General features: G+C 41.9%; 1 protein-coding gene across 1 annotated transcript; it reads right to left on the bottom strand.

Moving 5' to 3' along the window:
- Positions 1 to 38,477: 38,477 nt before the first annotated feature.
- Positions 38,478 to 104,893, bottom strand: IGSF5 (immunoglobulin superfamily member 5). The gene is made up of 9 exons (XM_010598690.3): positions 104,168 to 104,893; positions 98,974 to 99,052; positions 88,625 to 88,942; positions 81,996 to 82,292; positions 59,727 to 59,864; positions 56,171 to 56,195; positions 52,290 to 52,390; positions 50,127 to 50,200; positions 38,478 to 40,207 (listed from the first exon to the last, which is right to left on the bottom strand). Exons 2-9 carry the CDS (start codon positions 99,029 to 99,031, stop codon positions 40,112 to 40,114), a joined length of 1,107 nt encoding a protein of 368 aa, XP_010596992.1. The 5' UTR covers positions 99,032 to 99,052; positions 104,168 to 104,893; the 3' UTR covers positions 38,478 to 40,111.
- Between the last annotated feature and the right edge of the window lie 39,286 nt (positions 104,894 to 144,179).

The raw sequence follows: 144,179 nt of genomic DNA, 5'->3' as shown, positions 1-144,179 counted from the left end.
AAAACACCAGGGACTAACAACTTCAGGAAGCTAAACACTACCTCTTCTCCCTCCACCTGCACCTCCACCTGAGTCCTATGAGAAGAGGATGCAAGGAACAAGACCACCCCATAGGAAATATGGCCGTAGAGGACTGCAGCCAGTCTCAAATCTGGTGAGTCACAGAAGCAGTCTTGGGTGAGGTGCTCTGCAACACCTGGGCTCTGCCCCATCTCCTGTCCAGATCTCCCACGGGCTAACTGTAGCCAAGGATCCTGGTTGGTTCAGTCCACAGGGGCAGCTTTCTGGGCAGAGCCTGCAGACAAGGGCAGAGAATGGACACTGAGAACAAGTGGTAGAGGAGACAGGGTGGGTATGAGAAGTCTTGGTGTATTCCTTCTTATGTTTTTGTGTTTTGTTTTTGTTTTGAACCTGGAGAACATGCTTCCTATTCAAAAAGTTAAAATAAAATAAAAATACCTAAATGATTCCATCATCAGGGCACAATATGACCCAAGATGAGATAGATGATTAGAGTACCTTGTGGAATCACACCTGTCTGCACTAGTCTGCCCCAAACTTGGCCCATGGAGGAGGGGGTGCAGTCTCTTCATGCCCCCAAATAGAATAAAATAAATAAAGAAAAGTGGCTGAAAGGTAGACTTTGGGAGTGGCTTCAGTTCTGAAGCAAGGTATCAGGGGCCATTGTCAGGGGTTCCTCCAGTCTCTGTCGGACTGGTAAATCTGGTCTTTTTTTGTGAATTTGAATTTGTTCTACATTTTTCTCCTGCTCTGTCCAGGGCCCTCTATTATGATCCCTGTCAGAGCAGCTGGTGGTCATAGGTGGGCACCATCTAGTTCTTCTTGGCTCAGGCTCATGGAGTCTGTGGTTTATGTGGCCCATTAGTCCTTTGAACTAATATTTTCCTTGTGTCTTCGGTTTTCTTCATTCTCCCTTGCTTCAAACATGATGGGACCAATAGATGTATCTTATATAGAAGGCTGTTTGCAAGCTTTTTTTTTTAAACCCCAGAAGCTACTCACCAAAATAGGATGTAGAACATTTTCTTTATGAACTATTGACCTAGATGTCCCCTAAGACCATGGTCCCCAGCCCTTAGCCCCAGTAACTTGGTCCCTCAAGGTGTTTGGATGTTTCTATGAAGTTTCTATGACTTTGAGTTGGCCAAGTTGTGCTGACTTCCCCCAAACTGTGTGTTGTCTCTCCCTTCACCAAAGTTAACTTGTCTACTCTTTAGTTAGTGACTTCCCCTTCCCTGCTCTCCCGCCCCTCGTAACCACCAAAGATTGTTTCTTTTTGCATGTAAACCTTTTCTTGAATATTTACAGTAGTGGTCTCATACAATATTTGTCCTTTTGTGATTGACTTATTTTACTCAGCATAATACCCTCCAGATTCATCCATGTTGTGAAATGTCTCAAGGATTCATCATTATTCTTTACCTTTGTGTAGTATTCCATTGTGTGTATGTACCATAGTTTGTTAATCCATTCATCCATTGATGGGCACTTAGATTGTTTCCAAATTTTTGCCATTGTGAATAATGCTGCAGTGAACAAGGGTGTGCATATGTCTATTCGTGTGATGGCTCTTATTTCTCTAGGATATATTCCTAGGAGTGGGATTGCTGGATTATATAGTATTTCTATTTCTAGGTTTTTAAGGAGGCACCATAACATTTTCCATGGTGACTGCACCATTTTATATTCCCACCAGCACTGCATAAGAGTTCCAGCCTCCCTGCAACTTCTCCAACATTTGCATTTTCTGTTGTTTTTGATGAGTGCCAGTAATGTTGGGGTGAGATGGTATCTTCTTGTATTTTTGATTTACATTTCTCTAAGGACTAATTGGGGCCCTGGTGGCACAGTGGTTAAGAGCTGAGGCTGCTAATCAAAAGGCTGGCAGTTCAAATCCACCAGACAATCTTTGGAAACCCAACGGGACACTTCTACTCTGTCCTATAGGGTGGCTAGAAGTCAGAATTGACTCGACGGCAATGGGTTTTGGTTTAATGGCTAATGATCGTAAGCATTTTCCCATGTGTCTCTTAGCCACCTGGATGTCTTCTTTTGTGAAGCGTCTGTTCATATCCTTTGTCCATTTTTAAATTGGATTATTTGTCATTTTGTCATTGAGGTATTAAAGTATTCTATAGATTTTAGAGGTTAGACCCTTGTCGGATGTCATAACCAAAAAAATTTTCCCAGTCAGTAGATTCTCTTTTTACTCTTTTGGTAAAATCTTTTGATGAGTGGTAGTGTTAAATTTCAAGGAGCTCCCAGTTATCTAGTTGATCTTCTGGTGTTTGTGCATTGTTAGTAATGGTTTTTATTGTATTTATGCCATGTCTTAGGGCCCCTAGCGTTGTCCCTATTTTTTCTTCCATGACCTTTATCGTGTTAGGTTTTACATTTAGGTTTTTGACCCATTTTGAGTTAGTTTTTGTCTTTGGCATGAGGTATGGGTTCTGTTTCATTTTTTAGACAGGCCTATAAAACAAACAATAACAGGTGAGGAATGCACTTCTTAAATCAATCAAGTATATAAGACCAAATGGGCAACACCTGCCCAAAAGCAAAGGCAAGAAGGCAGCAAGGGACAAGAAAACAGAATGAATGGACACAGAAACCCAGAGTGGAAAGGAAAAGGGGAAGAGTGCTGACAAATTGTAGGGGTTGCAACCAACATCACAAAACAATTTGTATATAAATTTTTTAATGAAAAACTGATCATAAACTTTCACCTAAAACACAAAATTTTTAAAAAAAACAAAAAATAGAAGTGGAATCAAAATGGAAAAAAAGAAAACAAAAAGAAAAGAGGCACATAGTGTTTAGTGATGGACGATAGTCTAACTTTATTATATCCCCTAACACCTTATATAAGAGCCCTGGCAGCACAATGGTTAAGCGCTCAGCTGCTAACGGAAAGATTGGTTGTTGGAACCCACCCAGCAGCTTTTTGGGAGAAAGACCTGGCAACCTGCTTCCATAAAGTTTGCAGCCAAGGAAATCCTATGGGGCAAATTTACTGTCACATGGGTTCACTATGAGTTAGAATCAGCTCAATAGCACCCAAGAACAACTACTCCTTATAAGCATGTGAGCTGAAAACCACCACCACATCTCGATGCACTGAGAAGGATTTGGAGGTAAAACAAAATTATTAGAGCACCATCCTTCTCCCTGCGTGGCAAAGAGAGGCCCATTCACAGCCAGTGAGTAGGTGCTGGTAATGGGAGCAGATCTGGGGAAAAGCCAGGAGCTCCTGGGCTTAGTGGTGGCAGATTTAGTGTTTTGCAAGGGACAGTGCCAAGGTTAAGCAATAGGAGCAATATCCCTTTCATTGTGTTGGACTGACCGTGCTGTGTCCAGAAAGGAATAGTGCTCGCCTTGGCCAGGTGTGCATACCCTGTAGAGCTACTGTGAACTGGGCAGGTGGTCAGCTGCCATCTGGCTAGCAGAGGGGCTGAACCAGCAATGGAGCACCCACTTTCACACTAACTCCTGGGGTCAGGGTCTGCCCCTTCTGTCTGGGACTCAGCAGATTTGAATCTCCATCAGTGTCCAGCAGAAAATAGAGACCTCGAAATTTGAAGACTCATGAAGGGTTCACTCTGGATAAAATCCATTTCCCCTAAGAGGAGTGGGGAGTCTCACGATGGGTGGGTGCTGTAGGCTGGGGGTCTTAAGGAGGGTTGTGTGGTAAAAAGGAGAATGAGTAAAGAGCAAGTCGAGGGTGAGGGATGCTCCACTCTAAGGTGAAATTCTTCACAGCTCTTCCTTGGGTGGGATGTTGTGGATTGTGTCCCCCCAAAATATGTGTTGGGATCCTAACCCCTGTACCTGTGAACGTGATCCTGTTTTGGAATAGGGTTTTCTTTCTCATGTTAATGAGGCCATACCCATGTAGGGTATGTTCTAAACCTAATCACTTCTCGGTAATAGAAAGAATAGATTCAATGCAAAGGCAAGCACAAACTGGGCAGGGGAGGGGGGCAGGAGGATAGACACCAGGTGAAGATGCCCAAGGAACAGAGAAGCTCAGGACTACAGAAGCTGAAAAAGACAAGGTTCTTCCCCCAGAGCTGACAGAGAGACTTCCCCTAGAGCCAGTGCCCTGAATTTGAACTTTTACCTCCTGAACTGTGAGAAAATAAATTTCTGTTCTTTAAAGTCACCCAGTTGTGATATGTCTGGTACAGCAGCATTAAGAAACTAAGGCTGGTGGTAAAAGAAATGTCCCAGTGAGTAAAATCACACCTTCCTGCTTCCCGCACTACACTGCTCTTCTGCAGCCAATCTGCCCCTTCAGTGAGGACACTTGTATGGCTCCACCACTATCCAGGGTGAGTTCAGAAAAGCAACACTGTGATGTACTCCAAGAAAGGACCACTGAATCCTCAAACACTGTGTTGGGATCCGAGGCAAAGGGCTAGAGCCCTTCCTCACCACCCTGGGACTCCTTTAGATAAAAAGCCAATGCTTCCCAGACACAATGGAAATGAGAACCACACACATGCCCTGAACCTTGAATAAATACACAGTGAAGCCTGTGAGGGCTGGAACTTCATCGGACGGCCTTGTTTTTCCGGGTATCACAAGTTTTCCGCCTTTGACAGGGTGCAGTCATCACTTTTCTATCGTTGGTTTTGGTGGAAAATATTTGAGTTTTCCTTCTCTGACAGGCTTCACCTTACACAGGCTCCAGCTTTGCAGGTTTTCTGTGTAATTCTGAAAGAAGTGACTGCTCTAACTCAAATACGCATTTCTTTCATAGCCTTCATATCCTCTATCCTTAAAAAATACCTGTAAAGACTTTACTGCCTGAAGCTTTCCTGCCTCTATTATAAAAGCCTTATTATTATATTACACCCAGTTTATTTCTGCAGCTCCTTCAAATAAGCAGCAAAAAATTCCAGCCATCTTGTGTAGATGAAGGTCAGGCTAAGGTCAGACTTTAAGGCTAAGTCCAGCTTCCTAAATGTGGGCATGCATACCTCAAGGAAACACAAAGTATTCATGATTCAGAAAAGTTAAAATTCCTTACCTTCTTCAGCAGGTAGAGGGTTTATTGCCCCTCAGAAAGGAGAGGCTCACTCATTCATTCATTGTACAAGGTGTTAGTTAGTATTCAGCACGCATGCAAGAGAAACTTACTGAGCACATAGTATGTGAAAAGCAGTGCGTTGGGGTCTGTGGCTGCTTGTAGAATGTCGAAGATATGCACTCATCCTGTAAAAGTTAACATCCCATTAGGGATAGTGGAATACCCACAAATAACTGGAAACCAAGATTAAAACTGCCAAATGAGACTTGTAGATAGGTATGTTGCCATGTGGATTTTTTCCCTACAACATTTTATTTTGAAAAATTTCAAACCCAAGAAAAAAGTCAGAGTAAACACCTGTCTAACCTTGACTCCTTTCTCCAATTTTTAACATATTCCCACATTTGCTTTCTTCTCTCTTTCTTTCTCACTGAATTATATGAAAGTAAGCTGAAGTCATTAAAACACTTCAACCCCAAATGTTTCTTCTAAGAAAGAAGATGCTTTGTCACATAATCTGAATACCATTACCAAACTCCAGAAGTTTAACATACAGCTCATATTCAAATGTTCCAATTATCCAAGATCTTATTAAGGTTCACGCATGCCTTTTTAATCTGCTTAGATCTAGAATAGACCTTTTTTTGTTTGTTTTTTTTCCCTTTGTGACACATTTTTTGAAGAATCCAAGCCAGTTGTTTGGCAGAATGTCCCCCAGTCTGGATTTCTCTGTTTCCTCATGCTTAGATTCAGGTTAAACATTTGCGGCTGGAACACTAAATATTTGATCTCATCCCGTGATGTCAGCTTGACCGTGATACCAATGGATCTCTGGGTTAAGTGTCATCCATATCTCTCCACTGGGAAGGGATGTTTTCCCTTGTATTTAATAAGTAATTTACAGAGTGATACCTTGAGATGATGTGAATATCCTGTTCCCTAAGAACTTTTCATCCCATGGTTTTCACCCTTAGCCACACCTGCCCAACTCATTTGCAGTTGTGGTTGTGAAATAGCAATGTTCTCATTCCATTATTGCTCCTCCACTTGTTCTGGCTTGATTTTGCCACGTGAATTTGAAGGAAGGAGAGATCCCATCTCTAGCTGAGGTGATAAAGGAATCCTCCGGAAAGAGACAGTGTTTGGATACGTGGAAGAAAACTGAATAAGCTGCATACGAAGACTTATACAAGGAAACAGATACTCCCTAAAAATCCAGTTTCATTTGTAACACACAAAGTGTCCTGGCTGGGCTCAGATTAGCTGGCAATCCTTCCCAAGGTGTTTATTCACATCCAATTGTTTGTATGGGCACAGAGAAGCCAAGTAAGGAGAGGTGGGGCTAGAACTGTGATCACAACTGGGGCAACAAGTTGCTAGGTACATGGATTACAAGAGGAGGACAGGTTCTAGCCCATGCCCTCCTGCATGGGGTTCTCAATATCCTCCTGCTAATTCTTGGCTATTGACACCATGCTGCTTATCTGGGCTAATAAGTTGCCAGCAAATCGACTCTGATTCATGGTGACTCCATGAGTATCAGAGTAGAACTATGCTCCATGAAGTTTTCGGTGATTGATTTTTTCAGTAGATTGCCAGGCCTTTCTTCCAAGGAACCTCTGGGTGAACTTGAACCTCCAACCTTTCAGTTTGCAGCCAAGTGCATTAAACATCTGTACCACTCAGAAACGCCTCATCTGGGCTAATTACCCCCCTAGTCCTCAAACACACATCTGTAGGGTAAATGTGCTTGATACAGATCCCAAAGCCTCAGTGTTGTTTGATGGTTTGGGAAAAAAGTAAGATATTTTTATATTAAAACAAGCAGCAATAGGTAATAAGGTAGAACGCAGGTTGCAGGCAAAATGTTAGGCTATAACATGATATTTCACCAAAAAATGTGTGCTTTTAGTAAGCTGCTCAGGGTCATTCCCTCAGGACCTCAGGGACAGACACCTTTCTTCTGCTGCAAAGATAATATGGAGAGGAAGATTTGAGAAACGCTGTTCAAAGACAATGAAGCAATGAGTCGGCCACGAATGCCAGATATCAGGAAGGAAAAACAGATGATGGGAGACTTGATTCTTTGAAAGCAAATGCAAAATTGACTGTTTGAATATTGACTTCTTCTAAATCAATATAATAGTTATATTTATGAAGGGAATATCACTAACAAATCTTTAAATATTTTGTTTCATATAAAATTGGTAAGAGGATTCTAAAGCGGTTCCTTTATCTTATCCTAGAGATAACTAGAATATTTCAGTGGGGTGGGTTAGTAAAGAGAAGACAGGTTCTAATTTTTTTTTAGGGTTTAATTTTAGGATTTTTATTTTAGAGACCAAATTCTGTATTTTGTAGAGAAAGAGTGTGCACAAACTAAAAAGAAAACACAATCAAATAGAATAAACATTCCAGGGCCTTACCAGAAATTGAAATCTGGTCCATTACTTTATATAATCGGGGAAAGAACATTTTAAAGAGAACAGAAAGAAATCAATATTTTAACAGAAAATTTAAAACTCGAACTCTGAGGGCAGAGTGAGTTAAGCTGCTATAAACCAAATGAGTAGAAAGTGAAAACCAATAAACCCTGCCAAGTGTACATTTTTATGAAGTGGAAACTATGCCAATTTTTATGACTATGAAGTAGGAGACTTCTTTGGATTTGGCCATCAATTTTAATTCTGGGCTTTTTTTCAATATTTAGTTTATTGCCTCTTTGGACCAAAGTCTCAACATCTAAAATCTTAATGATGTTAGAAAGTGCACCCCGATGACACCACTAGCTCTGCATGACACAGCATGTAGATGACAGACCACGTATCCACGGAGCAGGGGAAATTTGCTGTAAGGACCCAGGGTCTCTACTACAGCAAGAACACTTATCACCACGCCTCTTTGTCCATCACCCTGAACACCTGGAGCAAGGAGGATGGCTAAGCACAAAGCTCCGCCCCATCTCTTCACCAACCAATGGTTTAAACCCCATCTAAACTACATCTTTAATGCATTCTCTTTTCCAGTGCTTATCACAGGTTGCAATTATGTATTTACTTGTTCAAGGTGTATCTCCCTCACTATAAAGTTCCATGGGGCTGAGATCATGCTCCTTGTCTGCTACTGGGTACCCCGTATAGAATAAGTGTGAGATAAACATTTGTTGAATGAATGTATGAATGTCTCCCAAGAAGCAATTGTTTCTGAAAGGTTTCCTCCTTGCCATGGTATTGGTTACTAGGGAGATAGGCGTTATGGGTTGATTTGTGTCCCTCCAAAAAGAGACATTGAGTCCTAACCCCCAGTACCTGTGAATGTGACCTTACTTGGAAATAGGAAATCTGCAGACGTAAATAATTACAAAGTAACATGAGGTCATACTGGACTAGGGTGGGTCCTAATCCAATATGAGTAGTGTCCATATAAAAGGGGAGAAGACACACAGAAAGAAATGCAGAGAGAAGATGGCCATGTAAAGACAGCAGAAATTAGAGTGATGCTGCTACCAGGCAAGGAATGTTTGGAGGCTACCAGAAGCTAGCAGAGACAAGAAGGGATCTTCCTCTAAAGCTTCAGAAAGAGCATGGCCCTGTTGACACTCTAAATTTAGACTTCTAGCTTCCAGAACTGTGAAAGAGTAAATTTCTGTTGTTTGAAGTGATCAAAGTTTGTGGCACTTTGTTATGGCAGCTCTAGAAACTAACACAATGAGTCTGCAGTCTATTTGGCTTTTATTTAACAAACTGGGTAGGCTCAGGGCTCTGACTCCATGTACAATCAGTAATTTCATCCAGCTAAAGTTCTCTGAGCCCCTATTGTGTCTCAGGCACTATGGTGGGAGCTGGGCATACAAAGATAAACAGCACACAGGCCCTCAGGCCTTGAAGAGAGATAGTCTGTGGGGAGGACAAAGATGTTAACAGATAAATCAAATCAAAGGCTGCTCCCCAACAACTGTTATTTTCAGGAGTAAACATGGGAACCTCTCACTCTTAAAGTGCAATGTGAAAAATGGAGAAATTTATAAACTTAAAAAGAAAAGCACAAGAGATAGATGACCTTGGCTCTCCAATATCAGGTGCAAAGAGGAGCAGACTCTTGGATTTCACTCCCTGAATTTATCTCTCCTCCAACCAACAGACATTAATAAAAAAAAATTTCTTATACATAGAGACTCTGCAACCAAACATAGCTAAGGAATCTCATCCCAAATGCCAACTTCCATTGATTGGCAGTGTCTGCCTGGAGCCATGGTTTGAGAGACCAGTACTGGGTTAAGTGGGGGGAGGGGGGGAAAACACTGCCATCAAATCACCTCTAACTCATGGTGACCCCATGTGTGTCACAGTAGACCTGTGCCCATAGGGTTTCCCATGGCTTATCTTTCAGAAGTAGATTACCAGGCCTTTCTTTCAAGGTGTCCCTGGGTGGACTCAAACCCCCAACCTTTCAGTTAGCAGCCAAGCACTTTAACTGCACTACTCAGGGACTTCAAGCGGGAAAAAGCACCATCAATTAGTGATGTCTGCCATGGGGACTGTGTGCCATATTTTGTCAGTCCTACCCTAATTTTTTTTTTTTTTTTTACCCTAGGAGGAGGACATTTTCACATGTACTGAAGCAAACAGATCAATAAAGAAGCTAGGGTAGTTACCTAGGCAAGAGATAAAGAAATGGGAAAATACTATTTGAATATCCAGATGGTAGAATAGTTAATGTTTATGGGAACTGATGAAACCCTTGTGAGCTATAGCATCCCTTGTGATTCTTTTCTAATGGTTCTCTTATGATGTTTAAAAGTTTAAGATTAACCTATGTTTTCTCTCTAAAGATGAAAAACAAGTAATAGGATCTGGGAACCGAGGAGTCAGGAGACAGTGATATCAGAAGACCAAACTTCAGTGACACCGGAAGGGACGCTAAGAATACCTTGAAAAGATCATCATGTCTGGCAGGCGTTTTGCAAGACGTCAAAGGAGAATTAAAAATCCTCCAGATTCCGCAGACTTGGCCTTTCTTTCCTTATAAAACCCTCCAGCTGACTCTCATGGGCAGACAGAATTTGGGAGAAACCTATCCCCTCTGTCTCTTGCATACCTGTATTCAAAAAAGCCCTTTGCTGCTTACCTCCCTCCTGTCTTAGTACCGGCTTTGTGGAAGGCAGCTCAAATCCACAATTTGTGGTAACAGTGATAGTGGCTTGGAGCAGAGTGGGAGCCGTGGAGTTGAGCCAAGTGAGTGGATAGGGAAGGTATATTGTGGAGGTGGAACTGCCAAGACTTCGTGATGGATTTAGATGTGGCAATAACAGAAAGAGATGAATCAAGGATTACTTCTAGATTTTTTACTTATTTATCTTTTACATTTTGTCACAGGGGAATCAAAAGTTCCGTTTGGGGCTCTTTAGATTTGAGAAGCCTAGTAGATGTCTAAATAAACATGTCAAGGGGGAGTTGTATGTATGAGGCTAGTGCTCAGAGAAGGTCACAGATAAAGATAAATTTGGAAGTTATCAGCATATAATTGGTATTTAGAGCCCTGGGACCACAAGAAATCACCTAAGGAGGGTGGGGTATAAATGAAGAAGGAAAGAAGACCAAGGACCTTGAGGGTCTTCCAACATGTGATCTGGTAAAACAAGCAGTGAAGAAGGCAACTTGAAGTAGCAGGGAAATCAAAAGAATGAGGCAACACTGGGGCCAAAGAAAAAAGTGTTCCAGAAGAAGGAAGTGGTCAACTAGACCAAATGTCACTGAGAGGACCAGCGAGAGAACACAAGTGGTTCTCTTGGATCTTGGCAAGATGGTGGTCATTGGTGACCTCAACAGAAGCTGATTCAGTGGTGTGATGAGGACAGAAAGTAGACTGAAATAGGTGGAAAGGGAATGGAAAAGGAGGGTTTGTGCATATAAAATGCTGTTCTTAGCACCGTACCTGGCACATAGAAAGCTCCAATACATGTTAGAGCTTATTGTGAGCCACCACAAAGCACTTCTCTGGTGCAACTCAGTGTGACTTCTGAGTTGTATATTGCTACAGAGAGAAATACTGAAGTCAACCATGCCTTCCATCTACCCTACTTCATCTAGAAGAGAGACTCAAATGTGAACAAAGCAAATATTTTAAAAAGTAGATAAATAAAATTACTCTTTTACAGTCATCAGAAAAAATCTTTGGTCAAAGCCACACGAAATCTCATGATATGAACAGAAAAGGCTGCAGAAGCTTGAGTCCTGCTGCGCAATTTGGGTCCTGAAGCTTGGGTGAGAGGAAGCAGATGGAGAGATTAAGGATTTCTGTGGTTCGCATAAGCTCAAGGACACAACTGCCGAAATGTCCTCCCTAGACAAAGGGTACTGTTCTGTGAATAAGTATTTTGTTAGCATCACATGCCCTGTCAAGGTGATGTCTCAGCACTTCAGAGGTGTCATCAGTAGAAATAAGAGGTGCTAGATGCTTGACTTAATCAGAAGGTCATGCTCCATGACCCACCCTCCAGGGTGTAACAACATGGCGCCAGCTCATTTTGTAAGTGGGAGGAAGGGAGAACCTTCTTCCAGTCATCATTAGATTCAAGAACTATGTGGGTTTAGCAGAAAACCAAAGGAGCAAGCAAAATGTCAGGAACTTTTGGGCCTCTGAGCCCCAAACCCTGGAGGGAGCAGCTGATCAGCCCTATCAGATGCTTGTCCTATTTGACTTCCCCCCTCTGACTTCTGCTGTGCTGGGATATGTACAATGTGCTAGCTGAATCCAGCTCACTTCCTCCCATAACCCTACAGAGACAATTCATCCAGTGTCCCCACTGGTGCCTTGATCAGTCTGATAAAGAAGTAATCATTTAGAAAATTGGGAATACCTCTCTTTTTCCCCTTCCCAAGCCCTTAATGCGTGGGAAAGAAGGGTTCATTGAATCAAAGACTTAGATACCCCCTCACAGTGTCATGGATTAAATTATGTTTCCACAAAAATGTGTGTATCAACTTGGTTAAGCTGTGATTCCCAGCATTGTGTGGTTGTCTTCCATTTTGTGATTGTAGTTTTATGTTAAGAGGATTAGGGTGGAATTGTAACACCACCCTTACTCAGGTCACCTCCCTGATTCAATGTGGAGGGAGTTTCCCTGGGGTGCGGCCTGTACCACCTCTTATCTCTTAAGAGATAAAAGAAAAAAGAAGCAAGCAGAGAGTTGAGGACCTCGTACCACCAAGAAAGCAGCGCCAGGAGCATAGAGCATCCTTTGGACGCGGAGTCCCTGGGCCTGAGAATCTCCTCAACCAGGGGAGGATTGGTGACGAGGAATCTTCCTCCAGAGCTGACAGGGAGGGAAAGGCTTCCTCTGGAGCTGACACCCTGAATTTGGACTTTTAGCCTACTTTACTGTGAAGAAATAAATTTCTCTTTGTTAAAGCCATCCACTTGTGGTAATTCTATTATAGCAGCACTAGATGACTAAGACACACCCAGTCCTTTAACCATTCATTTAGCAAAAATATACTGAGTCCCAAAAATATATTGAGCAAAAAAATATATGCCAGGAGTTGTTCTAACCAGTAATGCACAAAAAATAAGCATGATGCTTTTGTGTCCACGTGAAGCTTATTTTCTAGTGGCAGTGACAGACAATAAACTAGCATAGGAATAAATCTCCTTTACTAATTTCAAAGAGTCCCTGGGTGGTACAATTAACTTGTTCAGCTGCTAACTGAAAGGTTGGAGGTTCAAGCCCACTCAGAGGCATCTCGGAAGAAAGGCCTGGTGATCTACTTCCCCAAAAATCAGCCATTGAAAACTCTGTGGAGTACAGTTCTCCTCCGACACACGGGGTAACCACGAGTCAGAGTCGACTTGATGGCAACGGGTTTGGTTTCTCACCTTTACTAATTTCATATACTAATCTGTCAAAAATATTACAACAGGACAAGGAACGTAGGTGGCAGGAGTAGGAGAGGGGACCATTTTAGACATGGTGGACAGAGAAGTCCTGCTGTTAGGGGTGCCACATAAGCACAGACCTGAATGAAACAACGGGGTAACCTTGGTGAACATCTGGGGGAAAGAGTGGGCATTTGGGGGAAAGCTTACTGAGGCAGAATGAGCTCAGTGTGAGAAACTGCAACAAGACCCACGTGGTTGGAATGAAATAAGGGAGAAGGAAAATGGAAGAATTTGAGATCATAAAATTACACAGGTGTCAGACCATGTAGAGACTTGTGGACCACGATTGAAAAAAAAAAATAGGACTTTATTTTAAATGCGTCAGGAATATTTTGGAAATTTCTGAGTAGGAGAATGGCATGCCGTAAATTGTATTTTAAAATCTCACTCTAGTTAGGGAGTAGAAGCAATTAGTAGACTATATTGTGAGAAAAAAAAATACAGTTTACTAATTGCTTCTACTCAGGTAAGGTTAAATCTCCTAATTGCCCTACTCTTTAAAATAACCAGAGTGATTCATCAACATGGTGACAACTAACAACAACGTTGTAGGTGAGAGAAAATCCTGGCTTGGAGAAAGATGGTAATAATTGAGGTTGTATTAGTGTCCTATTGCAGCTGTAACAAATTACCACAAACTTAGTGCCTTAAAACACATTTATCGTCCTATGGTTCTGTAGATCAAAGGCCCAGTATGATCTTGCTGAAAATTGTCTATTGGATTTGTCAAGGTGGTTTGTAACCTTGACAAGAGTGATGTCAATGCCATGTAGAGGATAAAAGCTTGATTGGAATGGTAAAGGAAGAGCCTGGGAGATGAGAAAGTAGAAAGAGCTATTTGGGGCAAAGTTTTTGAGGGATTTTGCTATGAAGAACAGCAAATTGGGACGGTGAATAGAAACTGACTGAGAAATCAAAGGGAGATAATGTTTTGGTATGGAACACAGTACATCATGCTTGCTGATGGAAATGATCCAGGAGAGAAGGAAAAGTTGATGATTTAGGGAAGCCACCTTGAGTAGCTAAACCAAAAAACCAAACCCGTTGCCTTTGAGTCGATTCTAACTCGTAGGGACCCTATAGGACAGAGTAGAACTGCCCCATAGGGTTTCCACAGAGCACCTGGTGGATTTGAACTGCCGATCTTTTAGTTAGCAGCCGTAGCTCTTAACCACTACACCACCAGCATTTCCTCTAGGTGAGACAAAATTCAGGGCATAGCTGGAGATGCTGGGCTTAGACACAATCAGGCTCGTTATCACAGGAGAGAAGGAAGAGTGTATGAGACAGATGCTGGTGGGCTGGTAGATTTGATGAGGAAAAGCTAAGGTAGTTCTCTTGATTGTTCAATGAAAAGCAAGATCATCAACTGGGAGTGATGATTTTCAGTAAATATTTACTCTCCTCCCCCACCAACTCCATATGAGGAGTATATTTTCTCATCCCATTGATGTGGGGCATAGCCTGTGACATAGACTGATAAACAAGAGCCAGGTCAGATGTCATCCTACACATACAGGGTCTGTACTGAAAATTAATATTAATAAATTAATATTCTGAGTGGTTATGTGGGATTGTCTTGTTCAGTTGTCTCCTTTCCTCATGACGGAGGGAAAGAAACCTTTCTCCATAGTGTAAATGAATTTTCCTTAGAAAGGATCTTGGGTTCTTACCCTTTAGAATGTAAATAAATATCTCCAACAGGAAGATAAGACTAGTGTTTCCAGCTTCCCAACCCAGGTATGTATCCATGGCTCTGGGTCTCCTCCCTACCTTGAAATGTAAACATATATACCCAGGAAGGTAAATCTCTCTAAAGTGTTTCCCCATCTAATCACCCTTTATCATCTGAGGCTTGTTCCTTTAGCCCAAATCCATCCCAAGTTTCAATAAAATTTTCACAGAAAACTCTAACTGTGCATAAATAAAAAATATTTGCAGCTCCCCAAATACTAAGTGAACCGGATGTTAAAACTTCAAGGAACAAGGAAAAGCGACCAAAAGATGAGCTGAGGACTGTGATAAGTAGGAATGGTAATGGCAGCTACCTCAAAGAACCAAGGTTATTGAGCAAAGAGGGCAAACATCGCCAGGAAGAGACAATGAGAAGCAGAAAGGACACTCACCCCAGCTCTGTGCTCCATGAGAAGCAGAAGAGAAAACAGACACCGCTTGAGGGGATTGATTCAGTGTTCTCGGGGCAGAGTGGATCTCAGAGAAGAAGGGAAACGAAACTTTCTGAAAAGAGCTTGAAGATACAGGGGATGTTGCGATAATCTACTTGTTCCCAGAAAATACAGTGGAAGGTTTTGAATGGTAGGGAAGGGGTCAGAGACTGAGACGTATTAAGGGATATAAGGAGCTGTACAGCAGTGGTTTTTTGTTTTTTGTTTTATTGGATCACAAGTCAAGGTGGAACGGTCCTGTAAAATGTTTGAAGTTCTGGTGGAGACTGACCTAAACAGATATGCGCAGAGTGACGAGATTGTTCCTGGTGGTCTTTAGGAGAACGTGGGTAAGCAGTTCTAATTGTACCCTAGGGGAGTCGGTAGAGGTAGAGGGACTGGGGGAGGGTAGGGCTTACCAGGATTACTGTATTTTTAAGAAAATAACATGTACCCTCTGTTTGTTTACCAACCACGCCCACTTTGTAGGATATTTTTGTAAGTGCCACTATGCCAAATTTTTTTTTAACATGTTGCTGTAAAAAAAAATTAGCACAGTGCAATTAAGAAAACACCTCGCAGGGGGAGTGTACAGCTGGCAAACAAACATAGGAGGTGGTGTTATTTGCGTAAAAATACAGTGCTGTGTGCTGTATGCTTTTCTTAAACACTCCAAAGAAACAAGTGCAGGAGTGAGGCATCACTCCCGTTGAGGTAGTCATTGGCTGTGCTCTCTGACAAGATTGAGGAGAGTCTTACCGGGAGACCCTTTTCCATGCAGACTGTGCTCAAGTCACCCATGACTGTGATTTTACTACCAAGAGAATGGGAGATGAAACTCAGCACTTTGTTACATAATAGCGGACAATGATTTATGATCAATGTGCTCTGTAGAGGATCAGGAACCCAGTCTGGCCGTTCAAAAACTCTTAGGGAAATGCATAACAGAATTTCAAATTCTCATGGAACAGAGACTTTCTGGAGCCACAGAGGCTAGATGAACTCCCACAACTATTGCCCTGAGATAATCTTTAAATCTTAAACCTTAAAACAAAAATATCTCCTGCAGTCTTCTTAAAACCAAACAATAGTTTAGCTTAATTAGTAAATGAAGTCTGCCTTGAGCACTGTGTTCTTTTAAGAATTATCTATATGGAATCAAACTGACAGCAGCAACTCAAAAGATTACATAGGAAACTTAGAGGGCAATGAGTTTATGTTAATGGAGGAGGAACAATTCAGAAAAGGAGGGTGAGAATGGTTGTATGACTTAAAGAATATAATCAATGTCACTGAACTGTACATGCAGAACTTGTTGAATTGGTGTATATTCTGCTCTGTATATTCTCAACAACAAAAAATGAAAATAAATAAAGAAAGAAAGAACCTCCTCCTCAGAAAATCCTCAACAACCCATCACCCATGAATTGTGGGAGACCCAACCCAACGGTAAGTTCTTCGGAATATTTCCCATTTCTGTTCTGGGTTCAGCTGTGCTTCCTCATGGAAACCTGTGTCTCAGTAGACCATGTATCTGCTACTTGGCTTTCTCTTGGCTGCATGCTGTCCCCAGTAATGCTTCTTTCTCTTCATGTCAACTCTTTCCCCATGAAGCCCTCCAGTGCACTTCCCTCACAGAGTGAATTAGTACAAAATCCACTCAATGTATTTCTCCAAACTTCCCTGGGTGTCTTTACTTCACTTGCCATCTCTCTTTATTCATTAATTCAATCTTATATCTAACAACTGTCTTTCCAAATTGCCTGAAGTGTCTGTGTATTTAATGACCCTTTGATACTTTTTTTTTTTTTTTGATACCAGTTTCATCTCCAGGTCATCTATGAGGTTCCAGTTACCCACCCCTAACCCCCTCTGTTATCATTATCTCTTCTTAAATTAAAAAAAAAAAAAAAACCCACTGCTGTTGAGTCAATTCCAACTCATAGTGACCCTATAGGACAGAGTAGAACTGCGCCATGGAGTTTCCAAGGAGTGCCTGGTGGATTTGAACCACAGACCTTTTGGTTAGCAGCTGTAGTGCTCAACCACTGTGCCACCAGGGTTTCCTCCTAAAATTTAAGCAGTCCTTAAAAATCCATTTCTTCCAAAGAACTTAATAAAAACAGCAAAAAAAATCTCCCCAGCCCATCCTCACCTAAGTAAATTTGAAATCTCATAACCTTATTCACTACCCTTGCTCCTTGCTAATAATTCACTGTTTAAAACATTTATTTAACTGTATACTGGGTTTTTTTTTTTAATACACAGTTGACTCGACATTATTTTGTCTCTCACATCAGTGGTCTGTCCTATATTTTAAGCTTTTAAAAAGGCATAAATCATTTATTTTATGTCATGTCACATTCAGACTGCTGTCATTAATTATTTTTATCTTAATGATGAAATAAATAAGTCAAGAGGATGTTGGTACTGTCTTAAAACATGACTGTGGTCAAAGTTCTCTTACCACAATTTTCCATTCATTGGTCTTTGAAGCTTAGAGCTGTATATTTTCCAAAGAACAGGTCTTTGAAGCTTAGAGCTGTATATTTTCCAAAGAACTTTGCATTTTGCAGGTTCTTCTCACCTCTGACTGTGCTTCCCCTGAAAAGGTAAATAAATTTAAAGTGTGGCACACACGTTGGTTTTTAAGTCCAGTTACTCCTGTCAGTCTGCAAGAGAATAACTATTTGCATAGCAGTGTCAATAGAAGAATGCTGAATACCCATGGCCTTTTTCGTTAATTTGTTTCTTTATAATTATTGTAATCAAAGACCAGCTGCAAGCACTGCACAATTTCTCAGCAGTTTGCCAATAAAGCAGAAAGACTTAAAGTATTTGACTTTTGGCACCAAAACTTGTATTAGTCAACTCCTGGATTTTTCATATCTTCTGCTTTGATTCTTCCCCTGATACTTGTTGGTTTGTTTATAGAGTCAAACAGGAAAATGGAAAAGGAGGTGAACATCCCTGAAGTACATGCCTCAGGTGCCCAAGTCACATCTCCTCGACCCGCTGTACACAGATGTGCTGAACAGTTCTACCAGGTTCAAATTCATCTCACACTTATAGCATCCCATCTCAGACAGCCACCAGGGGTTTTTCCCCTTTTTTGTTCTGGGTCTTCTCAATAGTTGGAAGGGAAAAAGTGGGAAGTTAATGTCTGTAATGAAACCTTCGGTTAATGGAGATAGATCCAGGTGAATAAACGCTGTCAACTCCTGCCCTTCAGGTGGATGTTTCAGAGGCATTCCCTACTCTTTCAGGAGCTCCACCTGGCTTGAGTCTTCATTGCTCACAGCAGCAGCCTGATGTTGGCTTTCTATATTACATTGATAGCATGTTTTTTTGTTGCATTTGTTGCCATCCAGCTGACTCCCACTCATGACAAACCCATGTACAACAGGACAAAACGTTGCCCAGCCCTGTGCCATCTTCACAATCATTGGCATGCTCTAGTTCAATATGGATTTTGAGTGCCTTTCAACCTAGGGGGAGCTCATCTTCCAACACTATATCAGGCAATATTCTGTTGTGACCCATAGTTGTGGGGATTTCATTGGCTGATTTTCAAAAGTAGATCGCCAGGCCCTTCTTTCTAGTTTGTCTTAGTCTGGACGCTCTGCTGAAACCTGTTCACCATGGGTGACTATGCTGGTGTTAGAAATACTGGTGGCATAGCTTCCAGCTTCATAGCAACACTCAAGCCACCACAGTATGACACACTGACAGGCTATGTATTAGACAACACACCTACCCTCAAACAGGCCTTTCCTCCTTCCCTGTCTCACTCTCTCTGTTCCCTAATTCCTGCTTCCTGGAATCAACCTGCTTTTGGGGGGAGGGGGGTGTAGAGAGAAGATATAAATTACAAAACTAAATTAAAATTAAAACCCTCCACTCCATCAATTTTGCTACTGGGTCACATATCTAGTCAGTAATTTGGGTGAGGAGGTGGTTGAATGTATGAGCCAAAGGGACAATTTAGGATCATCTGAAGATTTCACTAAGACCACAAAAAGTCTTGCCTTGTACATTGGCTGTAGTATAGTCAGTCTTTGAAGAAATATAAAGTAGACAGAATCTGAGACACAAAGGAGATGTTTCTCTTTTTCAGGTAATATTAGCCCACGTGATAACTCAAATACAAGTTCTCAGGGATAGAAACAAGGTAAGCATGGTGCTTACTTTGCTTACCAGATCATCTTTAATGAACAATTTCTTTGATGTGGTGAAACCCATGTGAAATTGCCCACTACAGATTAGTAAGTAAGCACAAGTAAGCCCATGCTTATCCTGCTTACTGGGTCGTCTGCCCCTGTCAGAGATAGTAAATTTAAAAAGAGGCTTTGATTCTGAAGGAAGGTGCTGTGGAGTTGGGAGAGAGAGAGATGTGGTGAAAAACGGTAAAATTTTTCACTACAGATGATCTGGTAAGCAAAGTAAGCATTGTGCTTATCTTGCCTATTGGATAATCTGCCTCGGGTAGAAAACGTAAACAATACACAACCTGAACACCCTTTCAAGACCCAAGAATTTTCTGCTTTGAATTTTTTTTTTTTTTAATACCATGTGTTTTCATTAAAGGAAGACGCAGTCATGGAGAGAAATATTATGTGAGAATATGTGGTTACCACAAAACTCAGGGGGTTCTTGGGTGCTATGACTGGTGGGCACTCATCTGTCCCACTGGTCATGGGTTGCAGGTAGTATTGTGGGATGTCTTCCTTTGGGGTACATTGGTTTTCCAAATATGACACAGAAAAAAACAAAATCAAACCCACCAGACCTTCCTAATGATCAAATAGGAAACCATAAATATGCTTACAAGGCTTGCCTAATTGTATGAAAGCCAAAAAAAACAAAATTTTTACCCATTCATACTTCCTAGATGCACTACTTCACATTTAAGCCTGATACCCAGCTATTTTGCTCCAGTGAACATTCCTTTCACCTTTCAGTGTTACACAAGTCCCCACTGGAGTGCAGCAAATGCTTTCATGGGGAAAAGTAAGGTCCCAAGAAACCTGAAAGCTGGAAAAAGTGGGTGGGCAACAGTTATCCCACAGATGGTTAAAAAGTTAAAACAACACTTTGACACAACCAATAACTTAAAAATTCTATGAAGATATTACCTTATTCTTTGTGTTCTAAGGAACCTCAGAAGGTCTATAAATGTTTATTGGCTGGCTTTTAAGCTTCTATTGAAGATAAAAAAACAAAAAAGTTCTGAAGTAAGTTTGCCTCAACATCAGCACAATATGTTTGTAGTCTCAGAGAGGTCATATCCTGTAGTGAACCAAAAATCTATTTTTAAAGTCAAATTGTCCAACTATGGTAAATCTTCCCTCAGCTATCCATTTTTAATTTTTATATATAACTCTCACCCACAGTATTTGCTGAATCACATGACTGAAAAACATTTTATTGAAGTTTTCCTCTCTTTTTTTAAATGAACACAAATCATTTCATAGCAACAAGTATTTAAATAACAATTCTTGTGTATTAAGATATGTAGTAACACACTTGGAAAAAACATCTATGTTAAAATATTTGTAGGGTTTAGGCATGAATTTCTATAACTCCAAGGAGCCCTAATGGTACAGTGGTTAAGAGCTTGGCTGTTAACCAAAAGGTTGGCAGTTTGAATCCACCAGCTGCTCCCTGGAAACCCTATGGGGCAGTTCTATTCTTTCGTACAGGTTCACTATGAGGTGGAGTCAACTTGACAACACTGGGTTTGGTTGGTTTTTTGTTGCTGTTTTTAAGGATTTTTTTCATTTTTGTAGGTTTTGATCATTTTTATTTTGCATATGTTTCCTGGTACATGAAAGAAATGATCTAAAAAGACGGAGAGAAAGATGTCAGAATAAGAGGAACTATTTTGTTATTGATAGTCTAATTTAACACTTCGAATTACTGGATATCATTCCTAGCATCTGACATGTAACATCACAAATTATTTATATTAAGCAGTGCACTTGACTATCTCAGGTTTACAGATAATAGTGAAGTCAATTTGAAAGGGGTAGACAGAAAGACGTAAACAGCCAAAAAAGAGGCAGATGACTTTTAATGTGGGAAATGGCAGACTGATGCATTTGTAGATAAGCAATTCATGTATGTAAGAAGGACCATGTCCTTTGACTCATTAATTTCTCTGTTCAGAAACCATCCAAAGGGAAGATTCTAATTACGTAAAAACATGTGTGAAAAGATTTTTCATTGCAGCAAAAGAAAACTGGAACTAGCCGAACATGTATAACAATAAGAAAGGACATAAATAAAAAATGATAAATTCACTCAAAGAAATAGTACGTAGCCATTAAAAATGGCAGCTATGAAGATTATGCAGCAATAGAAAAAATATTTACAACAGTAGGTGATTTTCTTAGAAAATTACATGTTTCCAGTATTTCAAATATGTAAAAGAAATATGTTTAGAAGAAAAACTGGAGGGAAATAAGATGCTAGTTGTGTTAGTATTACCATTATGATATTGGATTACCGTTTTGGGGGACCCCCATTTTATTTTTTAGGTCTATTCTAATCTGTTTGTAAGCAGAATATAGTATATTTTATAATTTAAAAAATTGTTTTATAACTCAAAGCAAATAGGCAGGAACTTTATAAAACAGTTACCCATGTTGCTGAAATGAAGTGCCTCTGGAAAGAAACCTTTTATTACCCACCTCTAGGCCTGACAGAGTCCCTTGGTGTTGCAAATGGTAAAGGCACTTGGCTGCTAACTGAAAAGGTCAGAGGTTTGAGTCCATCAAATGGCACCTCAGAAGAAAAGCCTGGTGATCTACTTCCAAAAAATCAGCCATTGAAAACCCTACGGAGCACAGCTCTGCTCTGACACGTATAGAGCTGGAACCAGTTCAATGGCAACTGAGTTTTTGATTGTTTGTTTTGTTTTTAAGCCTTGAGGAAAGTGAAGGGAGGAAGATTACTGAGACCCAGGAGGAAAAGGATTCATGTAGAGCAGGATATCTTGAAAGAAGTGATGACTCTGTTAAGGAACACAACCAGTGTCTTAGTCATCTAGTAGTGCTATAACAGAAATACCACAAGTGGATGGCTTTAACAAAGAGAAATTTATTCTCTCACAGTCTAATAGGTTACAAGTCCAAATTCAGGACGTCGGCTCCAGGGAAGACTTTCTCTCTCTGTAGGCTCTGGAGGAAGGTTCTTGTCCTGAATCTTCCCATGGTAAAGTACCTTCTCAGGCACAGCGACGCTGGGTCCAAAGGACACACTCTGCTCCCGGTACTGCATTCTTGGTGGTTTGAGGTCCCCAACTCTGTTCTTGCTTCCCTTTCTTTTTATCTCTTGAGAGATAAAAGGTAGTGCAGGCCACTCCCCAGGGAAACTCCCTTTACATTGGATCAGAGATGTGACCTGGTTAAAGGTGGTGTTACAATCCCACCCTATTCCTTTTTAATGTAAAATTAAAAAATGGAGAAGAGCCACACAATGCTGGAAATCATGGCCCAGCCAAATTGATACACACATTTTTTGGGGGGACATAATTCAATCCATGACAGACAGCCTGAAGCACCCTCTACTCACACTGTTCATTCCCTCCAATCTGTTCCAGGACTCCTCAATGCCTGAACCCACCTGGGATCCAGAGAACATGGGAGCCCTTTGATACAGCCCATCCAAGATCAGTCTCCCAGGAGAGAAGACAGGGCAGACAAATGTGGAAGGGAACATAGAGGGGTACATGAAGGATAATCTGAATATACACAAAAATAGATGATAGATGATAGACAGATGATGGATGGATGGATGGGTGGATGGATGGGTGGATGAGTGGGTGGGTGGTTGGGTGGGTGGGTAGGTAGGTAGGTAGACAGACAGATAAAGATGAACGGATGGGCAGGCAGGCAGGCATAAAAAAACAGACAGATAAATGTGCAAAATTCTGCTAATTTATAATGAGGAATGGATTCTAAAAATGCTAGACAAGTGTGGAGAGGGATCTGGAGGGAAAATGGAGGATAACCTTCATGTATACCAAAAATAAATAAATAAACAAACAAATGCAAAATTTTGCTAATTTATGCTAAGTGAGAAGGGGAATAAACGTGGGAACGGATTCTGTATCTTCTAAACCAGTGAGGAAGTACTACAATTTTATATCAGGCTGAAATTATTGAAAGGTAGGTACTTACCGTAAATTACTGATTCTATGAGTTAGCTCCACCACACATCTGTCAGTTTCTTATACTTTGGTGGCTTGCCTGTTGCTGTGACGGTGGAGATGACATGCCAGTCCTCAAAACAAATTCATGAAGCAAAGATTGGTGAGACAAATCCACCTTCCCTATCTGAACATGGTATCATCGAAAGCAGGAACTGAAAATACACGGCCTCTGTTCCTTCTCCCTCCACGCCCCAGCAGCAGACATTGCCCATCGATCACAAGTTCATTATTCCATTGTACGTATGTGTATAATGCACACTGTGAGAGTCAATGTGGATTCATCATTGCACTGTGCGCACATCCACAACGCACACTGTGTGAGCGAGTGTCATTTCACCATTGCATGGTCAGCATGTCTACAATGCACACCGTGTGAGGGAGTGTGGATTCCCCTTGTCTGGCACTCCCAGGCTTTCTCTGCCCTCATGCTAGTTTACACCAGGCATTTAACAACTGTTAGTATTTTAGCCGACATCTTCGAAACACTGTGATAGCAGAGATGACTTCCTTCTGTGTTGTGCTACAGATGAGGCAATGCTTCTGTCTAGCCTTTGTTGGATGGCTAGTGGGACCACTCTTCCTCCTTAGATTTCCGGCTACTTGATTGCCCTGTGACCTCAGCTCTCTGACTCTCAGATGGGTTCAGGAACAGCAAAGATTTTGTGGTTTATTTTGTGTTTTCTCTTTGATAAAAGTGGGAGTGCCATTCTTTCTGACTTTCTATACCCTAGGCCAGGAGCCCCGGTGGTACAGTGGTTAAGTGCTTGGCTGCTAACCAAAAGGTTGGTGGTCTGAACCCACCCAGCGGCTCTGTAGGAGTAAAGACCTGGGGATCTGCTCCTATAAAGACCACAGCCTTGGAAACCCTATGGGGCAGTTCTACATTGTCCTATTGGGTCACTACTGGTCGGAATTGACTCAATGGCACATAACAACAATACATCATAACCAGAGCAGAACCCATGTTCCATTTTAAATGGCAAATTTTGGCTGCATGTGAAAGCTTCGTTCAGCACCTGCAAAAACATATTTGGAAAACAAGGCAGTATCAAGGCCAATGCTATAATTACCACGAAGCACAATGTTACTGATGTTTCTCCCTTGCTCTGGAACTTTTCAATAAATATGAAGCATTCAATTAAGAGGAAAAATGGATGGAAAAAAAATTAATACTTGATCATGCTAATTTTTTGCTTCCTTTCTGTTCCCTTTGCCAGATCTCCTCTGGGGGTCAAATGAGGCATTGTGGAAGGGAGAAGATGCAGAGAGATTCTAAGGTTAAAAGGACATTTGGGATCAGATAGTTTGAGGTTCTAACTCTTTTAAATGCAACACCACTTTGAACAACAATTATTTGATATGCCTGTTTGGCTATTCTAAATTAAATTCATAGATAGTGTAAGTTACCTAAATACTTAAATTTCAAGGAAGACTCTCCAATAGAATGCCCTGTGTCATGGATTGAATTATATCCCCCCCCTCCAAAAGGTGTGTATCAACTTAGTTAGGCCATGATTCCCAATATTGTGTGGTTGTCCTCCATCTAGTGATTGTAGTTTTATGTTAAGAGGATTAGGGTGGGATTGTAACACCACCCTTACTCAGGTCACCTCCCTGATCGAATGTGGAGGGAGTTTCCCTGGGGTGGGGCCTGCACCACCTTTTATCTCTCAAGAGATAAAAGGATAGGGAAGCAAGAAGAGAGTTGGGGACCTCATACCACCAAGAAAGAAGCACCAGGAGCAGAGCGAGTCCTTCAGACACGGAGTCCCTGCGCCTGAGAAGCTCCTCGACCAGGGAAAGATTGAGGACAAGAACCTTCCTCCAGAGCTGACAGAGAAAACCTTCCCCTGAATTTGGACTTGTAACCTACCGGACTGTGAGCAAATAAATTTCTCTTTGTTAAAGCCACCCACTTGCGGTATTTCTGTTGTGGCAGCACTAGATGACTAAGACACCCTGTATGTGGCTTAAAGGAGACATAAAAGTAAGTAGTTTGTAACATGTTGTTGTTGTTAGCTACCATCAAGTCAGCCCGCCACTCATGGCGACCCACGTGCAACAGAACAAAATGCTACCTGGTCCTGCACATTCAATGATGGGTTGAGGACCTGACCTACTGTTCTCCATAGGGTTTTCCTTGGCTTATTTTCAAAAGTAGATTGCCAGGCCCTTCTTCCCAGTCTTTCTTAATCTGGAAACTCCACTGAAACCTGTTCAGCATCATGGCAACACAGAAGCCTCTACTGACAGATGGGTAGTGGCTGTGCACGAGGTGCATTGGCCAGGAGCCAAAGCCAGGTCTTCTGCATGGAAGGCAAGAATTCCACCACTGAACCACCGTTGCCCCCGTGTTTGTAATACAGCACCATGCACTTCCATATATACTGCCCAGTGCGACTACACCAGGACGCATAGGAAACAGTCAAAAGTTGGGCATCTATATTCAGAATCACCAGCTATAAATTCAGATAGACCCATGCATGTTGTTTTGGTGACTCAAATATTACAAATGCCAGTGCTATTGGTTTCCGAATCGGCAAACAACTCCTGATGAAGTTTCTGACAAAACAAACCTTCATCTTCCCTTGACGTTCAAGGCAGCTGGACCCATGGAAAATCCACACATGTCATAAGCTACGAGCATGACAAACACATTCCATGTTTGTAGGCTCAGATCAATAGATTTATCATTTATATAAATGATGGGACAATTGAAAGTTTTGCAGCCATTTCCCATGTATTGCAAGGCATCCAAGAAGCACCCTTCAGCTAAAAGTCACTAGCATCTGTCAATCATTAACAAGCCAGGTACCCACATACATAGGAGAAGAGTCATACATTTTATCCTTGAGGATATTGCTCAGGTGAGTCAGGAGACATACCCAAGGTCACACAGCAAATGGGCAGCAATTTCAATTTCTCCTTTCCAAGCTCTTTCTGCTGCATCACACCTCTGGAGACTCCCAAAAGGAACAACTCTGACATGATCCCCTGACACACAAAAGTGCATGGTGATTACCTTAAAGGTGTGTCTTTCAGCCACAGATGGGTGCTTTCATCCCCTTGGCTTGAGATGCCACATGGCCAGGTGAGCCTACGAGCAGAAGGTACCACCGATGTACATTCATCAACCAGCCTTTGACAGCCTGGAGATCCTCAAAAGCAAAATCGATTTTCCTGCAGCCTCTCTGCTTTTGGAATAATCTTTCATTCTATAAGCATGCATTGACTACACAGACCATGCCTGCCTGACCTAAGTAGCTCCAGGGCCACAGGGCAGAACACAGTAGACATGGAGCCTGCCAACCTGTGTCACTAAGTTTGGGGGGAAACAGGCATTGAAGAAATAATCATACAAGCAGGTATGTCAGAAGTTATCAGGGTAATGAAGGAGAAGCCCAAGGGGACGTAATAAAATAGTAGAGGCACTAACTCAGCGCATTTTTTCTGTAAAGGGTCAAATAATAAATATCTTTTGCTTTATGGGTCTTCAAGTCTTTGCCACAACCACTCAGCTCTGCTCTTTTAACTTGACGGCAGCCACAGACAGTATGTGAATAAACGGGGTGGCTACATCCCAATAAAGCCTTACTTGCAGACACAGAACTACGAATTTCACATAACTGCCACACTGGGAAATAGTACTCTTTTTTGTATTTTTATTTTTTCCAACCACTGAAAAAGGTAAAAATCATTATTTGCTGGCAGGCCATGCAAAAATAGGCGGCAGGCTAGACTTGGACCTTGGGTGATAGGTTGCTGGCCTCTATAGTAGAGATGCAAGAGCTATCTCTCCACATACACATATGTACATTCACACACACAAACTCATACAGAAGCATACACACATATACAGACATATACACACACCTACACACTTACTCATAAACACACCGAAACACAAAACACACAAAAAACACAAAGACATACATGTACAGACACAAATATATACAATACACACACAGACATATGCACACAGAAATGCACACACTCAAACACGGCCATATGCACACACGTACACACCTGTACATACACAAACACATATGTGTACACACAGCATACGCATGCACGCACGAGTAACTGGGAGGGCACAAAGGTATTCCATCACCTGTCACTGCCAGGATCCTTCAGGGTGACCACCTTTCACCCAACCCAGTCCAAGTGACACTTTATGAGGGAAAAAAATAGGTCCTCTATAATTTTTAAAAATTAGTTTTAGATTTAGACAGTAATATTCCATCATTTGAGCCACTTCAGGCTTTATTAGCCATGAAATTGAAGCGTAATATCGCCAATTGTTCCCAAATTAAGTTATCCTGTGAAATATCATCCATTTTTAAGGCTTCTGAAGAGAAATATAATCGATAGACTCTGTGTTGCGTTTCCCCAGACTTTACTGGATTCCTATAGATTTTTCTGCTTTGTCAACTCGGTGTTTTTAGGAAGCAGTGCATGAACTCTTCAGTCTGAAGCCTTGGGTTGGCAATAATCCTCACCAGTCTTCCCACCAGCCTGGGGTTTCAGAATCTTGTGGTATTTTTAGAAATAGCATGGCTCTTCCAAAAAAAGACAAAAGACAAGGACAGGGTTGTTCCCAGCTCAGGCCTCAGCCTGCTGCCTCAAACTCTGCATTTTGTCAAGATCAGCCTTGAGAGGTTGGCGAGCTTGCGTCAGAAATGCTGGAAAGCGAGGGTCAACCGAGGCCACATCCCATGGCATGATTCACAGGCTGTGCTAGGTGAGGATTAAATATTTACCATCTCCAGACAAGCATACCTCCCCCCAGTGCCACAGGGCCAAAGGGTTGCTGCGTGCAACTGAAAAGGCGTAGCCTCAGCCCTAACACCGTCCACGCTGTGAGTCTCCCAGGGCTGCCAGAGCAAAAACAACATAAGTGGGAGGCTTTAGAGATGGAAATTTGTTTTCTCACAGTTTTGGAGGCTAGGAGTTTGAATTCAGGTCATTAGCAAGGCTATCTACCCTAGGGGAGGTCCTTCCTTATTGCTTTCAGTTTCTGAAGTTCCCGGAGCTTCTTGAAATTCCTTTGCTTGTAGATGGATCTTCACCTCTTCCCCCATGTGTGTCTCCCCAAGTCTGTCCTTCCCTTTTATAAAACACCACTCATAAGGGATTAGGCTTAGGACCCACCCTACTCCAGTATGACCTCAATACTATAAAAAAAAAAAAAAAAGTTACCATCGAGTCAATTCCAACTCATGTGTGTCAGAGTAGAACTGTGCTCCACAGGGTTTTCAATGCCTAATTTTTCAGAAGTAGATTGCCAGGTCTTTCTTCTGAGGCACCTCTGGGTGGACTTGACCCTCCAATCTTTCAGTTAACAGTGATCACAGTAAAGGTTTGCACCACCTAGGGACTCATCATTAACATAATAAAAGACAAACTGTATTTCCAAACAGGGTCACATTCATAGGTACAGGGATTAGGACTTCAACACATCATTTCGGGGGACACAATTCAATCTATAACCGAGGATGAACATCTCTACAAAGGTAAGTGCCTGGAGGAAGTCTAGTAGCCTACCATACACCCAATTCCTTTGTTCTACTGATGTGGAACTAGTCAGCAAAGACATCACCTACTCAAGGTCAATGCGGTCAAATTCCTTTTCTTCAACTTGTGTCCTCTTGTGATAAATGACTTCATCCTTAAGGAACCAAAAGCGGAACACTGCTGGGCAAAACATCTTTCCCTGACTTTAAAACACATTTTCCTCCAACTCCATTCCTGGATTTCCAATGTTTCCCAATCCACCTGGCTGTCCCTTCAAGCCCATTTTCCACCCTTCTCCATCCAGTTAAGTCCTCCCAGTAGGCTGACCTGTACAAGCTGCACAAATGGGATCCCTAGACCTATGGCTTCAAGTTGGGATTGGCCAACAGAGGCATGAGCAGGAGATCCAGAGGACTGGAGAAGAGATGGGAATCTTCTTTATCCAAGAACTCTCCGCGCCAAGTTCCCATGGCTCTGTCCCTTTACCTAAGGCTTCAGCTCCTGTTGGAAGCCCTATCCATACAGGTCTAGCACCCTCTCACTGCCCCTGTGTCCTACAGATGGTATTGTTACCAATTGCCAATCTGACACAAAGGGCTTTTGTCTTTTCCTGAGTATGAATACAAGCGAAAGATAAACTTTATCTTCGGTAAGCTTTATTTTGCTTGAGCCAAGCAAAAGGAGTCAGCGTGGATCTAAGCCTCTCCAAAAGACTGACTCAAAAAGGGAAGCAAGGCTTATACGGGTTCAGTGGAGACAATAGAGAAGTGAATTATTAATGGGCTTCTTTCAGGGGGCGGGTACTTCTCAGAATGGTGGTGTATGTTAATTAGGTTGAGAGCGCATCTGGAATCTAAGATGGAACCCACTGATATTCAAGATGAAGTCCTCTGGGCAGCCCTTGGCATCACTTATTATGGGATATAGTGCAAGCACACTTGATATTCGTCACTACATCACCATCTTCAAAGGGCTAAGGGAGGTCAAAACAGCAGTCACACCCTGCTCCTCTGCGCATACAGAGCCTGCAAAGGAGGAGGGAACTAGAAAGACACTAAGAAGGAGAGAGTAATTCACCCAGCTGCCCCAATCCTATCTCTTGTTGATGGGATGGGTTCCTGTTTACCCAACTTCCAGATGGTAATCTTTGAAAAGCTCTTTTGTTCCACCAGCAGTTAACCCTATCTGTCTCATGATAGCGGGTGGTTCCTGTTTACCCAGCCTCTAAATGATAATCTTTTAAAAGCTCTTTTGTTTAGCCATTGGCACAGTTAACCCTATCTGTCTCAGTATCGGCTCCTCAGGTCCACAGATACTGCCCAAGGTCTACCAGACCTCTCATCTACCAAGACCCAAGTCATGTTCTACCTTCCTGGAACCCTTCCTTACCTTTCTGCTGCTCACCTACTATTTCTCTCTCCTCTGAACGATTCAAGTTTTAATCTGCTTCAAAGAGTGGGCTATCCCCCATCCTTACACAAGGATGGTGTGGTAAGTGCTTAAATGGCAGGGATTGGGTATTAGGACAGTGTCTCTTGCATCCCCTGCAGCATCCATCAACATTTAAGGTTAACAAACTCTAACAGCTGCCAGCCGAAATGTTATGAATTGAATTGTGTTCCCTCAAAATATGTCTTGTAAATCCTAACCCCTATACCTGATCATGTAATCCCATTTGGGAATAGGGTTTCTTTGTTATGTTGACGAGGCCATATCAGTGTAAGGTGTGTTTTAAGCTAATCACTTTCGAGACATAAAAGAGTTGGTTAAGCAAGGAAGCACAAATGGAGAAAGATTAATCATCAAGGAACCAAGAAAGAGAAGTTAAAAGAGAGAGGACTTTCTTCCAGAGTGGTAGAGCCTTCCCCTAGAGCCAGTGCCCTAAATTCATACTTCTCTCCTCCTAAACTCAGAGAAAATAAATTTCTGCTTGCTAAAGCCACTTGAAGGAGTCCTGCTGGCACAGTGCTTAAATGGTTCAAACCAACCAGCCGCTCCATGGGAGAAAAGACCTTCTAGATTACAGCCTAGAAAACCCTGCAGAGCAGTTCTATTGCATCACATGGGGTCACAATGAGTCAAACAGGCACCTGTCAACAACAACAACAAACCCATCCACTTGTGGTATTTCTGTTATACCAGCACTAAGAAACTAAAGATGCTGGCTTCAATGTCCTTAACAGTTTCCCAAGGTTAAGGCCACACAGAGCAGAAGAATTGTTTCTATTTGAGTCTCCAGTTACTTTGGATGCATTATGACATGATCACTTAAGCCCTACTCTAAGCAAACTACAGAAGATCCTTGATTGCACAGGACAGGTTTGGGATCTGACAGTAACCAAGGTCTAAGACCCCTGGAAAAAAAGGAGAGGTGTGGCTTCCCTGGCTAGGATTTTATGACCCAAGGCTTTGGGGGATATTTTTTCAAATAAATGTGTAGGCTCATCAGCCATTAATTAGCAGACGGCCATATCTATCTTCTGAAAAACAACCTTGACGGCATTTTTTTGTGATTGACTTCCCTCACTCCACCCCTGTGAGCCTGCCTCAGCACTTTGCACTGCAGAAGTGAGAGATGAATTTCCTACATCAGCAAAACACCATTTTTGGTTGAGAGCTCCCTTAGGGTTTGCAGGATTCCTAAATAGAAACTGGCCAAGCATACGGACATAACACTGACAGAAAACACAGATTGCATGTTTGTGTAAAATAGCCCATCCTCGACACCACAAGGTCATTTCCAAGTAGCTGACTCTACAACAGCACTGTCCAACTTTCTGTGATAGTAGAAATCTATAGTCCGCACTGTCCAGCACAGTAGTTACTAGCCACATGTGCTACTGAGTAGTTGAAATGTGGCTAACATGACTGAGGAAGTGAATTTTAAATTTTATGTTAAATAATCTAAATTTAAATAGCCTCCTAGGCCTAGTGGCTACCATATTAGACAGTGCAACTGTCTTAGTCATCTAGTGCTGCTATAACAGAAATACCACAAGTGAATGGCTTTAAGAAAGAGAAATTTATTCTCTCACAGTCTAGTAGGCTACAAGTCCAAATTCAGTGTGTCAGCTCCAGGGGAAGGCTTTTTCTGTTAGCTCTGGAGGAAGGTCCATGTCATCAATCTTTGCTTGGCCTAGAAGCTTCTCCACGCAGGAAACTCAGATCTAAAAGACACACTCTGCTCCCAGCAGTGCTTTCTTCTTGGTGTGAAGTCCCCAACTCTCTGCTTGCTTCCCTTACCTTTTATCTCTTGTAAGATAAAAGGTGGTAAAGGTCACACCCCAGGGAAATTCCCTTTATATTGGATCAGGGATGTGGCCTGAGCAAGGGTGTTACGTCCCACCCTAATTCTCTTTAAACACAGGCAGAGATTATGATTTATAACACATAGGAAAATCAGAAAATGGAGCACAACCACACAATACTGGGAGTTATGGCCTAACCAAGTTGACACATATTTTTGGGGGACAGAATTCAATCCATGACAGCAACTCTAGACAGTTCTGTTCAAATAACTTATCTACCTCTTATGAAATAAAAACTGGCCAGGGGACACCTCTGAGGAGCTTTAATCCTAGAATAAGCTATAGTAAGAGCAACCTGCTCATTAGTGACACACAGAGAAAAATCCTACACTGATAAATAAGCAAATTTTTTCAGGGTGATTCAACAAGCAAGTAATAAATTGGAGAAAGGTTTATGGAAATCATGTGGCACTGTTCTTAAAAATTCAAACCACAATTATAGTCTACATGCAACCCCCTGGCTCCTAAAATAGCCCTAGAAATATGATTCTTGCTGTAGGCAGATGGCAAATATTCACTATACTTCAATATACTTCCTTTCTCCATATCAACCTGTTTGATGTCAATGTTTACCGAAAATCTACAGTATCCTAGGTGCTGTAAAGGGTACAGAAGGTATAAAAGACTTGGCATTACCTTGCCTTAGGATCTGGATTTTATAATGCTTTGAGGAGAGCAGACTATTAAGCAAAGAATATGGAGTTACCTCATTGAATAGCTAGGGCCAAAGGGTCTCTTGAACTTTCTTGTCTTTCTCTTCTCCTTGTACCTATTCAAAGATGGTGGTAGGGAGTTAAAAAGTTATTGTCGTAAACAAAGGTCTCATTTTTAAGCAGCTGGATTGGCAGTTATTTTCATAGGAGGCACTGTTAGAAAAGTGATATGGCAGTATTCATAGGTCTTAAAATTTGGCATTTTAGTTCAATTCCCAAGAAAAACAGGCAGCCAATTCCCTCCCATTAAAGATGCAGTCCTAGAAGAGGTGACTTTATTTAGAATCTTCTAAGCAGTGGTGGAGTCCCTGGGTGGTGCAAATGGTTAAGCACTCGGCTACTAACCAAAAGGTTGACAGTTCAAACCTACCCAGACGTGTCTCAGAGGGCTTGGCAATGCACTTCCAAAAGGTCATAGCCTTGAAAACTCTGTGGAGCACCATTCTACTCTGCAACACATGGGATCTCCATGAGTTGGATTTGACTCAACACAACTGCTTTGGTTTGGTTTTAAGCAGCGGTGATATTCAAAATATTTGGCTACCAGTATGGCATGGACACCACCCAATCAGAATGGGTATTGTATGGGCACTGGCCAATCAGAATTGCCACTATATGAACACTAAACGATAAGAATGGACACTGTATGACTACTGGCCAATCAGAATGGACACTATATGGGCACTGACCAATCAGAATGGGCACTGTATCCATTCCCAGGACATCCCTATCATGCTAAGAGATAGTTGGTGGTTCATTGGAGGTCCACTGGAGGTCAAAAGTAGGAACGGAATGTCACTTAAGATAATAAAAATATTTAAAGGTAACACAGAAGGTGGGTGAAGCACACACAGCTTGGCAAGGTAAATGATGTCACTAAGAAATACACACACAAGAAAAGAACATTTTTGGTAATTGCTAGGACATATATAATTTTGCATTAACAGCAACAACCAAAAAATATACATGTGGTTGCATATGTATGTTTGTATACATATATGTCTATAGGCATATATATGTGGTCCACATATACATATATTTATACGTGTATCTATATACGTGTGTGTGTGCATGTGTATTCATCTATATAATAAAGCACATAGGGGGCACAGTTATGGATACTTCTTAGACATAACCAAACACTTTGCAGGATTAGTTTTCTGGGTTTGAAGCCTTAGGACCACAGTCTTGTGGGACAACTCAGTCAATTGGGATAATATAGTTCATAAAGTTTATGTTCTACATCCTAGTTTGGTGAGTAGTATCTGGGGCCTTAAAAGCTTACGAGTGACCATTCAAGACATAACTATCACTCTCTTCTTATCCAGAGAAAAAGAGAAAGAAGGAAACCAAAGAATCAGAGAAGAAACTAGTCCACAGGACTGACAGTCTACAGGAACCACAGCCTCATCTACCCTGAGATGAGAAGAAACAGATGGAGCCTGGCTACAACTACCAACCATTCTGATCAGGACCACAATAGATGGATCCAGATAGAAGGGGAGAAAAATGTGGAATAGAACTCAAATTTTTAAAAAGTCCAGACTTCGTGGACCTGTTAAGACTGGAGGACTCCTTGAAACTATCATCCTGACATACCCCACAAATCTTGAACTGAAACTACCCCTGAAGTCACCTTTTAGCTAAATAACAGATTGACTAATAAAATAAAGAATACTACAAGTGAGTACTGTGCACTTTAAAAAAATCAACTATATGAGACCAAAGGGTCATCAATTACTCTGAAGCAAAGGTGAAAGAGTAAGGGGATAGGGCAATCAGATTACTGGAAACAAACTATCCAAAATGGAATTAATGAGAAGGTTGACAAATTGTGAAAAATTTAACCAATGTCTTTGAACAATATGTGTAGTCATTGTTAAATGGGAACCCAATTTGCTGTGAAACTTTCACCAAAAACAGCAATATTATTTTTTTTAATATAATAAAAATATTTTATAAATCACCTAGTATATAGACTTCTCTAGAACTTATTGGATTAGTAAGCAGGAGTTTGAGTAACAAGAAACACCATCATGATGAATTTTCATCTTTTACTTAGTGACTTTAAGGAATTCACTAAAAGCTCGACACATTTTGAAAGTTGAATGTGCTTTGGAAATATGGGGGTTGGGCCTAGAGGAGCTCTGATCAATGACTATTTTCTAATTGGTATAGGAATTTGTCCTCATGGTGGAAGAGTTTCAGTAGAGCTTCCAGACTAAGAAGAAAGACCTAGAGGTCTGCTTCTAAAAAAAATTCACCCAAGAAAACCTTATGAACAGCAGTGGAACATTGTCTGATATAGTGCCCGAAGATGAGCCCCTCAGGTTGGAAGGCACTCAAAATGCAACTTAGGAAGAGCTGCCTCCTCAAAGTAGAGTTGACTTTAATGATATGGATGGAGTTAAGCTTTCAGGACCTTCATTTATTGATGTGGCAACATTCGAAATGAGAAGAAACAGCAGCAAACGTCTATTAATAACCAGAATGTGGAATATACATGGTATTTATCTAGGAAAATTGGAAGTCTTCAGAAATGAAGTGGAACACTTGCAGATCAATATCCTAGGCATTAGTAAACTGGAATGGGCTGGTATTGGCCATTTTGAATCAGAAAATCATATGATCTACGCTGCAGGGAATGACAAATTGAAGAAGAATGGCATCACATTCCTCATCAAAAAGAACATTCCAAGATCTATCCTGAAGTATAACTCTGTCAATGATAGGGTAATATCCATATGCCTACAAGGAAGACCAGTTAATTTAATTATTACTCAAATTTACACACCAACCACTAATGCCAAAGATGAAGACATTGAAGATTTTTACCAACTCCTGTAGTCTGAAATTGATCAAACATGCAATCATGATGCATTGATAATTATTAGTGATTGGAAGATGAAAGTTGGAAACAAAGAAGAAGGATAGGCCATTGGAAAATATGGCCTTGGTGATACAAACGATGCTGGAGGTCGCATGATAGAATTTTGCAAAACCAAGGACTTCTTCATTGCAAATACCTTTTTTCACCAATATAAATGGCAGCTGTACAAGTGGACCTCTCCAGATGGAATGCACAGGAATCAAGTTGACCACATCTGTGGAAAGAGACAATGGAAAATCTCAGTATCATCAGTCAGAACAAGGCTAGGCTCCAACTGCGGAATAGACCATCAATTGCTTATAGGCAAGTTCAAGTTGAAACTGAAGAAAATTAGAACAAGTCCAAGAGAGCCAAAGTACAACCCTGATTATATCCCACCTGAATTTAGAGACTGTCTCAAGAAGAGATTTGATGCATTGAACGCTAATGACTGAAGACCAGACAAGTTGTGGGAAGACGTCAAGGACATCACACATGAAAAAAGCAAAAGGTCATTAAATAGAAAGGAAAGAAAGGACCAAAATGGATGTCAGAAGAGATTCTGAAACTTGCCCTTGAACACAGAGTAGCTAAAACAAATGGAAGAAATGATGAAGTAAAAGAGCCAAACAGAAGATTTCAAAGGGAGGCTCCAGAAGACAAACTAAAGTATTATAATGAAATGTGCAAAGACCTAGAGTTGAAAATCCAAAAGGGAAGAACACAGTCAGCAGTTCTCAAGCTGAAAGAACTGAAGAAAATAATCAAGGCTTTAGCTACAACACTGTAGGCAACCTCTTGTACGACACAGGAAGCATCACAAGAAGATGGAAGGAATACACAGAGTCACCATACCAAAAAGAAATGGTTGATGTTCAACTACACCAGGAGGTACCATATGATCAAGAACTAATGGTATTGAAGGAAGAAGTCCAAAGTCCACTGAAGGGGAAAAACAAGGCTCCAAGAATTGACAGAAAACAATTGAGATGTTTCAACAAACCGATGCAGCCCTGGAGGTGCTCACTCATCTATGCCAAGAAATTTGGAAGACAACTACCTGGACAAATGACTGGAAGAGATCCGTATTTGTGCCAATTCCAAAGATAGATGATCCAACAGAATGCAGAAATTATTGAATAATATCATTAATATCACATACACACAAGTAAAATTTCGCTGAAGATAATTCAAAAGCGGTTGGAGCAGTACATGAATAGGGAAATGCCAGAAATTCAAGCCGTATTCAGAAGAGGATATGGAACAAGGGATATCACTGCTGATGTCAGATGGATCTAGGCTGAAAGCAGAGAATACAAAAAAGATGTTTATCTGTGTTTTATTGACTGTGTTTTGGGTAAAGGCATTCAACTGGTGGCACTGGTATTTGGACATGTTATCAGGAGGGACCAGTCTCTGGAGAAGCACATCATGCTTGGTAAGGTAGAGGGTCAGTGAAAGAGATGAAGACCCTCAGAAAGATGGATTGAGACAGTGGCTGCAAGGATGAGCTCAAGCATAACAACAACTGTGAAGATGGCACAGGACCAGGCAGTGTTTCGTTCTGTTGTACATAGGGTCTCTATGAGTTGAAACTGACCCAACAGCGCCAAAGGGAAACAATACAGAAATCTTTAGCAGTCAGCTCAGAATCAGCCAAATAAGAGCGCTGTCTCTGTAAATATGGGGTGGGCAGTGAAATTCGCTGAGTATGTATTAGGAGTCTTGGTGGTACACGATTAAGCAGTTGGCTGCTAATTGAAAGTCATCAGTTCGAACCCACCAGAACCCACCAGGGTCTCAGAGGGAGAATTGACCTGATGATCTACTCCCATGAGGATTACAGTCTGGGAAGCCCTATGGAGCTGTTCTACTCTGTCATATAGGTTCGCTATGAGTTGGAATCGACTCGACATCACAGAACAACAACTTAACTAATTAAAAAAAAAAATTTGGAAAAATCTTCAGTCCCGTTCTAAATAATAACATTTACATTAACTTTAATAAGGCAAATATACAAGAGTCAAAGACAGACAGGCAAGGAAATGTGGTGGTGTTTTACAGGGGTCTCGCATTTTCCTTCATGAAAAATACTTGACTCCAAAACATAATTTTTTGTTTTTGTATTTTATTGTGCTTTAACTGAAAGTTTACAAATCAAGTCAGACTCTCATACAAAAACTTATGTACACCTTGCTATGTACTCCTAGTTGCCTCCCCCCTAATGAGACAGCACACTCCTCTCCACCCTGTATTCCCCGTGTCCATTTATCCAGCTCCTGTCCGCCTTTGCCTTCTCATCTCATCTCCAGGCAGGAGCTGCCCACATGGTCTCATGTATCTACTTGAGCCAAGAAGCTCGCCCCTCACCGGTATCATTTTTTGTCTTATAGTCCAGCCCAATCCCTGTCTGAAGAGTTGGCTTTGGGAATGGTTCCTGTCTTGGGCTAACAGAAGGTCCAGAGACCATGACCTCTGGGGTCCTTTTAGTCTCAACAAGATCATTAAGCCTGGTCTTTTTTATGAGAATTTGAGGTCTGCATCCCACTGTTCTCCTGCTCCATCAGGGATTCTCTGTTGTATTCCCTGTCAGGGCAGTCATAAGTTATAGTGAGTTCTAGTTCTTCTGGTCTCAGGCTGATGTAATCTTGGTTTATGGGTCCCTCTCTGTCTCTTGGGCTCAAAGTACCTTATGTCTTTGGTGTTCTTCATTCTTCTTTGCTCTAGGTGGACTGAGACAAATTGATGCATCTTAGGTGGCCGCTTGCTAGCGTTTAAGACCCCAGATGCCACTCACCAAAGTGGGAAGCAGAATGTTTTCTTAATACATTTTGTTATGCCAATTGACCTAGATGTTCCCTGAAACCATGGTCCCCAGACCCCGTCCCTGCTACTCTGGCCTTTGAAGAGTTCAGTTGTATTCAGGAAGCTTCTTTGCTTTTGGTTTAGTCCAGTTGTGCTGACCTCTTCTGTATGTTGTCTTTCCCTTCACCTAAAATAGTTCTTGTCTACTATCTAATTAGTAAATACCCCTTTCCCTCCCTCCCCACCCTGTAACCATCAAAGAATATTTTCTTCCGTGTTTAAACTATTTCTTGAGTTCTTATAATGGTGGTCTCATACAATATTTGTCCCTTTGCTATTGACTAATTTCACTCAGCATAATGTCTTCCAGATTCCTCCACGTTATGAGATGAAAAACATCATTAATTCTTTAAACTTCCACCTGAATTGTTGTTGTTGTTAGCTGCCATCACATGGGACCCTCGACTTATGGCAACCCCATGCACAATAGGGTCAGACCATTGTGATCCATAGTGCTTTCACTGGCTGATTTTTGGAAGTAGATCACCAGGCTTTTCTCCGTAGACATCTTAGTCTGGAAGCTCTGCTGAAAATAAAGAGTTTAAAAAAAAAGCAATACAAGCTTTTGGTGTTTTCTTTTTTGTTTATTAAAGAACACATTGCCCATTTGCAATTTTTTCACGGCATTTGTAATATGTGAAATACATTCTCACAAAGCATAATCCATATCTAACTCATTTGAAGATGCAAGAACAGCCTGATAAAGGAGCACATAAAAATGAATGTCTTCATGTAAATATTCAACACTGAGATATTTAGGAAGGTGTACATCAGCTTTAGAACCTAATGTTATTTTTTACCTATAATTGTTCTGACTTGCCAATTTCAGATATGTGACTAACTCTTAATATTTATCCTCTTATTTCACTGATAGCCCACCCACAATACAACCCCACATATTAAGCACACATAAATATCATCTCAATGTGATTTAGGATAATAAAAACATTTTTAAATCATGGTAAAACATAGACATGTCTATCACTTATTGAATTAGCAAGCAGGAGTGTTGAGTGATGAGAAATTGTATCACGATGAATTTGCATCTTTTTCTCAGTAACTTTAAGGAATTCACTGAAATTTTGAAACATTTTAAAAGTCAAATTCTACTTTGGAAGCTGGGAAAGTTGTTTTTTCTCTCACTATAGAATATCAGGAAACCCTGGTGGCGTAGTGGTTAAGTGCTACAGCTATCAACCAAGAGGTCGGCAGTTCGAATCTGCCAGGCGCTCCTTGGAAACTCTACAGGGCAGTTCTACCCTGTCCTATAGGGTCGCTTTGAGTCGGAATCAACTCGACGGCAGTGGGTTTGGGTTTTTTTTGGTATAGAATATCAGTTTCAACGATGCCAACATCAGCTCTTCCAGATAATGTTGGCAAAACTTGAGCCCAGTGTTAGGACGAAAATGTTGACATTTTCATGCTGTGAACCATCAGCCAAGTGCAAACTGGAGCCCAAGGAAAGTCTTCGTCATACCAATGTTACGTTCCTGACCTTCCTAGGACTGGCCATAATAAACGAAACATGTGGACGAGTCACTGGGGCCGGCTGATGTCCATCAGGTCCCTGATAACAAAGAGAAAAGGGTCAGCTTAATTGGTTGAGATCATTATAAAATATACACTTAAAAGGAAGCTTCACTCATCAGATGGGATAAAATTAGGGTATGAGAAGAAAAAAAAATGTTTAAACGTGTTCTTCCTTTACTTCACTATTTTCAATAACACACACTCTAGAAGTTTTCCATCAACTCGATGGCACTGGGGTTCACTGGTAGAAGTTTTCCAAGTCCAGGGCTCAAAGAGCAATCCAATTCAAATAGCCTGATATTTGTATTTATGAAGGCAAATAACTGGAAGGTTCGCTGTTTTTTGGTTTGTCTGTTTCAATTTTCCTGTGGAAGTTCTGGCTTTACATGGCCAGATTTTGTATGAAAATATAAACGATTTTAACCTTCTTTAAATAACACATTCTTTCTAAAGGAGATGGAAGAAGTGACCAGTGGCATCGTGAGAGGGATATAGGGGTTTTGGACCACACCCACTGATACCAGGGCTGGATTAAGGCTTGTAAGGGCCCTAAATACTGATAATCTGTGGTGCTCCCTACTCTGCTTACTCACGCATTGAAACAGGATACGTGAGTTATATACATACGTGTGTGTGTGTGTGTGTGTGTTAGTTTTCCATAAGGTAAATTCTTTTTAAATGCAACTATAATATTAGCAATTGAACACATACGCCATTTTTGTGTTATGAGATGAACTGGATTATAAAATTTTCGGTGGAAGTAGATTATAAGATTTTTACTATGTACCACATTTTTTACAAAAAGGATATTTAACAAATTCTGTGACCAAGAAAACGAGTCAATGAGCTGAGTTATTTCAACCATCAATGTAAAATTCTGTTGATCTCCCACAACGAAAAATTGACTTTCAGCCATTTTGTTTTAAGTGGCTCATACTTCAATTTTGACGCTTGCTTTGTAATAAATGCTATAATTATAAATGAACAAATGAAAAGATGTCATCAAAGAAAATTTAATAATCAGAAAACAAATATTACAACAAACGACTGTATTTTATTTTTAGGTCTTTCATCTTAACATGTTGTAATTAGAAACATTTCTATTTTTTTCTCTTACAAATCTTCAGTGATTTCATCACAATTAAGGTGCCAAACATTATTTACTTCCGTACATAATAAGGCTAATGAATTGAGTCTTTCCTGAATCGCTGCTATGCACTGACTTTTTCTTCTGTCCTCTCTGCTTGGATCTGTGGGTCTTCGCTTTAGAAATGGGTGCCCCTGTTTGTTCATGCACTAAAAACATGCTTACCTTGCTTATTGGAAATCCTTCCCCACCTGTCAGAGGGGATGACACCAAAATGACCCCACTGCCACCAGGGACCGGCACTGCCAAGGAAGGGTCTACCAAGGCAGTGGTGTCAGGAAGGTGGTGTCACCCATAACCCAGTGTAGTAACTCATCAATGCCCCCCATCATCCACCAGTCAGGGTGTAGCTGGCAGGCCAGCAGAGCCACCACTGGGCAGAGAAGAGGGACTCTGCCTTGGCCAATGAGAGAGGGGAGGAGCTGCAGGGAGCCTGGGGGACGTGGCTGGGAAGAGTGAGGTTGCGTGGCCCAGCTCTTGGCTCTGCAAGGGGAGGGGCGTCGAGGCCAGGCTGGGCCCTCTGCCCACGGGGCAGGGGGTAGAGATCCCATTAGCTGGCCCCACAGCGTAAGTCACCACACTGGGTGACACCAACCCTAGTGACGCCACTGGAAGAACTGACTCTAAATAGATGACCCATTGCCTTTTCTGGCATTGCTTGATGCTGGTTCCCATCAGGAATGCACTGGGTCTATGCCATTCTCATTCTGAAATGTAACCCCAAATAAACCATTGAATTCTCCAGAAGGGCCAATGCCTGCCTAATAGTGTTTTCCTATTACAATGAGTGAGGAGCCCTGGTGGTGAAGTAGTTAAGCACTAAGGTCAGCGGTTAGAACCCAGTCACTTCATAGGAGAAAAATGTGGCAGTCTGGATCCATAAAGATTTACAGCCTTGGAAACCCTATGGGGAAGTTCTACTCTGTCCTACAGGATCACTATGAGTCAGAATTGACTCACTGGCAACAGGTTTGGTTTTTTTGTTTCCTAAAATGTGTGCAACCGATTTTTCCTGCCAATCTTGAAAAAGCTAGCTCAGATTCCAGAGCACCGTAGCTGCGTTTAACATCTTAAATAATGTAACTGAGCACGATAAATTATTTACATTGCAGTGGAATGTCAGTAAGTCTTGTGCATAGAATCACTGGCTCATGGTTTTAATATATTGACTCCCAGTAGCACAAGGAAAGCAAGAAGGCTGATGGAACCATTTCAGAAACGTGCCAGAAGCATCCCAGCCTTCTGTTGGGAATGTGCTTGCAATTTTTGCTGTTGTTGTTTGCCTTTTGTTTTCACCACTGGGCTGCACAAAGGTATTGCTGTTTGCTAAATTTATCAATTTCTGTTTATCTCAGTAGGGGAGTGATTAGCGGGGAAGGTTTGATCCAGGTTTCAAGTTGTTCATATGCTCACTTTCCGTCACTGACTGACTCAGGAGAGAAAGAGAGACAGAATTACCTAAAATAACCAGAAAAATTGGCTGACAGCAAGTTGAGGAGTGGAAAGGGGAAAGGAGAAGGAGGATTATTTGTTTTAAATATCCCTCAAGATCCGCCAACCTATGGCTTCATCTAAAAACAAAAGCTGCTCGCCTTTCCCCATTAACTGATTATAATGTTTACTAAGAATTTTATTTATTAGTTTTGTTCTCAGGTGTTCCAGTTGAAGTTACACTATTTTTCACAGGACCAAAAACTCTCACCTAGAAAATCATATCAGGATTACATACCCTAACTATAGATTCAGCCATAATGGAAATCATCGGTGGAAAAAGCTGTCCCATTTTGGTATATGACAGCTTTCAAAATCAATTCCTTTTTTCTTTCTGATCCTTGATTTAATACATGTTCTGGAGTCACACAATCCTATTCCTTTAATTCACAATGACCACAATGTGCCTTAAACCAGTTACCATCAAGTCAGTGCTGACTCATGGCTACCCCATGCGTGTCAGAGTAGAACTATTCCTTATAGGGTTCTCAATGGTTGATTTTTTGGACGTAGGTCTTCAGGCTTTTCTTATGAGGCACCTCTGGGTGGATTCAAACCACCAACCTTTTGGTTAGCAGCCGAGTGTGTTAAAGTTTTGTACCCCCAAGGACTCTGCAATGTCCATTAGGATCCATCTAAAACAAAAGACTTCAACAATGTGTGCTCCATCCATGGTGTGGTGTGGATTGTGAAGTATTTCAACGTCAAGCCCTTTTCACTGGACGTTCCTTATCAGAGTCACAGTAACTTCTCAAGCTCTTCCCTGTGCTTTGTGACAAGCTTAGTGCCGTGGGGTCATGAGGTACAAGTAATTCCAAAGGCGCAGTTGGGGGGAAACCCCTAGAACTTTGAGTTCTAGGGATTGCTTTCCCTTAGAAACAGTGCCGTACGTGGCTATAATGTTTTCATACTGGGCCCCAGAATATTTTTTCTTAGAGCAGATCCCCCGGGTCACGGGTTAAAAATACTGATTCTTTGGCCCTATCTCCCAGAGATTCTGATCCAGAAAGGCTGGAAGAGGGCCCAAGAGTTTACATTTGAACAAGTATCCAAAGTGCTTCTGACACACTACTGTACTGAGAACTGCTGCCAGACCAGTAGGATGAACATGTTACTAGGTACCAGGCATACCTCCATGTTCTACAAGGGTTCTTCCCACCCACGGGAAAATAAGGATCCAGGAAACACACCCATTGCTGCCACCTAGTGGTGGAAGCGAGTACTTTCCCCATCCCGGAGCCTCCAGTAAGAAGTCCCCCATTCTGGGAAACGCCCAGGAGGGGAGTGGGCAGAGAGGTGGGGATGCCCAAGAGGGAGCTCCGGGCAGACAGCAGGCCAAAACTCTAACAGGAACAGATCCCTCTTCCCAGCATCACCAGACTGGGCCTGGCCTACATCAGCCCTCCCCATGCCCTGTAGCTTTTGACCCCAGTGCCTGGCTTTCCGGGGGACAAAACTCCACCCCAAAACCTGCCCTTTATGACACTGTCCCTGAGACAAGCCCTTACCCCTTTGAAAGTTGTCTAAGGACTCTCAGCCCTGAACCATAAAGAGATAACTAACAGTTTGGAAACAGGTCCCCACTACTTCTCATCTTGACCTTCCCTGTAGCAGGGTGGGCCTCCGGCATTCTGGACCTTAATCAAAAAGAATGTCAAAAGAGCAAAAATTATGGGAAACTGGTGCAGTGGCAAATAGGGTCTTCCAAACCCTGCTAAGGAGTCCCTGGGTGGTGCAAACAGTTGGGTGCTCAATTACGAGCTGAAAGATTGGCAGTTCAAATTCACCCAGAGGCACCTTGGAAAAGAGAGCTGGCAATCAGATTTTAAAAGGTCACAGCATTGAAAACCTTACGGAGCACAGTTGTACCTCTGCACACATCAGGTCATCATGAGTAAGAACTGACTGGATGGCAACTAACAACAACAATAATCCCTCCTAAAATACTAAAATTCCAGCCTCCCATTTTAGTAACTGTTGAGATTAGGATGTAACTAAAATTATGTTTGGTGATTCATAACAAAGATGCTGAGCTTGGAGGCTCGTGTGCACAGTCAGGTGGGATGGGAGGGTGGCGCTGAAGGTGAGGGGTGACAGCAACCCAGAAACACTGCCTGCTTCTCGTACCACAGTGCACAGCCCTGTGCCAGGTGCAGCACGTACTCCACGGGCCATGGTCTGGACCCTCCTCTCTTGTAGGGGAGTCACATGGTTCCAGGCAAAAGAAGCAAGTATATGTCACCATCACGCCTAGCAGGGGTTAGGTGCAAGCCTTCAAAAATATATTTAAGCACAGGCAGCACGAATGGGTGGTACCCTGGTGGCACAGTGGTTAAGAATGGTTAAGAGCCATGGCTGCTAACCAAAAGGTCAGCAGCTCGAATCTACCAGGCCCTCCTTGGAAACCCCATGGGGCAGCTCTACTCTGTCCTATAGGGTCGCTATGAATTGGAATCAACTCGACAGCAACAAGTAAACTAAGGTAATCATGGACGGGAGTCCCCGAGTGGTTAACACCCTCAGCTACTAACCAAAAGTTTGCACGTTCAAGTCTACCCAGAGGCACCTCAGAAGAAAGGCCTGGCCATCTACTTCCACAAAATCAGCCATAGAAAACCCTACAGAGCACAGTTCTACTCTGACACACACAGAGTCACCCTGAGTAGGAATCAACTTCATGGCAACTGGAATCACGAATGCCTTAGGACTCTGAGTAAACCATAATTATTAAGCATAAAACATAATTATTAAGAAATTATGAAGTAGGCAAGTTGATCTCTGGTGACCTCTCACTCTTTCCTTTCAGCAACCTCCCTCCCCAATTTCTATCTTGGTATAAAATTAATCAATAACCCCCAAGCCCAGGAAAAGTCAGAACCATATCAAGTCATTCTAAAAAACAGAAATGCTCAGGTACCACTCTATTCTCTAGAGGTGGGGACCAAGAACCAGGGCCTCCCAAAGGCCACACTGACCTCTCCCATCTGCAGTCTCTGCCACTCCCGGCTCCCCCTTTCTTGGGGTATATTTGAACAAGGATCCTGGAAGAAAGCCCAAGTGCCCCAGACTATAAATGAATGAAACGGCAACTGGACACAGAGTATTTAACTTTTTATGAAAGACCTCAAAACATCACGTTATTTTTATGTCGTGTATCCATCCCTGCTGGTCTAATAATATTTCTTGTCATAACTGGATTGTGACCAACAGCTAAAGGATCTGTGTCTCTTCCTACACAGATGCACACGCACTCCTTGCATAGCAGAACTCCAGGGACTAAAGACATTCCCCACTTCAATGAGTAAGTGTTTAATAAGCATGTAGTAACTCTGTGCTAGACTGGGGGTGGAGTGCCTGGGTGGTGAAAATGGTTTAGTACTTGGTTGCTGACCAAAAGGTTGGAGGCGAGCGTCTACCCAGAGGCTCCTTGGAAGGAAGACCAGGTGATCTACTTCAGAAAAATCAGCCACTGAAAACCCTATGGAACATAGTTCTACTCTGAGACATGCGGGGTTGCCATGAGTTGGAGACGACTGGACAGCAACTGGTAGGCTGTGTGCAGGCAAAGGCCATATGTTAGTTAGACCTTCTGAAAATGCCGAGGGTAAATCCCATCACCAGGTTAAGCAGATAAGCTTGCCTGCCAGCGAGCAGAAAAAAGTACAAGTGCTCACCAGTAGCCATTCTGTTCACAAAACCAACATGGTCCAGCTCTAAGACCTAGTGACACAAAGCAGGAGCTTTCTGTTTCTGTCGTAGATGCATTGTCACCATGGATAGGACACTCGTCTGATCCAACTAGCCCCACCGTAACAGGGACCTGGAAGAGCATTTGCTGTGGACTGACTTGTAGCTGGAGGTCTCTCCATTTAATCTACAGGCTTTGCAGGACCCAGGCCTAGGCAGGTTTCTGCAAAATACGTCATCTGTAGTCAACGGCCTTGAGCTCTAACCAGCAGCTCCTTAGGCAGGAGTCTTGCTGGGCATCAGTTCTGCCCACCATCACAGGTGTATAGAAACACCCGAAGCAGCAGCGAGGGCAAACACTGAAATAAACACAAGCGTGTGCGTGCCAGGCCCCAGGAATCACCTCCACAGCTACTGTTCTTTTCCCACCAATATATTATTTAGTTGGTTGCATGTTAAGTTTCTCTCCCTGAGTATGTTCCAAACAGCACTTCAAGCTTCCAGAAGCATCACTCAGAGCTCCTACATGTCAGTCTCCACTCCCGTATCCGAACGCATCTAGAGATCCCCTTTTTCTTCATTTATTCTTCAGAGAGAACCATCTGACACCACCCTATTCTGAATTTCCTTCCAGCCTAGTCCTAGAGGTGAAAAATTTGGCTTGTCCAGTGGAAATATGGAACCACAGAAAGGTCATGGCAACAATGGCTGGTTTCAATGTGCTCTTATGGTGTCCATGCTTGGTGCTGTGTGGGAGGTAGCCACTCAGCTGGACGTTCTCCTCCCTCAGCCGATGGCCCCCATCCAGGCCCAGGCATGGGAGGATCTGATGTGTAACACACAAGACCCTTCGAAAATTACAGCCTGGTGATTACTTCCTTTCCTCTGTCAGCTCTTATTCAAAGCAAAGAGTACCTGTTGTACTTCCATCATTATTCCTTCCAGCTCCAGATTAAATTCAAGAGATATATGTGCCAAAGAGAACAGACTTGGTGGAAAGAAACTGACCTCTCCATTTTCCTGACACCCAGCCCTGAAGAAAGGAGCTTAAACTCCTACAGGGAGCCAGCCATTTGTCACTTAGACCATCTTCTTTTGTAGCACAGACCTCTCGTACATCTTCCCACCTGGCAATATTTGTTGCCACTAACAGCGTCACTTAGCTGCTGCCAGCACACGGGTGAGCATCAATCAAAGCTCCCCTAGAGCCCACTAGAGCCGTGGAAGGCACACATCACTGGCAAGAAGTATGCATCAAGCTGAATCCTCACTGCAGAGAAGAATATTATGGCTTAGAGCTGCCTGGAAATGCAAGTAAATACCATCTACCTCTGCCAAGAGAGAAGGATTGGAGGGCTGTGAAGGTAATTTCTCAGCACCACCACCTCAACCCGGTAATGACTCCCATGCAGAACAAGCCTGAGGCTGTCTGATTCAGTGTCCCATTGGAAAGCCAATCTATGAGTCTGGCTTTTCCAAAAGCTGAAAAGGGAGAACATTCAATTTGATTGGGAACACTATTTGCAGAATTAGAGGGAGGAAATACTTACCTGTTTGAAGTTGCTATCATAAAAAAAAAAAAAAAATCATAGAGGTGAAAAAATGGTGCCGGTTAACAACTTGACCAAGGCAAGGTCATGGAAACTTCATAGACACATCCAAACTCCCTCAGGGACCAAATTACTAGGCTGAGGGCTGGGGACCATGGTCTTAGGGAACATTTAGCTCAACTGGCATAACACAGTTTATAAAGAAAATCTTCTATATCTTACTTTGATGAGTAGCATCTGGGGTCTTAAAAGCTTGTGAGAAGCCATCCAATCTGGAGCAAAGGAGAATGGAGAAAACCAAAGACTCAAGGGAAAGATTAGTCCAAAGAACTAATGGACCACAACTACCATGGCCTCTACCAGACTGAGTCTAGCACAACTAGATGGTACCCAGCTGCTCTGACAGGAACCACAATAGAGGGTCCTGGGCAAAGCTGGAGAAAAATGTAGAACAAAATTCTAACTCACAGACATACTGGTGTGACACAGACCAAAGAAACTCCAAGAGTATGGACCCTGGACACCCTTTGAACTCAGTACTAAAGTCACTCCTGATGTTGACCCTTCAGCCAAAGGTTAGACAGGCCCATAAAACAAATACTAATACACATAGCTCAACCATGTAACTGAGACTAAATGGGCACACCAGCTCAGGGGCAAGGACAAGAAAGCAGGAGGGGACAGGAAAGTTGGACGATTGGAAATGGGGAACCCAAGGAAGAGAAGAGGAGAGTGTTGACACGTCTCAGGGTTGGCAACCAATGTCACACAACAATATGTGTATTAATTGTTTAATGAGAAACTAATTTGCTCTGTAAGCCTTCATCTAAAGCACAATAAAAAAAGAAAAAAAAATCTAGTTGTTAGATTTTAATACTGAGAATAGGAATAATCAAGTAAATAACCCAGTTACAAACTTTTATCTATTTAATTCTATTTTTTTGTCCTTCATAATTGTCAATTCTTAGTTATTATGAACGTATTCCCTTCTCCCTCAATTGCCTGTTTAGTGAAAATTGCATAAAATTCTTGTTTATTTAAATTGCAAGCAATTGGAAAACTCATAAACCAGAATTTTTCTATACTTTGTGAAGAAAACTCCAATAAAAGTAAATTCCAAATAGGCAAAAAGAAAAACAGTGTTGGATATATATATATATATATATATATATATATATATATATATATACGGTACTGGGTCATAGTTGAGGTTGTTACCTGCCATCAAGTAAGCCCCTGACTCATGGGAATCCTGTGCACTGCTGGGTCCTGTGCCATCCCCATGACTGGTTACAGATTGGACCACTGTGATCCACAGGATTTTCTCTGGCTGATTTTCACAGGTAGATCACCAGGCCTTTCTTCCTAGTCTGTCTTAGTCTGAGAGATCCACTGAAACGTGTTCAGCATCATAGCAACACACAAGCCTCTGCTGACAGATGGGGGGTGGCTGCACATGAGGCACACTGGCAGGGAGTCAAACCTAGGTCTCCTGCCTGAAAGGTGAGAATTCTACTACTGGACCGCAAATGCCCTGGTTTTATATATTTAGTCTAATATGCTTTGGAATATAAAAGAATCTCATTTTCTGCATATAAGCCCTAATTCATACATGTATGACAACTAAAGCTGACTCTAAACCCAAAAAGACAAGGAGCTGACTCTGCACCAGAAAATTAATACACTATGTCCTCAGGGCTCCTAATCCACTGTTTACTTTAAGTTAACCATTACAGCCAAGTGGTTCTACCCTGTAACACAGGGGACCCCCATGAGTCAGAATTAACTCGACAGCAACTGGTTAGGAACCCCTGGGGGATGCAAAGCATTAACACACTTGGCTGCTAACCAAAAGGTTAGAAGAGCAAGTCCATCTGGAGGTGCCTCAGAAGAAAGGCCTGGTGATCTGCTTCTGAAAAATTTGCCCTTGAAAACGCTACAGAGGACAGTTCTACTCTGATACACACGGGGTCGACATGAGTCAGAGCTGACCCAGCAGCAACTGGTATGGTATGTAGACAAGATAAATGTTTGAAATAGCCAAAAATTTCCAAGAAAAGGAAAAAAATTATCTAGCTCACCTGTTGAGGATACGTGGTGCTGCATTGTACCGGAACACTGGGTTCATAGGACTTTGGAGGGAGAGAAGAAATCTCTGCAAGAGAAGAGTGACTTTAGAGTGACAGTCCCAAAAACCAAGCTACGTATTCTAACAATTCTGATTTATAAAGAAATACCTTTGTTCTTATTTATTATCCCTGCCTTAAAGTAATCCTTAACCATATAAAACGTTTAAAAAAAAATTTCCTTGAGGGTACATAATTTTAGAACTTTATCAATTTAAATGGAATAAAAATATGGTAAACTGACTCATAATCTATTCCTTTCTTGACACATGGGTCTGAGTTCGACACATGATGGATCCATAGGTTTAATGGTTGACCAGAGAAAATAAACACAGGGCAAATTTAAGAAAGCGGGGAACAGGGGGTTGCTTTGGTCAAGATTTTTATCAAGTTACTTGCTTAATTGCTCAAAACACAAATGAATGCATGTTCACCCCCAGGAAATTTTGCAAGAAGCTGTGGTCAGATTATCAAAGGACACAGTCAGTGTTTTATGGAATTCTTTAAAATCTGAAGCATATTGTTCAGAACACACGTGGGAGGCTTGTTGTTCTTGGTAGCTGCTATGGAGTCAGCCAACTCATGGTGAGCCCATGCACAACATGATTGGATCATTGTGATCCATAGGATTTTCACTGGCTGATTTTCAGAAGTAGATTCTCAGGCCTTTCTTCCTGGTCTTATTCTGGAAGGTCCACTGAAACTTGTTCAGTATCGCAGCAACATACAAGCCTCCACGGGCAGACGGCTGGTGGCTACGCATGAGAGGTGCACTGGCAGGGAATTGAGCCTGGATCTTCTACATGAAAGGCGAGAACTCTGCCTCTGCACCATCAATGCCCTCACACGGAAGGCAGCTGTGGTGAAATGAAAAGAATGGGGCTGCTGAAAACAGATTCCCAATCTTAGTCTTAAAAATTTTTTTTTTCAGCCCACCCAACAAAGGTTGGTTGTCTGGAAATCTTTAATGAACTTTGCCCGGCAACTTTAACAAGGGAGCCGGGTTTGCTTTCAGACTGCTACGGAGTTATTTGTACAGCTTTCCCCTCTCATCAGTCCTAAAAAAGGAACCAAGGTTCAAATCCTACCCCTATTGCTTACTAGTAACGCTGCCTTCAAGAAACGTACCCCTCCCGCCTCCACTTATGACTACATCCTATAAAGGTCATAAATGAGATCCTACAAAAAGACTTTTCAAAATCGGGTTGTAAAGTTCAATAGGAGCAAATTTCTTGCTGGATTTCAGTTTTATTCCAATCTAGTTGTAGTTCTGGAGGAGTTATTCCTGAGGTATTAAAGTGCCTCCTCAGGCACTTTAAGGTAGAAGCAGGTTCATGAGGAAAGAGTAAGCAAAAAAAAAAAAAAAAAACACTCTATAAATACATTTTAAAACTCTAAGATTTCCACCTGACCTTTTTTTTTAATTAACTTTTTTTGAGCTTCAAGTGAACGTTTACAAATCAAGTCAGACTGTCACATATAAGTTTATATACACCTTACTCCGTCCGTACTCCCACTTGCTCTCCCCCTAATGAGTCAGCCTTTCCAGTCTCTCCTTTCGTGACAATTTTGCCAGCTTCCAACTCTCTCTATCCTCCCATCCCCCCTCCAGACAGGAGATGCCAACACAGTCTCAAGTGACCACTTGATATAATTAGCTCACTCTTCATCAGCAACTCTCACCTACCCACTGTCCAGTCCCTTTCATGTCTGATGAGTTGTCTTCGGGAATGGTTCCTGTCCTGGGCCAACAGAAGGTTTGGGGACCATGACAGCCGGGATTCCTCTAGTCTCAGTCAGACCATTAAGTATGGTCTTTTTATGCGAATTTGGGGTCTGCATCCCACTGATCTCCTGCTCCCTCAGGGGTTCTCTGTTGCGCTCCCTGTCAGGGCAGTCCTGACCTTTTTTTAAGCTTTAGACAAATGAGTGAACTTTTACTGTTATTCTATTCCTAGAATATTCCTACTCCTAGTGCTTCTTCTTCTTCTAAAAATTACCCAAAAAGCAAAGACCAAGAATCCCTCAGGTATCTGCCTTGTGAAATTGGTGTTTTAGCAAGTCTGTCTTCTAACACGCTGTTTTGAGGCCATTCTCTCACCCAACACGTCCACTCACTTGTGGTCCTCGATTCATCTGCCCTGTATCCGTAGTTTTCATTTCCACTTTTTATCTTTGTCTCCATCATTTCTTTGTTTGTTTTCACATTTGCAGATTTCCTGGAAGTAGACCATTTTAAGAGGTAACGTGTTAATCAGCAATGGATATTTGGTTCACATTGCTATGCTCAGAGCATCCTGACACATAGAACTTATGACAAGTCCACAGCTGGCTCACTGGCTTCTTAGGAGTTGGTGAATATCAGAATGGAAACTCCCAGCCATCAATTGCACTCCCATTGTGGAGACAGAAGGAAGTTTCTCAGGGTAGGTCCATGGACTCCAACAAGCAAATAAAACAGGGGTTGGCAAATTATGACCCAGAATCCAAATCCAGCCCACTGCCTGTTTTTGTAAATGAAGTTTTAATGGAGCACAGCCACACCTACTTGCTTTCATAATGTTGATGCTGCCTCCATGTTACAACAGCAACGCTGAATTGTTTTAAGAGAGACCATATGGTTGGTGAACACCAAAAATATTTACCATCTGGCCCTCTATAGAAAAAACTGTGCTAACCCCTGAAATAAAGCAAAAACACAGTACAGCTTCCTAGGGGAAGGAATTTGACAATGGATAGACGAAGAATTAGAAATATTCATACTCAACCTCGAAGAATTTATTCTAGGAAAGTAATGGAGGATATGTGCAAAGATTTACTTGAAAGGCTGTCAATTCATAAGTTATGTATTATTTATTATTGCAAACAACCCACGTGTCCAACAATTAAAAAAATAGTTGCCACTGAGTTGATTCCAACTCAGGGCAACTCCGTATATCAGAGTAGAACTGTGCTCCCTAAGGTTTTGAAGACTGTGCTCTTTCAGAAGGAGATCTCCCGGCCTGTCTTCCAAGGCACTTCTGGGTGGATTAGAACTGCCAACCTTTCTGTTAGTAGCCAAGCACTTAACCCTTTGCACCACTCAGGGATTCCATGTCTAACAATAAGGTATTGGTAAAATAAAACTATGATACAACTCTAAGATGGAATATCATACCACCTATTTATCAAAGCTGGTGGAAATCTAAACTAGTACACCTACTTTGGAAAACCGTGTAGCAGTATCACCTAAAGTTAAACGTGCCTACCCTATGTCCCAGCCTTCCCTACTAGACAAATGGCCAGCAGAATACCGAATAGGAATGAGTACACATGTTCACCAAAAGACATGTGTTAGAAGCAGCAGTATTTGTAATGGCCCCAACCTGAACACTATCCAAGTGTCCATTGTCAGTAAAATGGATAAATGCCAGTATATGCCAAGAATATAATAACATATATAACCAGAATATAAACAGTCTACATCTACACTCAATGATCTGGATAAATTTTCAGTTGAAAGCTCAAGACAGACAGGAAGGAGTACCTACTAAATGATTCTATTTATATAAAGTTGTTATAAAACTAATCTGTGGGGATATGGGGACAGATGTCAGAAGAACATCTACCTTTGGGGAGGAGGGGGTAGGTAGTGATTTGATGAGGGCCTGAAGGGGGCTTTTGGAGTGCTAGTGATGTTCGTGTTCTTGACTTAGACATTCGATGCCCAGGCACAGGTGCTTTGTGAAAATTAATCAGGCTACACACTTATGATTTGTAGACTTTTCTGTATTTATGTTAAAAAAAAAAAAAGCGTTGTCGAGTTGATTCCAACTCATAATGACCCTGTAGGACAGAGTAGAACTACTCCACAGGGTTTCCAAGGAGCAGCTGGTAGATTTGAACTGCCAAACTTTTGGTGGGCAACTGAGATCTTAACCACTGCGCCACCAAGGCTCTGTATTTGTTACACTTCAATAAAAATTTTTATTTAATAAAATGTTGTAGGCAAATATTAGTTAACAGAAAATACAAGTGTCACTTCAGAAGTGTCAAGTGAAAAGAGCAGTCTATAAAATAATGTATACATGACCCAAATTTTACAAAATGCATACGTGTGCATGCGTAGGTATATAAATGTGAACATACGTACATATAATAATAATTACTTTCGGGCAATAGAATGATAGGTGATTTTAAAACTATTCCTTAACTTTTTTTTTAATTTTCCATACAATAAACATTTATTGATTCTATAAGAAAATATAAGTGTTATTTCAATGCAAAGGATATCTGTAAGAAGATGAAGTTAGCACTGTGAGTGCAGTGAAGGACAGGGCAGGTGGGAAATGGTCACCCAGTAAGCCGCCCTTGTCTTACCTCCTTGGAGCCTAATGCACTACTCTCTGGTCTAAATGCTAGGGCTAGACATGGAGTAGGGCCCAGGCCCTGGAGCAGAGCTGCCCAGATACCTTCTGATCCTTCCACTTTCTGGATGGGAGCTACGGGGCAAGTTATTTAACCTCTCTGTGCCTCTCAGTTTCCCCATCTATGAAATGCAAGAATAGCCTCATAAAATCATTGTGAAAATTAAATAAGATAAAAACATCTATAAATCTAAGAAAACGCTGTGAAGCAGTTCTACTCTATAACACATGGGGTGGCCAACTCGATGGCAGCTAGCAACAGCAACAACAATAATATATTATTATTACTCTCCACCCACAATCCTGTTGATCATTGCATTGTGAGATCACTTCTGACCCCAGAAAACAGAAGTGGAAGACAATGGCTCAGTCAAGAATGGTGAACCCAAGGATCAGGCTGGGATCTTGCCAGTGACAGCAGTCAAAAGAAACCCCAGAATAATTAACAGGGTCAGATTTCTCTTGCCCTAGTCTGGTCCCAAATGAAGTGTGTTTTTAGATTGCTTGGTTTTGCCACTGCATGGTGGTGTCCTCAGAAGGCATCATTAGCAGGAAGTCACCGAGCTCAGAAGGAAATGAATAGTGTCTGCCACATGACGGCCACACATAATCATTCACAAAGTATTTTAAAACCCCAATCTTTAAACAGATCTAATGAAATACTGACATTTCAATTGCATATGATTGTACGCCCTTGACTTAGTTACCTTCAAAGTCCTTGCAGCTACTTCTGGATGGTGGTGGGAATGACAGGAATTTTTTCAGTTCCCAGCTTGGCTGTCCAAGCAGTGACACTATCTAATGGGTCAGCCTGGTGCCTTCCAGGCAACCAGTTAGTTTCACTCTTTTCCACTGTCCCAGAAATTCCAACAGGATCTCTGCCTGGTTCTTTTAACATCCTTGAAAGAGTACTTGAGTTCCTAGCCTTAACTCAAAGCAAGAACAGCAGTCAGGGTGCACCATGCCCTCTTGTGGAATGAGTTGCAAATGCTAGACAAACCAAAATACCAAACCCATTGCCATAAAGTCGGTTCCGACTCATAGAGACCATTTAGGACAGAGTAGAACTGCCCCATAGGATTTCCAAGGAAATAGTGGAGCCCTGGTGGCACAGTGGTTAAGAGCTTGACTGCTAACCAAAAGGTCAGCAGTTCAAATCCACCAGCTGCTCCTTGGAAACCCTATGGGGCAGTTCTACTCTGTCCTATAAGGGCCCTATGAGTCGGAATCTCAATGGCAACAGGTTTTTTCAGGGTTTTAATCTTTATGGAAGCAAACTGCTTCCCTCAGAACCGCTGGTGGGTTCCAACCACGGACCTTTCAGTTAGCGGCCTGGCACTTAACCACTGCGCCACCAGAGCTAATCGGACACATTTTACTAAGCGAGCACAGGGCAAGTCAAACAGAGGCACTAGCAACTCCCCTAGTTTATTCTACCAATTACTTCTGTCTCAAGAGTTTGTGATTGGCATACACATTTTTCAGTCTTTTCCATTTTCAGTACTTAATTTTCAGAAACCTAAATCCTAGGGTCCCTGGGTTTGTTTTGTGTGTGTGTGTGTTTTCAGAAAATTGATGCAATTTCAAACTTACCTTATTTCACTTTGATAACTAGATTCTGAAAAAGAACAAAATCGCATTAGTAAATTCAGGATAATTATTCTGAAAATAAACGTATTGATGACTTTTATCAAACCCCTGATTTTTAGAGACCCCACATTAGTGACTACTTGTAAGCCAACGGGCATTATTCTGTTCCCCCAACCCAAGTTATCAAATGGCTTCCAAGCATAAGGATCTTGGAATTCATCACTGATTATCAGTAAAATAAATAAGCCCTAAAAAAAAAAAAAAAATCCCGGTGACATCAAGTCGATTCCAACTCATAGCGACCCTATAGGACAGAGTAGAACTGCCTCATAGAGTTTCGAAGGAGCACCTGGCAGATTTGAACTGCCTATCCTCTGGTTCGCAGCCGTAGCACTTAACCACTACACCACCAGGGTTTCCAAATAAGCCCTGGGCACCAGAAATGTAGTAGGTATCCGATAAGTACTTAGTGAATGTTGATTTGGAAGAGCATAAAGACACCATTCACCCCAGGACAGCTGTTCTGTGTTAACAATCCCCACAGACATTCACTCAGTACCTACCGTATGCCAGCACCACACCGGCCACAGCTGTACAATGTATTCTCTCATGTGATCACTACAACACCCCAAGAGTTAGGGTTAGTGTTGCCACATTTTTAACCAATGAGTAATGATACAATACTGTATTTAATTCTAAGAATTAAAAATACCATATTTTTTTAATTCTAAGGTACATTTTTAGCCAATATGTGCCAATGGTTTCAACCCACAGAGTTACGTTCCCTACCACCACCAAAGAAAATGCTGTCATTAAATTGATTGTGTCCCTTGGTGGTGCGAATTGGTTAACAACATGCTCAGCTGCTAACCAAAAGGTTGGTGGTTCGAATCCACCCAGAGGTGCCTCAGGAGAAAGGCCTGGTGATCGATTTCCAAAAAATTATTCATTGAAAACCCAATGGAGCACAGTTTACTTTGACACACATGGGGCCACCATGAGTTAGTGTTGACTTGACACCAACTGGTTTGGTTTGATTTTAATGAACAGGCAGGAGGAGATTGAGAATTTCAAGATGGAAAAGAGTAGAGGTGTGATCCAGTCCTGGGCCGCCCCACTCCAAAGCCAGTGTTCGCTACCACTGTGCTTTCCTGGCTAGGCTTTCTGGTCTATCAAACTTTACTGAGCTCTAAAAAAAAAAAAAAACACTCATTTTCCAAATTTAGATAATGTTCTCGCTTAAGTTCAGACCTAATGATATCTGTCAACTCATACCCCAAACTGAACCTCAGAAACAATCCTACTGGAATTGAAGGAGAGATAGTTTGGTCTCCCTCCACAGCCTCCACTAAAAAAAAAATAACAGTTGCCACTGAGTGGATTCCAACTTAACGGCAACCCCGTGTGTGTTCGGAGTAGAACCGTGCTCTACAGGGTTTTCAGTGGTGATTTTTTGGAAGCAGATCACTAGGCCTTTCTTCTAACGTGTCTCTGAGTGGATTGGAACCTCCAACCTTTCAGTTACCAGCTGAGCACACTAACTGTTTGCACCACCCCGGAACATGGGCTCCACTAGAAGGATGCTCCTTGCACTCCCATCAGTGGGAGACTGGAGGAGACCAGCTCCCAATCCCTCTTGGCTCTCCAGTGTGACAATCCAAGGTCTCTAGGCCAAGCTGAGTGGGGCCCACAGTCATTCCCAGTCAGCCCTGGATTCTCCGGCATCAGCAAATCAGAGCTCAGAATGTACTTTTGGAAGCATATAATAGCTAACTTTTTTAAATGTGTAAATGTTTAATATTAATACTAGACAATAAAAATTAATAATATTGAATCTATTTCATAGAATATATATTAATATAATGATAAATAATTAATATTTATTTTTAAATGTTGAAACCCAGAGCATTATCAGACCCTTGCCATTTATGTTAAGGTGTAGTCTAGTTTTCATAGTGAATTATACCTGGTGGGATGGGGCAAGATTGTAAATAGGCCTTCACAAGTCTGTTCATAGCCCTGCCTGGGCTTGCTACAGACAAGGGTAAAGGAAATAGCTCACTCTTACATGGGCATTTTATCTCAAAGTTAATTGAAGGGTAAAACCTAGGATATAAACTTTTACATATATTAATTTATACAATTTCCACACACACAAAAAAAAATCTATAGTTTTTATTCCCACTTTGTAAATAAGGAACTAAGAATTAGGGGGTCGTCTTTCCACACACCCTACTTGGGCCCCAACTATCACTAACCTTACTAGGTTATTATGAAATAGACAACAGCCTACAAGAAGCAGAAAGTCCAAGTGATATTCTGCAACAACTCCACAATCGTTAAGGTTCAAAATAATTATCTGAAGGTATGAAACAATTCACAGTGACGTCTAAACGAGAAATTAAGTTACACTCAATAGTTTTCATTTGAAGTCCAGTGTGTTTTATCTGAGCCATCAATCTGCAGCATAGAAGGTAAATCCCAGGTAAAAACAAATTCCCATCTAACCTGGACCAACAAGAGTTTACTATTTTTTCAATTTCTAGTGCCCAGATACAAAGTCATATCACTGTATCAATTCTCCAAACCCAAAACAAGTCCGTGGAGGCATTAAGACTGGATCATGAGCCTAGTTAAGGCAGGACCAAGTGTTTTACATGGAATATCTCATTAAGACAGGTATTCCTTGTAAGAGAGTTAGCACTGTGCCTGGCACCAAAACAAACAAAAAAAAATTATCAAATAACAGTATGATAGTTTGTGTTGACAAAAGAAAAGATGCAATTAAACTCACAGGTAGCCTAATATCAAAATTCTGATCTTAAGAAAAACAGTTGAACTGTTCCAAATACTCAGATAGGAGTAGGTGAAGGTTTTATGACAGAAGAAGACAGACAGGCACATACATTCAACACTCAGAAAGACCTGAGCTGCCCACGTAACACAGCATCCTTTGGCCTTCGGAGTCACTAACTACCCAACTATACATTGAATCCACCTCAGTGTTGAGCCCGACCCCCGAACAAGGCCCTTACCTTGATATATCTTGGAGTATCTCAGAAGATCTCATTCAGAAGAAATTTGGAATTATTTTTATTTTATTTTATTTATCAATAAAAGACTATCTTTTCTTCTACCACATCAACATTCATCTATAAAGAGAGATTTGGAATTCCACAAACTAGAAAACAACCTTTAGTGTGCTCAGATAGGTGGATATTATTCTAGAAAAGCTGTAGCATCTATATCATACATTACAACAGCCATAAATCCTTCCAAATAAGCCTAAAAATCAAATAATCAGTGTCTTTGATGAGAAAGGTACCATGTTACTGCCTTCTCAAAAGTGTAAACAGCTCAGATTCCTGGGAGTATAACAAGTTCACAGCAGACCCCAAATGAATGACTTCCTTGAGAAAGTCTTTTCTTTTTGCATATTTCCTTTGAAGGGCTTGGAAAGCTAACGTATCTTTAGAAAGAGCTCATGAGCTGATGAACTTCAACTGCTCATACCAAAAGTCTAAAAATAGATACAAACCTATATGAACAAAAATATTACCTTTTTTCTCTCTCCTGGAGACACAGCAGCAGAATATTATAATCAGAACAATTATCAGGATCAAAAGCAATGAAAATAATACAGCAAGGAGAATTATTGCCCAGGTAGGCAATGATGTGCCTGGTTTATCAGCATTGCCTATAAGATTGAGAGGAGAAAAAAATATTTTAGTGATGCTTGTTACTGTCTATCCTTTGTAATCACTTGTTCTGCCACATTATAAATTATGTATTCAAATAACTACCCGGCCTATGTGGTAAGGTGTTATATGCCAGCTTCCCTTCAATTCATTTAATTATTCAATACTCTAGAGTCTCATTCACTACAATACTTATTACCGCCAATAAATAACTGCTTAGGAATACAATCGTTTTCGAATATTAGTTGGTTAATGTCTCTAACATTCCTGAAAGGTAGATAAAGCGGAATTTCAGCTTTCTGCCATTGGAGTTGTGATTAACATACTCATACATCTTTTATTCAGTCTAGAAATATTTACTGAACACCTGCTGCTGGACTGTGGGGACAGTGGTGGCTCAGTGGTAGAATTCTTGCCTTCCATGCAGGAGACCAGGGTTCAATTCTCTGCCAAGGCACCTGAAGAGCAGCCACCACCCATTTGTCAGTGGAGGTTTGAGTACTGATATTATGCTGAACAGGTTTCAATGGAGCTTCCAAACTAAGACAGACAAGGAAGAAAGGCCTGGTGATCTACTTCCAAAAATCAGCCAGTGAAAACCCTATAGATCACAGTGGTTTGATCTGCAACCAATCATGGGGATGACGCAAGACCAGGCAGTGTTTCAGTCCATTGGGCATGGGTCACCACGAGTCAGGTGCTGGCTCGACAGCAGCCAACAACAAACTACTGGACAAGATTGGAAGAAAGGCATTTGCTTCTCATTTTCATGTTGCCAACCCTCAAAATTCTAATTGTTGTTGCTGTCTGCCGGCATGTTGAATCCAACTCACAGTGACCTTGTAAGACAGAGTCAAAATGCTCCACAGGGTTTCCTAAGCTGAAATCTTTATGGAAGCAGATTGCCAGGTCTTTTCTCCAGCGGAGCAGCTGGTGAGTTTAAATCGGACCTTTCGTTTAGCAGTTGAGGGCTTAACCATTGCACCACCAGGCCTCCTTCGAGACTCTAGAGCACCAAGAAAATAAGGACAAATGGAAGAAGACCTACTTCTAAAAACAACGAGCACAAGGTCTTCACTCCAGCCACACCCAAGCCCCACCCACTGGATCCATTTCTCAAACAGTAACTGCTTTTCCCATAGCTCCTCACAATCTACCTTCCTTAGTGTCTACTTCTCCCTCTTGTTTTATACAGGTGTCTTAGACTTGAAAAAGAGGAGGGCTAAGAGGCAGAGCACACACGAAGTAAAAGCAGGGAGAAAGGAGGGAAAGAGAGAAATAGTCTATTTTGATATTTTACACCCATGTCATAGCCAGAGATGTACAATACTATGTGGGTATCTGAATTCAGATTTAATTAAAAATCTAAATTTTAATTAAAATTACATGAAGTTAATGATTCAATACCTTAGTCACCCTAGCCACATTTCAGTGCTCAATTGCCACAAGTATAGGACATTTCCATTATGGCAGAAAGTCCTGTGGGACAAAAATGTCGATGGCTTATAGAAATTGCACTAATGCAAAAAAAAAAAAAAATTAAAAAAAACTCCATTGCTATCAAGACAATTCCAACTCATGACAACCCCATCTATGTAGAGCAGAATTGCACTCTGCAGGGTTTTCAAGGATGTACCCTTTCAGAAGCAGATCACTAGACCTCTTCAAAGTATCTCTGGGTGGGTTTGAACCGCCAACCTTTTATTTACTAGTCAAGCACTTAACTGTCTGCACCACCCATGGACTCTTTTTTTTTAAAACAATTTTTATTGTGCTTTAAGTTTACAAATCAAGTCAGTCTCTTACACAAAAACCCATATACACCTTGCTACACGCTCCCAATTACTCTCCCCCTAATGAGACAGTCTGCTCTCTCCCTCTACTCTCTCTTTTCGTGTCCTTTTTGCCAGCTTCTAACCCCCTCCACCCTCTCATCTCCCCTCCAGGCAGGAGATGCCAACATAGTCTCAAGTGTCCACCTGATCCAAGAAGCTCACTCCTCACCAGCATCCCTCTCCAGCCCATTGTCCAGCCCAATCCATGTCTGAAGAGTTGGCTTTGGGAATGGTTCCTGTCCTGAGCCAATAGAAGGTCTGGGGGCCATGACCACCAGGGTCCTTCCAGTCTCAGTCAGACCATTAAGTCTGGTCGTATGAGAATTTGGGGTCTGCATTCCACTGCTCTCCTGCTCCCTCAGGGGTTCTCTGTTGTGTTCCCTGTCAGGGCAGTCATCGGTTGTAGCCGGGCACCATCTAGTTCTTCTGGTCTCAGGACGACGCAGTCGCTGGTTCATGTGGCCCTTTCTGCCTCTTGGGCTCGTAATCACCTTGTGTCCTTGGTGTTCTGCATTCTCCTTTGATCCAGGTAGGCTGAAACCAATTGATGCATCTTAGATGGCTACTTGCTAGAGTTTAAGACCCCAGACACCACTCTTCAAAGTGGGATGCAGAATGTTTTGTTAATAGATTTTATTATGCCAATTGACTTAGATGACCCCTGAAACCATGGTCCCCAGACCCCTGCCCCTGCTACGCTGGCCTTCGAAGCATTCAGTTTATTCAGGACCCATGGACTCTTTGATATCCCAAAAATAGCCCTTATCCGACATTTTACTTCTTCCTATTGAACCAGTTGGAGCCCTGGTGACACAGTAGTTAAGAGCTCAGCTGCTACCCAGAAGATCGGCAGTTCAAATCCACCAGCCGCTCCCTGGAAACCCCATGGGGCAGTTTTACTCCGTTCTAGAGGGTTGCTATGAGTCAGAATCAACTCGATGGCAACAGATTTGGTTTTGGGTTCATTGAACCAGTTGAAATTACACCACAAACATTTATGCTAATGTGTTTAAATGTGAGTTGCTATTCAAAAAAACTCTGCTGCTCAACCCTGAGTGCTTGGATACTGTCTCTTTGTATGTGCACGCTATTTTATTAGATACTAATCATTAGAAAATATTAAAACAATAGACTTCCTATGAACAAAAATACGATTTGCTTTTAAATCAACAGCCATCTAGCACTTTGGAACTAGAAGTTAGCGTTGAAAAGCAATTCTTGGATGTTCTTTAGAGTTTTCCTCAAAAATTGACCTTTCAATTGTAGTTGATGCACTATGCCTACAACAAATTTAAATGCTCAGAAAAAAATTGTAGGAATGGTTAGAGATGATCACTAACGATCTGGTGTCTACAATCGTCAACCACCTGGATGCTGACTCATGGTTAAGCGAGGACCCAACTGCAGAATAATCCACTGACTTGTCTAAAAGGAAGTGCTAAAATGCAGAGAGTTCTGTGCTTTGAAGAATCATGTAATGTAAAGAGATATTTGTCTTCTGCCCTTCACGCAAAGCTTCTTGGCATTACTTGCAATGATTTTTAAAATTTCCTCCTAAGGCATTAAGGAAAACTAAGTAATTTTGGTAGTTTTTTTTTTTTAACATCTCATAACCATTACCATCTCAAGTGTCTCTGAAAATGACTGCTATTGCTTTCATTTTTTTATGTACCTGCTACTGCTGAAACTAGACTTATTCGCCTTAAGGCTATAGACTGTGTCTTAGTCTTCTTGTACCCCAAGTGCCTAGCACCTTGAATGGATGGATGGATAGACAGATGCATGGATGGATGGATGCATGGATGGGTGGATGACGGACAGATGGATGGACAGACAGATGGACAGATGGATGGATGGATGGACAGATGGATAGATGGATGAGTGGAGGGATTCATGGACAGATGAGTGGAGGGATGGACAGATGGATGGATGAGTGGATGGGTGGATGAGAGGATGAGTGGAGGGCCGGATGGATGATAGATGGATTGATGGATGGATAGACGGATGGATGGACAGATGAAGAGTCTGAGTTCCCTTCCAACTCTACATGGAGAAAACATCTACACCAGTCAACCACAACTAAGCTAGGCCTAAGACTCACCTTCCTTCCCATGTTAAGATGCCCCGAATAGTTGCAGCGTTGTAGAAAAGTCAAAACTACTTTCCCAATGCCATCCATCTCCAGGTCACCCACCATTTCTTTCTAAGATGGGCTAGGACAGATAGAGACAGGAAAATGGTTCCCAAAAGAAAGGTGAAGAGCAAAGAGGACAGGATCATACCCTTCCCATGTCACTTGCCCCCCAGCCCTAAAGAATTGAAGCTCTCAAACAAGACAATCTCTTCGCATTGGGAATAATACACCTTATTCCTTTGCACCACAGAGCAGGTTTACTAACACTGGTGCTCCCAAGTGTCACCTGGAATACATGCTGCACATGCAAGCACAGGGTCCTTCTTCACTGGAATAGCACCCCCAGGAGACTCTGCTGCAGGTGTTCGTGACACACACTTTAAGGATCCCTAATGTGCAGCCAAAACACGACCCAAGCAATGCCCCACATTACAGATGCTCCCATACCCCTCCCACCGCAGATGTGATAATAAAAGTATTATGGCCCGAACTGCATGTAAAATATTCACTATCCAGATGTAAAAACTGGCCCGTCATCGGGAAGCTTTGTGACTGAGAGAGCTGTGGGCTTTGTGTCCACGGAACCGGTCAAATCCCACGGACACCGTTTACTTGCTGCGTTACCTTTGGCCTCCAGCTTGCTTACTGGTAACAATTCTTGCCTCCCCATCCACCCCACCCCTGGGCTGTTCAGGGACTCAGGAGAGTGTGTCAAAGTGCTGAGAGCCCTAAGCTACAACGCCTATGTTGGAGATTTCTGCGGTCATCCTCAATTCAGTGTGGTGAACTCTTTTACAAACTAAAGTTTGCAAATATTAGTTTTCATAATCAGGGAGCCAGCAGAGGTTAAACATAAGGGTTGCCCTCAAATTTAAGAGATAAGCTTGAAATTCTTACTGGTCTAAGACAACATGCTCGTTTGACCTACTCAGATAGATACTCCCTATCAGTGGCCTTTTCCTCCTCTGCTTGAGAAAGCAATTAGCACGCCAACCCCCTGCCAACCAAGTCTTAACCCAACAACCTTTCCTCTGCTCTGATACAGAGACAGCACACTTTGTCCTCAGGGAGTGCCTGTTTAAAGGAAGGGAGGGCCCCCTTGCAGGGTTGGAAACTGAATCAAGAAAGGGATTAGGTAATAGAGGGGTCTCACCGCCTCTCTTGTTCCTTATGCAGACACCAACTTTAGGAAAGAAATACAGCTCTCACTTAAAACTCCCTGTTCTGGCTGTAACAAAAATTGGTGTCAGGTAGCCCATCCTTTGCTCTTTCACTTCCTATTTGCTGTGACCCCGCGATGCATGCACCAGGAGAAGGCATGAAATGGTACTGAAGACACACGGGTGACACTTTCTTCCTTTAATGGTAATTTTTAATTTAACACATACTGCACACACAAACACACATAAACAAACCCATTGCTGTCACGTCAATTCTGACTCACGGCAACCCCATGTGTTACAGAGTAGAACTCCTCCATAGAGTTTTCTTGGCTATAATTTTTATAGAATTAGATCACCAGGCCATTCTTCCATGTAGCTATTGGGTGGGTTTGAGCTGCCAACCTTTAGGTTCGCAGTCAAGCACGAATCAGCTACACCACCCAGGGACCTCCAAAACATAGATAGTTTGGTTTAATATGAGACTAATTTTTTAAGTGAGTATACTCACATAGATTTAAGAAAAATAAATAACAGTCATACAGCAATACATCAGAAACTGTGACGTTGAACAGAAAACACAGAACCTCGTTCAGAATGCTTCAGTCAATAACCTAACCCCTTCGTTGTGTGGATAAGCTACTCAGGGCGATAAGATAAAAAAAAATTGTTCAAGGAAACCCCAGCTCTTCTGATTCATGTTTTCCCATTCTGCCATGTTCGGAAATCGTCGTCCTGGGGAAGATACAATCCAGATCTTCTAAGAAATTAATATATTTTCAGAGAGTCCAAAGGTAGCCACCAACTTGTTCCCCAGTGGAAGGTACAGGGGTGTGTGATTCAAGGTGAATAGCAAACGGCTAGAGAGGAGGAGGATACTATACCATGAGTAAGCCACAAACAGTGACTAAGGAAGTTCAACGCCATTTGCCTTCCTCCCTATGTTCCTTCACAAAACTGTACGCACATTAGGACTGCATTACTGAATTGACTCTGTGACTTTAATCTCAGCCTCGAAACTGCCCTTTTCCCATCTATGAAGAAAAGGAAAATAGTATTCCCACGTGCTCTCAAACGGATGCCTAGAGTTTTAAAGGCTGCATAGAATTTCTTGAAAACAGCTATATTAATACAAAATGCCACCACCAACATGTGCAAACCGTGTTCCTGGGCCAGCTAGAGGGAATGAAGGGGATCTCTGGATCAGTAAACTAAATGCTGATAGTTGCTCGCTCTTCTACGGTATGTACTCTGGGTCAGAGGCTCCCTGAAGTGCTTTAGGAGTTTTATACCACTTACTTCTCACACCAGTAGCAGCCCCATAAATTAAAAAAGAAAAAAAAAAAATTAGGTGTGAGAAAACTGAGGCACAGAGAGGTTAAGTCATTTGCCCAAAGTCACACAGCTGGTGAGCAGGCAAGCTGGGATCTGAACCTAGGCTATCTGGTATCCAAGCCTATGTGGATAGTAGCACAAGATGAAGCTGGATTAGGAGGCAAATCCTTTGGGTTTTTTAGCCTAAAAGCCCCCAATCTCAGCCCCGTTAAGATAATGTAGACTGTTATTTTAAAAACGCCAATTCCTGCAGCCACTCTGGAAGACAAGTTTGGTGGTCTCTCAAAAAGCTAAACATAGAACTACCATATGACCCAGGAATTCCATTCCTAGGTACATACTGAAAAAACAGGGACTCAAACGAATACTTGTACACCAATGTTCACTGCAGTATCATGCATAGTAGCCAAAAGGGGGAAACAACCCAAGTGCCCATCAAGAGATGAACGGAAAAACCAAATGTGATAATCCATACAATGGAATATTATTCACCCATAAAGAGAAATGAAGTCCTAATGCGTGCAACCACTTGGTAGAAGCTTGAAAACATCCTGCTAAGTGAAATAAGTCAGTCACAAGAGGACAAGTATTGTAAGATCCCACTTACAGGAAATATCTAGAATAGGCAAGTGTGTAAAGACCAAAGTAGATTAGTGGTTACCTGGGGCTGGGGAGAGGTGGGAGAAGTTATTGCCTAATGGGTACAGAGTTTCTATTCGGGGTGGTGGAACAATTTTGGAAATAGATAACGGTGATGGTTATACAACATAAGGAATGTAATTGATGTCCTTGAAGTGTACACTTAAAAATGGTTAAGAGGACAAATTTTATGTTATATATATTTTACCACGATAAAAAAAAAAAAAAATTTAAATGCCAATTTCCAGGTCCCACTCAGGCCAATTAAATCAGGATCTCTGGGGTGAGGCATGTGTATACATGTTATATGTGTTAGGACTCCCCCGACGCCTCGGTCACACAGCCAGGAGAGAGCGTCACTGCTCTATTCTTCTTGCCCTTATTTTACAAGCAAACAATGGACCCCTGAAGGTCAGTGACTTGCCCCAACTCATACAATTAGTGCCAGAGCGAAGACCCAGGACGCATCACTCCCACCGCTTTTCTCTGCCCCCCAAAATCGTCACGTCACTAAATTAAGGTTATAAACTGCAATTGCTAGAATTCTAGAAGGCGCTCATGTGACCTAAGGTTTCCAAACCAGTATTCTTCTTTCAGTGCCTTAAAGAGAACATCCCAGAAACGAAAACAAATTCCTTGCACTTTTAGGAAATGGGAGGCAGGACTGATGTTTATCAATCCTTGTGAAGGGACCTGAACATGGTACAGCCTCATTAACGCTCAGCTCTCTGCAAACCCAGCTGCGCTCCTCAAAGCCTTGTAGTCACCAGCTCCTCAACCGAGCACTGCTGGCCAAGGGCATAATGAGGTCTGCAGCTACTAAAAGTTGCATAAAACACACACCATGCAGCCAGCCACCAGCTGCTCTGGGTCTTGATGAATAATTTAGAAACAAATTACCCTTTTCCAAATGAGCCCAATAAAGTACAACTCATTGCTACGCACCCACGGCGCATTCCTCTCCAGAGCCCTCCCACTCCAGCTGCCATAATTAAGCCTGCTCACTTCGCTACTCCTTGACTAAGAAGAATTCAGCGGAATTAAATCCGATCCAGGGAAAGCAAAGAAATAATTTGCAGGCGTGTTACTCTCTAGAATCCATTTCTATAGGGCACCAGCCTTCAGGTCAGGGCTCTTTGCTGCATTATTACTTGTTAGGATGGGGGTTTGAGCAGTCAATTTCATGCCATTTGGTGCTAATGCAATTTTTGCAAATCTTCCCTTTCAAAGCCTGGACTATATTTGATCATATCTAAGTAGCTTAAAGGCAAGCTGGGGTGGCTCCTTAGAGTAATGGCCGATTCCAGGCTGAGACAAAAAAATAAAACAGTTGCCATCGAGTCAATTCCAACTCCTAGTGACCCCACATGTTACAGATTAGAACTGAGATCCATAGGTTTTCTGGACTGTAATCTTTACGGAAGCAGGTCACCAAGCTTTTCTTCCACAGAGCGGCTGATTGAGTTTGAACCACCAACCTTTTGATTAGTGGTCGAGCACAAACTGTTTGCACCACCAGGGACCTCAGGCTGGGACAGGGAAAGTGAAGAGTGAGTCTGGAACATCTTATTGCACCAACTGTTGAAAAACTAATGAGGATATATCAAAAGGACACAAGAGCCAACTTGAAGGGCTTCCCATTGGCCAGATCTAATGCCATCTAAGCGTCAAAACACTTAATGGCAGACACAGATAATAATGCATTGAATAAAAATGAGTTCATACTGAAAATGAGTTCATAAGTGTTGATAGAGAGAGAGAAAAGAAGGAAGGAAAGGGAGCGGGGGGAAGAAAAGGAATAAAAGGAGCAGGAAGACCCTTCTTTACAGAAGTGTCAACTAATAAATATAAAAAGAATGAAAGATGCAGAAAATCACTTTTACAACCCATAGAAACAATTGATTCAGGCTATGACTTATCAATAGGTGCAAAAATTATTAGGTGAAAAACAGTTGGGAAAAAGGATATTCACCCAGCATCCATAGATTTTGTATTATTTATAAAGGCAAAAAAAAGTAGACCTTCACGATGGGGAAATCTGGGAACGACGACTTAACCGAATGACCAAGCTTAATGTTACCATGACAGAGCAAATTGGTCTCATGTGCCCACACAACATCACCTATGTCCTGCCATCAAAGGATGCTGGAAAAACTCAGACAACTCCTGACCTAGGGGCATTTTGCAAAAATGGCCTGAGCCCTTCAAAAATGTCTGTATCTGGAAAGACGAAAGGAAGGAACCATTCTAGATTAAAGGATACTAAAGATGACAGCCAAATGCAATAAATGACCTTTGATTAAATGTTTTCTTAGGAAAGAAAAGATCTACAAAGGATATTCTTAGAACAACTGGGGAGATATGAATATGCACAGTATATTATATAATAGTATTGCAGAACGTTAAGTTTCCTGACTTCCAATTACATGGGGCTTATGTATAATGAATGGTCTTATTTTTATGATATATATGCTAAAGTATTTAGGAATAAAGTGTCATAATGTTCCCAACTAACTCTCAAACAGTAGAGAAAAAAAAAAAAAGCTGAAAGAGAGAAAGCAAATAGCCAAATGTTAACATTTGGTATATCCGAGTAAAAGTATCATGACTTATGGTGGCCTGTGCGTGTCACAGTAGAACTGTGCTCCACTGAGTTGTAGTGAGTGATTTTTTCGGAAGTAGATTGCCAGGCCTTTCTTCCAAGGCACCTCTGGGTAGACTAGAATCTCAAAGCTTGTGGCTAGTAGTTGAGAGCATTAACTATTTACACCACCAAGGGGCATATACGTGGGGTCACCATGAATCAGAACTGACTCAACAATAACTGATAACTGGTAGGTGAAGGTATATGGGTATTCACTGCTCTATTCTTGCAACTTTTATAAAGGTTTTTAATTATTCAAAATAATAGGCGGGAAAGAGAAAACTAGGTTTGAATTCTAGCTTTATCTTCACATATAGTCTTTGTATGGAATACTGTTGAATTTAATGAACTAAAAAAAACTAACCTTGACTTAAAACCAAAGGAACAAAAATTTCTGTATCATTTACTGCAAAAGCCTTGATAGCCACTGAAACCAAGTCTAAGCTTCTCTGGAGCAGCAAACCCATGGGCCACTTCAGCAGCAGGTACACAAATGCCCATGAGAAATAAGCAGAAGAGGCAAAGGCTACCCCAACAAGTGGCTGGCTCTATTGTTCTTTATTACTCCAGAAAAAAGGGCCTCCCAGAACCTTCCAAATGAGAGAAAAAGAGGAGAGACCCTTGTAGTAGATTTTACTCCATTCAGTTTAGAAAAAAAATGGCTGAGTTGTTTTTCTTTTCAATAAATTTTGACTCTTGCAGTACCATTTCATTTGACTGTTTCCACTGACCCAAGACTAGCTGAGTTTTGGCCCATTTTTTAAAAAGAAACTTTACAGCAGGGATTGGCAAATGGGCAGTGCTAATCCCCTACTGTTTTTCCTGGCCTGAAGAGTTGCAAAAATGTTCACTTAGTTGCCAACATTTATGCAGTGCAATGGATCTTTTTTTTTTTTTTAAATAATTTTTATTGTGCTTTAAGTGAAAGTTTACAAATCAAGTCAGTCTGTCACATGTAAGTTTATATACACCTTACTACATACTCCCACTTACTCTCCCACTAATGAGTCAGCCCGCTCCCTCCTTCCAGTCTCTCCTTTAGTGACAATTTTGCCAGTTTCTAACCCTCTCTACCCTCCTATCTCCTCTCCAGACAGGAGATGCCAACACAGTCTCAATTGTCCACCTGATACAAGTAGCTCACTCTTCATCAGCATCTCTCCCCTACCCCTTGTCCAGTCCCTTCCATGTCTGATGAGTTGTCTTCGGGAATGGTTCCTGTCCTGGGCCAACAGAAGGTTTGGGGACCATGACAGCCGGGATTCCTCTAGTCTCAGTCAGACCATTAAGTCTGGTCTTTTTATGAGAATTTGGGGTCTGCATTTTTTATCCCACTGATCTCCTGCTCCCTCAGGGGTTCTCTGTTGTGCTCCCTGTCAGGGCAGTCATCGGTTGTGGCCGGGCACCATCTAGTTCTTCTGGTCTCAGGATGATGTAAGTCTCTGGTTCATGTGGCCCTTTCTGTCTCTTGGGCTCAGAGTTATCGTGTGACCTTGGTGTTCTTCATTCTCCTTTCATCGAAGTGGGTTGAGACCAATTGATGCACCTTAGATGGCCACTTGTTAGCATTTAAGACCCCAGACGCCTCATTTCAAAGTGGGATGCAGAACGTTTTCATAATAGAATTATTTTGCCAATTGACTTAGAAGTCTCCTTAAGCCATAGTCCCCAAACCCCAGCCCTTGCTCCGCTGACCTTTGAAGCATGCAGTTTATCCTGGAAACTTCTTTGCTTTTGGTCCAGTCCAGTTGAGCTGTCCTTCCGTGTATTGAGTATTGTCCTTCCCTTCACCTAAAGTCGTTCTTAGCTACTAACTAATCAGTAAGTAACCCTCTCCCACTCTCCCTCCCTCCCCACCCCGTAACCACAAAAGTATGTGTTCTTCTCAGTTTATACTATTTCTCAAGATCTTATAATAGTGGTCTTATACAATATTTGTCCTTTTGCCTCTGACTAATTTCACTCAGCATAATGCCTCCCAGGTTCCTCCATGTTATGAAATGTTTCAAAGATTCGTCACTGTTCTTTATGGATGCATAGTATTCCATTGTGTGAATATACCACAATTTATTTAACCATTCATCCATTGATGGACACCTTCGTTGCTTCCAGCTTTTTGCTATTGTAAACAGAGCTGCAATAAACATGGGTGTGCATATATATGTTCGTGTAAAGGCTCTTATTTCTGTACGGTATATTCCGAGGAGTGGGATTTCTGGGTTGGATGGTAGTTCTATTTCTAACTTTTTAAGAAAACGCCAGATAGATTTCCAAAGTGGTTGTACCATTTTACAATCCCACCAGCAGTGTATAAGAGTTCCAATCTCTCCACAGCCTCTCCAACATTTATTATTTTGTGTTTTTTGGATTAATGCCAGCCTTGTTGGAGTGAGATGGAATCTCATCGTAGTTTTAATTTGCATTTCTCTAATGGCTAATGATCGAGAGCATTTTCTCGTGTATCTGTTGGCTGCCTGAATATCTTCTTTAGTGAAGTGCGTGTTCATATCCTTTGCCCACTTCTTGATTGGGTTGTTTGTCTTTTTGTGGTTGAGTTTTAACAGAATCATATAGATTTTAGAGATCAGGCGCTGGTCGGAGAAGTCATAGCTGAAAATTCTTTCCCAATCTGTAGGTGGTCTTTTTACTCTATTGGTGAAGTCTTTAGATGAGCATAGGTGTTTGATTTTTAGGAGCTCCCAGTTATCTGGTTTCTCTTCGTCATTTTTGGCAATGTTTTGTATTCTGTTTATGCCTTGTATTAGGGCTCCTAAGGTTGTCCCTATTTTTTCTTCCATGATCTTTATCGTTTTAGTCTTTATTTTCAGGTCTTTGATCCACTTGGAGTTAGTTTTTGTGCATGGTGTGAGGTATGGGTCCTGTTTCATTTTTTTGCAAATGGATATCCAGTTATGCCAGGACCATTTGTTAAAAATACTACTTTTCCCCAGTTAACTGACACGGGGCCTTTGTCAAATATCATCTGCTCATATGTGGATGGATTTGTATCTGGGTTCTCAATTCTGTTCCATTGGTCTATGTGCCTGTTGTTGTACCAGTACCAGGCTGTTTTGACTACTGTGGCTGCATAATATGTTCTAAAATCAGGTAGAGTGAGGCCTCCCACTTTCTTCTTCTTTTTCAGTAATGCTTTACTGATCTGAGGCTTCTTTCCCCTCCATATGAAGTTGGTGATTTGTTTCTCTATCACATTAAAAAATGTCATTGGAATTTGGATCGGAAGTGCATTGTATGTATAGATGGCTTTTGGTAGAATAGACATTTTTACTATGTTAAGTCTTCCTATCCATGAGCAAGGTATGTTTTTTCCACTTAAGCAGGTCCTTTTTAGTTTCTTGCACTAGTACTTTGTAGTTTTCTTTGTATAGGTCTTTTACATCTTTGGAAGATTTATTCCTAAGTATTTTATCTTCTTGGGGGCTACTGTGAATAGTATTGATTTGGTTATTTCCTCTTCGATGTTCTTTTTGTTGATGTAGAGGAATCCAACTGATTTTTCTATGTTTATCTTTTATCCTGATGCTCTGCTGAACTCTTGTATTAGTTTCAGTAGTTTTCTGGAGGATTCCTTAGGGTTTTCTGTGTATAAGATCATGTCATCTGCAAATAGAGATAATTTTACTTCCTCCTTGCCAATCGGGATGCCCTTTATTTCTTTGTCTAGCCTAATTGCTCTGGCTAGGACCTCTAGCACAATGTTGAATAAGAACGGTGATAAAGGGCATCCTTGTCTGGTTCCCGTTCTCAGGGGAAAGGCTTTCAGGCTCTCTCCATTTAGAGTGATGTTGGTTGTTGGCTTTGTACAGATGCCCTTTATTATGTTGAGGAATTTTCCTTCAATTCCAGTTTTGCTGAGAGTTTTTATCATGAATGGTCGTTGGACTTTGTCAAATGCCTTTTCTGCATCAATTGATAAGATCATGTGGTTTTTATCTTTTGTTTTATTTATATGGTGGATTACATTAATGGTTTTTCTAATATTAAACCAGCCTTGCATAAAAAACCTGGTATAAATCCCACTTGGTCGTGGTGGATTATTTTTTTGATATGTTGTTGAATTCTGTAGGCTATAATTTTGTTGAGGATTTTTGCATCCATGTTCATGAGGGATATAGGTCTGTAATTTTCTTTTTTTTATGATGTCTTTACCTGGTTTTGGCATCAGGGATGTGGTGGCTTCATAGAATGAGTTAGGTAGTATTCCATCATTTTCTATGCTTTGAAATACCTTTAGTAGTAGTGGTGTTAACTCTTCTCTGAAAGTTTGGTAGAACTCTGCAGTAAAGCCGTCTGGGCCAGGGCTTTTTTTTGTTGGGAGTTTTTTGATTACCGTTTCAATCCCTTTTTTTGTTATGGGTCTATTTAGTTGTTCTACTTCTGATTGTGTTAGTTTAGGTAGGTAGTGTTTTTCCAGGAATTCATCCATTTCTTCTAGGTTTGCAAATTTGTTAGAGTACAATTTTTCATAATAATCTGATATGATTCTTTTAATTTCAGATGGGTCTGTTGTGATGTGGCCCATCTCGTTTCTTATTCGGGTTATTTGTTTCCTTTCCTGTTTTTCTTTAGTCAGTCTGGCCAATGGTTTATCAATTTTGTTAATTTTTTCAAAGAACCAGCTTTTGGCTTTGTTAATTCTTTCAATTGTTTTTCTGTTCTCTAATTCATTTAGTTCAGCTCTAATTTTTATTATTTGTTTTCTTCTGGTGCCTGATGGATTCTTTTGTTGCTCAGTTTCTATTTGTTCAAGTTGTAGGGACAGTTCTCTGATTTTGGCTCTTTCTTCTTTTTGTATGTGTGCATTTATCGATATAAATTGACCTCTGAGCACTGCTTTTGCTGTGTCCCAGAGGTTTTGATAGGAAGTGTTTTCATTCTCATTGCATTCTATGAATTTCTTTATTCCCTCCTTAATGTCTTCTATAACCCAGTCTTTTCTGAGCAGGGTATTGTTCATTTTCCAAGTATTTGATTTCTTTTCCCTAATTTTTCTGTTATTGATTTCCACTTTTATGGTCTTGTGGTCTGAGAAAATGCTTTGTAATATTTCGATGTTTTGGATTCTGCAAAGGTTTGTTTTATGACCTAATATGTGGTCTATACTAGAGAATGTTCCATGTGCGCTAGAAAAAAAAAGTATACTTTGCAGCAGTTGGGTGGAGTGTTCTGTATAAGTCTATGAGGCCAAGTTAGTTGATTGTGGCAATTAGGTCTTCCATGTCACTATTGAGCTTCTTACTGGAAGTCCTGTCCTTCTCCGAAAGTGGTGTGTTGAAGTCTCCTACTATAATTGTGGAGGTGTCTATCTCACTTTTCAGTTTTGTTAAAGTTTGTTTTATGTATCTTGCAGCCCTGTCATTGGGTGCATAAATATTTAATATGGTTATATCTTCCTGGTAAATTGTCCCTTTAATCATTATGTAGTGTCCTTTATCCTTTGTGGTGGATTTAACTTTAAAAGTCTTTTTTGTCAGAAATTAATATTGCTACCCCTGCTGTTTTCTGCTTGTTGTTTGCTTGAGATATTTTTTTTCCATCCTTTGAGTTTTAGTTTGTTTGTGTCTCTAAGTCTAAGGTGTGTCTCTTGTAGGCACCATATAGACGGATCGTGTTTCTTTATCCAGTCTGAGACTCTCTGTCTCTTTATTGGTGCGTTTAGTCCATTTACATTCAGCGTAATTGTAGATAAGTATGTTTTTAGTGCTGTCATTTTGCTGCCTTTTTATGTGTGTTGTTGACAATTTCATTTTTCCACTTACGTTTTTGTGCTGAGACATTTTTCTTTGTAAATTGTGTGTTCCTCATTTTCATAGTATTTGACTTTATGTTTGCTGAGTCGTTATGTTTTTCTTGGTTTTTATGAGTTATGGAGTTGTTATACCTCTCTGTGGTTACCTTAATATTTACCCCTATTTTTCTAAGTAAAAACCTAACTTGTATTGTCCTATATCGCCTTGTTTTCCTCTCCATATGGCAGTTCTATGCCACCTGTATTTAGTCCCTCTTTTTGATTACTGTGATCTTTTACATATTGACTTCAATGATTCCCTGTTTTGAGCGTTTTTTTCTTTTTAAAATTAATCTTAATTTGTTTTTGTGATTTCCCTATTTGAGTTGATATCAGAATGTTCTGTTCTGTGACCTTGTGTTGTGCTGGTATCTGATATTACTGGTTTTCTGACCAAACAATTTCCTTTAGTATTTCTTGTAGCTTTGGTTTGGTTTCTGCAAATTCTCTAAGCTTGTGTTTATCTGTAAATGTCTTAATTTCGCCTTCATATTTCAGAGAGAGTTTTGCTGGATATATGATCCTTGGCTGGCGGTTTTTCTCCTTCAGTGCTCTATATATGTCATCCCATTGCCTTCTTGACTGCATGGTTTCTGCTGAGTAGTCTGAACTTATTCTTATTGATTCTCCTTTGTAGGAGACCTTTCTTTTATCCCTGGCTGCTTTTGAAATTTTCTCTTTAGCTTTGGTTTTGGCAAGTTTGATGATAGTATGTCTTGGTGATTTTCTTTTTGGATCAATCTTAAATGGGGTTCGATGAGCATCTTGGATAGATATCCTTTCATCTTTCATGATGTCAGGGAAGTTTTCTGCCAACAGATCTTCATCTATTCTCTCTGTGTTTTCTGTTATCCCTCCCTGTTCTGGGACTCCGATCACACGCAAGTTATTCTTCTTGATAGAGTCCCACATGATTCTTAGGGTTTCTTCCTTTTTTTTTTAATTTTTTTATCGAATTTTTTTTCAGCTATATTGGTGTCAATTCCCTTGTCCTCCAGATCCCCCACCCTGCATTCCAGTTGCTTGAATCTGCTCCTCTGACTTCCTATAAAAAAATTGAGTTGTCTAATTCTGTAATTTTACTGTTAATCTTTTGGATTTCTGAATGCTGTCTCTCTATAGATTCTTGCAGCTTATTAATTTTTCCACTATGTTCTTGAATAATCTTTTTGAGTTCTTCAACTGCTTTATCAGCGTGTTCCCTGGCTTTTTCTGTAGATTGCCTGATTTCATTTCTGAGGTCATCCCTGATATCTTGAAGCATTCTGTAAATTAGCTTTTTATATTCTGCATCTGGCAATTCCAGGATTGTATCTTCATTTGGGAAAGATTTTGATTCTTTAGTTTGGGGAGTTGTAGAAGCAATCATGGTCTGCTTCTTTATGTGGTTTGATATCGACTGCTGTCTCCGAGCCATCTCTAAGATATTGTAGTGATTTATTCTATATTTGCTCACTGAGTCTTACCTTGTTTTGTTTTCTTTCAATATACGTAGATGGGCTACTAGGTTGCGCTGTCTTGATTGCTGTAGCCCTTGAATCACTTATGTCCTATTACCAGCTGGTTTGGGCTGTTACCAGATATATAAGCCTAAGAGTCCATTCACTATTCTTGAGTAGAATCTGATTTGGGGTCATCAAGTGTGTGGTGCAGACTGTCACCTATCCACCTAGAGAAGTAGTGGTGATAGCTGTGTGCACCAGATTCTAGTAGCAGCAGGGGTTCACACTCTGGGGGGTGCAGGATACTGACAGGTTTCCCCCGAGTGCCAGTGAGGTAGGTGTGTCTGTATTCCTACAGCATTTGGTGGGTGGGCTCTGCAGCTGTACCTTAGGCCCCCAATGCAAGTACCTCTACAGATTGGTAGGTGTCACCCTCCTTAGACCCCTAAGGCAGGAGGCTAGGTTGTCTGGGGGGAGCTTCAGCCCTCAGTTCCCCTGGGAAAATTGTCTTTCCAGTAATCCGCTAAAACAATTACAGTCAGATCCCTATCAGAATTGCCTTTGCATTATAATAGCCACCTTGTTCCCTGTAGGGATGAAAGCCCAAGACTGTGGATCACATATATTTGGCTGGAGCTGGTTCTGTGTTTTTAGTGCAATTAGGGAAGGATTTTTGGTCCCTGGGTTTTTTGTAGCTGCTTCTCTCAGGCCAGGAGAATGGGTTAGGAAAAGACCAAAAAGAAAAAAAGAAAGAAAAACCACAGGGCACTTCACTCTCTGGCTCAGGAAATTCCAATGTTCATGAAGCCACCTGGGAAGGGGAGGGAAGGGTTCAGATAAATAGGAGAGAGTAGCACCCCGGAATATAGACAAAGTTACTTATCTTGCTTGGGATGACTGTTTTAGCTGAGATTTCCGAGGGGTTTGTTGACTGTGTGCACTGGCTGGGTAGAGATTGCCCCCTGAGGGTCAGGCCTGCATCCTGTGCTTGTGCTGTCTCAGAAGCTGTGGTCAATTCCTCCGCTCCCAGTCCAAAGCCCAGCGCCAAGGTTCCCCAGCTGGGACACTGCACTCCAGGCTCCAAAACCAGTCGCTGCTCCTGGTGACTTCTCCTCCTATCAGCCGCATCACTGCACTGCCTGCGTGCACTGGCTGGGCTTCCCCCAGCGTCACTTCTGGGGGCTAGGGCTGCAACCCGTGTTCGCACCATCTCAGAAAGGCGTGCACACCTCCACTGTGCCCAGTCCAAAGCCCAGCACCAAGGTTTTCTGACTGGGACGCTGGCTCCAGGCTCCAAAAGCAGTCGTTGCTTCCCCGTGGTTGTTCGTTCTCAGTCTCTGTCACTCAGATCAACTCTTTAGATCTGTGTTTGATGGTCAGGGTTTGTAGATTGTCATGTATGTGATCGATTCACTTGTTTTTCCGGGTCTTTGTTGCAAGAGGGATCCAAGGTAGCTTCTACCTAGTCAGCCATCTTGGCCCCGCCTCCCGCAATGGATCATTTTTATGTGGCCTTTCTAGCCAAGGTCTTGTAACTCCCACCAAATGATTGGTGGGGCTATGCAAATAAAGTGCTTGTGGCCCACCAGGAGGATCGGACAGCTTGCCAATAATGAAATAAGGTGCATGGCAGCCTTGTGGGTGGGGGTGGGATCATGCAAATAAGTGCATGGAACACTAACCAGGGGATTGGTCAGTTTTGCCATCCCACTAGGCTTGAAATGAGCTACCCCAGAGGCAGAAAGGGGGGAACCTCACTACTACCAAGAAGAAGAGACGGGAGCTGAGCACATCCTTTGGACCTGAGGTCCCCACACTGAGAACTTGTTAGATCCAGGAGACAGAAAGTGAGAGAGCTGTAACACTGGAACATCACGAGACTTCAAGAAGCTGGTGCAAGACAGCACAGTGAGCTTCCCAGCCCACGGAGCAAGGCAGTTACAGTGGGCCTGCTAACCCGCAGAACAAGAGAGCTGAGAGCCTTCAGGCAGGAGTCTTCCTGGTGGAGTGGCATGCCTCCAGGCACTTGTCTTTGGAGCTAGGCTTGCTGACCCACAGAGCAAGATAGTTGAGCTCCTTCAGGCTGAGGCTTACTGGTGGAGTGGGGTGCCCCAGGCACTTATTGGCAGAGCTAAAGAGCTTTGAAAAACTTGCCCAAGCAGGGCAGAGGCTGGTCCAGCCCAAGTCCCCTAAGAGGCCCTAGAGGCTGAGGGCTGAGAAGGTGAGGACCAGGGAGAGGCCTGCCTGTAGGCACAGTCGAGAAGCTGTCCTGACAGAAGAACTGTATCCTGATCCTGAATTCCAGCCTGTTACTTCCCTAATAAACCCCATAATGAGTATTGTCTGTGAGTTTTGTGTGGCCTTTGTAATGAATTATCGAACCCAGCAGAGAAGTAGAGTGTCGTGTGGATGGATAGTTTCAGAACTGCTAAAAAGGTTGGAGAGGGAAGGTATGCCCGACCTCCGCTTCATAGGAATCTGCCTTGGGCTGATGCTGATGGTGATTCTCTCCCCTTGTGAAGTTAGAGGAGATCAGACGCTGCCGCCAGCCATTTTACGGTTGGCGCCATTTTGTTTTACAATTTAAAAGTCAGGAGAGTTCACATAAACCCAGGTTTCCAGAGTCTCTTGAAAAACTAGAACATCCGGCAGTACTGAGTCCAACTTCCTTGGCAACAACCAGTTGGAGCTGGCATCACCTCTCTGTCTAGAGGGGACATGTGGTCTCCAGCTCCCTATAGACCCATCACTCCACCTTCTCCCTGAAATGTTCCCTTGTCTATTTCTGCTATGAGCAGGTATCCTTGACCATGAGTAGGTCCCCAAGAAGTTGGGGGGGGGACATTGGGGGAGTGAGCTTGTGTTGCATGAGAGATCAGTCCCTGTGGTATAAGGTACAAAATTGTTGGTGCTTACCACAGTTTAGATTCTGAATAGCTTTTCATAGGCTCACAGCAACACCACCCAAGTGGCTGCTCACACTGTCTGTTAGCGGTGGCCAGAGTTGACGTGTGAACAGACTCTGGATCTAGACTGCAAGGGCTGCATTCTGCCATTTACTAGCTCTGTGGGTATGAGAAGGAAACCCTGGTGGTGTAGTGGTTAAGAGCTACTGCTGTGAACCAAAAGGTCGGCAGTTCAAATCCACCAGGCACTCCTTGGAAACTCTATGGGACAGTTCTACTCTGTTCTGTAGGTTCCCTACGAGTCAGAATCTACTCAACAGCAGCAGGTTTTTTTTTTGTTTGTTTGTTTTGGGGGAGGTATGAGAAAATTCCAAGCACTGTGCCCCTGTCTCCTTACTTTTTAAAGTAGGAAGAATAATAGCATCTACTGATAGGGCTGTTGTGGAGGTTAATTTAGTTAATATTTGAACAGTGTTTAGAACAGTGCCTGGCACTTGGCAGTACACAGCGAAGATCATCATTATTGTTGTTGACATTGTTAGCACTGTCAACCTTCATTGTTCACAGACTCCATATTTGTGAATATGGACCATTTCAAACCACTTATTTGTAACCCTATAATCCATACATGGTCACCTTTGTGGTCATTTGTGGACATGGTTTGAGTGGCGAAAAATCTGAGTCACCCGATATGCACGTTGCGTGAAGGTGATGCTCTGCCTTCTTGTTTCAGCTCTCACAGTGTAAACAATTGTCCTTCTCCTGGTCTATTTAGTGCCAACGTTGTTGCACTTTTGTGCTTTTTGTTGGTGCTTTTGTTTTTTAAAACACCCCAGGAGTAGTGCTGAAGTTCTGTCTGGTGTTCCTCCGCACAAGAAGGCTGCCATGTGCCTTAGGGAGACCACATGAGTGTTAGATAAGCTTCCTTCAGGCACTAGTTATAATGCCGTGAGTCTTGAGTGCTGTGTTAATGAGTCAGCGATATATATTAAATAAGGCATCTTTAAATAAAAAAAAGAAACACCAAAACAAGGTTTTGTATTGATAAAACCCTTTGCTGTCAAACGGATTCTGACTCATAGCAACTCTATAGGATAGAGTTGAAATGCCACATAGGGTTTCCAGGGAGCGGCTGGTGAATTTGAATTTGAACCTTTTGCTTAGCAGCCAAGCTCTTAACCACTGGGCCACCCAGGGTTCCTGTGTATTGACAGGTTGACAAGAATGTTGTGGCCAGAGGCTAATAGAAAGCTAACCCTGTATTTCCCCTGGAACCATGGTCCTAGAGTTGCTAATTCAGTGTTCGTAGTGACTTTATAGAACATAACTACCACGAACAACAAGAATCAACTGTAGTTTGATTCAACTTTGAATCAGCTGTAATTTGCCCAAACTTTGAAAGATCTTAAGATGTTTGGAGGTAGGAAGAGCTCTGTACCAAGAAAGAAGCCTTCCTAGCTTCTAGCCTGGCTCTACCCCATCAGCTGTACGAGCTGGACAGCACCCCTTCCTCTTCTGCACAGTAAAGGGGTTAAACTCACCCTTCACCCCCCACTCCCACCCCCTGCAGCACGAGCCACTTTTCCAGTTGGCCCAGGCAGACTCAGAGCTCAGCAGGCTCTGCAAGCAACTTGAAGATGCCTGGTTAGAGTTTTCACTCTGTTGAAGACCCCAAAGCAGGTTCTTTTGGGGACCTAAACTTAAAACTTACGTCATTCAGTCAAGATAATAAAATAGACTTGATACTTTCAAATACACTGTGGATTTACTGGGCTAAAAAAAAAATAATCACAATTCCACTGAGATTGGAAGGGATCCATGAGTACCTAAGAGTCTTCCTCAAATATTAGAAGGGCTTGCTCCACATGGGCTTAGGGGATTGGATGGATGAGATCAGGACAACAGGTAAAATCTAGAGAAAAACACTTTAATTCAAGTGTTTGTCTCTGAGCTTGATGCTGTTTTATGATAAATGACTGGTGAGATGCTTAATTGTTTTTACACATAAGTAGAAAAGAGAGAAGAACTTTTTAAGATGGAATTTTAAAAGCTGATGAAATTACAATCATTAAGCTGATCGTACAGGTAATTTGCCTTCATTACCACCCCTACCTGAAATCAATGTCACCATACAATTGTGCTCGGCGTTGTTGATTAAGTAGCATGACATAAAATGTAAGCATGAAATAATAATTTATATATAGAAAGCAAGAAGACTTCACTTACCTGAAGGAGGCTCAATGACAGTAAGGTTAACAGCGGCAGACTTGTGAACGTCCAGGCCCTTCAAATTAGCCACACAAGTTAAAGTCCCATCGCCTTGTGGCGTGAGAGTGAGGATGCTGACTGCACTTTGAAGGTCGTCAGGCTCGGGGAAGGAGTAATAGCTGGAATGGCTTACGGGAACACCGATCTCCCAGACAATGTCTGGGAGTGGAAGCCAGCCCACTGCGCGACAAGTAACGTTACAGGGCTCATCCTCAGTGACTACGAGACTACTGGGAATGAGCAACGTTCCCATAACTAAAGAAGAAAAAAGAGAAACATTCTGAGGAAGTGACAATGCCCTTCAGTTCCAGGTGTTTTGTTTTTTTTTTAAAGTTTTGCTTCAAATCGCATTTCGTGAGAGACACGCTCCCAGGTTGAACGAGGCTGTGGCTGTCATTGGGAAGCCTTAACCTGGGTTTTATCTGTGTCTTTATTTACACCTGCTAACTTTCCTGGAGAAGGTGAGCATGCTCACCAGAAAGTATATAATTACCGAAAAAATGAATGAGTAAAAATCTGGAGCCGGGGAAGATAACTGATATGTGAAAAAGAATGCGGAAGTAGATACCTTTGTGGCTACACAATCCCTGACGCAGACGAGCAGATTTTCTTGGACTGCCCTAGCAGCCCAACCTTTTTGTTCTTTTCAAAGTAAGGAGAATGCATTCCAGAACCTGGCGGGAAGCAATCTTCTCCAGGCATTTAGTTAAACCAGTGGCCACGGAGTCAACTCTGACTCAGGGTGACCCCACGTATGTCAGAGTAGAACTGCGTTCTGTAGAGTTTTCAATGGCGGATTTTTCACAAGTAGATTGCCAGGACTTTCCTCTGGGTGAACTTGAACCTCCAACCTTCCAGTTAGCAGCTGAGCAAGTTAACAGTTTGCACCACCCAGGAGCATTTGGTTAGTCAGATTTGTCTGTCTCTCTATTTATTCATCTGTCTATCTGTTTATTTATTGGGTCACACATTTTTAAACATAACTTCCTGCAGTGATGTCTTACGATTTTTTTTCTAGTTACAAATTAAATCAAAATCAAATCTACTTACAGAAATAACTAAGCTGAATCATATCTTAGTCAGATAAATTATTTGTAAGTTTTTATTAAGGACCCACGCATATTTCAGAGTTCACACTATAAACTGCCCATCTGAAAAGAACCCTTTTTGTGGCCAGTAATCCTAAAATAACCTGGGGGTTGGTCCTGGTAAAGACACAGATGTAGAGAAACATACATTGAAATCTTTGAAAGCTTCCTTTTATGTAATAAAATGGAAAGAACACTGGACAAAGAATCAAATAATCTTTCAGTCCTGACTCTGCCACCAAATTGCCATTACTTTGGGGAAGCCACTGGAAATTTCTCTCTCTCAGTTTTCCACCTGTCAAGTGAGATAACTGACTAAATCAGTGATGCTAAAACGTTATAGTTTCAGGACGTCTTTACACTCTTAACAATCACTGAAGACCCCAAAGCTCTACTCTGGCCTATAGGGTCGCTGTGAGTCTGAATAGACTTGACGGCAACGTGTTCGGTTTTTTGAAGGTGGGCTTATATCTACCAATATGTACCCTATTTGAAATTAAAACTAAGAACTTTTTTAAATATTTACCTTTTTTAAAATATTTATTTAAAAACAGCAAGAATGACTCTACCATATGTTAACACAGGTACATATCTTTATGAAAAATATAAGTTTAAACCAAAAACTTTTAGTAAGAAGAGTGGCAATGTTATTTATGTGGGTTATGTCTACCCCTGGTGGTGCCATGGTTAAGACCTCGGCTGCTAACCAAAAGGTTGGCAGTTTGAATCCACCAGCCACTCCTTGGAAACCCTGTAGGGCTGTTCTACTCTGTCCTATAGGGTCAACTGTGAGTCAGAATAGACTTGACGGCAATGGGTTGGTTTTTTGGCGGAGGGCTTATACCAACCATATGTACCCTATCTGAAATTAAAACTAAGAACTTTAAATATTTACCTTTTTTTAAATATTTATTTAAAAACAGCGAGAATGACCCTACTACATGTTAACACAGGTACATTATCTTTATGAAAAATAATTATAATTATAAAACAAAAACTTCTAGTAAGAAGAGCAGCAATGTTTTACAGTTATGCAAATCTCTTTCATGTCTGGCTGGATTCTCATATCTCTCTTCATTCAATCTGTTGCAATATATTCTTTTGTTTGAAGTACATAAAGAAACTACATGTCTGGAACAGTGAGGAATATTTAATAGCCTTTCAGCTACAAAAAAAAAAAAAAATCAAACCTATTGCCATCGAGTCAGTTGCAACTCATAGGGATTCTACAGGACAGAGTATAACTGCTCCGTAGGGTTTCCAAGGAGCAGCTGGTAGATTCGAACTGTCAACCTTTTGGTTAGCAGCCGTAGCTCTTAACCACTGATGGATATTCTTCTTTGATACTATACCAAAACTGGACAATTGGTGGTTTCTTAAAAGGTTAGTTGTACTGTGGAATCTGAAACTTTATCAAGGAGCTTTCATACTCTGTTACATTAAAATCACTGCTCAGTCTGAGAGCTTGAATGGCTCTCTTACACTTGCATGATTTTGTATCATTACACATCAGTCATTCGGAAAATGACGGAATCCACTGAGTTATGCGGACCTTCCCAATGTAGAGTAGAAAACTCCTCTGCGCACTCATGAGAATGAGAGTGAAAAAGGCCACTGATGCCTTAGTATTATTATGAAAACAGTTTTGACATCGCAGACTACCCTGAAAGGGTCTGGAGGGCACCCAGGAATCCCAGATGACACTGAACTAATCGGCTGTCATTAAGTTGACCCAGGTTCATGGCGACCCCACGTGTGTCAGAGTAGAACTGCACTCCATAGGGTTTTCAGTGGTTGCTTTTTCAGATGTAGATTGCCAAGGCTTTCTTCCGAGGTGCCTCTGGGTGGACTCAAACCACCAACCTTTCCGTTAGCAGTCAGCCATGTTAACCATTTGCACCAGGGACTCCATGCTGAGCTAGAGCATCTCTAAAAGCTCTTCTGATTTTGAAGTGTTAGATTTCCAATTATTCCCTTCTAGAATATTCTCTTGGAATAAGGGAGATGTCTTTGCTAATTCAAGAACTACTATAAATGCAACAACGAATAGGGAAAGGGTTTATCCCTTAAGGTTAAAGGGTTTTGTGTTTGTTCGTAAATTTGTTTTGATTTGTTTGTTTTGTCTGTCCATTCATTGTTTTGTTTTGTTTGATGGGGAGGTTTAAGAGGACAGAAGCAGAAGAATGGTACTGCCTCAGTTAATAGCAGCAAATCTTGAAGTCCTTGTGGCCCTCAAGGCACAGTAAGTCTAGAGTTTGATGTGTGATTAACGGGTGGATTGGACAATAAATGGACAAAAATGCAGCAACTGGAATCAGTTCCTTTTTGTGTGTGCAACTGGGATTCACCTTTTCCCCATTTGCTTTCACACAGGTTATCCCATAGCATGGCAAACACCTTATATAGAGGTAACAGCTAAGATTTTCACGTAGATTTTGGATGATTCAACTTGAAGTTATGCACACTCTCTTAATTTTGTTTGTTGAAACATTGGGGGAGGAATCAATCCTTGGATAATTCCCTTTCAAAATAAATTGGATATTTCCTCCTCTTTCCAGATTCTTTTTCCCTTGCCAGAGACCCTATTGCCCAGAGAACATTTGTTCCACTAAGAACAAAAGGCCGTTCAGACCAAGAGAATCGGGATAAAATGGCCAGGGTTCTGCCCAGCTCTGTGAGTTCCTTCTGTGTGACCTTGGAGGAGTCTAACTTCCTTAAATGCTTGTTCCTTCATCTGTATAGAAGCGAAAGCTACAATAATTGCCGTTTATATAACAAGGCTGTTAGGGCTGCTCAGATGACTTCTTAGATTTATGGCTTTGGGAAAAGATGCTACAAAACCACATGGATTAACAAATTTGACGTGCTATAAGCGCAGCAATAACGAGCCATGCCTCTGGCCTTGTGATTCCTTGACCCAGGCCTGCTCTCTCCACTCACCCTTTCTCGTCAGACTGAATAATCTATAATCTCAAATGGCACCTTCTCCATGGAGTCTCCCAAGGAGGCTTTCCTGGTTCTCTCATCTCCCTTCCCATTTTGAACCTGAGCTTGTCTTCCTTCCACTGCACTTGCCGGCATCTCATCGCACCACAATTATTTGTGTACTTGTCTTATCCACTCTTCTTGTAAATTTCTTGAGGTCAGGTACTGTGTCTTATTCTGTTCAACTTTAGAAAAAAAAGTGTGTCAGAGTAGGACTGTGCTCCATGAGGTTTTCAATGGCTGGCTTTTCTAAAGTAGACCACCAGGCCTTTCTCCCAAGGAGCCTCTAGGTGGACTTGAACCACCAACCATTGTACCACCCAGGGACTCCATTCATCTTTAAGTCCGCCTTCAATGCCTAACACAATGGCAGGCTCCTAGTGGGAACACACTAAATAATAGTGAATGACTATCTAGTAATTGCTATGAGCCAGGTGCTATTCTAAATAAAGGCTTTACATAGACCTACTCATTGGCTCCCACAACAGCCCTCTGATGAGGAAACTAGGGCACAAAGTCATTATGTAATCTGGCCAAGATCACATAAAAAAATAAATAAATAAAGCTGAAACCTGACCCTGGGCAGTCAGGCTCCTGAGTCTGCCCTGTCAACCACTACACCACACTGACTCTCCAACCTAAGATGCAGTAAACTAAATTAGGCAAGTCTTTGGATTCTCAAAGCCATCCTCTCAGTCAATTTTTTTTTTTTTTTTGATCATCATAATAAAACTTCCAGGTGGGCAGAGAAACCTTATCACCATTTTACTGATGAAGAAATTCAACCATCTCAGGGTACACCCAGGGAGTTAACTGATAAAAGCAAAGCCGGAACACATACCTTTGATTCTTTTTCCTGTGTTCTTTCCCTTATATGGCAAATGATTGTGATAAGAATCTGGCCATGCAAAATTAGACCAATCATCCTAAGTGGTCACATAAAATCACTTATTTATAAAATATCACTCTACACTTACTTAAATCACACAGAATTAAAGACACGGAAAAGTAAAGATGTGTTAACTTTGCTGCATTTCTAGAATAAAAGCATAAAAAAGGCACCTAAAAGATGTAGACATGTATCTTTACCAAATGTTATCAAATTTGATTTGCTAGAGCCACAAATGCAGACAGAATCTGTGGGAGTTTCTCCCAGATGAGTAAATACATAGATATATTTTTAAAAATTCAAAGATGCACTTGATCTATGTAAAGAATGCCGACATAGAAACCAGAAGCTCTGTTAGCGTCAATGTACCTATCAATAATACATAAATATACTTTTAAAGTACAAAAAGTGATTAGGCTTTGATAAGAATGTTCAGAAACCTTGTAAAGAATTCCTTTATATAATTCCTTCATATATTTTTTTTTTTCCCACTGTGTAACATGACCTTTGGTACCTCAATGTTATCATTAAAGATAAAAAAGTAAGTTATTCATTACTATAATTTTTGTATACCCGTTGCCTTTTGCCGTTGAGTCAATTCCAACTCACAGCGACCCTAGAGGACAGAGTAGAACAGCCCCACAGTGTTTCCAAGGAGTGGCTGGTGGATTCGAACTGCCAACCTTTTGGTTAACAGCCAAGCTCTTAACCACAGAGTCTTTGCTAGAAGATTTGGCATATTTGGTGAACACACACTTTTGATTATAGAAACCACCTTGGATGAGGGCAAGGTAGAGAAATAAGTTAGGGAAATTCAGCTAGGAAGAAGAAAGAGTTAAAGCGTGCTTCAAAAGTGATAAATAAGACAAACAAATACAGTCAAGTACAGTTTATGAAAAATTAGAGGAGTGATTGTCTACTCTATTTAAATCAAAGAATACCAGTTCCCATGGAGTCCACTCCAATTCACAGTGACACCATGTGTGTCAGAGTACAGCTAGCTGTGCTCTTTAGGGTTTTCAGGACTGATTTCTCAGAAGCAGATCACCAGGTCTTTCTTCCAAAGCACATTTGGGTGGACTCCAACTTCTAACCTTTTGGTTAGCAGCCAAGCGTGTTAACCATTTGTACCACCCAGGGACTCCAAAGCAAAGAAAGTGACTGCAGTTGGTACCAGAAGAATTCCAGACACCTTTCCAGAAAAGGTATTAGATACTGAAATGGATTAGATGGGGAAGTGATAAAAATCCTTCTCTACAAGTCTTAATAATAGAAAAGGAAAGGAAAGGCTAGATGAAAGGATGGAAGCAAAGAAGAAAGAGAGGAAACAAACAACAGAGCAAGAAACATTGCTCAAGGCAGCATAATTCTAAGCGCAACACCAACTGAAGGATCCCAACCCACCACCCAGTGCCGTCCAGTCAATTTCGACTCATAGCGACCCTATAGGACAGAGTAGAACTGCCCATTAGAGTTTCCAAGGAGCGCCTGTAACTGAAGGATAGATGATATATATCATCAGACATGACATGACGTGAACTCCTGAAGTCCCTCCAGCCCTCCAACATCTAACACAATGGGCTCCAGGTGTCCCCACCCCTTTGCACATCCACCCGCGTACACACCTTGGACTGAAAGATATGCAGAGCCATCCCGGTCACTGTTCTGAAGGCTGCATTTGATGTGGCCTGCATCACTGAGCTGCACGTCATGGATGATCATCTCCGAGACGAAGTTCCCGTCCACTTCGTAACTGGCAGAGGTGAAGCGGTTGTTTGTGATGATGGGCTCCTTGGGGGTGAGGCTCAGAACCACCGTGCCATTCAACGCCCACATGATCAGCATCCAGCCCTGCGACACGGTGCAGTTGAAGCGGGCCTCTGAGCCCTTGAGCACTGTTGCATTCTTGGGGCCTTCTACGATTTGATAGCTGGATCCAGAAGCTAGAAGGCAACCAACGTTTCAAGGCAATAAGTGAATGAATCTACATAAATCAACTGTACAGCTTAACCCTTCTGTGTTGACCAGCTGGTTCTCCCTGCAGGTCCATCCAATGACTCAGGCTCCACGTTTTACTGGTCCAATCCCAGGTCCCCCACCAGTAAGTAGATCACGAGTTTCCAGCAGACATCCAGCCACCGCCGTGTCATTCTTTCCTCTCCACTGTCTCACTCCCCACCACCTGACTTATTGTTGCTATGATGCTGGAAGCTATGCCACCGTATTCCAAATACCAGCAGGGTCACATGGTAGACAGGTTTCAGCAGAGGTTCCAAACTAAGACAGACTAGGAAGAAAGTCCTGGCAATCTACTTCTGAAAATCAGCCAATGAAAACCTTATAGTTCACAACAAAACAGTCCGACATATTCCACCCCCTAGGTTGGACAGCACTACACAAGAGCTGCTGACAATGAACTCAAACATACCACTGACTGAATCGCATAATCAAAAGTGTGCCCCCAAATAACTACCTCCTCCCCTTTTACTTTCCCAACTTACACGTAAGGCAGGTTCGAACAGAATCTCATTACAGCCCTAAAGGTTTCTGGGGAGGGACCAAGCTGGTTCCACACATGAACTTTTCACCTGAGTACCCAGAATGCTCTGCCAGAACCCGTCAATGGAGACAGTGAACAGTTGCACGGAATGGGGCCCGGGGCAAACAAGGCCACGTGGCAGCAGCGATCATCAAGAACGGGGGCTGATCCAGTGTTTCTGACAGGCCGTGGTGGTTCAGAGGTAGAACTCTCACCTCTCGCAACGATGGGGGACCCTAGTTCGACTTCTGACCAACGCACCCTACACGAAGCCACCACCCTTGTGTCAGTGGGGGCTTGTGTGTTGCTATGATGCTGACCAGATTTCAGTGGAACTTCCAGACTAAGATGGACTAGGAAGAAAAGTCTGGCAATCCACTTCTGAAAATCGGCCAGTGGAAACGCTATGGGTCACAAGAGCCAGAGTATAGGTGCCCCATGAGTTTGGAAACCCTGGTGGCGTAGTGGTTAGGAGCTACGGCTGCTAACCAAAAGGCCGGCGGTGTGAATCCACCAGGTGCTCCTTAGAAACTATATCGGGGCACTTCTACTCTGTCCTATAGGGTCTCTATGAGTAGGAATCGACTCGACGGCAACAGGTTTTTCAGGTTTATGGGTCAGGAGTCGACAGGAAGGCAGCTAACAACAACCATCCAGTGTTTGGGTAAACATGGTCACTAATTCGTTTTGCTTCCGGGCATAGGAGAGAAAACTCTAAACCAAAATACAACCCAGGCTGGGTCTTCTCCCTTACCCTTGCCCTTGGCCAAGTCTCTCTCAACCAATGAGACCTTTGATCTGGGATTAAAAAAAAAAAATCTGTGGAAGGGAGGTCACTCATGATTCCTCAGGGAGGCCACAGCCCCTGTGCCAAATCGGCTGTTCCTTTGAGTTCCGAACTGCACTTTTAGAAGAAGAGAGAAAGAAGAGAAGAAGCCAAATTTAACCCCGCAGGAAGGAGACCAAACCTGCTCTCATGCTCCATACAGTGATAACAACCTTCTCCCCCTTCTCCTTGCTACCAAACCAAACCCACTGCCATCAATTCCGACTCATAGTGACCCTATAGGACAGAGTAGAACTGCCCCGTAGGGTTTCCAAGGCTGTAATCTTTATGGAAGCAGACTGCCACAGCTTTCTCCCGCAGAGCAGCTGGAGGGTTCGAACCGCTGACTTTTCAATTAGTAGCCAAGTGCTTTAACTACTGTGCCACCAGAGCCCCTACAGGAGGATCAACCAGAGTTAGCGGACAAAACCCTGTGGGGCTGGGTAAGAGAAATACAGAGATGGGTGAGGTCCGGGCTTGCCAGCCGAGGCAACTTCAACATAATAAGCACACCCACCTGAACCACAACGCCTTTCCCTGCTTTGTGAGGGGCCGTGAAACTATTTCACCTCTGAACACTACGCTCCAAAGCCAGTATTTATAACACCACAGACTGCACTGTGTGACTGAAGAGTCATAAAATGCATGCAGGCCCCTTACCTTACATGGTAGCTCCTATGCCAGCCATTGCTGGGGGCTGAGGCAGAGGAAGTAGCTCCTCCAAATGGAAACTCTTTAGTTTGAGTGTGACTTTCACCTTTAAATTAAACAAACCAAAAAAAAAAAAACAGTTGCTGTGGGGTCGACTTCAATTCATGGCAACCCCTTGTGTGTCAGAGTAGAACTGTGCTCCATGTGGTTTCCCAAGGCTGATCTTTCAGAAGTAGATCACAAGGCCTTTCTTCCAAGGCACCTCTGGGTAGATTTGAACTGGCAGCCAAAGCACCAAATCCTAAGCCCTAAATTCCTTTGACAATGTTACCTGCAATCCTTGTTACAAGTGTAAGTAAACTTCCCTTCGGCTAAACCTAATGATTCAAAAGCTGTATTTCTGGTAATGTGAGGTCCTGGTATCTTATTCCTCTTGAAACTATGTCATATCAGCTGGTGGCATGTGCAACCCTGTCCCACACAGAACAAATATGAGGTCATTGTAAATCAGGCCTTTAATCAAACAGTCAACTACCGCGGCTCAAAACCCCCTTTCTGCCTTTGCCCTTCTTTTTACTTTGCAGAACACAGAGACAAATCAAGGGCCACAGTGTTGGGAGAGATCAGTGTGTCCCCACCCTCTCCAACCAGGAACATTCCCGTGGCCACCAGCTACGGTGTCACCAGGTTCCGGCTTCTGCTATCTACAACGATTCCCTTGCAGGCATTATCCACTTGGAAGGGTGTTTTGTTTTGTTTTTTTTAATTGTGGTAAATCTGTAGCTAACAAATCATTTGCCATTTTAACAGTCTTCACGGGTACAATTTAGTGATATTCGTTGTTTTCATGATGTTGTACAACCATCACCATTATCCGTTTCCAACTTTCTCATCACCGTTAACAGAAGCTCAGTGTCCCCTAAGCGATGACGGTCCCTTTCCCCTCCCTCCTGGGTTGTATACATTCACCTGTTCTAGTTCATGCAAGCAGGATCATACACTATTTGTGCTTTTGAGCTGCCTTATTTCACTCAGCATGTTTTCAAGGTTCATCCACGTTGTGACACGCATCAGGATTTCATTTCTCTTTATGGCTGAGTAGTATCCCATTGTATGAATGTACCCCATTTTGTTTATCCATTCATCTACTGATGGACATTTGGGTTGTTTCCACTTACAAGATTTTTAATCACATCAACACTCTCCAATTCCCAGGTCCACATCACCAGCCCTGCCCTCTGAACTTCTCCCCATACCTAAAGGTCCTGCTTCACCTGCATAAACGACTAGCTACCCTTCTACTTGCTCCATGCTAACGTCCACAAATTGAAATCACTCAGACAATAGCATTCTTGGCAACCCCCATGGCTCCTTTGATCTTCTCTAAATTGGCTCTAAACACAAATACCATTCTTCTGTGTTCTAAGCTCCCTGGAATAGCAGCTGGTTGTGTCCCTGGCGTGGGTGGCATGGAAGGTGTGCACCAACTGACCCTCTCGCCCCTTCTCTGGCTTTCCTCACTGTCTGTTGTAGAACCCTCACCTCTCCCATCTCCTAAAATTTATAATGAATAAAAAACAACCAAGTACCCTTCAGTCCACTCCAACTCATGGTGACCCCACGTGTGTCAGAGTAGAACTGTGCTCCACTGGGTTTTCAATGGCTGGTTTTTCGGAAGTAGATCGCCAGGCCTTTCTTCAGAGGATCCCTGGGTGGGCCCAAACCTCCAACATTTTGGTTAGCAATTGAGCATGTTAACCATTTGCACCACCCAGGGACTCCATATAATGAATAGAAAAACAGAAAATTAAAAGTTGGAAGGGAAAACTGGAAATAAATTTGGGGGGCCGAAGGCGAAAACTGCTTTTGATCTTGCAGCTTGGGAAGAAGGAAACAGAGTCAAAACACACTGGGTGTTGGGACCATGAGAAGGAAACTGAGAAGGGAGGGAGGGGTGCTGAGGCAGGCCTGAGCTGCCTACCAAGTCCTGCTGGCGGCTGGAGCTACCACCTTCACCACTGGCACCCTCACTGCACCCCACTGCCACCCAGACCTGCCCTCCAAACTGCATCCAGAGTGAGCTTCTCTATACACAAATCTGATCCAAGACCCTTCCCCACATCCCACCTCCACACCCCACACTTTGCTTAAAATATTTCAGTCATTTAAGATAAAGGCCAAATAATCTTTAACATTACTGTATCTTAAGAGTCTACTTCGGCTCACATCAGGGAGCCCTGGTGGCACAGTGGTTAAGCGCTAAGATCAGTGGTTCGAACCCACTCACTTCACAAGAAAAAGATGGGGGAGTCTGCTTGCATAAAGATTACAGCATTGGAAACCATATGAAGCAGTTCTACTCTGTCCTATAGGGTCACTAGGAGTGGGAATCGACTCAACAGCAGAGGTTTTTTTTAGGCTTACATCAGCTTCCTCTCCAGCTTCATGTTGCCCCACACACTGCCTTCCAGCCACTGCCTTTCCTAATTTCTCAAACTAGACAACTCTTTCGGTCTTCAAGTCCTTTGCCCAAGCAGGGACCCAGCCTCAGGTGCCCATCGAATTTACTACAATTAAGCCTCAGCTTCTAGAAGAGTTGCCTTCTCAGGGAAGCCTTCCCAGATCACGCTAAACCAAAAACCCATTGCCATCGAGTCGGACCACACTAAAATCAAAAACTTGTTGCCATTGAGTCAATTCCAACCCATAGTGACCATATAGGACTGAGTAGAACTGCCCCATAGAGTTTCCAAGGGTGGATTCAAACCACTGACCTTTTGGTTAGTAGCTGTAGCCTGTAGCTCTTAACCACCGCACCACCAGGGCTCCATTTAGGTTAAATTACCCTGTAACAGGCTCCCAAAACCTGTTTTTTGGTGCTTCTTTGAGGCAACTGTCACAGTGCTGATTATATACATATTTTTTTTTTCTATCAATAATGTCTGTCCCCCTACTAGGCTCTAAGCTCCTGCTGGCAGGGACTATGCCTGGTTTCACTCATCACTGTACCCTGGTGACTACAAGGAAGTAGCACACATCAGGTCCTCAGTACATGTTTACAGAATGAATAAATACAGTGGCAGAGTTCTGTTGTTGTTGAGAAGGCCCTGGGTGGCACAAACAGTTAAGCACTCAACTACTAACCAAAAGGTTGTAGTCCAAACTCACCCAGAGGTACCTTGGAAGAAAGGCTGGTGATCTACTTCCAAAAAATCAGTCGTTGAAAACCCTGTAGAGCACGGTTCTGCTCTGACACACTTGGGGTTGCCATGAGTCTGAATCATCAACTCCATGGCAATGTATTTTTTTTTTCTTGGTTTGGAGTTCTGTTGTTGTTAGCTGCTGTCAAGTCAGACCTCAGTTCATGGTGATCCATGCACAATGGAACAAAACACTGCCCAATCTTATGCCATCCCCAGGATCAATTACACTTTGGACTCTTCTGACCTGAAGGGTTTTCACTGGCTGATTTTTGGAAGAAGATCACCAGGCCTTTCTTCCTGGTCTTTTGAAAAAAAAAAAAAAAAGTTTGAAAGCTCTGCTGAAACCTGCTCAGCATCACAGCACACTCGGGTCCCCACTGACAGACAAGTGGTGGCTGCATATAAGGTACGCTGGCCAGGAGCTGAACGGGCTGAGCAAGAATTCTACCACTGCCTTCTACACAATCCATTATTCCAGGTGCAAAGTATACTAAGTTACTGACCAGATCTAGGGCATGGATTGACGACTATTCAATTCAATCGCAATGCTTTAATCAATGATAAAAATACAAATCCTGCATAAAAGGAGTTTGTGTTCTCAAGGGGCAAGACAGACAACAAAATTAAAAAATCAATCAGATAGTCTACGAGAAGGCAGCAAGAAGTATGGAGAAAAATAGAACAGAGAAGAGCATCTGCATGGGGGCATTGTGGTGGGGTGGGGTGGCCATCCTAGTAAAAGGGTGGTCAGGCCCAGCCCCCTGCAGAAGGTGCTCTACGAACATGAAGGAGGGGTGGCAGCAGGTATGTGGATATCAATGGGAAGAGCCTTCTCAGCAGAGGAAACAGCAGAGCAAAGGAGTGTGGGTGGGAGGAGCCCTTTGGGTGTACAGGCAGTCCCCAGGTTAAGAATGAGATCTGTTCCCAACTGTCCTTAAGTCGAATTTGTAAGCAAGTCACAACAGGTACATACGGTTCTTATTTAACATCAGTTAATCAAACGTTTGTCTTAATATGTAGTATATATTTTACCTTTCTGTGAAACATTATGGGGCAGTTCCACTCTGTCCTACAGGGTCTCTATGAGTCAGAATTGACCTGACGGCAATGGGTTTGGTTTTTGGTTTCTATGCATATACAGGCTTCGTTTATGAGTGTACATACGTAGGTACATACGTCTTGGAAGACATCTATGCATATATGTACGTCTTGGAAGAAGTACAGCCAGAATGCTCCTCAGAAGCAAGGATGGCGAGACTAATCTCACATACTTTGAAGACGTTATCAGGAGGGATCAGTCCCTGGAGAAGGACATCATGCTTGGTAAAGTAGAGGGCTAAGGAAAAAGAGGAAGACCTTCAACCAGATGGATTGACACAGTGGCTGCAAGAATGGGCTCAAGCGTAACAATGATTGTGAGGATGGCGCAGGATTGGGGAGTGTTTCGTTCTGTTGTACATAGGGTCACTATGAGTGGGAACCAAGTCGACAGCATACAATAAGAATAAGAAGCATATAAAACAGTTAAGGGTGTTTTCATGAGCATCACAAAGTAGTGCTAGTGTTCACCATTGTACTCCACTCAGATTGTATTTCACTCAAATTTTAATCTAGTAGGCTTTAGGGCAGTTCGTTCTTAAGAAAAAGTTGGTCCATAAGTGGATCATTTGTAACCCAGAGACTGCCTGTACACCAAGTTGCCCCTCTGATATTCAGAGCTAAGTCCACAAATGGAGGTGACCTTGCCTTGCCCTGGACTTTCCAAGGTGAAGAACCTGAATACCTCAGTCTCCTGGGATGGACCCCCATCTCTCTGAGGGCTCTACGATAAACCCATATCCTCCTTCCTGAAATAGCCATATCCAGGCCTCAAACCAAAGCCATCCGCGCTCTCAAAACAGTGCTTAAGGCTCAATTTCTGCAGAAAAGGATGTCTCAGAAAACTACAGACACAGAGTTCATTAGTTTCCCACTTAAATCCAGCAGAGGTGTCCGCAACTAGCAACTGGCTGAAACAGCTCCCTAGGCCTCCATGTCCTTAAACATGTGTTGATCAGTTAGTCTGTGACGAGACTGTGAGGGGCTGTTTTCTTCTCCACTTAAAAAATGTCTGGCAAGAACCTACAAAAGGCTTGATGGGGAGGGGTAGTGAGTAACTAAAAAGGAGCACAGTGGGATTCTGGGGTTGTTCATGGAATGTTATGGATCTCAATGTTGATTCCATGAATATGTTCAGTTTATGGAGATTCATCAGGTTGTAGCTTTACAACATGTGTACTTTTCTGAATGTATATATACTTTAATACAAAGCCCTTTTGGTCTCATGTACGTGATTGAACTACGAAGCATGTTCTTCACGTGTGTTATTGTTTGTTTATAGACCTGTCTAATCTTTGGCTGAAGGGTGAACTTTGGAAGTGAGTGGCTTCAGTTCTGAGTTAAAAGGGTGTCCTCAGGCTACACTTGCCCAAAAGCAATGACCAAAAGGCAGGATGGGACAGGAAAAATGGATGGATGGAAATGGGGAATTGGGGTGTGGAAGGGGAGCGTGCTGTCACGTTGTGGGGATTGAAACCAATGTCACAAAACAATTTGTGTGTAAATTGTTGAATGAGGAACTAATTTGCTCTGTAAAATTTCACCTAAAGTACAATAAAAAAAAAAAAGGAGTCAGACCCAAAATTATATAGATGGCGGAATTAGCACATAAGAACTTTAAAACAACTGTTATCAATATGTTTAATGATTCAAAGGGAAATATTAATATAATGAGGAAAGACTATTTAAACAAAAAGAACCTAATAAAAATATAGAGTCGAAGAAAATAATTATTTGAAGTGCCAATCTTATTGAATGTGATTAACAGATTAGCTATCAAAGATGAAAATATCAGTGAATTTGAAGATATAGCAATAGACACTCTAAACTAAAAAAAAACTAAAGCAGAGAAAAAAACAATTGGCGGGGGGCAGGGGAAGTGGAGGCCAGACTCTTACTGACCTGTTTTAATCACATGAGGTTAAAAGTATTTCAGTTGACCTTGAACTGTCCACTACATGTTTCCAGTTAGTAATCTGATTTAAATAAAATACATGAAAAAATAAGAAAAAAAAAGCAAACAACATATTTCATTGGGTAAATATGTTGCAAAAGACCTCAAAGATGTCACTTTGAGGACTAAGGTGCACCTGACCCAAATCATGATATTTTCAATCACCTGATATTCATGCTAAAGCTGAATAATGAATAAGGAAGACCAAAGAATAATTGATGCCTTTGAATTATGGTGTTGGTGAAGAATATTGAATATACCATGGACTTCCAGAAGAATGAACAAGTCTGTTTTGGGAGAAGTACAGCCAGAGTGCTCCTTGGAAGCAAGGATGGCAAGACTTCATCTCATGTACCTTGGAGATGCTATCAGGATGGACCAGTCCCTGAAGAAAGACATCAGGCTTGGTAAAAATAGGACAACAAAAAAGTGGAAGAACTTCAACAAGATGGACTGACACAGTGGCTGCAACAATGGACTCAAACATAGCAACAATTGTGAGGATGGTGCAGGACCTGGCAGTGTTTCGTTCTATTGTACATAGGGTCACTATGAATCAGAACCCACTCAATGGCGTCTAACAAAAACAATATGTCTACACAAATAGGAGCTACTGATGCTGATACTTCTTAGATGTAACCAATCACCTCATGGGATTAGTTATCTTGGTTTGAAGACTTCAGGTCATAGACTCGTGGGACAATTCAGTCAATTGTCATAATATAGTTCATAAAGTTATGTTCTACACCCTAGTTTGGTGAGTAGTGTCTGGGGTGTTAAAAGCTTATGAGCTGCCATCTATATTCATCTGGAACAAAAGAGAAAGAGGGAAACCTGAGAATCAAAGAAGGAACCGGACTACAGGACTAAGAGTCTACATGAACCACCACGCCTCCTCTAAATTTAGATAAGAAGAACTATGGAATATTCTGATCAGGGTCACAATAGATGCATCCTGATAGAAAGGGAGAAAAATGTGAAACAGAATTTCAAGTTCTCAAAGAATCCAGATTTACTGGACCCATTGAGTCTGGAGGAATCCCCAAGACTATTGCCCCAAGATATTTTTTAAGCCTTGAACCAAAGTTATCCCCGGAAGTCCCCTTTTAACTAAATAGCAGTTTAGTTTAAAAAGTAAAAAATATTACCCTTGAGTACTGATCTCTTTTTAAAAATGAACCAAATGAGACCAAATGGAAAACAGTTACTCTAAAGCATGGATGAGAAGTTTGGGGGCGGTGAGACTAAGGTGACAGGAATGGAACAACTAGAATAGAAATAATGAGATTGTTGACACAATGTGAAGAATGGAACCAATGTCGCTGAACATTATGTGTAGAAATTATTGAGTAAGGAACCTGTTTTGCTATGTATACTTTCATCAAAAAAACAAAATAGTTTTAAAAGCAATTAAAGTGGAGAAAAAGTGGGCAAGGGGAGGGGTATTTCAACAAGAGGAATAACTGGCGGAAAGGTACCAAAGGCAGATTCCCAGGACAGAGAGAGTCAGAATAAGAGGGGTAGGAGGTCAAATGTACGGGAAGGACCACGAAGTTGAGTCAAGGCAGCAGGAACTGGACACCACCAAAGAGGTTGCAAATGGAAAGGGGATGCAGTGGACAATAGCCTGCCCCAGTGGTCTCCTCTAAGCACACTTCCACCCCTGCCCAAAGAACATTCCACCAACCTCCCATTATCCCTACCTGCCAGCACAGCCAGGACCACCAGCAGGGTGGGAATACCTTTCCAGCAGCCCTCCATCTCATCATGGCCTTCCTCACCCTGTGGAAAGAATGCAGGCAGGTCACAGTCCTGACACGAAGCAAGCATTTATCATTCAAAGGCAGTCTGTGCCCCTACTAGCAAACATGGGTGTGGATGGCTTAGATCAGCACTTCGCAGTGTGACCAGCAGCATCAGCCTCACCTGGGGACTTGTTAGGAGAACAAATTCTAGAGCCTACTCCCCCAGTTGCTGCGGAATCCATTTCAACCTTGGCGCCCCTGTGTGTGTCAGAGTAGAAGTGTGCTCCATAGGGTTTTCAATGGCCGATTTTTTGGAAGTAGATCACCAAGGCTTTCTTCCAGGGCACCTGTGGTTGGACCTGAACTTCCAACCTCTTGGTTAGTAGCCAAGCACATTAAGCACATTAATCATTTGCACCACCCAGGGACTTAGACGTCCCGAATCAGAAACTCTAGGGGCAGGCCCAGCGCACTGTGGTTTAGCAAGGTCTCCAGGTGCTACTGCTCCTTGCCCAGGTTTGGGAATCACTGTATTAACTAACCTAACCTTCCAAGCCCATGTACATATCGTGGGATGCAGATGGCGTACCATTACACAGAATTACTGACCGAGATGTAGAGTGTGAATTGACTTTATTCATTTCAATTAAGATGCTTAATCAATAATTAAAAAAAAAAAAAATCTTGCCCACAAGGAGTTTACATTCTGAAGAGGGGAGACAGGCAACAAAATAAGCAAATCGATTAGACAGTCTATGAGAAGGCAGCAATAGGTATGGAGAAAAATAGCACAGGAAGGGGAAGGTGCATGGGGGCATTGAGGTGGGGTGTGCTGGCTATCCTAGTAAAGACGGTGGTCAGAGCCAGTCCCCCCACCCCGAGAAAGTGCTCTATGAACATGAGGGAGAGGTGGGAGCAGGTATGTGGATATTGATGGGAAGAGCTTTCCTGGCAGAGGACACAGCATGTGCAAAGGGCCTGGGTTTGGACTGTGTCAGGCATGTTTGAAGGAGTTGCAGAAAGAACTGCTATGTGGCTGGGACAGAGTGAGAGATGAGTCTCAGGGAATGAGGATAGAGTTAAGATTAGCCAGTTGGCAGCACTCGAGGTTTCAATCATATACACCTCTTCTCTTCGCTCTTCCTTCCACCTCCTTTTGTTCTTTGGAAACCACAGTCTTAGTTATTTAGTGCTACCACAACAGAAATACCACAAGTGGAGGGCAATAACAAAAAGAAATTTATCCTCTCACAGTCTAGGAGGCTAGAAGTCTAAATTCAGGATGCCAGCTCCAGGAGAAGGCTTTCTGTCTCTGAAGGAATGACTTTTGTCATCCATCTTCCCCTGGTGTAGGAGTTTGTCAGCCCAGGGACCCTGGGTCCAAAGGACATGCTCCACTCCCAGCTCTTCTTCTTTGTGGCAGGAGGTCCCTCCTTACTGCCGGCACCCCCCCCCCCCACCCCGCCGCCCCGGTCTCTCTGCTCGATTCTGTCTTTTATATCTCAAAAGAGATTGACTCAGGAACAACCTAATCTTATAGAGTGAGTTCTGCCTCAATAACATAACTGCCTCTAATCCTGCCTCATTAACGTCATAGAGGTAGGATTTATAACACACAGAAAATCTCATCAGATGACAAAATGATTGACAATCACGTAATACTGGGAATCGTGGCCTAGCCAAGTTGACACACATTTTTGGGGGACACAATCCACAACACTATCCATGCATTTTTTTTTTCTTTTACTTTTTCCTTCTCCCCTGGGACAGGCCTATCCAAGGCACTCACTGGCACTGCTTAATCCCATTGGGCATTCATAGCTAATCACCAATACACTGAATGTACCAAGGACTGTCTGTAAAACCAGAGGCTCCTTCCCCATTACCCACTGTCATTGATTCCGGCTCATAGCGACCCTGTAGGACAGAGTACAACTGCCCCATAGAGTTTCCAAGGAGCGCCTGGAGGATTCGAACTGTCGACCCTTTGGTTAGCAGCCATAGCATTTAGCTACTACACCACCAAGGTTTCGAGAGGCTCCTTAGCCTCACAAAAGAAGGCCTCTATTCCAAGCATTCTTGCATACCAAGGATGTGTGGCTCCCAGGGACCTGGAGCTGGTTTTTCAGGTGACAGCTTTGGCACACGGCACCTCCAAAATGTACAGTGCCCTTTCCTACTAAAGACCCCATGGTGGGGTTTCCAAATGCATTGACACACTCATTCAGGGTTCTGGTCTCCTTTCTTCTCCACAGGCAACAACCAACCATAAACAGACATGTTGTCGTTGGGTGCCCTCAAGTCAATTTTTTCCTCACAGCAGCCCTATAGGACAGAGTAGAACTGCCCCCTAGGGTTTTCAAGGCTGTAATCTACGGGAGCAGATTATCAGGTCTTTTCTCCCAAGAAGCCACTAGCTGGCTTCAAATTGCCTACCTTTCTGTTAGCAGCCAAGTGCTTAAGCATTGCATAATCAGGGCTCCTATAAGCAGACATACAAGAATTGAAATAGCCATGGACAAATAACCACCACACCTCGGCCTCCAAAATACACCTCATCTAAGTTGTTGAAGAAAACTGAGTGTCAGTGTGATGGAGAGCGGAGACGCTCAGGCCGGTGACCACATTTTCCACTCAAGCACATTACTGGATATTTACAGCTTATGAGAGAAACGTCAGGTTTCCCACTTCTTGGTTTCTCTGTTTCCTTTGGAGAGCACAATTCAACCTTTGATCAAAGTGTTCAGCTGCTAATGGAAAGGTGGACAGTTCACGCCCACCAGCCAATCCATGGGAGAAGGATGTGGCAGTCTGCCCACATAAAGATTACAGCATTGGAAAGCCTATGAGGCAGATCTGTTCTGTCCTATCAGGTTGCTCTGTGTTGGAATCGACTCGACAACAACTGGTTTGGTTTTGGTTTGGACTAAACTCTAATTACTCACATGCATAATAACATTCAGCACTTCTGTGCTACGGCACCATTGCATGGTGGCACCAAGTCTCATGGGATAATCTGAAACAGATGCAGCAAGTCCCTAAAAGTGTGCTCCAGCAGCATGTTGTACAGCAGCTGTACACAAGTGAAATGAAATCACAGCTTTTCTGAGGTGTAATTACGACCCCGAGTAAATAAATCATTTACTAAATCTCGAGGTTCAGTTAACACAACTTTACCAATAAATCACTCTGCCAGTCAGTCATCCGGAACACTTGGCTAAGGCAGAGGACCGGGGAGAAGTCAAGCCACCTAGTTATACAAGGCTGTTCTACATCTTACAGAAAGCAATAAATTGAAAACGTATCACTGAAATAGATTAAGGTTGCTTAGGAGATACTTCTAGTCACTGATAAGAGTGACTCACAATTGGAAGCACTCAAGACTAAGAGCAGATGACTAAACTTACTAAACGCCCCCTTCTGCCAACATCCTCACACGAGATTCATGTGTACTGAGTCTCTGCGTGAAAGAACGATTCTGTTTCCAAAGAGTCCAAAAGCTTTAAAAATCAGAACCACTGGGCAGTGGAAGAACAGAACACGCTGAGAGCCACGAGAACCCAGCTGTAAGATGACTAACCAGTTGCCATGGAGATGATTCCAACTCATGGCAACCCCACGCATGTCAGAGAAGAATTGTGCCCCAGAGGGTTTTCAATGGCTGAGTTTTAGGACACAGATCACCAGGCCTTTCTTCTGAGGCACCTCTGGGTGGACTTGAACCTCCAGCCTTTCAGTTAGCAACAAGTGTATTAATCATTTGCCCCACCTAGGGACTCTAGGAGATTACTACCAATGTAGGGTTGGTGTTAAAAGGGTGTGCACAGGAAGGACACTGTCTCAAAGCTGACTTCAAGTTTAAATTACAATCAGACAAGTCCCTTTAATTAAACGAGGGCCTAGGCCAGGTTTGTGTCAGTTAATATCTCTGTAGAGAAGTTTTTCTGGGACCCAAGATTTAATTTCTCATTCATTTCATTATGGAAGACTTGAATTACCTAATTTTAGTTGAAAAACTGCAAAGTCATCTTAAAGTCTTAAGTGTTATTAAATTATATTGAATAGACAGGATTTAACCCCCAACCACTGAAAAGGTGGATATTAACACTCAGAAGATATGTGGGGACCCACCCAGTTAATCATACCATTTGTCAAATCTGATAATCTCAGTTAACTAACCTTTATTTCTAGGTTGTTGAAAGTAGTTTAAGGAGCCTTGGTGGTTCGGTGTTTAAAGTGCTCGGCTGCAAACCGAAAGGTTGGCATTTCAAACCCACCAGCTGCTCCATGGAAGAAAGATGTGGCAGTCTGCTTCCGTAAAGATTTACAGCCTTGGAAACCCTGTGGGGCAGTTGTGGTCTGTCTACAGGGTCACTGCGAGTCTGAATCGACTCGACAGCAGTGGGTTTGGCTTTTTTTTCGTTTTGAAAATAGTTTGATATTCGCCAAAGGTGCCTTCTTAGGCAGCTGCACAAGTCCAAGCCTAAAGAGAACAGAGGCCAAGTTGTGTCTCAAGGCCTGGCCTGGTGGGAATAGCTACAACAAACACCACGCAAGGGACTCTCTCAAAAGTACTACGCCTAAATAAAAAGGCACTAACATCTCTCCTACAAACTCAAAGACTCCAACTCTGAGCCTTCCACCCCCGACATTCCAAGCATTGGGCCTACCTTGGCGTTGCCTGACAGCTTGTGAGCAGTCCTAGAACTTCCATAGATTTCCCTTCAATTCTACTTTCCATAAAGACTTCTCATCGAGGAGTTAAAAAACAGCACTGACAAGTGTGTCCAATGAGCAACACAGGTCTTAGTAATTTTCCTGCCTCTGAATACTGACCCCGAAAATTCCAGCACAGCCTTGGCTTGAAACGTCTCCCTGAAAACAGCTCACGGTGTAACTGAGGCTGGCTCTATTAGAAATCTCCCCAAATTTCTAAACTCAGAGCAGCCCACTTTTTTAATATTTAACTTTGTAGACGCTGAGAAAGAAATATCGATGCTCTCCGTGGGAAACCCAGCAGAAGGCCTCCTCAGGGCTCAAGCGTCCCCGTCAGGAGAGCTAATTAATCAGTGGGAGGAGGCCCAGCTACACTGCAGATAAACCCACCAGACAAGTCCACCTATCAGGAGAGGAACTAGCAAGTCATTCTTACCTCGGGCACTTGATCTTCTCATCAGGACTTCAGCGGACACTCCGTTTCCGAAAGCCTTCTTGGTCTGTGTCCACTATCCACACACTCAAGAACAAATTCCTTCTGGCCCTTAAAGAGTCCCCCCAGTCCCTCTTCACCGGCTTACAGGAAGTGCCTTATGAAATTGTTCTGCCACGTCACTGGCCGGGTTATAAACAGAGGTGCCAATAGGTTCCACACTCCAGGATGGTATGAGTGCCCCAAAGGGACATATTTCCTCATTAATCATTAGCCAGTCCCAAACAGCTACCACAGGAAGTCCAAACCTGGGGCTGATAAGCCAAAGGCCTCAGTGCCAAGACTGTCCTCCACTCCACCCTCCACTTTCCGTTCCTCCCTCAAGCCTTTCGCAAGTGCCGGAGAGCCAGGCCCTTCTCAGTGGCCTGCCACCCTGGTTTTTCTCGTCCATGAGCTAGTAGGAAGCAGACAGGTCCTTTCTTGCCTGAAACAAGGGGACATGGTGGATGTCATTGGATGGCCTGACTGACCTTGAGCTTTCTCCTTACCTCCAGGACAGACTCAGGGGCTAATCAAGCTGGTTCCTTCTTTCTGGCAGGCACCTAAATATCCAGTGGAACACGTTCTTCTGTGAGGAAAAAAATCCTAAAAGTGAAGTCCTCTGGAATGTGAAGGGTAATTATCTGAGGAGCACTTACAAGAGAACTGTGGTCTTAAGTGGTTGTCTTCAGGCCTCTGACTCCGCACCCCCACCTCCTCAGAGGTGAACAAAGGAACTTGGCTTTTCAGAAAAAAAGAAGCATTGCCATGGAGTCAGTTCCAACTCGTGGCAACCCCATGTGTTACAGAGTGGAACTGCTCCATAGAGGTTTCTTTTTTTTTTTTGATTATTGATTTTTTTTTTATTTTTAATGATTACTGAAATGGGCAAAATCACCGCATTAGAATACAGTGACTCTATTCCAGCCAAACTTATATTTTAGTATGGAAGAGGACCAGAACCAATGACAATCATCTTCAGATATTGAAGATTCACAGAAATGGAAGTTCTTCACATATATGACCTAAAAATCTTCACAATAGATAACAAGACATCTTACAGGAAGAAAAACCACGTGTGAATTATAATGAAGACCTCTGAGGTGAAAAATAACTGCCTATGTGCATAACCAGATCTTAGCTAGCTGTGGGTCCTGAGAAGACATTATAATAAGAAAATACATACCCAGGAAGCTTTTGCTAGCTACTGTATCAATTATTGTAACAATCCTTCCTCACTACCCAAATCATTATTTCTATCCCCTTTCTTTTTTTTTTCTATTGTGCTTCAAGTGAAAGTTTACAAATCAAGTCAGTCTCTCATACAAAAATTTGTATACACCTTGCTATGTCCACAGAGGTTTCTTGACTGCAATCTTTATAGAAGCAGATCATCAGATCTTTCTTCTGCAGGACCGCTGGGTGGATTTGAACCACCAACCTTTAGGTCAGTAGATGAGCACAAACTGTTTGCGCCACCCAGGGACTTAACTCTGGGACTATCTCAGGAAAGATCACTGCCCTAAATCATGACTCAAAGCACCACATTGTCTACTTTTATAACAGTTCTTGGCCCTTCTGGAATATCTGCCTTATCTCCTCATTGCATTTAATCTTCTCAGAGGCCTCAGTCAATGGCATCTGCACATAACAGGTACCAGCAGAAGGTGTAGATCATGTATTTGGACTAGACCCTGAGACAGATAAATTGCTGCTCCTTCCAGTAGTGGACATTGATCTCATTTGTAGCCCCGTGAGCCACCAGAAGCCACCTCATCAGGATCGCTTCTCTTTCCTTCACAATTCAGTGAGCCCAGAATTTATTTCACCTAATGGCTATTTTCCTTTCTCCTAGTAGAGCTCAGACCATAGCCACACTATTAAAAAAACAAGTCATATTGACACACTTCTTCCCTTTGTCAGCTAAGATAGTACTTTCTAGCCCTTCCGCCACAGAAAATAGGCATATCTGAACATCTGTATTTTAACTGACATGTCACTAATATCAAATTACAAATAGTTTTATCTGTCAGCTCTTTAGGGTTTAAGTGAAAGCTATTTTTAACCCAAATAATTTTTATTTTGGGCTTGAGTTTCTTTCCTACACTTTGCATTTCCCTGTCTGTTGTTAGGTGCTGTCAAGTTGTTCCAACTCACAGCAGTGCTATGCACAACAGATGAAACACTGCCTGGGCCTGCGTCATCCTCCCAATTGTTGCAGTGTTTCAGCCCATTGTTGCAGCTACTATGTCAACCCATCTCGTCGAGGGTCTTCCTCTTTTCCACTGACCCTCTACTTTACCAAGCATGATGTCCTTCTTCAGGGACTGGCCCCTCCTGAGAGCATGTTCAAAGTATGTGAGCCATAGTCTCGTCATTCCTGCTTCTGAGGAGCTTTCTGGTTGTACTTCTTCCAAGACAGATTTGTTCGTTCTCTTGGCAGTCCGTGTTATATTCAATATTCTTCTCCAACACCACAATTCAAAAGCGTCACTTTTTCTTCCGTTTTTTTTTTTTTTATTCATCTTCCAGCTTTCACATGCATAGGAGGTCATTGAAAACACCATGGCTCAAGCAGGTGTACCTTAGTCTTCAAGGTAACATCTTTGCTTTTTAACACTTTAAAGAGGTCTTTTGCAGCAGATTTGCCCACTGCAAGGCATCTTTTGATTTCTTGACTGCTGCTTCCATGGCTGTTGATTGTGGATCCAAGTACAATGAAATCCTTGACAGCTTCAATTTTTTCCCCATTTATCATGATGTTGCTCATTGGTCCAGTTGTGAAGATTTTTGTTTTCTTTATGTTGAGGTGTAATCCATACTGAAGGCTGTGGTCTTTGATCTTTATCCGTAAGAGTTTCAAGTCCTCTTTACTTTCAGCAAGAAAGGTTGTGTTATCTGCATAATACAGGTTTTTAATCAGTCTTCCCCCCATCCTGATGCCCCATGCTTCTTCATATAGTCCAGCTTCTCGTATTATCTGCTCGGCATACAGATTGAATAGGTATGGTGGAAGGATACAACCCTGACGCACACCTGTCCTGACTTTAAATCACAATGTATCCCTCTGGTCTGTTTCAACAACTGCCTCTTGATCTATGTACAGGTTCCTCACAAGCACAGCTAAGTGTTCCAGAATTCCCATTCTTCACAATGTTATCCATAATTTGTTATGATCCACACAGTCGAATGCCCCTTCATAGCTCATAAAACACAGGTAAACCTCTTTCTGGTATTCTCTGCTTTCACACAGGATCCATCTGACGTCAGCAATGGTATTCCTGGTTCCGCGACCTCTTCTGAAACCGGCCTGAATTTCTGGCAGTTCCCTGTCGATATACTGCTGCAGCTGCTTTTGAACGATCTTCAACAAAATTTTACTTGCTTGTGATATTAATGGTATTGTTCAATAATTTCCACATTCAGTGGGATCACTTTTCTTGGGAATAGGCATAAATACAGATCTCTTCTAGTAGGTTGGCTAGGTAGCTATCTTCCAAATTTCTTGGCATAGATGAGGTGAGAACTTTCAGCACTGCATCCGTTTGTTGAAACATTGCAATTGATATTCCACCAGTTCCTGGAACTTTGTTTTCGCCAATACCTTCGGTGCAGCTTGGACTTCTTCCTTCAGTACCATTGGTTCCTGCTCGTATGGTGCCTCCTGAAATGGTTGGACATCAATTCTTTTTGGTAGAGTGACTCTGCGTATTCCTTCCATACGCAGCCCTAGAGGAAGGGTTTCTCTTTCTGTCAGCTCTGGAGGAAGGCCCTTGTCTCTTTGAGCTTCTGCTCCTGGGAGATCTTCATGTAGCTTGGCATCTCTCTTCCCCCATCTGTGCTTCTAGCTTGCATTTAATCTTTTTTACATCTCAAAAGAGATAGACTCAAGATACACTCTCATTAAATAACCTAGACAACCCATTCCCAAATGGTATTATAACCACAGGCATAGAGGTTAGGTTTTACAAAACATATTTTGGGGGGACATAATTCAATCCATAACAGAGGGAATGATCTGTGTTGACAAAGGTGTCCCAGACAAGCAGGCTACCAGCCCTGGACCTTGGGTTTCCAGTTCAGCCATCTGCCAAGTGACAAAAGACCTTGAAAGAACAAGCTGGTTTCCTCAGTAGGAAAAGAGTGGTGTTTGCTGCCGAATGAGAGGATTTTAAAATGTGCCAAACATTTTAAACACATTCATTAAATTTGTGGCCCTCTGTAGGTACCCTGGCCCTAAGCCAGGAGCCCCCCACTTAGTCGGTGGTCCATGTATCATACGGTTGAACAAAAAGCAAAAAATGGCCCTGAAGAGTGAACTTGGATTTCCAAAAACAAATGAAATGTGTTTTGAAAATGAATTCCAAAGCATAGAGAAGTAAAAATTGCAAAATGCCTTTGGAGCATTAGAATCTAATTTATTCTATTAGATCGATTAGAATTTTACTGAAGAATTCTCATTTTCAGCACATCAAAACAGCCTGACAGAAGGTGGGTGCGCATGGCTGAAGAGTAATCACACCACCCTTTTGTGGAAATGTTTGCGTGCACCCTGGCTGGGAGTTGCCGTGGAAACGAAACTCCCAGGTGTTTGTGTTGGCTTTCGTCACAGACTCTTTCTTGCTTCTGGAGATGCGAATTAAATTTACTTTGTCTACAGATGTGAACATCAACCAAGCAAATGTTTGCTGCACTTGCTGCTTTCTCCAACTGCTCCACCAGTCATTGAAAATGTTGCCTTCCAGAGGATTGTCGCTGATCTCTTTTCTCCCATGTCCCACTTGAGTTTATTCACCCAGTTTAAGTGCTATGACTGCTAACCAAAGGGTTGGCATTTCAAATCTGCCAGGCGCTCCTTGGAAACTCTATGGGGGCAGTTCTACTCTGTCCTATAGGATCACTATGAGTCGGAGTCGACTCAACGGCACTGTTTTTTTTTTTTTTTTATATGTCCTTCAAAAGCAAAGTTGAACACCTGGGTTGTTTGGGGGTTTTTGAGAATCCCAAGGCTCCAGAGGATTGTTTTTAGACTTGTATTGCAAGTCTCAAACTGGCTTAGCATTACTTTCTCTTGCCCTCTTTGCTTGTTTGTTTTGAGTATTCTCCTGGGCAAGACCTACTTGCTGGTCATACTTAGCTGTCTGTGATCCACATTTATTGTAGTCTTGTCATTCCATAGACCAATTGGCAATCTCTAACTGCAAATGAAACTTTTCCTACGTTCTCTCCCTCTTCTGGATTCAAGGACTACAATGTGTTCACCTTTACAGTCCCCACAAGGCTGGATACAGAGCCATGCACAAAGGGTGCCTGTAAACACCTGCACCATGCCCCAACATCTATTTCACCTATTCTTTGCGTATTAGTTTCCTAGCGCTGCCATAACAAAGGACCAAACTGAGTGGCTTATAAGAACAGAAATGTATTGTCTCATAGTTCTGAAGGCTGAGAGTATGAAAGCAGGGTGTTGGCTGCATTGATTCCTCCTGAGGGCCCTCAGGGATGACCTGTTCCATGCCTCTCTCCTAGCTTCTGGTGACAACTGGAGATCCTTGGCGTTCCTTGGCTTGTAGAGGCATCAGTCCAATCTCTGCTTCCATCTCCACATGACCATTTCCCCCCAGTATCTGTGCCTCTCCTCGTTTATAAGGAAGGTCAGGACTCAGATTCGGACCCACTCTACTCTAGTATAACCTCATTTAAACCTAACTGATAATATCTTTGAAGACCCTATTTCCAAACAAGGTCATGTTCAAAGGTACTGGGGATTAGGACTTCAACACATTTTTTTTGGAGACACAGTTCAAGCCATATCACTATGGCAAAAGAATCCCTAATTTTTTTTTTAATCCCTAATTTTTAACTGGGCAAAAATACAAACTGCATTTCCTTGCCTCCCTTGCAGCTAAGCATGGTCATGTGGCTAAATTTAGATCAGAGGGATGTGAGTGGGTCCCATCCCTTTATTAAGACAAGTATGTTTTCTCTTTCCCTTTCTGCTCCTTCCTGCTGGCTAGAATGTAGAAGTGGTAATGAGCCACTGTGGACAACACCCTGAGAGGGCAGAGCAAGAAGATTAAAAAAGAACGAGCCCTCAAAGGCTTTCAAGAGCAAGGCTGCCACATAGCTGGGGGTTTTGTAGAGAAACAGAAACTTGTCTTGTTTAAGCCACTGTTACTTTTGTCTCTGTCACAGCAGCCACACCTACCTACTAACTGTGATGGTTAATCTTATGTGTCAATTTGTCTAGGCTGTACCCTAGGAAACCCTGGTGGCATAGTGGTTAAGTGCTACAGCTGCAAACCAAAAGGTCAGCTGTTCGAATAAACCAGGTGCTCCTTGGAAACTCTATGGGGCAGTTCTACTCTGTCCTTTAGGGTCGCTATGAGTCGGAATCAACTTAACGGCAGTGGATTTGGTTTGGTTTTCATTTATGGTATCCTGTTGCTTGGTCAAACACTAGTCTAGACTCTGTTAAACAAAGTAGTTACATGTGATTAAATCAGTTGGCCTTAAGTAAAGTCGATCATCCTCCACAATGTGGGTGGGCCTTGTTCAATCAGTTGAAGGTCTTAAGAGCAAAAATTGAGTTTTTCTAGGGTGTGTTCTGCCTCCAGACTATAAACAGACATTTGCCAAAATTTCAGCTCCTTTCACTCTCCCCATCATCTGACCTGTGGATTTTGGTACACAAACCTGCCAGAGTCTGCAGTCTGCCACCTTACCTAAGGATTTTGAACTTGCTGGCCCCCTACAACCTTGTGAGCCAGTTCCTTGAATTAAACCAATATCTACCTATCTACCTACCTATCTGCCTGCCTATCTGCCTGCCTGCCCGCCTGCCTACCCATCTACCCATCATCTATCTATCTATCATCTATCTGTATCTATCTATCATCTATCATCTATCTGTATCTATCTATCTACCTACACACCCATCTATCTGTCTACCTACACACCCACCCACCCACCCATCTATCTACCCACCCACCCACCCACCTACCTATCTATCTATCTAGCTATCTGTATCTATCTATCTACCTACACACCCACCCACCCACCCATCTATCTACCTACACACCCACCCACCCACCCACCCCCTACCCATCTATCTATCTATCTATCTACCAGTTTACCAGTTACCATCAAGTCGATTCCAACTCATGGTGACTCCATGTGTTTCAGAGCAGAACTGAGCTCCGTGGGATTTTCAATGGCTGTGATCTTTTGGAAGTAAATCATCAGGTCTTTCTTCCAGTGTGCTTCTAGGTGAATTTGAACCACCAGCCTTTCAGTTAGTAACCTAGTGCTTAACCACCATCCAGGGACTGTCCTATGTAACACTCCTCCCCATCACCACAGGTTCTATTTCTCTAGAGAACCCTAACCAAGACACTAACTAATACAGGTGGATACATAGACAAAGGCTGGAGAACATTTGGGAAATTCAAGATTTATTGGGAGAGGTTTGGGTCTTAGGAATTAGAAAGAACATGAGTTTGGAGTCACAATAGTGCAGGTTACTTAACCTCTGTCAGACTCAGTTTCTCTTCTGTAAAACAGCAATAGTAACACCTACCACATGGGGTTGCTGTTGGACCAAATTTGGTATGTTTGTAATATGCCACACACATAATAGGTAGCCAGCAAATGGTAGCTATAATTACGATTAAAAGTCTCAAGAAAAGAGATCATTCATAAACCTAAGTATCATTTAGATACATATGCATTTGTATTTACAAAACATAGGAGTTCTCTTAGCTAAAAAGGGCTCCTAGAAAAGCAGACACTGAAAAGAAGATTGGTGAGCAGGTAATTTATTTGGGATGTAATCCCAGGGAGCGGGAGAGAGGAAACAGGGAAGGAGGAAGAGTCACTATTGCCAAGGTGCATTAGTTTCCTAGGGTTGCCATAAGAAATTACCACAAACCGGGTGGCTTAAGGCAATAGAAGTTCATTGTCTCACACTTCTGGAGGCCAGATGTTCATAACCTAGGTGTCTGCAGGGTTGTTTCCTTCTGCAAGCTTTGAGGGAGTCTGTTCCATGCTTCTGTCCTAGCTTCCAGTGGCTCCAGCAATTTTGATGTTCATTGGCTTATGGCAGCATCATTCCAATCTCTCCTTCTGTCTTCATATGGCCTTCCCCCTGTGTGTCTGTCTCTGTGTCTCTCTTCTTATAAAGACGAAAGCCAATGGGTTTAGGGCCCATCCTTATCCAATATGACCTTGTCTTAACAAATTACATCTGCAAAGATCCTATTCCAAATTTCCACAGTCTGAGGTTTGGGTGGACAAGAATTTTCGAGGACACCATTCAACACAGTATGCAAGGTAACTAACTGCTATGGACCATGGTCACTGATTTTTGCCTGGACCATCTGAGAAGGATACAGAATCCCTTCAGAACTGTCCACCTGAAGGACAGTGATTGTGAGCATTTACTCGCCAGCTTCTCTCCCCCACTGGTTAAGGCTTTTCTCCAAGGATATTAACTCTTCCACAATTTAGAGCTACACCTGAACGCTGAGCATCCCCCACTGAGATCCTAAGAAGTACCTAGAAAAAGGAAGTAAAAACCTGGAGCCCAGGTTGGATGTAAGGTGCAGTAAACATGAGCTGACTTAAACACTTAACAGAAATGTAGCCCCAGCCTCTGCTAAAATTCGAATGAGTCAGGGAACCACAGAGGTCTGCTACTCTACGCCTCATACCACTCAGGATCCTACTGCTCCTCATTAATTCCACTCTCCCACTAAGCCCGCAAAATGGTGGCCAGCCATAATCTCCACAAACAACTCAACACAGAAGGCTTAGTTGAACAAACAACCAGCAACTAATCCAGAAATCATAATTGAAATTTGTTATCTGCCTCTTCTATCACTCATTCTGGATTTCCTTCATGCTATATCAGTATGGCCTATGTTGCTTTTCTGAAGACCCTCCCTGAAGATCTGAGCCCTTGGTTCCCTAGATTTTACCAGGCCACTGTTGCTGCCAGAAGAACAAAGAAAATTTGCCTTAGAGGAAGTACAGCCAGAATACTCTTTAGAAGTGAGGATGGCAAGGCTTCGTCTCACTCATTTTGGACATGTCATCAGGAGGGATCAGCTGTTAAACAAAAACATCATGCTTGGTAAAGTACACACACACTTATTGCCATTGAGTCATTCCAAGTCATAAGCAACAGGGTCATTGAAAAAGAGGAGGTACCTCAACAAGATGGATTGACACAGTGGCTGTGACAACGGTTTCAAACCTAGCAACTATTGTGAGGAGGGCACAGGATTGGGCAATGATTCTTTCTGTTATACATGAGGTCTCTGAGAGTCGGAGCTGACTCAACAACAAGAACGTGCTTGCTGCAAATCGACATTATCACCAGACTTGGAAACACTGAGAGAAGCCTCAGACAATCTCCCAAGCCCCAGCCATGCTCCTCCCTGTTCAATTTGGTGGTAGCAACCTAAGCCCCTATGATAACCAGGTCAATGACCCCTGCTGATTGAGCACCTTCTTTCTTGGCCTGCTGGTCACCAGCATGAGAGGCCCAAAGTGACCAGGTGGTAGTCATATTCAGGATCAATGGAACCTTTACTGTGAACTTTAGTGGAAGTACCCCCAACGCTGATCCCAAGAACTAGGATTTCTAATCTTGTGGAACATCAGTTTTCAGAGACAGGAAGTACACATTCCACTAATGAGCCACTGGGAGTAATAGTGAGAGCAGTTGATCCTACTTCCAAAATTTGGTTCTCAGACCTGAGTATTGTGGCATTTGATGACTCAGTGCCATATGTTGGCCATAGGTTCAGCACTATATTGCTTATTGTTACAACACCATGCACTGGCCATCCTGGAGGACTGTGTCCCAACCCCATGGGTATCATTCCTGAGCTATCTTCTTTGCTGAGCCTTTAATAAGTCATTTCAGAGTTCATTCAGGAGGGCTGCTTCCACGTAATGCAGGATGTGGTAGAAACAATGGATCCTGTGTACGTAAACTCATGACACACCTCATTCATGTAAAATGGGTCCTTGGTGATGTTTTGCAGGCTCCTACTTGGTCAATCATTCATCCTGTAAACCCTCAGATGGTGTGGTGCTGGCAGCATAGCAGGCAGGGAAGGCAAATCTATATGAGGAACAGGTGTCAATTCCAGTAAGGAAAAATGACTGCCACCCCTCTCAAACTGAAGGGATCTGATATAATCAACTTACTACCAAGTGGTTGATCATCTTCCCCAGGGCAAACACAGGAAAGATGCAGCAGGCATCCAGCAGAGGCAGGAGCTAGACCAGCATTGGTGAGGGGCCCATGCGTAACCTCCACCCATCCTGCCACCTTGGCTACTCCATTCATAGGCCACTGCATGGGCAGAGGGTGACCGAGGACAGAGACCAGCTGATATTCACCAGACAAGTCATCCTGTCCACTGGCTGTAGAGGCTTGCGTGCCATCAGTGGACATTGACATGAGCCACAGAGATCTGCATTACTTCTGTCCACTCCCAATGGCCCGTCCACATGTCTCTTTCCCAGGCCTCCTTGTCTCTGATCTTCAAATCCTGCTTCTTCCAGGCCTTCACTAAAGGGCTCCATCTAATTTCTGAATTACTGATTAATTTTTCAAACTGCTCCAATCGACAGGCTAAATGAGGGAAAAATCTCACTGAAAGTCCTTACCTATTGCCTTAGTTATCTAGGACTGCTGTAACAGAAATACCACAAGTAGATGGCTTCAACAAAGTGAAATTCATTTTCTTACAGTCTAATAGGCTACCAGTACAAATTTAGGTCATCAGCTCTAGGGGAATTCTTTCTCTCTCGTCGGCTCTGGAGGAAGGTCCCTGTCATCAATCCTCCCCTGGTCTTGGAGCCTATCAGTGCAGGAACCTCTGGTCCAAAGAATACACTCTGCTCTCAGCACTGCTTTCTTGGTGGTATGAGGTCTCCCTGTTTCTCTGCTTGCTTCTGTCTTTTATATCCCGAAAGAGACTGGAACAAGACACAATCTAATCTTGTAGCTTGAGTCCTGCTTCATCAACATAACTCCCACCTATCCCACCTCATTAACATCATAGTGGTAGGATTTATAACACACAGGAAAATCACATCAGATGACAAAATGTTGGACGATCACACAGTACTGGGAATCATGGCCTAGCCAAAATGATACACATATTTTGGGGGGGACACAATTCAATCCACGACAGTTATGGATCAAGGCCATTTCCTGTGATCTCTCCTTCGACTAGTACGTTTCTGCCACCCCACCCACAGAAGTTGAACACAAACGTGTGAACACACACACACACACACACACACTTGCACACGTGCAAGGTTAAAAGTAACTGCAGTCTCATCTAAAGACTTCACGAAAAAAGTAAAAAGACCAACTACAGATTGGGAAAAAAATTTTCAGCCTTGACATCTCCGACCAGCACCTGATCTCTAAAATCTATATGATTCTGTTAAAACTCAACCACAAAAAGACAAACAACCCAATTAAAAATTGGGTAAGGGATATGAACACGCACTTCCCTAAAGAAGATATTCAGGCTGTTAACAGATACATGAGAAAATGCTCTCGATCATTAGCCATTAAAGAAATGCAAATTAAAACTACAATGAGATTCCATTTCACTCCAACAAGGCTGGCATTAATCCAAAAAATACAAAATAATAAATGTTGGAGAGGCTGCGGAGAGATTGGAACTCTTATACACTGCTGGTGGGAATGTCAAATGGTACAACCACTTTGGAAATCTATCTGGCGTTTGCTTAAAAAGTTAGAAATAGAACTACCATACAACCCAGAAATCCCACTCCTCGGAATATACCGTACAGAAATGAGAGCCTTTACACGAACAGATATATGCACACCCATGTTTATTGCAGCTCTGTTTAGAATAGCAAAAAGCTGGAAGCAACGAAGGTGTCCATCAACGGATGAATGGGTAAATAAATTGTGGTATATTCACACAATGGAAGACTACGCATCGATAAAGAACAGTGACGAATCTGTGAAACATTTCATAACATGGAGGAACCTGGAAGGCATTATGCTGAGTGAAATTAGTCAGAGGCAAAAGGACAAATATTGTATAAGACCACTATTATAAGATCTTGAGAAATAGTTTAAACTGAGAAGAACACATTCTTTTGTGGTTATGAGAAGGGGGAGGGAAGGAGGGTGGGAGAGGGTTATTTACTGATTAGATAGTAGATGAGAACTACTTTAGGTGGAGGGAAGAACAATACTCAATACAGGGAAGGTCAGCTCAACTGGACTGGACCAAAAGCAAAGTTTCCTGGATAAACTAAATGCTTCGAAGGTCAGCGGAGCAAGGGCAGGGGTTTGGGGACTATGGCTTCAGGGGACATCTAAGTCAATTGGCAAAATTAATTCTATTAAGAAAACATTCTGCATCCCACTTTGAAGTGTGGCATCTGGGGTCTTAAATGTTAACAAGCGGCCATCTAAGATGCATCAATTGGTCTCAACACACCTGGATCAAAGGAGAATGAAGAACACCAAGTTCACAAGATAATTATGAGCCCAAGAGACAGAAAGGGCCACATGAACTAGAGACTTACATCATCCTGAGACCAGAAGAACTAGATGGTACCCAGCCACAACTGATGACTGCCCTGACAGGGAGCACAACAGAGAACCACTGAGGGCACGGGAGAACAGTGGGATACAGACCCCAAAGTCTCATAAAAAGACCAGACATAATGGTCTGACTGAGACTAGAAGAATCCCGGTGGTCATGGTCCCCAAACCTTCTGTTGGCCCAGGATAGGAACCATTCCCGAAGACAACTCATCAGACGTGGAATGGACTGTACAATCGGTTGGAGAGAGATGCTGATGAGGAGTGAGCTACTTGTATCAGCTACTTGTATACTTGTACTTGAGACGGTGTTGGCATCTTCTGTCTGGAGGGGAGATGGGAGGGTAGAGAGGGTTCGAAACTGGCAAAACAGTCATGAAAGGAGAGACCGGAAGGAGGGAGAGGGTTGACTCATTAGGGGGAAAGTAAATGAGAGTATGTAGTAAGGTAAGGTGTATATAAGTTTATATGTGAGAGACTGACTTGATTTGTAAACTTACACTTAAAGCACAATAAAAATTATTTAAAAAAAAAAAAAAGTAACTGCAGTGAGAGAGAGGGTTCTGGGTTGAATTCTGTTTCCCCGAAATATGTGTTGGAATCCTTTTAACCTCTGTACCTGTGATGTAATCCCATTTAAAAATACGGTTTTCTTTGTTACGTTAAAGAGGCCGTATCAGTGTGGGCGTGTCTTAAACCTAATGACTTTTGAAATATAAAAGAGCAAGATTAGACACAGCTAGAGAATCTGAGACAAGGATTCTCCCCCAGAGCTGACAGAAAGAGAGCCAGCGCCCTGAATTTGGACTCCTAGCCTCTGAAACTGAGAAATTTCTGTTCTTTCACCACCCAGTTGTGTTAATTCCTATTAAAGCAGCATTAGATAACTCAGGCAGGGAGTTAGAGACCAGGCAATATACAGTGGAGGAAAATCACAAGCCCCATTTAATATGATTCAGCTGGACTGTTGTTAATTGTGGTCAAGTCGGCCCTGTCTCATGGCGACCTTACGTACAATAGAATGAAACATTGCCCAGTTCTACACCACCTTCACGATCATTGCTATGTTTGGGTCGTCGTTGTCCTCACCACTCCCCATTAGGATCTTGTAGGTCATCTAAGCCTGGGTTCCTGAGCTGTGACCATCCTAACACCCAGACTTAATTTTATCTTCTAGATCACAGTCTGAAACTTCAATCATTCCTCCACACCAAAATTCATTTCATAGTTTTTCTTTAATACAACTCTCTTTCTTATGCATAATTACCTACGTTAGCGTCATCCTAAGGAATAGTATCTGTGGAATTATGAACAGGATTCACTAGTTATGGTTTTTCCTAGTATGCATTAAATAATATCATAATTATTAAAATTCAACTTGTGTGTCCGCAAGAAGGCAAGATGTTAATAGGAGAAATGATGTGCAGGGAGGAGTGGGTACATGGAAACTCTCTGTACTTTTTGCATAATTTTTCTGTAAGCTCAAAAATAAAATCTATTTTAAAAAACATGTGACTCACAATACAAGGAAAGTCAGTACAAGAGAACTAAACCAAAAGCTAAGAAGCTTTCTGAACACAACCGAACACTTCAAGGGACAGAGTAGCAGTGGTGGGGGTCTAGGGACCATGGTTTCAGGGAACACCTAGGTCAACGGGCATAACAAAGTTTATTAAGAAAATGTTCTGCATCTCACTTACGTGAGTGGCATCTAGGGTTTTAAAAGCTATCGAGGGGCCATCTAAGATGCATCAACTGGCCCCACCCCACCTGGAGCAAAGGAGAATGAAGAGCACCAAAGACACAAGGAAAATATTAGCCCAAGAGATAGAAAAGGCCACATAAACCAGAGACTTCATCAGCCTGAGACCAGAACTAGATGGTGCTTGGCTACCACCAATGACCACCCTGACAGGGAATACAACAGAAAGTCTCTGACAGAGCAAGAAAGAAGTGGGTTGCACAATGCAAATTCACGTAAAAAGACCAGACTTAAAGGTCTGACTGAGACTGGAGGGACCCCAGAGGCCTTGGACCCCGGACTCTCTGTTAGCCCGAACTGAAACCATTCCTGAAGTCAACTCTACAGACAAAGATTAGACTGGACTATGGGATATAAAATGATACTTGTAAAGAGAGTGCTTATTAGCTCAAGTAGGTAGGTGAGACTAAATGGGCAGCTCCTGTCCAGAGGTGAGATGAGAAGGCAAAAAAGGACAGGAGCTGGTCGAATGGACACAGAAAATCCAGGGTGGAAAGGAGGAGTGTGCTGTCACATTATAGGGAAAGCAACTAGGGTCATATAAAAATGCATGTATAAATTTTTACGTGAGAAACTAACTTGAACTGTAAACTTTCACTGAAAGCACAATTTAAAAAAAGAAAACACACATACACAAAAGTGTGACTGTGTGCCTCCTAAAATCATTTTATGAACCATCTGTAGGAAAAATTGTCACCTAGTCCAAAGTCAGGTTTTACAGATGTACCGTATTTTGCCCGTGTTATACATTTTTGCAAACCATGCAACCCCCAAGCATTATTTTCATAAGCATGCTATGCCAATATTTTTTACTCGTTGCTGACTTCCATTTCAATTTTTTTTTTTCCTGTCCAACGGATTTAACGTTACTGGGATAAAACTGATCTCATGGAAACTTCATTTAAAGTAGTTATTTTCCTAAACCAAGTGTATCCAATGATGAACTGAATGGGCTCGTGATGGAAATGGGATACAATGTTGAAACCAAAGAGTATGAATGTGTAAATAGTTAGAAATTTGTAGGTAAGAAATAATTCTAGGCCTCAAACTGCAAGAAGAAGATATTGTTTATATTTTATTGCTTTCATAAATCTTTATCTGAAACATAATTTTTGATAATCGATGTCTTCAAAATCAACAAATAAAAGTCACCAGAAGAAATTGTGTTTTCATCTTAAAAGAGGCCAGTTTAATTTACTCATTCATCATCATCATCAGTGGTTCTCATTCTCAGGGAAAAGCCATTCCTTTCCATAAATTTAGAAATCCAGGTAAAACCTGCTGTCATGGATTGAATTAAGTCCCCCAAAAAACGTGTGTATCAATTGGGCTGGGCCATGACTCCCAGTATTGTGTGATTTTCCTATATGTTGTAAATCTTGCCTTTATTATGTTAATGAGGGAAGATGGATGGCAGTTGTGTTAGTGAGGCAGGACTCAGTCTACAAGATTAGATTGTGTCTTGAGGCAATCTCTTGAGATATAAAAGAGAGAAGCAAGCAGAGAAAGTGGGGACCTCATACCACCAAGAAAGCAGCGCTGGGAGCAGAGCACAGAGAAGTTCCTAGTCTGGGGGAAGATTGATGAGAACGCTGACAGAGAGAGAAAGACTTCACCTGAAGCTGACACCCCAAATTTGGACTTGCAGATTACTAGACTGTGAGAAAATAAACTTTTCACCCAATTGTGGTATTTCTTTTATAGCAGCACTAGAGAACTAAGACATCTGCCTTGAAATTTGGGATTCCTTTTTCACTTGCTAGAAGCTTCACTTTGATCTGAATTGAGACAGTAGAGACAGCTTGCTTTTGTTCCCTTCTATAAAGTCCCTTTCAAGTCGTTCTGCAAATCAGGCCATTTGGTTTGGTCCACAATGTGCACTATTTCACAGGTTTTCTACAGCTCCTTTTTTTCCTTTCTCCATTAGTTAATGGATGACTCTCCTACCTCACACTCTCTCATAGCCGCTCTGTAGTTTCTTCTGTCTTTGCAATGACTTTTGGTACAAAGTCAGCGGTATAGGACTTGCATTTAATTCCTGTCGTGATCCTAAAGGGTTCTAAGATTTAAATTTATAAACTGAAAAAATGTGCACAATATAATCAATAACTGCAGGTCCTAGTAAAGAGATCAAAAAATTCCAGTGTGAGGTGTACAAGAAACCCATTGTCATCCAGTCGATGCCAACTCATAGCGACCCTATAGGATAGAGTCGAACTGCCTGAAAGGGTTTCCAAGGAGCAGCTGGTGGATTTGAACTGCTGATCTTTTGGTTAGCAGCCAAGCTCTTAACCACTGCACCACCAGGCCTCCATACAAGAAGAAAGGGTCTTTTTGTATGTGTGCAAGCATATGACTAAAATGACTTATGATCATTGATCAAAGCCATTGGTGCTCACGAGATGCAAGTAGACTATGAAATAAGCAGACCCTATTTTTTAGTGCAGCTTAATGGTGTCACTTAAGATGCTGCCCGTCATTTACATGGATGCTCTACCTGCACAAAAATATGGTAGTCCTGTCTTGTCTCCAGTGGTGCATACTTGTCTCCTTTTTGGACCTGTAGAAGTGTTTAAAAAGTAGAATTTTTGGTTCATACTTTGAGACTGTCAGAAGATCTTTTATTTTAAACACAGCTGAGAAGAAAGGGCCACTGCTGTCTTCAAATGCTGAAAAGCACTCTGTAGTTTCTAGACTGTTAGAGGGACAAAGGGACTTGGCCTTACACAGACAAAAGAAAAAATCTTGCTTCTATTTAAGTAAGTCTAGTGACATCTGAGTGGGGCCCTAGTGGCGAAGTGGTTAAGAGCTCAGGCTGCTAACCAAAAGGTCAGCAGTTGGAATCTCTCAGCCGCTCCTTGGAAACCCGACGGGGCAATAACTCAGCCGCTCCTTGGAAACCCGACGGGGCAGTTCTATTCTGCCTTACAGGTTCTTTACGAGTCAGAATCGACTCAATGGCAAGGGGTTTGTTTTTTGTTTGTTTGTTTTTAGTGGCATCTGATTTGATTAACGCTGAGTAGTATTTACGAGCTGTCACCATTTCCCACACTAGCTATGCTTATAAAAAAAAAAAAAATGCTTATAACTTTCCAAAAAGTATCTAAAACAGGTTTTAAAAATCTTGATATTTGTACAAACAGTAAAGCTTTACTTTTAGAGTTTAAATTTCAGATGGATGGAACAGGCTCTGTAATGAAGCCAGGAGTCCTTGAATGTTGCAACTAACAGAAAGATCAGTGGCTCAAATCCACCCCCAGAGGTGCCTCAGAAGAAATTCCTGATAATCTGCTTCTGAAAAATCAGCCATTTAAAACTCTATGGAGCACAGCTCTTCTCTGACACACATGGGGTCACCATGGCTCAGAACTGACTCTATGGCAACAGGTTCTTCTTCTTATAATGAAGCTACAGTGGTAAATGAGTACTCATCTCTTTATTTGGAATACCAGGAAAGCCCAATGGATAAATGGACGTGTTTAGCAGAGAACAGAGTGTAGTTCAACAGAGTCTTACCAAACATCTTGTTTCATTTGCTGATGTGTCTGCAAGACAGCCTGTAAGGAACAAAATCCTGCCAGCAACTATGTGAGCTTGTAGGTGGATCTTTCCCCAGCCAAACCTTCAAATAAGACTCCAGCCCTAAAAAACTCCTCAACTGCAGGCTTATGAGGGACCCTGAGGCAGAGGACCCAGCAAGATGTTCACACGCCTGACCTACAACAACAATGAGATAATAAACGTGTGTTGTTTTAAGTCACTTTTGTGGTAATTTGTTACACAGAAATAAATAACTAATACATTTGTCATAGGTAAAATTAGAGTAATTAACCTATGAGGAAAAATAAGGATAATAATACTACCTTTCTCAAAGAGCTCACATATAAACACCTTGCAGAATACCTGTCATCGAGTCAACTCTGCCTCATGGCCACCTTATGTACAACAGAACAAAACTTTGCCCAGGCCTCTGTTATCCTCATGATCACTGGTACGTTTGAGTCCATCATTGCAGCTATTATGTCAATCCATCTTACTGAGGGTCTCCCATGCTTGCTGGTGCTCTACATCACCAAACTCATTCCATGAAGCCAGCATATCCCTGATACCAAAACCAGGTGAAGACACCACAAAAGAAAAGAAAATTACAGACCTATATCTTTTTTTTTATCCCTTATGAAATTAGATGCAAAAATCCTCAATAAAATTCTAGCCAACAGAATTCAACAAAATATCAAAAAAATAATTCACCATGACCAAGTGGAATTCATACCAGGTATGCAGGGATGGTTCAAAATTAGAAAAACAATTAATGTAATCCATCATATAAATAAAACATAAAACAAGAACCACATGATCTTATCAATTGATGCAGAAAAGGCATTTGACAAAGTTCAACACCCATTCATGACAAAAACTCTCAGCAAAATAGAAATAAAATGGAAATTCCTCAACATAATAAAGGGCATTTATGCAAAGACAACAGCCAACATCACCCTAAATGGAGAGAGTCTGAAAGCATTCCCCTCGAGAACAGGAACCAGACAAGGATGACCTTTATCACCACTCTTATTCAACATTGTGCTAGAGGTCCTAGCCAGAGCAACTAGGCTAGATAAAGAAATAAAGGGCATCCAGATTGGCAAAGAAGAAGTAAAAGTATTTTTATTTGCAGATAACATGATCTTATACACAGAAAATCCTAAAGAATCCTCAAGAAAACTACAGAAACTAAAAGAAGAGTTCAGCAGAGTATCAGGATACAAGAAAAACTTACAAAAATCAGTTGGATTCCTCTACACCAACAAAAAGAACATCAAAGAGGAAATCAAATCAATACCATTTACAATAGCCCCCAAGAAGATAAAATACTTAGGAATACATCTAACCAGAGATGCAAAAGACCTATACAAAGAAAACAACAAGGCACTACTACAAGAAACCAAAAGAGACCTACATAAGTAGAAAAACATACCTTGCTCACAGATAGGAAGACTCAACATTGTAAAAATGTCTATTCTGCCAAAAGCAATCTATAGATACAATGCAATCCCAATCCAAATCCCAAGGACATTTTTTAATGAGATGGAGAAACAAATCACCAACTTCATATGGAAGGGAAAGAGGCCCCAGATAAATAAACCATTACTGAAAAAGAAGAACAAAGTGAGAGGCCTCACTCTACCTGATTTTAGAACTTATTATACCACCACAGTAGTCAAAACAGCCTGGTACTGGTACAACAACAGGCACATAGACCAAGGGAACAGAATTGAGAGTCCAGACATAAATCTATCCACATATAAGCAGCTAATATTTGACAAAGGCCCAAAGACAGTTAAATGGGGAAAGGACAATCTCTTTAACAAATGGTGCTGGCATAACTGGATATCCATCTGCAAAAAAAAATGGAACAAGACCCATACCTCACACTATGCACAAAAACGAACTCAAAATGGATCTAAGACATAAATATAAAATCTAAAATGATAAAGATCATGGAATAAAAAATAGGGACAATGCTAGGAGCCCTAATACACAGCATAAACAGTATACAAAACGTTACTAAAAATGCAAAAGAGAAACTAGATAACTGAAAGCTCCTAAAAATCAAACACCTATACTTGTCCAAAGACTTCACCAAAAGAGTAAAAAGATTACCTACAGACTGGGAAAAAGTTTTTAGTTATGACATTTCCAATCAGCATCTGATCTCTAAAATCTACATGATACTGCAACAACTCAACTACAAAAAGACAACCCAATTAAAAAATGGGCAAAGGATATGATCAGGCACTTCGCTAAAGAAGACATTCAGGCAGCTAACAGATACATGAGGAAATGCTCACAATCATTAGCCATTAGAGAATGGAACCGAATCAAAACTACAATGAGATTTCATTACACTCCAGCAAGGCTGGCATTAATCCAAAAAACACAAACTAATAAATGTTGGAGAGGTTGTGGAGAGACTTGAACACTTATACACGGCTGGTGGGAATATAAAATGGTACACCACTTTGGAAATCAATTTGGTGATCCTTAAAAAGCTAGAAATAGATAGAACTACCATACAATCTAGCAATCCCACTCCTGGAATATCTCCTAGACAAATAAGAGCCTTTACAAGAACATATATATGCACACCCATGTTTACTGCAGCACTGTTTACAAATAGCAAAAAGATGGAAGCAACCAAGGTGCCCATCAATGGATGGATGGGTAAATAAATTATGGTACATTCACACAATGGAATACTACACATCGATAAAGAACAGTGATGACTCTGTGAAACATTTCATTACATGGAGGAACCTGGAAGGCATTATGCTGAGTGAAAACGGTCAGTTGCAAAAGGACAAATATTGTATGAGACCACTATTATAAGAACTCGAAAAATAGCTTAAACAGAGAAGAAAATATTCTTTGATGATTACAAGAGTGGGGAGGAGGGAGAGGAGTTTTCACTAATTAGATAGTAGATAAGAACTACTTTAGGTGAAGGGAAAGACAACACACAATATAGGAGATGTCAGCATAACTGGATTAAACCAAAAGCAAAGAAGTTTCCTGAATAAACTGAATGCTTAAAAGGCCAGTGTAGAGGGGAGGGGGTTTGAGGACCATGGTTCAGGAGACATCCAGGTCAATTGGCCTAATAAAATCTATTAAGAAAATATTCTGCAACCCACTTTGGAGAGTGGCCTCCAGGGTCTTAAACACTAGCAAACAGCCATCTAAGATGCAACAACTGGTCTCAACCCACATGGAGCAAAGCAGAATGAAGAACACCAAAGACACAAGGTAATTATGAGCCCAAGAGACAGAAAGGGCCACATAAACCAGAGACTACATCAGCCTGAGACCAGAAGAACTAGATTGTGCCCGGCTACAACCAATGACTGCCCTGATAGGGAACACAACAGAGACCCCCTGAGGGAGAAGGAGAGCAGTGAGATGTGGACCTCAAATTCTCATAAAGAGACCAGACTTAATGGTCTGACTGAGACTAGAAGGATCCCAGAGGTCATGGTCCTCAGACCTTCTGTTAGCCCAAGACAGGAATCATTCCCAAAGCCAACTCTTCAGACAGGGATTGGACTGGACTAAGGGATAGAAAAGGATACTGGTGAAGAGTGAGCTTCTTGGATCAAGTAAACACATGAAACTACTTGGGCAGCTCATGTCTGGAGAAGAGATGAGAGGGCAGAGAGGGTGAGAAGCTGGCCAAATGGACACGAAAATAGAGTGGAGGAAAGAAGTGTGCTGTCTCATTAGGAGGAGAGCAACTAGCAGTATATATCAAGGTGTATATAAGTTTTTGTATGAGAGACTGACTTGATTTGTAAATTTTCACTTTAAGCACAATAAAAATTAAAAAAAAAAACAAAACTAGAAATAGAACTACCATACAATCCAGCAATCCCACTCTTTGGAATATATCCTAGAGATGTAAGAGCCGTCACACAACAGATACAGACACACCCATGTTCATTGCAGTACTGTTTACAATAGCAAAAGGATGGAAGCAACCAAGGTGCCCATCAACAGATGAATGGATAAATAAATTGTGGAATACTATGCACTGACAAAGAACAATGATGAATCTGTGAAACATTTCATAACATGGAGGAATCTAGAAGACATTATACTGAGTGAAAATGGTCAGTTGCAAAAGGACAAATATTGTATGAGACCACTAATATAAGAACCCAAGAAATAGTTTAAAGAGAAGCCCTGTGGGAGCAGGAGAGCAGTGGGATGCAGACCTCGAATTCTTGTAAAAAGACCAGGCTTAATGGTCTGACTTAGACTGGGAGGACACCAGAGGTCATGGTGCTCAGACCTTCTGTTTGCCCAAGACAGGAACTATTCCCAAAGCCAACTCTTCAGACAGGGATTGGACTGGACTATGGAATAGAAAAGGATACTGGTAAAGAGTGAGCTTCTTGGATCAAGTAGACATATGAGACTATGTGGGCAGCTCCTGTCTGGAGAAGAGATGAGAGGGCAGAGGGGGTCAGAGGCTGGCCAAATGGACACAAAAATAGAGAGTGGAGGGAAGGAGTGTGCTGTCTCATTATAGGAAGGTGTATATAAGTTTTTGTATGAGAGACTGACTTGGTTTGTAAACTTTCACTTAAAGCACAATAAAAAATTTTTTTAAAAAAATTTTAACAGAGAAGAAAGTATTCTTTGACAGTTATGAGACGGGGGAAGGGGAAGGGAGGGAGAAGGGGATTCACTAATTAGACAGTAGATAAGAACTCATTTAGGCGAAGGGAAGGACAGCACACGATACAGGAGAGATCAGCACAACTGGACTAAACCAAAAGCAAAGAAGTTCCCTGAATAAACCAAATACTTCGAAGGCCAATGTAGAGGGGTAGGGGTTTGAGGACCATGGTTCAGGAGACATCTAGGTCAATTGGGCTAATAAAATCTATTAAGAAAACATTCTGCATCCCACTTTGGAGAGTGGCATCCGGGGTCTTAAAAGCTAGCAAACGGCCACTAAGATGCAACAACTGGTCTCAACTCACATGGAGCAAAGCAGAATGAAGAACACCAAAGACACAAGGGTAAGTATGAGCCCAAGAGTCAGCATAGGCCACATAAACCAGAGACTACATCAACCTGAGACCAGAAGAACTAGATGGCACCCACCTACAACCAATGACTACCGTTACAAGGAGCACAACAGAGAATCCCTGAAGGAGCAGGAGAGCAGTGGGATGCAGACCTCAAATTCTCACAAAAAGAGGAAGGAGGCCAAGATGGCTGACTAGGTAGACACTACCTCGGATCCCTCTTGCAACAAAGACCTGGAAAAACAAGTGAATCGATCACATATATGGCAATCTACGAGCCCTGACCATCAAACACAGATCTAAAGAGTTGATCTGAGTGACAGAGACTGAGAACAAACAACCACGGGGAAGCAGCGACTGTTTTCGGAGCCTGGACCCAGAGTCCCAGTCAGGAAACCTTGGCGACAGGCTTTGGACTGGGCGCAGGGGAGCTGAGCACGGCATCCTGTGAGGGCGCAAAGACCGGGCGCAGCCCTAGTCCCCTGAACTGACCTCGGGGGAAGCCCAGCCAGTGCACACAGGCAGCGCAGCAACGCGGCTGACAGGAGGAGAAGTCACTGGGAGGCAGTGACTGGTTTTGGAGCCGGGAGTGTGGCGTCCCAGCTGGGGAACCTTGGCACTGGGCATTGGACTGGGAGCGGAGGAACTAGCCGAGGCTTCTGAGACAGCGCAAGCACGGGACACAGGCCTGACCCTCAGGGGCAATCTCTACCCAGCCAGCTCACACAGTCGACGGGCCCCTCGGGAATCTCAGATAAAACAGTCATCCCAAGCAAGATAAGTAACTTTGTCTACACTTCAAGGTGCTACTCTCTCCTGTTTATCTGAACCCTCCCCTCCCCTTCCCAGGTGGCTTCATTAACATTGGAATTTCCTGAGCCAGAGAGTGAACTGAACTGAGGGTTTTCTTTCTTTCTTTCTTTTTTTTTTTTGGTCTGTTCCTAATCCATTCTCCTGGCCTGAGAGAAGCAGCTACAAAAAACCCAGGGACCAAAAATCCTTCCCTAATTGGACTAAAAACACAGAACCAGCTCCATTCAAGCAAATGTGATCCACAGTCTTGGGCTTTCATCCCTACAGGGAACAAGGTGGCTATTATAATGCAAAGGCTTCTCTGGTAGGGATCTGCCTGTAATTGTTTTAGCGGATTACTGGAAAGACAAGTTTCCCAGGTCTGATATTCCTACATATTCAACAGAGCCCTCACTAACCCACAACAGGGAACTGAGGGCTGAAGCTCCCCCCAGACCACCTAGCCTCCTGCCTTAGGGGTCTAAGGAGGGTGACACCTACCAATCTGTAGAGGTACTTGCATTGGGGGCCTAAGGTACACCTGCAGAGCCCACCCACCAAGGTGCTTTAGGAATAGAGACACACACCTACCTCACTGGTAATTGGGGGAAGCCGGTCAGCATCCTGCCCCCACTGGAGTGTGAACCCCTGCTGCTACTAGAATCTGGTGCACACAACTATCACCACTACTTCTCTAGGTGGATAGGTGACAGTCTGCACCACACACTTGATGACCCAAAATCAGATTCTACTCAAGAATAGTGAATGGACTCAGGCTTATATATCTGGTAACAGCCCATACCAGCTGGTAATAGGACATAAGTGATTCAAGGGCTACAACAATCAAGACAGCTCAATCTAGTAGCCCATCTAAGTATATTGAAAGAAAACAAAACAAGATAAGACTCAGTGAGCAAATATAGAATAAATCACTACAATATCTTAGTGACGGCTCGGAGACAGCAGTCGATATCAAAAGAAGCAGACCATGACTGCTTCTACAACTCCCCAAACTAAAGAATCAAAATCTTTCCCAAATGAAGATACAATCCTGGAATTGCCAGATACAGAATATAAAAACTAATTTACAGAATGCTTCAAGACATCAGGGATGACCTCAGAACTGAAATAAGGCAATCTACAGAAAAAGCTAAAGACCACACTGATAAAGCAGTTGAAGAACTCAAAAAGATTATTCAAGAACAGAGTGGAAAAATTAATAAGTTGCAAGAATCCATAGAGAAAACACTCAGAAATCCAAAAGATTAACAATAAAATTACAGAATTAGACAATGCAATAGGAAGTCAGAGAAGCAGACTCGAGCAATTAGAATGCAGAGTGGGAGATCTGGAGGACAAGGGAATTGACTCCAATATAGCTGAAAAAAATCAGATAAAAGAATTTAAAAAAATGAAGAAACCCTAAGAATCATGTGGGACTCTATCAAGAAGAATAACTTGCGTGTGATTGGAGTCCCAGAACAGGGAGGGATAACAGAAAACACAGAGAGAATAGGTGAAGATCTGTTGGCAGAAAACTTCCCTGACATCATGAAAGACAAAAGGATATCTATCCGAGACGCTCATCGATCCCCATTTAAGATTGATCCAAAAAGAAAATCACCAAGACATATTACCATCAAACTTGCCAAAACCAAAGATAAAGAGAAAATTTTAAAAGCAGCCAGGGATAAAAGAAAGGTCTCCTACAAAGGAGAATCAATAAGAATAAGTTCAGACTACTCAGCAGAAACCATGCAGTCAAGAAGGCAATGGGATGACATATACAGAGCACTGAAGGAGAAAAACTGCCAGCAAAGGATCATATATCCAGCAAAACTCTCTCTCAAATATGAGGGAGAAATTAAGACATTTACAGATAAACACAAGCTTAGAGAATTTGCAGAAACCAAACCAAAGCTACAAGAAATACTAAAGGAAATTGTTTGGTCAGAAAACCAATAATATCAGATACCAGCACAACACAAGGTCACAGAACAGAGCATCCTGATATCAACTCAAATAGGGAAATCACAAAAAACAAATTAAGATTAATTTAAAAAAAAAAATGCTCAAAACAGGAAATCATTGAAGTCATTATGTAAAAGATCACAATAATCAAAAAGAGGGACTAAATACAGGTGGCATAGAACTGCCATATGGAGAGGGATACAAGGCGATATAGGACATTACAAGTTAGGTTTTTACTTAGAAAAATAGGGGTAAATATTAAGGTAACCACAAAGAGGTATAACAACTCCATTAACTCAAAATAAAAAAACAAGAAAACCATAACAACTCAGCAAACATAAAGTCAAATACTATGAAAATGAGGATCTCACAATTTACAAAGAAAAACATCTCGGGACAAAAAAGTAGTGGAAAAATGAAATTGTCAACAACACACATAAAAAGGCATCAAAATGACAGCACTAAACACATACTTATCCATAATTACGCTGAATGTAAATGGACTAAACGCACCAATAAAGAGACAGAGAGTCTCACACTGGATAAAGAAACACAATCCGTCTATATGGTGCCTACAAGAGACACACCTTAGACTCAGAGACACAAACAAACTAAAACTCAAAGGATGGAAAAAAATACATCAAGCAAACAATAAGCAAAAAAGAGCAGGAGTAGTAATATTAATTTCTGACAAAACAGACTTTAAAGTTAAATCCAGCACAAAGGATAAAGAAGGACACTACATAATGATAAAAGGGACAATTGACCAGGAAGATATAACCATATTAAATATTTATGCACCCAATGACAGGGCTGCAAGATACATAAAACAAACTTTAACAAAACTGAAAAGTGAGACAGACACCTCCACAATTATAGTAGGAGACTTCAATACACCACTTTCGGAGAAGGGCAGGACATCCAGTAAGAAGCTCAATAGAGACATGGAAGACCTAATTGCTACAATCAAGCAACTTGACCTCATTGACTTATACAGAACACTCCACCCAACTGCTGCAAAGTATACTTTTTTTTCTAGCGCACATGGAACATTCTCTAGAACAGACCACATATTAGGTCATAAAACAAACCTTTGCAGAATCCAAAACATCAAAATATTACAAAGCATATTCTCAGACCATAAGGCCATAAAGTGGAAATCAATAACAGAAAAATTAGGGAAAAGAAATCAAATACTTGGAAACTGAACAACACCCTCCTGAAAAAAGACTGGGTTATAGAAGACATTAAGGAGGGAATAAAGAAATTCATAGAATGCAATGAGAATGAAAATACTTCCTAACAAAACCTCTGGGACACAGCAAAAGCAGTGCTCAGAGGTCAATTTAGATCGATAAATGCACACATACAAAAGGAAGAAAGAGCCAAAATCAGAGAACTGTCCCTACAACTTGAACAAATAAAAGTGAGCAACAAAAGAATCCATCAGGCACCAGAAGAAAACAAATAATAAAAATTAGAGCTGAACTAAATGAATTAGAGAACAGAAAAACAATTGAAAGAATTAACAAAGCCAAAAGCTGGTTCTTTGAAAAAATAAACAAAATTGATAAACCATTGGCCAGGCTGACTAAAGAAATACAGGAAAGGAAACAAATAACCCGAATAAGAAAAGAGATGGGCCACATCACAACAGACCCAACTGAAATTAAAAGAATCATATCAGATTATTATGAAAAATTGTACTCTAACAAATTTGCAAATCTAGAAGAAATGCATGAATTCCTGGAAAAACACTACCTACCTAAACTAACACATTCAGAAGTAGAACAACTAAATAGACCCATAACAAAAAAAGAGATTGAAACAGTAATCAAAAAACTCCCAACAAAAAAAAAACCCTGGCCCGGATGGCTATACTGCAGAGTTCTACCAAACTTTCAGAGAAGAGTTAACACCACTACTACTAAAGGTATTTCAAAGCATAGAAAATGACGGAATACTACCCAACTCATTCTATGAAGCCACCATCTCCCTGATACCAAAACCAGGTAAAGACATCACAAAAAAAGAAAATTACAGACCTGTATCCCTCATGAACATAGACGCAAAAATCCTCAGCAAAATTCTAGCCAACAGAATTCAACAACATATCAAAAAAATAATTCACCACGACCAAGTGGGATTTATACCAGGTATGCAAGGCTGGTTTAACATTAGAAAAACCATTAATATCATCCACCATATAAATAAAACAAAAGACAAAAATCACATGATCTTATCAATTGATGCAGAAAAGGCATTTGACAAGTCCAACACCCATTTATGATAAAAACTCTCACCAAAATCGGAATTGAAGGAAAATTCCTCAACATAATAAAGGGCATCTATACAAAACCAACAGCCAACATCACTCTAAATGGAGAGAGCCTGAAAGCATTTCCCCTGAGAATGGGAACCAGACAAGGATGCCCTTTATCACCACTCTTATTCAACATTGTGCTAGAAGTCCTAGCCAGAGCAATTGGGCTAGACAAAGAAATAAAGGGCATCCGGATTGGCAAGGAGGAAGTAAAATTATCTCTATTTGCAGATGACATGATCTTATACACAGAAAACCCTAAGGAATCCTCCAGAAACCTACTGAAACTAATAGAAGAGTTTGGCAGAGTCTCAGGTTATAAGATAAACATACAAAAATCACCTGAATTCCTCTACATCAACAAAAAGAACATCGAAGAGGAAATCACCAAATCAATACCATTCACAGTAGCCCCCAAGAAAATAAAATACTTAGGAATAAATCTTACCAAAGACGTAAAAGACCTACACAAAGAAAACTACAAAGCACTACTACAGGAAATTAAAAAGGACATACTTAAGTGGAAAAACATACCTTGCTCATGGATAGGAAGACTTAACATAGTAAAAATGTCTATTCTACCAAAAGCCATCTATACATACAATGCACTTCCGATCCAAATTCCTATGTCATTTTTTAATGGGATGGAGAAACAAATCACCAACTTCATATGGAAGGGAAAGAAGCCTCGGATAAGTAAAGCATTACTGAAAAAGAAGAAGAAAGTGGGAGGCCTCACTCTACCTGATTTCAGAAGCTATTATACAGCTACAGTAGTCAAAACAGCCTGGTACTGGTACAACAACAGACACATAGACCAATGGAACAGAATTGAGAACCCAGATATAAATCCATCCACATATGAGCAGCTGATATTTGACAAAGGCCCAGTGTCAGTTAATGGGGGAAAAGATAGTCTTTTTAACAAATGGTGCTGGCATAACTGGATATCCATTTGCAAAAAAATGAAACAGGACCCATACCTCACACCATGCACAAAAACTAATTCCAAGTGGATCAAAGACCAAAACATAAAGACTAAAACGATAAAGATCATGGAAGAAAAAATATGGACAACCCTAGGAGCCCTAATACAAGGCATAAACAGAATACAAAACATTACTAAAAATGACGAAGAGAAACCAGATAACTGGGAGCTCCTAAAAATCAAACACCTATGCTCATCCAAAGATTTCACCAAAAGAGTAAAAAGACCACCTACAGACTGGGAAAGAATTTTCAGCTATGACATCTCCAAAGAGCTCCTGATCTCTAAAATCTATATAATTCTGTTAAAACTCAACCACAAAAAGACAAACAACCCAATCAAGAAGTGGGCAAAAGATATGAACACACACTTCACTAAAGAAGATATTCAGGCAGCTAACAGATACATGAGAAAATGCTCTCGATCATTAGCCATTAAAGAAATGCAAATTAAAACTACAATGAGATTCCGTCTCACTCCAGCAAGGCTGGCATTAATCCAAAAAACACAAAATAATAAATGTTGGAGAGGCTGCGGAGAGATTGGAACTCTTATACACTGCTGGTGGGAATGTCAAATGGTACAACCACTTTGGAAATCTATCTGGCGTTATCTTAAACAGTTAGAAATAGAACTACCATACAACCCAGAAGTCCCACTCCTCGAAATATACCCTAGAGAAATAAGAGCCTTCACACAAACAGATATATGCACACCCATGTTTATTGCAGCTCTGTTTACAATAGCAAAAAGCTGGAAGCAACCAAGGTGTCCATCAACGGATGAATGGGTAAATAAATTGTGATATATTCACACAATGGAATACTACGCATCGATAAAGAACAGTGACGAATCTGTGAAACCTTTCATAACATGGAGGAACCTGGAAGGCATTATGCTGAGTGAAATTAGTCAGAGGCAAAAGGACAAATATTGTATAAGACCACTATTATAAGATCTTGAGAAATAGTATATACTGAGAAGAACACATACTTTTGTGGTTATGAGGAGGGGAGGGAGGGAGGGTGGGAGAGGGTTATTTACTGTTTAGAAAGTAGATAAGAACTACCTTAGGTGAAGGGAAGGACAATACTCAATACAGGGAAGGACAGCTCAACTGGACTGGACCAAAAGCAAAGAAGTTTCTGGGATAAACTGAATGCTTCAAAGGTCAGCGGAGCAAGGGGGGGGTTTGGAGACTATGGCTTAAGGGGACTTCTAAGTCAATTGGCAAAATAATTCTAATATGAAAACATCCTGCATCCCACTTTGAAATGTGGCGTCTGGGGCCTTAAATGCTAACAAGTGGCCATCTAAGATGCATCAATTGGTCTCAACCCACCTGGATCAAAGGAGAATGAAGAACACCAAGGTCACACGTTAACTATGAGCCCAAGAGACAGAAAGGGCCACATGAACCAGAGACTTACATCATCCTGAGACCAGAAGAACTAGATGGTGCCCGGCCACAACCGATGACTGCCCTGACAGGGAGCACAACAGAGAACCCCTGAGGGAGCAGGAGATCAGTGGGATAAAAAATGCAGACCCCAAATTCTCATAAAAAGACCAGACTTAATGGCCTGACTGAGACTAGAGGAATTCTGGCGGTCATGGTCCCCAAACCTTCTGTTGGCCCAGGACAGGAACCATTCCCGAAGACAACTCATCAGACATGGAAGGGACTGGACAAGGGTAGGAGAGAGATTCTGATGAAGAGTGAGCTACTTGTATCAGGTGGACAATTGAGACTGTGTTGGCATCTCCTGTCTGGAGAGGAGATAGGAGGGTAGAGAGGGTTAGAAACTGGCAAAATTGTAACGAAAGGAGAGACTGGAAGGGCTGACTCATTAGGGGGAGAGTAAGTGGGAGTATGGAGTAAGGTGTACATAAGCTTATATGTGACAGACTGACTTGATTTGTAAACGTTCACTTAAAGCTCAATAAAAATTATTAAAAAAAAAATTCTCACAAAAAGACCAGACTTAAAGGTCTGACTGAGACTAGAAGAACCCCAGAGGTCATGGTCCCCAGACCTTCTCTTAGCCCAAGACAGGAACCATTCCCAAAGCCAACTCTCCAGACAGGGATTGGACTGGACTATAAGACAGAAAATGATACTGGTGAGGAGCGGGCTTCTTGGATCAAGCAGACACATGAGACTATGTAGGCAGCTCCTGTCTGGAGGGAAGATGCGAAGCCTGAGGGGGACAGAAGCTGGCTGAATGGACACGGAAATACAGGATGGAGAGAAGGGAGTGTGCTGTCACATTCGGAGGAGAGCAACTAGGAGTGCATAAAAAAAAATAGCAAGGTATATGTAAGGTTTTTGTAAGTGAGACTGACTTGATCTGTAACCGTTCATTTAAAGCACAATAAAAATATTAAAAAATAAAAAGATGAGGTAAAAAAAAATTCCCTGGTGTATTCTTTAAACCAATCAATAGTTTAGCTTAACTAGTAAAGAATGCTTGCCTTGAGCATTGTACTCTTTTAAAGAACTATCTATAAGCGATTGAATTGATGACAACTTGAAAAATTAGATAGAAAACTTAGGGGGCAGTGAGTTTATGTTAATGGGGGAGGAACGATTCAGAAAAGGAGAGTGGAAATGGTTGCACAACTTGAAGAATGTGATCTATGTCACTGAATTGTACAGGAAGAAGTTGTGGAATTGGTAAATGTTCTGCTGTACCTATTTTCAACAACAAAAAGTAAAAAAAAATATTAAAATGGGGAGAAAAAGAGAAGAAGAAGAGCACTACTCCAAAAAATAAAAAAAGCAATTTTCCAGGGCATTAGCATGGGAAAAAAAAGTTTTTTTGATCACATGATTCACACAGGATATAGCCATAACTATGGCTATTAAGAGACTGGGTTACATGATAGCAATAGTGTCTCTATCATGGGAAACTGTGTGGGGCATGGGTGGGAGGGCCAGTGAGAGCCCACAACTGTTGAGAGACTGGATGACAAGGTAAGAATGGCTGTGTCAGAAAGTGGGTTAATGGGATAGAGGAGGGATTAATGGATGCTGAGCCAGCAAACGGTGTAAGCCACAAATTGGCTTCTGACAGTCTGTTTTTCCACTAGAGCAGCAGAGCTGAATAGTTGTGTACACACAGTTTATCTACAAGGGTATAGAGTCGAACAATGTTCATGACAGATAGATAAATAGATAGTGTGGCGGTCAGTTTTATGTTCAACTTGGCTAAACTATGTTGCTATTGCTGTTCTTGCTCTTGTTGGGAACTGTCGAGTCGATTCCAACTCACAGCGACCCCATGTGATGGAGTAGAACTGTCACATAGGGTTTTCTAGGCTGTGATATTTATGGGAGCAGATTTCCAGAAACATTGCAGAACAGCCAAATTTTCCATTAGCAGCCAAATGCTGAACTCTTACACCACCAGAGAACTCCTTGGCTAAGCTATAAACCAAACCGAACCAAACCTTTTGCCATCGAATCGATTCCTACTCATAGCAACTCTATAAAAATATAGGACAGATTAAAACTGCCCCCATAGAGTTTCCAAGGCTGGAAGCAGCCCTGGTTCTGCAGTGGTTTACCCTCGGCTGCTAATCAAAAGATCATTTCAAACCAACCAGTTCATCTGGGGTGGAAAGATGTGGCAGTCTGCTCCCGTTAAGATTACAGCCTTGGAAACCCCATGGGGTAGTTCTGCTCTGTCCCATTGGATCGCTATGACACAGAATTGGCTCAACAGCAATGGGTTTGGTTTTGGTTTAATCTTTATGGAAGCCGACTACCGCATCTTTTTCCCAGCGAGTGGGCTGGTGGGTTTGAACCACTGACCTTTCAGTTAGCAGCTAAGCACTAAAATTTTTAGCTAAGCTATACCGGTTGCCATCGAGTCAATTCCGACTCATAGCGACCCTATAGGACAGAGTAGAACTGCCCCTCAGGGCTTCCAAGGAGTTGCTGGTGGATTGGAACTGCCGATCTTTTAGTTAGCGGAGCTCTTAATCACTGTGCCGATACCCAGTTATTAAATCAAATACTAATCTTGGTGTTGCTCGGAACATAGTTTGCAGATGTGATTAAGGTCTATAATTAGTTGACTTTTAAGTAAAGGAATTTATCCTAGACAATGTGAGTGAGTTCAATTCAATCAGTTGAAAATTCTTAAGAATAGCACTTAGGATTTCCAGAAAAAGAAGAAATTATGTCTGTGGACTGCAGCTTCAGCTCGTGCCAAGAGTTCCAGCCTGCCCTTCTTGACCACTGTGCCGTGCATTTCAGCCCGGCTTTTTTTTTTTTTTAGCCCACAATCATGCAAGTTAATTCCTTGAAATAAATCTCTTAATATATGTCTTCTACTGATTTTGTTTCTCTGGTGAAGCCCTGACTGACTAGACAGAGAGAGAGAGAGAGATACGTTGTTATTAGCTGCCATCAAGTCAGCCCCTGACTCATGGCAACCCCATGCGCTACAGAACGAAACACTGCCTGGTCTATGCCATTCCTGTGATTGATTTCAGGTTGGATCACTGTGACCCAATATGCGTTTTAGTTATCTAGTGCTGCTATAACAGAAATACCGCAAGTGGATGGCTTTCACAAAAAGAACTTTGTTCTCTCACAGTTCAGGAGGCTAGAAGTCTGAACTGAGGGTACCAACTCCAGGGGAAGGCTTTCTCTCTCTGTCGGCTCTGGAGGAAGGCCCTTGTCATCAATCTTCCCCTTGTCTAGCAGCTTCTCAGCACAGGGACTCTGGGTGCAAAAGACACACTATTCTCCTGGCTCTTGATTCTTGCTGACATGAGCACCCCCTGCCCCCGACTCTCTGCTGGCTTCTTTCTTTTATATCTCAAAAGAGATTGACTTAAGATACAACTTAATCTTGTAGATTGAGTCTTGCCTCATTAACATAACTGTCTCTAATCCTGCCTCATTAACAACATAGAGGTAGGATTCAAAACATGTAGGAAAGTCACATCAGACAACAAAATGGTGGACAGTTAAACAATACTGGGAATCATGGCCTGGCCAAATTGACACACTCTGGGGGAGGCATAATTCAATCCATAACACATATGGTGTTCATTGGCTGATTTCAGAAGTAGATTGCCTTCTAGCTTGCACATTCCCTGCATAGAGCCCCAAGAGCCAGCTGGCCTTTCCATTTACCATGTGGAAAGCTTCTAGAACTTCCCAGCACATTCCAGAGCCTGGGCCTAGTCCCTCCCATGGCCCAACCACGTGTTCTTCTCCCCAGTTCTGTGAAGCTCATAAAATTAAAATAAACTGTTGTTAATGGAGTCCCTGGTTAATGCAGGAGACCTAGTGGCACAGCGGTTAAGTGTTAGGCTGCTAACCAAAAGGTCCGCAGTTCGAATCCACCAGCCACCCCTTGGGAGCCCTATGGGGCAGTTCTGTTCTGTCCTGTAGAGCTGCTATGAGTTGGAATCGACTCGATGGCAATGGGTTTTGGTTTTAGTTAATGTACATGGTTAATGCACTCAGCTGCTAACCAAAAGGTTAGATGTTCAAGTCCACCCATAGGTGCCTCACAAGAAAGACCTGGCAATCTGCTTCAGAAAAATCAACCATTGTAAACCTATGGAATACAACACACATTAGGTAGCCAGAAGTCAGTCAACTTAACACCAATTGGTATATTAGACTTAATCCTCTTACATCTACTATAGATTTGCCTTTGACAGTCTTGATTTATGCCTATTGATCCTGGGTAATTATTAATAGCATTCCCTTTTATATGCAAAACTACCCCAGTTTGGATGATAAAATACATGATCACCTCAGGTACCAAACAAACCAAACCAAAATCAGTACCGTCGAGTCCGACTCATAGTGACCCTATAGCGACTCTATAGGACAGAGTAGAACTGCCCCATAAAGTTTCCAAGGAGCGCCTGGCGGATTCAAACTGCCAACCCTTTGGTTAGCAGCCGTAGCACTTAACTACTACACCACCAGGGTTTCCCCCTCAGGTACGGGGGACCTAAAGTTCATACTACAATTGCCTCAGCGTAGTTGAAACGTTTTCCTCCATTTCAACCACTAGGTGGCACTGCAGAGCAAGAAATTGGATAAGAAAGACCTGTACACAAAATTTTACTTTAATACACACAGACATACACACTTCATTTTTTTCAGACAGTTTGGGTGACTCAGTAATTCTGTGAATGCTTTCCCTAACACTTGTAACATACACACACAAAAAGAAGGTTGTAAATTATACTAATTCTAAAATGAATGATTATTATCCAGCTGTATTTTTTTCTTGAATAAAATCAAATTGTACATCTACTTCCATAATTCAGGCTAAAATTAGCCAGAACAGTATCTATACTCTACATGAGCAGGGATCTGTTACCTTATTTGCTTACAATGTATCCTCTTCTAGAATAACACCTGGCACAGATAATTGCTCAATAGATAAGGAAGCGAGGGAGGCAGGGAGGCAGGGAAGAAGGCTGATTATTAAGACAAACATGTGGACCCTAGTAGCTTGAACTGGAACTTTCCTGAACTCATGATGGTGCCCAGTGAAAACAAAAGTACCTACTTACATTTAGAAGGAGGTTACTACAGCACAAAAGCAAAAACAAAACCAAACCAACTGCTGTCAAGTCGATTCCGACTCATGGTGACCTCATGTGTGTCAGAGACGAACTGAGCTCCAAAGGGTATTCAAGGCTGTGACCTCTCAGAAGCAAATTTCCAGGTCTTTCTTCCAAGGTGTCTCTGGGTGGGTTCAAACTGCCAGCCTTTCAGTTAGTAGTAGACCACCTAACCATTTGCTCTACCCAGAGATTCCTTCTACAGACCCAGAGAGGAGTAAGCGCATGCCTTAAAAGAAAGAATCAAATGCTCTTCTGGAGGAAAAAGAGGTCAAATAGAATGAAACACTAAAACTTTCATCAGATTGCTTTTTTCTTCTTCTACCTCTGACATGAACATAAGTTTTTTTTAATTTTCTGCTCTTGGGGGGAGAGTAAAGCGTATTCAAGGGAGATTTTATCAGACGCATTGTTCAGAAGACAGCTTGTACCGATCAATGAACTGGTCAAAAATAGAAATATTTTTCCAGGCTAAGGCACTAAGAAAAATATTAAGTAATTTCTTTTTCAATCCTATCAATAAAAGACACACACACACCTCAGAAAATACCAGTCTGCAAAAAGAAAGGCAAAGGATTTTCCAACATTGAGTCCTATTTACCTTCTGATTTTTAACAAGAAGAAAATTTCACATGATAACCATATGTGTGTGTTTTTAAATGCAGACGAAATACGTGATTGTAATAAAACACTCCAACTTTACAGGAATAACTTTCCGGTGGTATCTGGAAACTGAAAGCAGATGGAAAATGCACTTTAAATTTTAGTGGCTGCACCAATGTTCATTCACAATAGCCAAAAGGTGGAAGCAACCCAAGTGCCCAGCAATAGATGAATGAATAAGCAAAATGTAGTACATCCATACAAAGGACTATCACTCAGCCATGAATAGAAATGAAGTCCTGAAACATGCTATGACATGGATGAACCTTGAAAACATTGTGCTGAGTGAAATACATCAGTCACAAAAGAAAAAATTGTGTATGATCCCACTTCTATGAAGTATCTAGAAAAAGGAAATGTATGGAGTTCGAAATTTATTAGTAGTCACCAGGGGTGAGAGGGAGAGAAAAGAGGGAGTCATTGCTTGGGGAGGCATTGAGCTTCTGTTAAGGGTGATGAAAAAATTTGGAAATGGATAGTGGTGATGGCTGAGCAACACCATGAATTAATATAATAATTAATTAGTAATAATAATAATAATTAGGGGAGAGGCAAGGCCAAGAAGGTGGAGTAGTCAGACACTTCAGTGATTCCTCTTACAACAAAGACCAGAAAAAAACAAGTGAAACGGTTATATATACGACAAGCTAGGAGCCCTGAACATCAAAGGCAGACTTAGGAAATCAGACTGAGTGGCAGGGGGAGGGAGAGACAGTTCAGAAACAGCAAGGAGCTGTTGGACCTAACTTGGCGGGAACTGGCACCCCTCAGGCATGATTCCCTGGCACGACTACAGCAGGACTGGTGGTAGCATTCAGGACATGGTTTCCTCAGGGAGAGACAGCGAGCAGCAGAGTCTACTCACACCTCTGGGATCAGAGAAGAATAGCACTCTCGGCAAAAGCTAAGTACTTGCATCTATTTTACTGTGCCCCCAGCCTCCAAGTTGGCTTCAGTGGCTGTCCATTTCCCTGGGCCTGCGACAGGTCCTGGTGCATGCCCTGAGCCATTCTCCAGGAATTGGAGAAGGAATAAATTAAATTGTGGGAAAATATAATCTGCCAGTTCCGCTAAACTGGGGAGCTCAGGTTAGAAATGGCTCCAGTCCAGGCATAAACAGTCCATGGACTTTGAATAGATTTCACCCCTACGTGGATCTGTATGGGCCCATTTCAGGAGCTTAGGCCCTTGTTGGCAGACTGCAAGAGTGTATGTGCTTGAGATCAGACTTCAGCTGTTTCAGCTGTGTGGTGGAGAGGTGGGTTTTTGCTGTTCGACACCACTTGCCTATTAAACACAGTCCTCACCTACCCACATCAGGGGCCTGAGAACTGGTGGCTCCATCCATATCATCTAGCCACCCACCACAGGGATCCACAGATAAGTGGTATCTCCCAGTCCTTACAACCAAAAGCACTGGATATCTATGGTCCAGCTGCAGAACCCACCCACCTGTGCGCTCTAGGGAACAGGTACACACTTTCCTCACAGACACTTGGGGGATGGTTTTCAGCCCCCTGCCTTGTTCAGAGTGTGACCCCTGCTACAAGCAGATACGTGTGCCTACACCAATCACTCCTGCCCGTCTAAGGCTATAGGACAGTGCCTGTACCACGCACTTGATGACTGACTACCTGGGCACCTCAGCTGAATCCATACAAGAAAATTGAATGGACTCCTAGGCTCATACGCCTGGTAAAAGCTGTAGCCATCTGGTGACAGAACATTAGAACTTCAAAGGTGCAAATAATCAAACAACTCACTCAAGCAGCCTATTGGGGCATATGAAAACAAAACAAAGTGAGAAGCAAGGATACAGTAAGCAAACATAAAATAAATTAATACGATAACTTATAGATGGCTCTGAAACATTGGTCAATACCAAATCACATAAAGAAGCAGACCATGATTGCTTCAACAAACTCTAAAAACAAAGAATCAAGGAATCTTCCAGATGAAGAGGTATTTCTGGAATTACCAGAGGTAGAAAACAAAAGATTAATATAGAGAACTCCTCAAGAGATCAGGAAGCTGAATAGCAAAACATAGAAAAAGCAAAGAACACATAGATAAAGCAGTTGAGGAAATTAAGCAGGTTATTCAAGAACATAATGAAAAATTTAATAGGCTGTAAGAATCCAGAGAGACAGCAATCAGAAATTGAGAAGATTAACAATAAAATTTCATAATTAGACAATTCAGTAGAAAGTCAGAGGAGCAGAATAGAGGAAATGGAAGTCAGAATTAGTGAGACTGAAGATAACAGTGAAACAGCAATGTCATTATGTAAAAGATGACATTAAATCAGTAAAGAGGGACAAAAAAGTAGTCATAGATCATTCATATGGAGAGGAAGTCAAGGAAATATAAAGAAATAAAAGTTTGGTTTAAACTTAGAAAAATAGGGGTATTAAGGTAACGACAAAGGAGATTAACAATCCTACACATCAAAATAAAATACAAGAAAAATATAAAGACTCAGCAAAAACAAAATCAACAACAATGCAAAAGAAGACAATTTATAAAGAAAACCTACTCAGTACAAAAAATTAAGTGGAAAAAAGTAACTGTCAATAACGCACAAAAAAAGACATCAAAATGACCAGCACTAAACTCATACCTATCCATAATTATTCTGAATGTAAATGAACTAAAGGCACTAATAAAGAGACAGAGAGTGGCAGAATGGATTTAAAAAAAAAAAAAACACACACACAATCCATCTATATGCTGCCTACAAGAGACACACCTTAGATTTAAAGACACAAGCTAAAACTCAAAGGATGGAAAAAAATGTATGAAGCAAACAACAATCAAAAAAGAGCAGGACTGGCAAAATCAATTTCTGACAAAATAGACCTTAAAGTTAAATCCACCACAAAGGATAAGGAAGGACACTATATAATGATTAAAGGCACTATAAGCCAGAACAATATAACCATATTAAATATTTACACATCCGATGACAGGGCTTCAAGATACATAAAAGAAACTCCAACAGCATTGAAAAGTGAGATAGACAGCGTCATAGTAATAGCAGAAGATTTCAAAACACCACTTTCAGTGAAGGACAGAACATCCAAAAAGAAGCTCAATAAAGACACAGAAGATCTGAATGCCACAATAAACCAAATTGACCTCATAGACATATATAAACCACTCCACCCAAAAGCAGCCAAGTATACTTCCTTTTCTAGAGCACATGGAACATTCTCTAGAACAGATCACATATTAGGTCATAAAGCAAACCTTAAAAGATTCCAAAACATTGAAATATTACAAAGCATCTTCTCTGACCATAAAGCCAAAAAATTAGAAATCTGTAACAGAAAAAGCAGGGAAAAGAAATCAAACACTTGAAAACTGAACAACACCCTGCTAAAAAATGACTGGGTTATAAAAAAATTAAGTATGGAGTAAACAAATTCATAGAATCCAATGAGGACAAAAACACTTCCTATCAGAACCTTTGGGACACAGCTAAAGCAGTGCTCAGAGGTCAATTTATAGCAATAAATGGACACATCCAAAAAGAAAAAATGGCCTAAATCAAAGAATTATCCCTACAACATGAACAAATAGAAAGAGAGCAACAAAAGAAAACTTCAGGCACTGGAAAAAAGCCAATAATAAAAATTAGAGCAGAATTAAATGAAACAGA

The sequence above is a fragment of the Loxodonta africana genome, chromosome 2, assembly GCF_030014295.1.
Source record: "Loxodonta africana isolate mLoxAfr1 chromosome 2, mLoxAfr1.hap2, whole genome shotgun sequence".
Lineage (NCBI taxonomy): Eukaryota > Metazoa > Chordata > Mammalia > Proboscidea > Elephantidae > Loxodonta > Loxodonta africana.
Note: the sequence above shows the minus strand (reverse complement) of the source record. Positions and strands in the feature narration are given on the sequence as shown.

What these genes read in the sequence shown, in the direction of transcription:
- IGSF5 (XM_010598690.3), bottom strand. Translation starts at nt 99,031, where the DNA reads ATGGAGGGCTGCTGGAAAGGTATTCCCACCCTGCTGGTGGTCCTGGCT. An exon ending in TGCATATCTTTCAGTCCAAG is followed by an intron (nt 82,293 to 88,624) that starts GTGTGTACGCGG and finishes TTTCTTCTTTAG; the next exon opens with TTATGGGAACGTTGCTCATT. An exon ending in AGATGAATCGAGGACCACAA is followed by an intron (nt 50,201 to 52,289) that starts GTGAGTGGACGT and finishes CTTCTCTTGCAG; the next exon opens with AGATTTCTTCTCTCCCTCCA.